General features: G+C 48.8%; 1 protein-coding gene and 1 long non-coding RNA gene across 5 annotated transcripts; both read left to right on the plus strand.

The window, feature by feature from the left end:
- Positions 1 to 14,533: 14,533 nt before the first annotated feature.
- OTX2 (orthodenticle homeobox 2) lies at positions 14,534 to 24,800 on the plus strand. Of its 3 annotated transcripts, XM_051822919.2 has the most exons (6): positions 14,534 to 14,671; positions 15,379 to 15,518; positions 15,688 to 15,760; positions 19,989 to 20,204; positions 21,063 to 21,238; positions 23,147 to 24,800. In XM_051822919.2, exons 4-6 carry the CDS (start codon positions 20,108 to 20,110, stop codon positions 23,765 to 23,767), a joined length of 894 nt encoding a protein of 297 aa, XP_051678879.1. In that variant the 5' UTR covers positions 14,534 to 14,671; positions 15,379 to 15,518; positions 15,688 to 15,760; positions 19,989 to 20,107; the 3' UTR covers positions 23,768 to 24,800. The 3 variants fall into 3 exon arrangements, with proteins under 3 accessions (XP_051678879.1, XP_002718310.1, XP_051678880.1); XM_002718264.5 differs by lacking the exon at positions 14,534 to 14,671 and having other exon boundaries at positions 15,383 to 15,518; positions 21,087 to 21,238; XM_051822920.2 differs by lacking the exons at positions 14,534 to 14,671; positions 15,379 to 15,518; positions 15,688 to 15,760 and adding an exon at positions 17,542 to 17,678.
- Positions 24,801 to 30,237: 5,437 nt separating this feature from the next.
- LOC103351261 (uncharacterized) lies at positions 30,238 to 106,401 on the plus strand. 2 transcript variants are annotated; one of them, XR_007910574.2, is made up of 6 exons: positions 30,238 to 30,424; positions 81,838 to 81,942; positions 90,962 to 91,149; positions 91,643 to 92,001; positions 93,743 to 94,903; positions 101,968 to 106,401. It is a non-coding gene; the product is annotated as an uncharacterized lncRNA (long non-coding RNA). The 2 variants fall into 2 exon arrangements; XR_011380445.1 differs by lacking the exons at positions 90,962 to 91,149; positions 91,643 to 92,001; positions 93,743 to 94,903.
- Positions 106,402 to 142,553: the final 36,152 nt, after the last annotated feature.

Here is a 142,553-nt window from a genome sequence, read left to right on the forward strand (position 1 = left end):
AGGTGCCATTCATTCGGCAGCAAACTCTCTCCAGCTGTAAACCTGTGAAGCCATAAGTTATCTGTTTCCAAAATGAATTATGGGACCAGCATAGGATAGAGAGCTCCATCCCAAAAGGGGAAAAGAGGAATGAAGAATGGCAGATGCTAAAAAAGTCCAAACTACAAGACATGAGGTCTCAGGCTGAGGACTAATTTTTGGGTCAGTTCTCTGCCTTCCAGGGCCAGTGGGGCAGAGGTCCTGCTTTCAGGACCCACAGGAGTAATGGTCCTACCTCTTCAGCTTTGTCCTCTCCCACAGCATTGGACAGCCTGCCTCTATGGCTTTGCTGGGCAGAGCTCAGGGTATAGTTCTCATGTGGCTAGAACCACATGCCAGGAATTCTATTGGCCACTTCCATGGTCCTGTCCCTGAGGCTCCACGGATGTTGCCCTAATAGAGAGTCCTTCACACTCTAGAATTGCTCCTTATGCATTCGCAACCATGTAAGCTTTCTCTGTACTCATTTCAACTCTTCCAGTACCTCTGCCTGGGGTCTCCAAGCATTCTTTAACATCCACATAGAGATAGCCACTCCCCTCCCTGACAGTTTTGCTGGGTACAGCACATGCTGGACCAAGGCTTATCAGAGCCACATCTGGAGGATCTGAGGAGCAAGGGAAGAAGTTCAGGAATGGAGTCAGATACAGGAGGTGGAGGTGGAGATGGAGATGGACAGCAGCAGACCCCTTGAAATCATTCTGCCCCTAAACCCTGGCATTTGGGGCCCATGTTGGGAGGGACAGTCCCACGATTTTTGACATGGCTTCAGAGCCATTCAGCCATTGTCTTGGATGATAGTTCCTGGCTTCTGTTTAGATGGTTAATATCCCCACCGTCTTGAACAACACCTTGCTGCCCCTGAGATGGCCAATCCATACTAATCTCCTTTTCAAAAAGTTGCTTGGCCACGCCCTTATTCTCTCTATAGAAGGTTCTCTCGTTTCTTTCCAGTATGGATAGGCTGAGAATTTTCCAAATTTTAAAAAATATATTTCTTGCTTTTACTCAACCCACAAGAATTTTCCAAAGTTTTCATATGTGCTTCCCTTTTGGTTAACAATTCCATCTATAAATCATTTCTATCTTCTCATATTTTACTGTAAGAAGTCAGGAGGAACCAGGCAGGTCCATCAAGAGCTGGCTTAGAAATTTCATCAACCAAACAGCCAGTTTCTTCACTCACAACTTCCACTTTCCACAGAACACCAGGACGTGAGCACAGTTCAGCCAAGTTCTTTGCTACCTTGTAACAAGAACGCCCCTTCCTCAGTTTCCAACAATATGTTCCTGTTCTCCATGTAAGACCCTCTCAGAACAGCATTTACTGTCCATGTAGCTACCAACTTTTTGCTCCTCACCCTTCTGGTATTCTCTAGGGAAATCGAGCCTTTCTGGTCTTCTGAGCACCCTCTAGAATTGCTCCTTATGCATTCGCAACCACATAAGCTTTCTCCGTACTCATTTCAACTCTTCCAGTACCTCCTGGTTCCTAGTTCCAAGGCAACTCCCACATTTTACGTATCTGTTACAGCAGCACCCTACTCCTGGCACTAATTTTCTCTTAATCTGCTTGGGCTGCTATAAAAAAAATATCATAAATTGGTTGTTCCAAACAACAAAAAATTGATTTTTCACCATTCTAGACACTGGGAAGTCCAACATCAGGGCAGATTTGGTGTCTTGTGACAGTCTGCAGTCTGGGTCATAGACAGCACTGTCTTGCTGGGTCCCCAGAGTATGGAAAGGGGGACATGAGTTCCCTCAGGCATCTTCTATAAGGGCTGCATACCCATGATCTAATCACTTCCCAGAGACTCCACTTCCTAACACTATCACTTTAGGGGTTAGGATTTTCACATGAATTTTGGTGGGAAATGACATTCAGAGCATAGCACTGCTCAGATGCTAACATAGACTCACGATTGCACGATTCATTGTGTAAAGGTTCCACTTTACCCTATTCATGCCCAAGTTGTGCACTTTGCTTCTATAATCTGTCCATACTGCACTGCTCATCCTTTAGGCAATCCTAACCACCTTTCTGTCTGGGTTTCACTCTCTGGCAAGAGCTGTGCCTGTGTCTCCCTGCCTGAACCCATAAGACCCACTGGTAACCACTGGTAACCCACTGGTAACTGTAACTACCAGGTTAGTCTTGCCCAGTGGTAGTGTCTTCACCCATGGATTTAACTGAAGCAAACAAATTACCTGTCAAACAACTTTCGCTCTGCAGCATGAGTATCTGAGTGTTGCAGAACACCAGCCCTATGGGAAATAAGCCGATCAGGAGATGATGGTGTGGCTCAGGCTAGTTTCTCCACGGGGAGATGCCTTCCATTTAGTATAACTGGATACATGTCGATGATGATGATGATGATGACGACGACAAAGGAGGAGGAGGAGGAGGAGGAGGAGAAAAAAAGAGGATGGGGGACGGTACTGTGGCATAGCAGGTAAAGCTGTCTCCTGCAGTGCCGGCATTCCATATGAGTCCCGGCTCCTCCTCTTGCCATCCAGCTCTCTGCTATGGCTTGGGAAAGCAGCAGAAGATGGCCCAAGTCCTTGGGCCCCTACACCTGCATGGGAGACCCAGAAGAAGCTCCTGACTCCTGGTTTCAGATTAGAGGCCATCTGGGGAGTGAACCAACAGATGAAAGACCTCTCTCTCTCTCTCCCCCTCTCTCTTTCTCTCTCTCTCTCTCTGTAATTCTGCCTTTCAAATAAATAAATAAATCTTTAAAAAAAAAAAAAGAGGATGGGGAAAGGGAAAAAAGGAAATAGTCCAACAAATTCACACTCAAACAAAAAAAAAGGTACTGACAAAACAATTATGAAAGCAACTAAATATGTCACTTTTATCATTAGAGGAGTTGATATCATGAAAACTTAACTACAATGAAATATTTTGTTGGACAACATTTGCTCCTGTGTTAAAAAAAAGTCAAACACAAGTTTGAGTTTAAGGAAACTAAGAAGTCAAGATGATAAGATTAAAGACTCTTTTCATTTACCTCTTTATACGTATTTTCCAAAATTTTTGGAAAGGACTTTAAGATATAGAAAGGAAGATTTAAAACTAAAATGTCTTTCATGTATATTTTTCCTGCTGAATTAGTATAAACAAGAGCATGATAACTCAAAAGTTTCTGTTAATCTCATCAAAATGTGGCTTACTATGTGCTTAAAGAATAATTGAAGTGAGGATGAGAAATATATTTTGGGGGCCGGTGCTGTGGTGCGGTAGGTTAATCCTCCACCTGTGGCGCTGGTGCTGGCATCCCACATGGGTGCCAGTTCGAGTCCCAGCTGCTCCACTTCTGATCCAGCTCTCTGCTGTGGCCTGGGAAAGCATTAGAAGATGGCCCAAATCCTTGGGCCCCTGCACCTGTGTGAGAGACCCAGAGGAAGCTCCTGGCTCCTGACTTCGGACCAGCATAGCTCCGGGGATCAGCATAGCTCTGGCCATTGCGGCCACTTGGAGGGTGAATCAGCGAATGGAAGACTCTCTCTCTCTCTTTGCCTCTCCCTCTCAAATAAATAAATAAATCTTAAAAAAAAAAAAAGAAATACATTTTTCAGAAAGGGGCAATATTATGCCTTGCATTTGTGATCCCAAACATGAAGACATTTAAAAACATTTGAGTGTATTGAGTTTTTTACTTTTCATACAGATTAGTGATACTATAGCTATCTATACTTTGGTAGTCAACGAACTTCAAAAACATGCCAATAGTATTCTACATATTACCTATTTATCTACACCAAAATTTGTCAGCTTTGAAACTACTGATATTTTGGGTGAGAAAGTGCGTGGTAGTGGAGGGCTACTCTGTACTGTAGGGTGTTCGGCAGCATTACTTCTCTCTGCCCCATACAGTCTGACAGTCGCGGTGACCAAAAACATCTCCAGACATCGGCAAACATCCTCTGGGACATAAAATCGGCCCTGCTAGAGAAACACCACTTGACAGTAAGTTATTACTATCCAAATATTTTGATTACCTTTTTAACCGTGACGTATTACCCTGGCTACATTAATCATGCCAGGATTCACATTGATCACAATGATTAAAGAAATTACAGATTGACTGTGGCACTCGGGCACTTACTACCAGGCTAAGCAACAAAGTCTGGGACTACCAAGGGAAAAAGCAATTTCTATAATTACAAAAAGAGTAAAGATTTTGGTTGTACACTGGGATCAAATTATACTCATTTGTCGAAGTGCTCTGGACGACTTAAAGACAGACAGCAGCTATTACTCCATCACAGCACAGCAAATATTAACACATATTCTAAAAAGAAGGGATGTTGCTTCACGTGACCACACTGTAGATATTTTGAAAAAAGATGTTAGCAACTCGTCAGACATTTGTGAAGCATGAATGCTCCCCTAAATGACACTAATGATTTTTCCTGTTGTCCTTCTAATTTAAACACACCTTCCGTGGCACCTACAGTCAAATTTCTATTGCAAAATTCACACTGAACATCTTCCTATTCTTCCTGTAAGTGAATATTATGAGTGAACGTGGTTAATAACATGAATAATAACTATTAGCTGCATCACCGTTCTTCCCAACTGCACTGATTTTTACTCCATCACTGTGAATGGTGGATGGTCTTTTGTCTCTTCTAAATGTCCTCATGGGATAATTAAACATGACCCATAAGAAAATTAAGTTTTTAAGAGAATTTTTAAAAAAATATACAACCTTGATTTGTACTATTGTCCTCCAATTTCCTTTTTAAATTTTTTGCACACAATAGGTGAGTTGGAAAACTTCTTTAATTTAAAAAAGGACTGTTTTTTAAAAAACAGAAAATACTGTCGTGGGATGCCGGGATTGCATTCATCCCAGCATGCCCCACCACTGTTCTTTGGATGGCAATCACAGGACCCAGACATCAAGCTGTGGAAGAGATTCTTCCAAGCAACAGCATCTGGCTCTTTGGCAGACTGAACAGGCAGTTGCCCTGGTGGCTTCCGAGCTGCCTCTGGGTCTGTCACAGGGAAGGCTGCTGACGGAGAGTCTGGATGCACATCCCCTTTTCACTTCACCATCTTTCTCACCTTTTGGGCATCAAGAGACCTACTCTCTTCCATAAGGCACTCACGGCCCTTCTTAAGCCTGGCAAATTTTTATATAAACCCTGTTGTACTTCAAGAAGTGTCCCTTTCCATTGCCACATTCCTTGCGGAGGTGTAAAAATAGGCAAGCATTCTGGCATCGGGAATACGAGCGTTCTATTTCATCTATTTAATCAGAAATTAAATGTTCTATTCTCGGTCCTGAATATTTTAAGCCTGTATTTTCATCTTCTGTACTTGCAATGGATCTCTTTGCCAGTTAAATTTAATAAATTCATATTTATAATATGAATAGTTACCTAATCTCATGGAAACTTTTTTTTTTTTTTTCATTCTTAAGATCTCACAATCTAAGCTGCAACAGTGAAGTAAGGACTGGAGGGGCTTAATGTGAAGAATTTGTGGCACTTAAGAATCATAAGTGTGGTCCCTGGAACAAACACCTTAAACACCAGGATCAGCAGCTTCAGAACAAAGGGACTCTCATATCCTCTTAGCTGTGGAGGAAATTAAAAAGACCAAATTGGGAAAGTAAAAAAATGAATATTCAGGTGCTTATAGGGTCAACATAAAAAAATCAACCTCCTGAATAATTTACATGAAGAATGTTAATCAATATGGCCTCTCCATCAACTATAGGCTACGCATGGGTGGCATAACCCAAAGATCATGCTCCTGAGATAAAATATAACCCACTGGTGAGGACTCAGCTCAAAGACTCACTGTCCAAAGAGACATGGATCAGTGAGGCTGCTTTCTAAGAGGTAGCATTTAATTCCTCCTGCCAGAGTTTATCAGTAAGAGGAAGGCTTGAAACACTGGCAACTCCATGGAGACTCAATTCCCAGCTGCCATTTGATCACCACACTCAAAAACTGTCAATGGTCTATGGGAAATTTGTGGTGATATTTGTTTTATAGATGGAAAGCAAATGTTTTAAAAGGGGGCACAATCTTGATAAGAAAAACTATACTTGGGTGTAAGTTGTTATTTGGGAAATCCTAAAAATTAGAGGGAAACAAAACCCTTCATTTTCTAGGACTGGCAAGGAGTTGAAGCTAAAATGGCCAAACACAAAATGAATAAAGAAAATCTACTTCTGGCCCAGAAAGGAGGTTTTAAAAAGTAAATCACACTATAATTATTTGAATTCCTTTTTTTTTTTTTTTTTGCCTACTCTTAGAAACAAGATAAGAATGAAACGATAGCATGTACAACATATAGACACTGGCTAATAAAACGCTGAATTAAATCTAAAACTTATTTTTATTCCTAAAAAAATCATCTCTGACTGTAGAGCTCATCATCTATCTAAACACATAATAAATCATACACTCAGGTGCCTTCTGATTGTTTAGGAAAAAAAACAAATTTGAACACTGAGAATCATATACTTTTATCGGTTCAACATAAACCAACTGCTCTTCCAGCCTACCCTAGAATGATCACCACCAGTCCTGACAACTCTGAAAGCTGACAGATCTCTCCAGGCTTAATTTTTGTCCAGAAGAAAGTGGATAATACAAATGTTAAAATTAAACATTCACAATAGTTATCTACTTCCTCGGAACAAGGTGGGAAGGGGGAGACTTGGTTTCCAAGCCTGAGCATGAGTTTCTAAATATAATCAATTAATAACTGATAGCAGGCCCCCAAATTAGCTACATAGTAGGCTTCCAAATATGCTTGTTGAGGAAGTAAATGAAAGAATGTGAGTTCATGTTACAACCAATTCACAAAATAATGCTTGTACTCTAGAGACTTCTTGGATTGATAATCACAAGATGTTTAGGTAAGTCAGATGGGAAGTTTTGCTCATGAAAAAAAAAAATAAATTTCTCCATCCCAACATATCTGAACAGACAGGTGGAGAGATCAAATTGATTCAAATGTGAAATCAGATTTAAGGCTATGGTCTAATGTAGAATGGTTCATTGGAACGTCTTCATTAGCACTTCAGAGTTGACTGTCTACTCAGAGCCAACTACCTGGACATCTAAAAGTATTTCTTAATGATGGTGGGTTGTTTGGATTCCCTTCAACTGTTAATCACAGAAAAGGCTTACTTGAGGTGACCCATTCCTAGGTGAGTCTTCAGTGTCTGAAGAGTGCCTTCGATAGACAAAGCCCTCTTCCAGGACTTTGCTACTTTTGGCTTTTTTTGTTGTTGTTGTCGAAACACTTAGAAAAAGGTCAGGATAAACTCAAACTCCTGATCCTACCGACTCCCATTGTCTGCAGACCAAGCCTGTTTCTCCAGGGTTTCTCTGACATATTTTGTGCATCCAAGACAAGAGTAGAGTCAAAAGGAAACTGATTTTCCACAAGGAACCCGAAGCATGCCATATACGTTAGGTGTGCTGTGTGTCCCTTAAGTGAGGCCGCTGAACTGTCACCTTGAGGAGCTGGGTATTGGAAGCAATGATATCTTTCACTCTTTGCTTGTTCATTACTTGAATAAGCTGCCAGAAAACTGCCATTTAGGCTAAGAGTTACTGTCTGTTGCTGAACTAGCTTAAATGGTATTCAATAAATGATTAGGAATGTCATTATTGAGTAGCTATCCAAGGTCAGACACATGCTAATAAAGATGCCTGCGAGCACCCGTAGGTTAAATGCCAGGAAACGGATCCGCAAATACAAGCCAGTCTGCTGCTCTTGGGTTTTGCAAGTGACATCTAAGGTTCAAGCTATCCCTGGGTCTAAGAGACCTGGTTCTCTCCTTAGCACTCGGCGCAGATGCAAGGCCTCGCCAGAGGCAGAAACCTGGGCTTGGTTGATTAAAAATAATAGTCGTGATAACTGGAGTACTTCAACTTTGGCAATCTGAAAAAGGCATTGGAAAAGGACCAGGCAAAGCTCTGGATACACCGCGCCGGTCATGCATGGGGCTGGGGACGTTGCTGGCTGGCTCTCGCCAAGGGAAGGTCACCATACTCTGGAGACCACCTAAGAAGGGAGAAGCGGGGCCTGCCTGGGCTCGTTCTCAAACGCAGAGGCAGAGAGCGCCAAGTCTGCAGGAAGTCTGTAGACAAACAGGCGGAAGTGGGGGGAAAGTGGGGTGCAGCTGACTGCCGGGCCCTGAGGGCTGGAAGGATGCGTTTGTGGAGGGAGCGTTCCTGCAGGGGGGCCTTGGAGAATGGGGTCCTTGCTCCTTCCTCCTCCTCCAGGGCCCTGCGAACAGCCCCGGAAATCCGACTACCTGCTGCTCTCCCTTCCCGAGGGCCTGGGCGCCTCCCTCGGGCGCAGAGCCCCGCAACAGATCTCCCCCTGGCCCGTGGCTACTCAAAGCCAGAAGCCTCAGGGACTCCCCGAGATTGTGAGCTCCCTAACCACCCTTTGGTGAAGGGAAGTGGCGGCCTGGAGCGGGAGTAGCCATTGGCTTGAGGCTGCGCCCTGACCCACTTTGGGACAGCGAGGGCTGGGGGGTGACACGGATGGGAAGCGCCCCCTTCTCCAGCGGCCTGAGCCCCGGCACGGGAGCAGGGACTCGGGCAGAGTCGGTACCGAGGGCTGCACTTCGCCCGGCAAGAGGGGCTAGCCCCTGGCGACCACAGAAGCATCTCGTAAAGCCCCCAAATTGCCAGTTTGCCTTTTCCCCAATTCGCGCCCGCCCTGGAGGCCTGGAAACGGCGAGTACAGCCCGCGCCCTCGGGTCCTCCGGCCCGCGAGCGCCGGCAGCAGCAGGGCCAGGCCCGCACCAGGCGCCGCCGCTCGTTCCGCGCCGTGGGCGGGAGCCGGGGGTGGGTGTGGGGGGGTTCTCCTTGCCTCGCCGCTCCGGGTCCGAGGCGGCCGGCGCGGGTCTCTCAGCCCACGCATGAAAAAGCCGGAGACCGCCGCCGTCTTCTGCCTGTCCCGCTGTCGGGCCGTGCCGGGGGCCAAGACAGGCCAGGACGCCCCCTCTGCACACATACACACACGCGCTGGCCAGCACACACGGCGATCCGGAGCCCCGCGCGCGCGCGCGCACTCGCACACACGCGCGCTCTGCTCCCCTGGCCCGAGAGCTGGGAAGGGGGCGCTTTGGAAAACTTGGTGAATTCGCCCTGAGATCAAGTGCGCTCTGACGGTCCCCGCCAAACACACCCGCAATGTTAACAAGATTCGTTTTCCCCGCGACTTTTCCGTAAATGAATCAGAGCAGAGAGCCCAGTCCCGTTTGTGAAACTTCTCAAAACGCGCGGGATGGCTCTGGGCCTCCGGAGCCTCCAGCGCGCGGGCCCGCAGCCGCCCTCGCCCGGCTCCGCGCGCGCAGGCGGTCGGGCGCGAGGTCTACGCCGAGAGCCCCGCAGTCCCCCCGCGCCTCCGGCGGGGCGCCGCAGCCCGGTGCCCAGCCACCCGCGCCGCACTCGCCCGAAAAGCGCCCGCCTGACCGCAGCCGGACCGGGCGCCTATCCGTTAAGAGACCCGAACGAAGGAGGGGGTGCATTGGGCAGAGCGGGAGCCCGGGAGTTTGCCCCGCGTGTCACAGGTATGAGCCCTTTTCGCTGACACTGATGCGACTGCATTAGAGTTAATGGCAGAGCCTGCTTCTCCTTATTAATTGTCTTTGTGTTTGGATAAAGTATGTAATCTTCTCAACCACACCATTAAAACAGGTTGCCTTTTCAATTAAGAACTGTCGTGAGCACAGCAGTCAATTTTCTTAATGAAGATGCATTGTATTTTCACTTTTTTTTTTTTTAAGTAATGGAAAAATCCCAGGTTTTCATTAGACGCGATTACGCAGAAATACAAGAAGAGGGTCTCTAAAATTCGGGCAGTCGCGTAGCGCATGAAACGCCGGGGCTTTTACATAAATTGAAATTTCTGCAGATAAAAAAAAAAGCGTGGCTATTAAACACGTTCAGACCCACTTCGTTCGGATTGCAAAGAGCAAGCACGACGAGTTCATTTTTCAAATGCACTTCACAGATAAAGACAATAAAGACAGGTAGCGCGCTGGAAAATGCGCCTGTGAACTTTGTGCCGGGTCCCGGCTACTTTATAGATGCAGTGCGGGTCCCAGACTAAAGCCCTGCGTGCTGAAATTGTTCTATGCATATTTAGATAACGCGCGGCCTTTGAACAAACATACTCAGCTTGATCATTCAGGAGAGAAGAGTGCCCAGACTGTGCACCCACAATTAGCGTGTGTGTGTTTCTTTCTTTCATTTTTCTTTTTCTTTTTTTTTATGAAATTTTAAAAACAAATTGAAAACCTGTGACTCTGGTAGAATCCGTTAAAATTCCATGACTTTGTCGTAGTAACTTTTTCAGTGTAAAAAAATGTAACATTGCAAAATTCTAATTTTGAAGTTCTCCGATTGATCAGAAGTTTTCATTCTGAAGTGAAAAGTTTGCATCCACGGACAAAGTGGAAGGTGTGTTTTATTCACTCTTTTACCTTGGGAATTTTGGTGCAGGTAGTAAAAAAGGATCTGTCAAGATCGCTTTTCTTTTATTGATAAAAATTCATTTATTTATTTTTTGCATATGACACACAGTTTCAAATAGTTTCTCCTTTTACTCTCCCCATTCAGTGTGAATACCTTTTCAGCAGCCACATGAGAGGAACAGTGTTTGAGGAAAAAAGAAAATAAGTCAAATTCTTCTAAGTAGAAGAAAAAAGTTCCCAACAACAGCCAGACTTTCTCTTTGTAAGGCAACATCAGTTGGTTTCTTGCAGACATGATCTTTCCAGGTTTTAGGTGTTCTGTCTTTTAAATATTGAACTCTCTCTCTCTTTTTTTTAATCAACCAGCCCCTTAAAGTGATCTGCAAAGAGTGGGAAATTAGATTTTCGATTAAAACCTTATCCCATCTCGAAGGATTACTTTATATTGATTCTTAAATATGGCTACAATTGATGGGCTCTAATTAAAAATCCAAAGGAAAAGTCTGCCGTGCCCGTATAAAAGAAGCTTTTCATATACGGGAAATAAAGCTTGTAAAAGGTTACAAATAAAAGATTAGAGATTTATCCAAACTAGTTTAAAGCTTCACTGTGGTTTTCTTTTCTTCTTTTTTTCCTTTCTCACAAAACCATTCCTGGGTCTTTTTTCCTCCAGTTTTAAATGAAGTTTGCAAACAGGCAAGATATTGGACTGTAATGGTTGTTTTATATCAGCTCTGTAAGCTCAAGGCTGCTGCCTGCAGTAGAATTGATTTCAAGGAAACTTCAGTGCCAGGAGATGAAAATTATGTAAACTGACAGTTACCACCCTTCATCAATCCATCCACATTCCCGTCCACACCCTCCAACACCACACACACACACACACACACACACACTCGGGAATCTCTCCCTCTCACACTCACACATGCCCTTCCTGCCCCTCACCCTAACCTTGCTCAGTACACACCCTAGGTCCCCACACTCCCAGGGACAGACACAGAGTTCCCAGCTCACACTCAGCTCATAAATGTCTCCCAGCCCCACATCTTGCACTTGTCACACAATCTTAATCCATTTCATTCCGGAGCTACGTGGTCCTCTTTTTTTTTTTTTTTCTCCCCCATTTGGAGTTTGCCTCCTACTCTTCTATGAAGACAGTACAACCCTATCTTTGAAGTTGTTTCTCCCTCACTCTTTTCTGAGGCATCTGTGATGCCTGAGGAATGAGTGACCCAAGCTTTAATTCCTAGGTGATCTCCCGCCTCACATTCTCTCCCCACCCCAAGTCCTGCCTGCATTGCCAAGCATAGACCCTCGTTAAAAAGATTAATCAAAGTGAGTCTTGTCAAAGTTTGTAATAAAGACATATCTAAAAACCAAATGAAAAATGACTCCTTTCTAAAAATCGTGGCAGTTCTGGGCAAAGCGTGCTCCCCGGCTGTCCACCGAGAAGACTGGAAATTAATCTTTATATTTCTGAAGTGAGGGGCTCCTCCCCCCCCCCCCAGAGGCTGGAAATTCTCAAGGAACATGGGTTTTGTTCTTCTTTTTAATTAGTCTGGAAGAATCCTGAGATCGCTCCCCTTCCACTCCCCCTCCCCCACTCCCCACAACCATAGTTAATAAACTTGGATGAAAGTTTGGAATATGTTAAACTGGTCTGGCATGTCGGGTAGAGAAAGGAAGCCCACTTAGTGCCAGACATGCATCTAGATTTCAAAACATGAACATCAGTGATATTCTGGATGCCGTACAAAAGCTCTGACAAATCATTTGATTCCCCGTGTATATCAGTTTATATCTGAACATTTATATCTCCTCTGCATGGCAAAATAATTCTACACATGACAATTTAAAAAACTTCTACCTGTCAGTGAAAATTATTTACAAACACAACGCATGCTACCCATGAGTCGGATTTACAGAAAGCAAAATTCAAGACACGGGACATACACACAAACAAGAAGTTAAGCACGGACAAAAGACATGCAGTGAGCAGATAGTGAGTATATTGGAAGTTCAAGAACTTACTGGAAATCAAGAGTTAGACTTTTCATCCAAGGAGTCTTTTTCTCCCACCAAGCCCGCAAGGTTCTCAGCAGAACAGCCCAGCCCCCTCCCCCAAAGCCAGTGGCTTTTGTCCTGACCTAAAGAAGGGTTTGTGGAAACTGTACCTGCACCCGGCTGTCTGCAATTTCCAAATTGACAAGAAGAGACTGGAAGATAAAGAGCGTGTTCTTACAGGTGAAGAGCAATTTTGCAACTTTTCCAGGCGACACCCAGGAGAGAGCTTGCCTGCTACCAACTGCTGCACAGTCTGGGTAGAATTCCTCTAGAAAGAAAAAGAAAGTCTTTTTCCCCCCCCTGTCTGCATCTCTCTGTCTCTAGTTCTCTTTCTCCTCTCTGTCTCTCTCTCTCCCCTCGCTCGCTCGCTCTCTCTCTCTCCCTCAGATCCAATCTTTTAAGAGCTTCAGCACATTGCTAAGCTAAAGGGAAATTCTCTTTGATAAAGCGGTGTTTCCAGCTTCTGGGTTTTAAAAGCTAAATCTATATTCAAATCTGGCTGAAGGTGTGTTCTGGGATTTATGAAAGCCTCTTAAAGGGGTAAATTTACCAAACCGTGACAAAATCATCACAATCTTACTTTAGACATCTGAAGTGGATGAGAATTTTAAAGAGACCCTTGTTTATTTAACACTGTCCATTTCCAACTCGTGCTTTGCGGCCCCGCGTGTCTGCGAAGTTGGTAGAGAGGTCACAGGCAAGGCGGGAGCGGGCTGCGGCCGGTCCGCACCTCAACACGCAGAAATCTGCCTCTGTCCAGCGCTGCCCCGGGCCGTCCCCGCCACTCGAGAGCACACCGCACACCTCCACGGGCGGGACCCCACGCTCCCACGGGTCTCCCAGTGCGGGAGTTTTCACTCACGCCGAGGCGCTCGCCAGCGCGGGTTCTGATACTTCTCCTCCCTGCCCACCCCCACCGGCCCCAAGGCCTGGCTCCGACCCTTTCCCTCCGCCAGCCCCCACAAAACCCACTTTTCCTCCTCGCTCTTGGAAGCTTTAAACCGCAGAGTGATCAAACTTGGGGCGGGGTGGGGGTGGGCGCACACGGTCCTCCCTCGGGGTGGAAAGGCGAAGCCGCGGCGCGGGACCGCGGTGGGCTTGCCCTTCCTTCACCCCAAGCGTGGGGACCCAGAGGCGGCGCGCGCGAGAGGCGCCTGGACCGCCAGCGCCCCGCAGGCCGGACCGCCTGGGGCATTCGTCCACCGCCACCACCACCCCCCACCCAGGAAAGGCCCCAGGGGCGGTCGCCAGGTGTTTCGGTGCAGTGGAGGCGGGGTGATCGCCAAAGGTCCGTACTCACCCTCCCCCCAGCCCGGCCCCTAGAAAGTCGTGACTCCTGGGGACGGGACTGCCAGCGGCTCTCTGGCGACTGGTGCAGCGGCGGCGGGAGCGGGAGGAGCCGCGCGGGGGTCTCGGCAGGCCGCGGGGGCCCCCAAAGCCCTCGGAGACACCCGCGAGGGGGGCGGCGGCCGCCGAGGGCCCGGCCCCGGGCCGAGCCGCAGGAGCCGGAGCCCAGCCCGGCTGCCGAGAGCTCGCCGCCTCGTGCGCACTCCCGTAATTCGTTAATTGCTGTAAATCCCAAGGACGGCCACATTTGATTACACATACAGTATAAGAACCGACAACAAAGCGACGAATTAATTACCGACTTCATTAACATAGGTCCCCAAATTAAAGGCAGCGAGCTGTTTCCTTGGGCCCACTCGCCGTGGCGGCGGCGGCTGGGGGAGGGGAGGGGGCTGCGGCGCCTTTTCCTGCTCTGGGAGCAGGGGGACCGAGGTGTCCCCGGCTCCCGCCACGCTCACCCCACCCCCACCCGCGCAGCCCCAGCAGCTCCACCCGGAGCTCCCCAGTACTCCGCCCCGTTGGCGTCTGCATTTCTAGAGACTCAAACGCGCTGGAAGCCGTCCGTGCCGGGCGGAACACTTGGGCTGGGGTCCACTGCCTCCGGCCGGGGTCCCCAGGCGCCCGCACTTCGCAGTCTCGGGACTCCCGCCCGAGGAGCCGCAGGCCCGCGCCGCGCCAGGTCGCCCGCAGACGCTGGGTGTGCGGGGCCGCCGCCCGAGTGGCGCACGCTCGCACTCCCACCAGGCCTGGTCTGTGTCTGGAGCCGGCCCCTGGGCTTCTCCATCCCCCCCACTCCCACCCCGCCTCCCCAGCCGCTTGCGGAGGAAGGCAGCGCGCCCCGGGCGCCGGCGCGGGGACCGGACTCGGGGAGGGGGGGTCTTGACCAAGGGCGTACAGCAGAGAGAGATTTGCAGAACAGTTTGCCCTTGGGGTGTGCGGCTCCCTTCCTCGCGGGCCCTGCGCTCCCTCGGGGCTCCCTTCCTAACCCCCCAGCCCGTGGGAGGCTCGGCGGCCGCGGTGCCAGGCCCGGCCCGGCCCGGCCCGGCTCGGCCCGCTCCGGCCTCGGCCGCACCCCGCCCCCTCCCGCCTCGACGTGGGCATTTTCATCTCTGGCCCTAACGTTGTGTGGGTTTCCTCTCTCCCCTCAAACAACAAGAGAGAGGACAGGGGCCGAGGGAAGGAGTGACGGAAGACGGAGGCGAAGGAGGCGCGGGCCCTGCCTGTCCGTCATGTTCATTATACACTTGGTTCACACGCCCCGGCCCGCAACGTGTGTTTTAAGCGGAGCCCGGTGTCTTTCAAGAACATTCTGGTAATGTCGGAGGCCTGGATTTGTTGCCTGCTCGTCCCCCCGTGCAGCAGCGGCCTGTTTTCCTCCCCCTGTTGTGTGTGTTTTTATTATTTTCCCTCTGGCTTAGATGTGTCAATCATTCTCTCCCTGCCATTGGTTGGATAGTTTGCGTCAAAAAGTTGCCAGAGAGGCGCTTTCTCAGCAAATCTCCCTGAGAGCGGAACCGGCCTCAGCTCCGACTCAGCCTGCACTGTTATGAAAAATAAAAAATCGCCAGCGCAGCCCTCACTCGCCACGTCCACTTTGTACGTATCGCACGGGGGCCCACGCGTGTTCCCAGCCCCGGCCACTGTCCGCATTTTCCGCTCTTTAAAAAAATTTTTTTTTTTGCTTCTGTTTGACTTTTTTTTGTGTGTATGTGGAAAGGGAAGACTGCACGGTTTCTAACGCAATACTCTTATTAATTTCTTTTAGGATAGCTGGCTACTTGGGATTTTGAAGGATAATTCGATTGCCCCCACCCCCTAACCTCCAATGCGGCTGTGAGGTAAGTGTGTCCGTCACCACCTGCCGGACCGGCCGGCGCGCCTCGGTCAGCGCGGAGCCCTTCTGAGGCTGATGCGGCTGTGTTGTTTTGTTTTGTTTTGTTTTTCCCTTACCAGTCTTGAGGTGTTACTCGTGAAGTGTTAGATCGCTGGGAAGATTTCGCCATCTGGAGAGGAAGGCGGGAGGGGAGGGAGAGAGCGTGTTCGCGGGGGTCGCCGGGGAGCCCCCGGGTCCGGTGTGGGGGCCTTCGCAGGGGTTTTTGTCCCCGATTCGGTTTTTATGTCCACGCGGCTTTGGTCTCCGCGCGATTGGGCGTTTTGGGCCCCAGTTTCCGGCTGATCCCAAGGACGTGTGTAGAGTCCGAGACAAAAAAAAAAAAAAAAAAATGCAGATGTAGCTTGAGGAATGGATTCAAACGATCCTGAGGAAAAGGTAGGCGCCCCTGCGGGCTGCGCCCCGAGGCTCGGCTCGCTCGCCGGTCGGCCCCGGCCTGCGGCGCGGCCCCGGCGCCCGCCTGCTCCGCAGAGAACGCGAGCCGGGGAGCCGAGCGGATAACCGGGCAGGCGGGCGGCGCGGGCGTGCTCTCCGCCCGGCCCGGAGCTGCCCCGTTCTCGGCCTCCTCCCAAGGCCTCCTGGTCTCCCCTTCCTTTTTAATCCCCTTCCCCTCCCCCCCAAGTCCTGGGAGTGCCCCCCCGCCCCCCAACACTCCATCGGCGGTCGCGGTGCCAGACCCGGGCCCCCAGGCCGAACGGAGGTGCCAGCATCGGTTTTCAAGGCGGCTGAGCTCGGGCCGGTCCCGGGCCAGCCGCGCCGACCCTCGGCGCGCACCTGGGGCGGGCGGAAGCGCCGGCGAGTGGCCCCTGCTCCGCCCGAGGCCGCCCCGGGGCCGGGAATCCTCCCGCTCGCCGCTCCCTCCCCAGGCTCGAGGCCGAAGTGGGGCCGGGGGCCGGCTGGGGCCGAGGGGTGCGCCGAGGCCCTCGCCGCCTCTGCTCGCGGGCTGCGGGGGAAAGATCCGCGGTCAGGGGGCGCCGCCAACTCCGACGAAGTCTTGGAGCGGATGGGTGGAGGGGCCGTCCCTTTTGGGGGGACCCTGCGTTGGAGCCCCAGGCTCCCTCCTCGGCGTGCGGGACTAGTGCGCTCTGCCGGGTGGGTGGCCGGGCAGTTGCCCCGTCCAGGCCGGAGCTGCGGGGCTCTGGGTTTCTGGTGCTCGCCCCGGGACTTTGTTGCAGGCACGGGAGAGGCACTGGCGAGGAAAGCCCTCCCTCCGCTCGCCGAGCCACCCGGGGCTGGCTCCCAACCTCCGCGAATAGTCAAGGCCAAGCCCGCCGGCGCGCGGCTTCCCCTCCCTCGCGGGGGCAGCGTCGCTCGATTCCCTCAGGCCACAAACTTTCCCTCGAGTTGGCCCGGGAGAGGCGCGCGGCGCTGCCGTCTGCGCCGCCCGCTCCCGCCGCGTCCACGCGGGCCCCCCAGCCGCAGGCCACGGTGGCCCCGTCCGCCTGGTGGTGTCGCCCCTCCGTCAGGCAGGAAATTAATCAGCCCGGACGAGCCGCGGCGCTGAGCACGGCGGCCTGTAATTAAGGGACGTGTGCCCCTCGGATTATCTCGTTAGTTTATCAAGAAAACATTTATTATAATTAATTCTCGGACGAGGTAATTATTATTGAGCGAGGACACAGCAACTGGTAGACGGGCTTCTTGGAAGGAGAAAAAAAAAAACATACACACCCGAGGGGGGGAGGGAGAGGGGGGAGGCGACAGATTGCACGAATTGACCGTTAGATATAAGGCTGCGCGGCCCGGCGCGGGCAGTGGAGCGGGACCTCGGCGCCAGCGCTGCGGGCCAGGGACCCGGGACCCAGCCGCTCGCGCCTTGGAGGTGTGGGCGCCACCGGCGACGGGGACTCGGCGCGCGCTCCTAGGTACGCGTTCTGCAGAGGCCGCGGCGTCTCGGGAGCAGGAGGAGGGGGCTTGTGCTTTTGAACAGGGGCTTTTCTCCCACCCCGGCCTGGACTGGATCGGGAGGGGAAGGGATGGAGAGGCGTCCCTGCTGGTCTCCTAAGTTAGACGCGGGAGGCCCACGGCCCCGTCCCTGGAGCAGTGCATCCCTGGCAGGCTGTGAGGGGACGTCGGGGTTTTGTGTTTGCTTTTCTTTCTCCCCTTTTCCTTTGAAAGGCGCATCCACGTGTAAAAGAGAACAGAGCCTATCCTGGGAATTTTAGCCATTTTGCCGGGGTTCTGGGCAAAGGAAGCCCAAGAAGGATCTTAGTGCTGTTGTTTACTGCTTGCTGTAGCTTTTTTTTTTTTTTTTAATGTTGCATGTGCTACTTTATCGTAAAATGGCTCAGACATTTCTAATCGGGTAAGGGCTAAGGTGTCAGAGCGCTTCCACCTCTCTCGTGGGTACCGTCTGATGGGATTTTAGGTTTCTCTGTAGTACTTTGGAACTTTCCAAGGTTAGTAAGATTTTTATCCAACAAAAAGGGAACTCCGGCATAGAGGCTATTTAAATAAATAAATGACTATTTTAAAGCGATATTATTTTCTAAGGCTCCAAATCACGGCATCTTGAGAGGAAAACACAATATAATACCTTTGTTATAGGAGCAACTAGTTTTACCGATGAATAAACACGCACCCGCCCAAGAATGACATGTCTAAAATTACATTAATTAGACCTAGGGTGGGGAAACATGACTTTTGTGCTCAGATTTAAATCAGGAAAAAGTTGTGGTTACCGAGCTCCATTTGTAGAACTCTGGGCCTTGATGTCTCCGGCTACGTAAATGGGAAAACCTGGGGTCCTTAAAACTCAGCAAGACCTTGGTAAAAAGTAAGAGAGAACCCCTAATCTTGTATCCGCCATTTTGAAGCAATCTCTCACAGTGTCAAAGTTCCAAAGTTAGAGATCCTTGCAGGCTGGGGCCACGGTTTTTTAGGAATATAAAGGCCAGGCTTGCAAACCACCAGCCTGCAGGAACATCTATTTTGGATCTCGGATCTCTTTGCTGAACAGGAGGGCGGGAGAACTCAGTGGAGGAAAGTCACTTTCTTTTTCTTCCTTTGTTTCCCTTGGAGTTCTTTTTCTTAATACAATTGTAGGAAACTTGGAAGGGAGGGAGAAAGCCTATCAGCTTTGCAACTTTGGGTGTTTGCGGGTAGGTACTTTCTTCTGAATTAAAACCTGCGGAGGACAGAGTTAACAGGGAACTGCGGCAGCTGCTGAGGACCCAAATGTCCGAAATGCTGCCCTCCTGCAGGAGCCCCCCCCCCCATCAAGCTCAACGTGGAAGCGGCGTGCAGCACAGATGCAAGTCCTTTCTACTTGCAAATGTGGGGTCCTGTCATTATCTGATTGGTGGGATTCTAACTTTACTTGAGAATTTCTGCCAATCTTGGAGACGTTTTTGCTGTACGTTTAAATATTTGAGGGGTGTCGATTAAAAGTCAAATACTTGTTTGTTTAGCTCTAGTTCTTTAGACACATATAATCAAGGTTCTCCAAAACCCTAATAAATCTGTTACTTACCTCGAAATCTAATTACCCACACTACTAATTAGGTGAAAATGATTACTGGAAATGACTTCCAATGTGGAATAATAGTGGTTGAGCAGTTTTCTCAAGTTTGTTGCTTAAGCAAGTTGGTATTTTAGATGTTAAATGCACTGACATTTTAGGTTCGCAGCAGTGGAAAGTGGTAAAAAGCTAAGATAATTAAAATCTCTGCCACGGAAAGGCAACAGTCTGGGGAGAGGTGGATTTCTTGAATTGTTTCTTTGTTTCTCACCAATGGGCTTTGTTATCAGCATTATTTATTTAGCCAAAGAGTTCTTTGTCTCTGCAAATGGCCCCAATCAAGTTTTGTTTGAGACAATTAGCTAGTGCCAGCCAACGAGTCCTATGCAAATGTTGGGGGTCGGAATGCAGCGAGTGCGTTTGAAGGCTGGGGTTTTGTTCCTGGGGAAGGCAGATTGTAATTGCTTTCCTCGCGTACTTTTTTTTTTTTTTTTTTTTTTTTTGTAAGTTTAGGCTGGGGGTGGGGAAGACAGGTTTATCTGGTCTTCCTCCATCCCCTCTAGTTCCAGAGCAGCTGAGAGTGAGCGGGTGGGGGCTGCCTCTGCTGTGCCTGCCCCGGGTTCTTTCCAAGTTATTGGTGGTGAACGCAGGAGAGCTGCGGCCGCCAAAGGAGTAAACCAGCAACCTCTGTTTGTTTGTTTTGCTTTGCTCTTAGTTCCATCACTGCAAACCCACCCACTGAGGACCCTGAACCTGTCCTCCCCCGGCGAATCTAGACCTTCCGGCTGGGTGCCCCCGATCTGGGCCGACTTTGTGCCACCAAACAACCTTAGCATGATGTCTTATCTCAAGCAACCGCCTTACGCAGTCAATGGGCTGAGTCTGACCACTTCGGGAATGGATTTGCTGCACCCCTCCGTGGGCTACCCGGGTAAGTGCGCCCTGCGTCACGCCTGCTCTCCCCACCCCAGCTCCACGCGACGTCCCCTCTGGGTTTATTCTTCCGAAGCAGCAGCTTAGAGCCACCGGGCATTTGCTGACCCGGGAGAGAACAGGACTGGGGAAGAAGCGAATAGGTGGGACAGCAACAGTTACAGGAAAACACACCGTTCCCCTCTTACTTCGAATGAATGGGGAAAAGGCACGGAGATGGAGCAAGGAGGGGTTCTAGCCTTATCTCCCTGCCGGGTTCCTCCGCCGCGCGCTCCTGGAGGGGCCGGGTTTTCTCGCCCCCAGGCCTTTGCGGTTCTCCCCGCCGCGCCCAGGGATTCCCATCTGACATCCAGGCCCTGAGCCTTTAATCCCAGGGGGTGTGACTTTGCCCCGGTGCGGTGCTTTCCCTTCCGCCCAGATTTGTTTTTCTAAAATCCTCGTATCCGTAAGAACTATGTCCCCATTGTAAAGATGGAGGGAAGAGCCCTTGGAACGTTAAGAGCCTTGGGAGCCGGATGGAGGCGCGCGGTCATTCCCGGAATGACATTTTTGTTTGTGCTATGGGTTGGGGGTTGATTTTGGAGCTTGGGTTGGTTCGTGTCCCTTTGATTTCGTTGGTTTTGTAAGCTTTCGAAGTGAGGGTCTGCCGGGGGCGATTTCCAAAGTCAGGCGGAGAAGAGGCCGCTCCTGGAAGGGGCAGCGTGTCAAGGGCCTGGGGTGCCGAGGCCCGGCCAGGGCGGTGGAGAGCGTTGGTGGGCTCGGGGTTGACCGACTGGGAGGAGCGGGCGCTGGGGGCTGGGGGAGTCGGAGGGCCCCGCAGCCCCAGTGACTGAGAAACTGCTCCCCCACCCTAAAGGGCCCTGGGCTTCTTGTCCCGCAGCCACCCCCCGGAAGCAGCGCCGCGAGCGGACCACGTTCACCCGCGCGCAGCTGGATGTGCTGGAAGCGCTCTTCGCCAAGACTCGGTACCCAGACATCTTCATGCGCGAGGAGGTGGCGCTGAAAATCAACCTGCCCGAGTCCAGGGTACAGGTAGGGCAGATGCTGACGGCTCCCCTTCCTGCCCGCGCCGCCCCTCCCCCAAGCCTGGTGTGAGTGGAGGACCCAGGAGAGCCCCAGGTCTGGGCCTCGACAAAGGAAGGCTTGAAACACTAAACAGCCCGGGGAGGAGGGCGGGGCCTGGAGGCCTTTTTACCTTCCCTCCCACCCCCACCTAATCCTGTCAGCAAGGGTCTCCTGGCCCAGGTGGCCAGCAAGGTAAGAGGGGGCGATTTAGCTACAGAGATAAAGTCCCAGCGCCTCTGCTCTTCAGTTGACAGAGTCCCAGCCCTGGGCAGATTTCAAGGGTGGTCACAGGGTATTTAACTCTTGCCTTTCCCTAAGTGGAAATCTCCCCTATTCTCATGGACTTTTAAGGGTTGGAAAAATTTACCCCTAAATATTTTCACAGGTGGGAAATATTTTCATAGATGAAGAAATAGAGTGACTAGCTTGCTCAAGGTCAGACCTAGGTTTGGAAGCAGAGCCAGACTGTAGAAGTAGCTGGTGCTTTCCCAAATAAATGAACACCCTAAGAGTGTGTTTCCTTTGACTCCTTAGGGATTGAATAGAATTTGCTAGCTCTAGGTCATTTAACAGATGAAATAGCTACATAATATCCTTGGTGACATTCCACACCCGTTCTCTCCCAGTCAGTCTTCCTAAACTTTGACCCTAAGCTGGAGAGGAAAAGTCAATTCCAACTTGCCTCCGGAGCAAGTCCCACATGGAGTTCTTTTGAAAGAGCATTTAGCACCTAAGCCACATACACACCTGGGACACTTCTTCAGCTAGGACGTGTTGTTGGAAGTGTCAGAAGTGACAGACGCTGGTGTGAACTGTGAATCAGGAGAGAGGCTCTGGTAAAGTGGGCTGGAAGGAGTTTAGCACCTGTGAGGTTGAAGCAACATCCTCACTGGAAGAAAACACTTGGTTCTGAATGGTTGGCGTTGAACTTGGCCTTGGTGGCACGTCTTTTCCCATGGCCATGGCACCCATGTGGAGAGTTCATTCAGGAGTACAACTAAGGACCAGAAAATGCCAGAAGTTACTCCCATCAGCCCCCTCACCACCGAGCACAGCCTCTTCACAGAGCATGTAGATGGCTGCTCAAGAGAATTTTCCAAGTCACAGGCAGAGGAATCAGTTGACAAGCCGTCGAGCATAGGTCAGGGTACAGTCTACGTCCTGAGTGGCATGGTGTTGAAGGCACAGACTCATGTCTGGGAGACAGTAAAGAGGTCTGACTCCAGCCCAATGCAGGGGATGCGTACGCTATGCCATTTGCCACCAAGCAGCCTTTAGCAAATGATGGCTCCCAGACCTCTTAGCTCAGCGGGATCCTGTCTTCTCCTTGGTGCTTTCTGCTGTGAATCTTTCTAGAAGAGACGAAAAGTGGGGTGAGGGGATCAGCCTTGGTTTTGCCAGTTGCTCCCTGGAGGGTGGACTGTGTGCTATTTGGGTCTGGATCGTTCTTGTTAGCATGCAGTGATGGAATTGTTTCTCCTCACTTCTCTTGTGTTTCTCTCCAGAAGGCATTGATGCATTCTATTTCATTGGGAGAGTATTCCATAATAGAGTTGGATCACTGTGTGTATGTGCATTGGAGTTGAAAAAGGATAAGAAAGGGATGTGGAGAATTTTTAGCCATCTGATCTGGGGGATTGTCTTAAATTGTATTGTTCTGGGCTAGGATTAAAACAGGTTTCAGTGCTTGTAGACACAGCCTTTCCAACTTTCTTATAGTTCCAGGAGAACATATGGGAATGTCACATAACAGGTCTTCAGAGCCAGGGACACTGTCTGCCTAGCTCATCAAGGACAGATATATAAGCTGGGAGCCACTCTTATCCTTTAAGAATTATTGAAATCACGTTAAAAGAAGTTTCTTTCCCTTTCAAGGTGTGGTTTAAGAACCGAAGAGCTAAGTGTCGCCAACAACAGCAACAGCAACAGAATGGTGGTCAGAACAAAGTGAGACCTGCCAAAAAGAAGACCTCTCCGGCTCGGGAAGTGAGTTCAGAGAGTGGAGCAAGTGGCCAGTTCACTCCCCCCTCTAGCACCTCTGTCCCGACCATTGCGAGCAGCAGTGCTCCTGTGTCTATCTGGAGCCCAGCTTCCATCTCCCCACTGTCAGACCCCTTGTCCACCTCCTCCTCCTGCATGCAGAGGTCCTACCCCATGACCTATACTCAGGCTTCAGGTTATAGTCAAGGATATGCGGGCTCAACTTCCTACTTTGGGGGCATGGACTGTGGATCTTACTTGACCCCTATGCATCACCAGCTTCCTGGACCTGGGGCCGCCCTCAGTCCCATGGGTACCAATGCAGTTACCAGCCATCTCAATCAGTCCCCAGCTTCTCTTTCCACCCAGGGATATGGAGCTTCAAGCTTGGGTTTTAACTCAACCACTGATTGCTTGGATTATAAGGACCAAACTGCCTCCTGGAAGCTTAACTTCAATGCTGACTGCTTGGATTATAAAGATCAGACATCCTCGTGGAAATTCCAGGTTTTGTGAAGACCCATAGAACCTCTTTTTGTGGGTGATTTTTAAATATACTGGGCTGGACATTCCGGTTTTAGCCAGGCATTGGTTAAAAGAATTAGATGGAATGATGCTCAGACTCCTCTGATCAAAGTTCCAGGAGGCATAGAAGGAAAAATGGAGGGCCTTAGAGGGGCCTGCCAACCAGCAACCTGAAATGGACAAACCAATCTACTTAAGATCCTGTCATAGTTTTAGATTATTGGTTTTCCTGATTTGCAGAGTGATCAAAAGCATTCTAGCCATGTGCGACCAAACACCACCAAAAATAAACAAGATGAAACAAAACTAAGCTGTGAGAGAAGGGAGGCAAGGGCCTAGCCTTCTTAAACAGAGGTGTTCCAATGTTTTAGCCAATCCTTGGTTGAATCTTAGGAATGAACAGTGTCTCAAGCTCATTCACGTTTCATGACCAACTGGTAGTTGGCACTGAAAACCTTTTCAGGGCTGTGTGAATTGTGCGACTGATTGTCCTAGATGCACTACTTTATTTAAAAAAAAATAATGTTCATAAGGAGTCAATATGTAGTTTAAGAGACAATCAGTGTGTGTCTTATATAAATGGTACATCTGTGGTTTTTAATCTGTGCTAGACTTCAAAACTGTGATCTCCTGTTCTTGTATGCAACCATGAACTCCACCTCTGCAGGAGTTCTTCTGTGATTAAATAGGTAATAATTATAAGCAAAATTCAGAGCAACTGAGTGCTACCTAAAAAAGGATTACCTGTGGCTGGAGGTGAGCTGCACTGAAACTTCCTGGCGTCATGTCTCTGGACAAGGAGAGTAAGAAGAGAAGCAAGGACGCTAACTCCTCTGTACTTTACTGTTGGTAAGCCTAGCAGTGAAGAGACGTTGGTCAATTGCTCTGACCCTGATGCTTTTTTAAATTGAGATCGTTGTTGTTTATGCTTGCAGATGTTAACTGGAAAAGTTATATATGCATAAACCTTTTCTTCCTGGATTTGGCAGATCTGTATAATTATATTAAAATGGTTCTAGCACAATGTTGGGTCCCGTTTAATTTGCACCATTGTTTTTGAATGAGAAGCCTGCATTCGGCCTCTCCTCCCAAAACGTTTGTGTTAGGGCAGAGAGGCAATTAGCAGACTTTCTTTTTACTTTTAATTTTTTGGCTCATCTGTGGATGAACTAGCTGTGGGTGACAACGGTGTGTAAACTTCTCATGACTCATCAGGATGGCTCAGAAATGGCATTTCCATTTAGGATCCTGTTCCCCCTGTTTTTCCTTCCCTGCCACAAATCTGAACTATTTCTTAGGCATTTGGTTTTTAAAAATAGATCATTTCTTTTTCTTTCTTTCTTTCTTTCTTTCTTTCTTTCTTTCTTTCTTTCTTTCTTTCTTTCTTTCTTTCTTTCTAAGCAAGGGGGGAAGAACTGGCGTGTCTCCGAGAAACTGAGAATGACAAGAATTTCTTGTTTCCATTCTCTTATTTGGTTCAGGGGGTTTTCTTTTAACTTCCAAAAAAAATCTGAGGTAAACATGAGAGGGAGTGTAATCAGAATCTGAAAGCAATTCAGGCAGAAATGATTTCTGAACAAAAGAGTTTCAGAAAAGTTTTAAAACCTATAATTTTAGTAGTTGAACATAAGGTACCCTGGTCAGATTTTTTTTTTAAAACAGTGCTGCGGAGAAAGATTGGGTCCCCTTTCCCGGTGTTTTATTGAACTAGTGACCAGGAAAGACAAGGGACCCAGGACCATGGGCTCCTCCAGTAAAAGCAACATTTAATTTCCTTTTGCATTTCTCATGCCCTTAAACTGGATCCAAACTAAGTGACTTTTGCTTGGAACTTTAGCTGTGCTGGGTGAGCAGTCGGCGGCCTTTTGTTTTCTGGCTGTCGCCTGGCTGTGCCTGGCTGTGCCTGCCGCCTTGAGCCCGGTGTGACCTTGCCTCCTAAGGACATTGCAGTACTGCTAAGGAAATGCCATCCAAGGACCCACACGGATGGCAGACTTGCATGGCGAGACTGGCCATCACCTCCTGGTGATAACTCATCCATCACCTTAGGCTACCCGGGCGGGAGACCAGGACCCAGGGCCCAGAGACAGTCTTGGCTTGGTTTTCTCAGATTCAGGGGCTTGCTCTCCCTGGCTTTCCTCAGGCAATCATAAAGCCGATCCCAAAGAGCCGACCGCTCCCACAGTTCTCGGGATGCCTCCCCAAGGGCTGGGCAAGACGGTCGTTGCTCCGAAGGACAGTCAGGCAGAGGGGGCGCTGGGCCCTTCTGACATTTTTCCCCTAGTCTTGGCACAACGGCAGTGCCTCAGAAATGAATCCCCGTGACGGCGGGGAGCGAGGCGAGGCGGGCGGCCGGGCCCCCTGGCTTTCAGCCTATGCAGAGGTCCTGGTCCCCGCTCCTGGTCCAGGGGAAGAAGCCCCAACATGGCGAAGCCGGCCGCCGGTGGCGATGGAGCGGCCCCGGGTCGGCGCCTAGCACGGACAAGGGTGGGGTGGATCCGTGGCCCCAAACCTCTACCTTCCCACAGAGATTTTGTGTTTCACCCTGGGGAGTGCTTCTTCCTGTACGGATAACAGGAGAAATTCCAGGGAGCCTGTTCAGTGCGGGCCTTGGAGCCCTCCGGGCGTTAGGGGACGGTCAGTGTCCTCCACGCGCGCGCTCGCCCGAGGTCCCCACCCCACCCCACCCTGGCCCCTCGCAGCCGAGGCCCCCGGCGGGCGCCGCCGGCCCCTGCCCGCTCCGCGGTGCCCCGGGGAGCGAGTCGTGACGGAATTACCTGAGAGAGAGGCGCACTCCCGGCCGGGCCCAGGGATCCCGCCCAGCCCCGCGGCCCAGGCCCTGGCCCCGCCGGGTCCCGCGTTCTCTCTGGCATGGTGGGAGTCCAGGGTCTCCGCCTCGGGGCCTGGAGTCGCTGGACCGAGCTCCCCCGCCCGCAGCGCACCGCGTCCGGCCCGCGCGCCCCAGCCCACCCGGGCTTCTGAATTCTGGGCGGCCTGGCGGAGTTCAGGGGTCACTCGGGTTTTGGTGGTGAAGGGCGGCCGGGCGCGGGAAGCACTGAGAGCCGGCGAGCTGGGTCCCTGCGTCCATCGGACCGGGGACTAGGGGACTAGGACCGGCCAGAGAGGCCGATGAGAGCCGGGCGGTTCCACGACTCCCGCGGGGATGCGCCTCGGACAGCTGGGGAGGGGAGCGCTCCACGGGCGGGGACTCGGGCGTCCAGGGCCCACCAGGCCTCCCCTGGGCACCAGGAGCTCTCCCGGGAAAGCCGGGTGCTTGGGCTGTGGCGTCGGGGTTGGGGGTCGGCCCTGCGCCGGGGACACCGGCCGTGGACCGAGGCTTTCCGGACGAGCCAGAAGGATTTTCGGTGACCCTGAGCTCATCCCGTTTCTTCCACTTCCCTGTATTTCGTTTTTAACCGAGGGCCTTCTCTTTCCCTTTTCGGATCCGGCACGGCACTCGGCGGCTCTGAGGGCCGGAGGCCGGTTCTGGGATGGGGAACGCAGTCCCCGCGGCGTCCGGGCAGCCCATTCCGGTTACCTGCAGGGCAGGGGCCGCAGCCAGTGCCCGCCTCCACTTAACCAGAAGCAGGCGCGCTGGCGGCGGCCGGGACGCGCACACCACAAGTTCAAACCCGCATTCTCACTCCTGGCGACAACCTCGCTGTTGCACAAAGCTGTAACCCAAAACCCCAAACCAGGCGTGCCAGTGCTGGGTGGTGGCTTAATGCATACAGAGACACGTTCTAAATCATGCCAGAGACAACGCAAAACAGTTGGGCGCATCCCACGAAAGTGGCAGGAAACAACCGGAAAGGGAAGATGTAAGGTCGGACTCTGCCGCGACCTCCGCCTGGCTGCTTCCAGACCTGTAGGGAGGACAGCCACCTCCCTTTCGTGCCACCAAATGGTCCAAGTCTCCCCCCACGCGTCTGCATGCCCAGATCTTCGACCAGTACCCTGAGCACCTCTCATGTTCCCTCCTGAACTGCCTGCCAAGGTGCCCTGATAAAGCCTGATTCTCCCAGCTGCCTCCTTTCCGCCTTGGGTTAGTGCAGATACAAAAGATGGGGAGCCCTGGGACTTCCTCCCGAGATGGGGAGAGCGCAAACCCCAAACAAAACCCACCCTGATGTTTTTCAGTAGTAGGCTCTGAAACTACACAGATTATGGGATTTGTCTCGGACAGAATTAACTTTACATGTGAAACCAGAGTGCGCCTGTGTATTGAGATGCGTTGTGTAGGATTGCTTGGAGCATCTCTTTCAAACTGCGTGTTAATAGCAACGTGAGATCTTAAATAATAATGATTTTTTTAACCTTATGAAAACAAAATCTAGACAGTGTTTGGGAAGAGTAGTTTCTCGGGGCGGTGGGGGGGGGGGGGAGTAGTTCGAAGGAAAAGGAACCAAACCAGGCACTGGAGGGAGCTTCTATATGCAGAAGTGGCTGGAGAGGGGGAGGAAGCAGGCAGGCATTGGAGAGGGCTTCCCCAGGCACCAGTCCCCACAATCAAGGGCCAGACTTCCTGTCTTGCAAGCACTGTGTTTTAGGTTGAAAAACCAACCCACTGCTGACTGCAAACAAACAACAAGCAAATTCAAATAAAGGAGCCCCAAGTCCAACCCATTTGATCAAAGACAACTGTAGGTGCCAGGGCAGCCTGGCTGTCACTGGGGGAGGGTCACTTCAAATTTTGTTTTTCTCCTAGAGGGAAAGTCAAACAGCATGAGGTCACTTTCATTCCTTAATCTTCTCCACCCTTTACCTTCAATTCTTAGTGGAAACATTATTTTTTTTTTTTTTTGGGTGGGGGCGGGGGAAGAATCCCACAGCAAATATAATGGGTGAAGTTGGAATTGACTTCAGTTTCTGCACCCCAAGGGAAAAAGGGCGTCCTAGAATCAGATGGGATCCTGCTTTCCTTTGTCTATTGCAGGATTGGGAAGGGGGCTTTACCCTTAGGGATTTCTTAGTCTACATCACAAGGAGGCATTTCCAGCCAAGGACTTGTTTAAAAATAAGATCCCAGCGTCTAGCAGTCATAGAGCTGTTATTTTGCCCCCTCTTGGACTGCCCATGAAAGGGACCAGCAAATGCCACCTTTGGGACCACCCAGGTCCCTCAGGTAAAGGCTGGGAAGTGCCTCTTAGAGATAGACCCCAAGTGGGGTGCAAGCGCCCTGCCCCCATCCTCCCAACGGGAAGAGTCAAAATCACTCATCACAGCCTTGAGTTGTTTAAAAAAAAAAATCTGTCCCTAGAACCAATAGTCACATTTTCGGATCGTGGACCATTAATAAAAATCTCCTTAACATTCAAATGGTTGTAAAATGCGTTGACAGCAGATTACGGGGGCCTAATGGACGTCGTGCGTGTGATAACGTGGTCCTTGCGAGCCGAGGTTCCAGAATGGCATCTGACCACAGCCACCTGATTATCAGCTTAGAGCCAAACCACACTTTAGCTGCGATGCTCTTAAGAGGGGCTCTCGCCGGCAGAGCGTTCTTCATCTAACCGGTTTAACAACCGCTCGGTGTCCTGGAAAAGGGAAAGCGAGGCCTGCCCGCCCGCAGGCGCCAGGTCACCGCCAGGTGTCAGAGGGGCAGGTCGGAGGCCTGGGCTCCTCCCCTCCCCGGCGCTGTGACCGGGCGATGTCCTCGGGGCGGTGGCTCTGGCACGTCGAGGTCCAGCCCCCGGCGCGTGGCCCGCGGCGCGCTGGACCTGCAGGCACCAGGAGGGAGCGGGTCCCGGGGTTCCTCCGGAGAACTGGGCAGGCAACGGCCGGGTGTTTCCATTCTCCAACCCAGCTCCAGCCTCAGCCGCGGTCCCCGGGAGCTGTGCCTCCCCTGGCTGCAGGGTGCACACCGCATCGCCCTGGAGCTCCCCCTGGACCCCGCGCCTCCCTCCGGGGCTCCTGTCACAGGGTCCGGGGAGAGCACCGAGGGGTCGGGGGGCTGCTCGGGAAGCAGAGAGGCTGTTGTCTGGCCCGCTGCGTAGGACAAATGGGGTCGCCGCTCCTGCCCCGCATCTCCGATGGGCATCACCCGCGGGAGCAAGACTCGAACCCGCACGTGCCCCGGCCGCCAGGTCGCCTGCAGGGCTGCAGCCGGGGTCGCTCAGGCCTGGCGGGACGGAGGCTCGGGCCCAGAGGCGCGGAGCAGTCACGGGGCCGGGGAGCTCCACGCCTGCCTCCCGCCACCGCTTCTGTGGGCCCGCGACCAGCCGGTGTGAGAGTGGGGGGCCGCGATTCCGCCGTCCGTCGCCGGACAAACGAGCGGACTCCCTGTAGTTCCTCGTGTTGAAAAGGGCGGGAGGCGGACTTGGCTCCTGGCTCCTCGGCCCGGCCGGGCCTGCACCCCGGAACCGAGTGTGCCAGGGCCCGCAAGACGCAGCCGGCGCCGTCCCCGGGCGTCGCGGAAGTGCTCCCCGGGCACTCGGGGCCTGGGAGGCCGGCTGGCGGCCGCTTCCGGTTCCAATTCGAGGCCTCACCAGCTGGCGCGTGGAGCGGTCGCCACCCGTGCCAGGGCCCGTTTAGACGGCTGGTTTAACGAATTGGCCTAATATGAATTTGACTTAGAGCTTTTGAACACTACGGGTGCGCGTATAGAGCCCTCCCTCCCGCACAATTCCTTCTTGGCTTCGAATCCAAGTAAGTTTGATGACGTCTGAGTGATGTTGGGCTCTGGGCTTCCTGCCATGCTTGGTGTTACGGGAGGCAGAGGGTTGGACAAAAATGAAATAGAAATAAATATATTTGACTATCAAAAGATATATTTAACTAGACGTCTCCGGTGAAGAGGTAATTTTGGAAGGAGCAATCGCAGTTACTTTTAAATAGATGTAAGTGTGTCATGGAAATGCATCTTTCAATAGATCCTGTGATGGAATCGATTTTATTTTTACTAATAGCCTCAGCTGACCACTTGACGCTTTAGGAGCCTAAGAGGCACTGGGCCTGTCTGTTAATCACCTTCAACCAGAAGCCTTCGTCTGGTCTGGCAGCTGTGTCGCCAGGACCTGAGAAGTGGAAAACTTGGCACAGTCGTGCACGCACCAGTTTCAAGGACAGGCAGTTTCAACGGATTGAACTACTAATCTTGATCTTTCTTTTTTATTTATTTATTGTAAAATGTATTTATTTATTTGAAAGGTAGAGTTACAGTGGGGGAAAGATCGTCCAGCCACTGGTTCACTCCTCCAGATGGCTGGGACTGGGCCAGACCTAAGCCAGCAGGGGGTAATCCCATCCAGGTCTCCCACCTGGGTCTTGGGCCGTCTTCCACTGCTTTCCCAGGTGCATTAGCAGAGAGCTGGATCAGATAGCAGCTGGGACTCGAATCTGCTCCTGCTCATTTTAAATAGGTGCATTGCATTGGTTCTATTTTTCTTTTCCTTCATATATATTGGTTAGAGAGGAGAGTGGTAATAACACACATGCCTGAGTTGATATCTTTTTCTGAGATTCTTGGACTTGTGGTTCAGGTAGCTTTTGGGGACAGTTGTTCATGGTTAGGTTTTATAGAATGAGTTAATTCCTTCGATTGTATGGAAATTTTTTTTGTCTAGGTGTAGAATAGTTTTTCTGTCCTATAGAAGAGCCAAAGCTTTCACCAAATTCCCAAAAGGATCTGAAACCATCCATAATTAAGAGTCATTGGTGTTTATGATGCACATGTGGTTAAAAAGGGTGAACTTAGAAACTTATGTATTTTTTGGTGACAACTGGACACGATGGCAGCACGATAAAATTTAAATATAACTTTTTTTTTTTTAATTCCCACTCATCTCTAAATTCTGCCCATTTAGGCCTAATTTGAATTATTGTTCATGAGGCTATTTATATATGACAAATTGTTAATTAACAGGAAACTAGGTAAGCATGATTTTTTTTAAAGAATTATTTATTTATTTGAAAGGCAGCAGCAGTGGGAGGACTTTCATTCTCTGGTTCGCTCCCTGAATGCCGGTAACAGCTGGGAGTAGACCAGGCTGAAGCCAGGTGCTGGGAACTCCGTCTGGGTTTCCCACATGGGTGGCGGGGACCCAGACACTTGGGCCATCAGCTGCTGCCTTCCTGGGTGTGTTAGCAGGAAACTGGATTGGAAACAGAGCAACAGGTGCTTGAGCTAATGCAGACATCCCAAGTAGCAGCTTAATCTTCTGCACCACAATGCCTGCTCCAAGAGGGATTTTTAATAGTGTTGACACAAGAAATGTAAAGTAGAAAATGTAAGCAGAATTTTAATTATTCAGATTAAAAAGTTTCTTTAACCAAAACAAACCAAACAACAATACCAAAAAAACCCAATTGTCTGGCCCTGATTAAACATTTTGGGACATTTAATCTGAATTGATTCTCTCTGTGCATGTGTGTGTGTTAATACATAAATTGACCAGCCATGCCTCAGTTTCCAAGTTTTTAAGTTTGATGTTTGTCAAAGGTGGATGAAACGATAGGCAAGGGAGGTGGGACCTGTGCCTTAGAAGGAGGACATGGCTATAGATCAGATGGCAGGATCAACTGCAGGGGACCCAGGGCTGAACTGAGACTAAATACTCAGAGGCCTGTCATTCAGGATACACAGACCTTGCCCATTCCCCCGACCCAGAACTCCCCGGCTTACTTCCAGCCTTGTCTGAGAGGATATCTTCCATTAGTGCAAGAGGGGGTATAATCTATGGGTTTATTTAGCATTTGATCCTTGTTCGGAGGCTTCCATTTAGAGGAACCATTGCAGCTAAGATTTGGATCTGGTCCCTAAAATAGCCTGAACCTGGTGACCTCAGGCAAGTAGACGCAAGATACTAGCAATTTATTTCATATCAGCTCCCAAGCCATCACCAGATGATAACAGCCCTTGGACACTGTTAATCTCTGCTTGATTCAAACTGGTGACCGCAAGGTGAAAGGCAAGGGTGTTATCTCTGAGCAATTCATATGGCCTTCCACAGATTGCTAGTTGGACCAATACAATTGAAGCCTCTTCTCCAGTGGTTACTTTAAAAATTTCATATCCAAAGTCTTTGGTCTTTGTTGGACTGGAAGGTAGGAGGGCTTTATCAAGGAAAATGCCCGAGGGCCAAGATGTGGGAGCTTAGAATCCAATACAAATTAGAAAGGTTGGAAAGGTAACTGTGTGTGTGCTGCCTAACATCACTGTGACCACGACTAGAAAAAGCCTCTGGAAAGAGATGTGTTCGCCAAGCAGCACAGGGAAAATACACCTTGAGAAATGAAAGGCCAAGTCTTGTCTTAGAATTGTTTTGTTTTGAAATTGGCTTTCTTTTCCCAATCAGTAAGGTCAGTACAGATCACTGTATGACCATTCAGCATCCGTCTGGGGTCAGATGGGGCTGGGGAAAGTGGGGAGAAGCATGGAAAATAAAGGAAAGGCATGCGCTGGTGAACATAAGCTGTCCTTTTGGTGCCCAGAGGAAAACCAGGCTAAGTGGCTTTTGGGGTTACTAATACTATTTGTACTTAGCAAATATGTAGGGTGAACATTTTAACCTTATATTCCAGGGTACTCATCTCTAGCCCAAAGTCCTAGAAATGTGCGTTTACTGCTTGGTAGAATTATTCTACCCTTGCTACCCAAATATCCTAGTTATGCTTCTGTTTGGTTTTGTTAGATCACACTAGAGAGTACTGTCAGATGAAAAATTAAAGAGGTTTCAAAAATACTGCAGATATTTTAATAATCTTTATTTTTAAGGTCTGGTCCATGCATTGGAATCAGGTTATTGATAGTAAAAATATAAACAAATTACTTTAAGTCTTTTTAGCAATAAGCTCTTTTGGATAGGATCAAAAACCAACTTGACATACACAGAATTTAGAATTGTTTTAAACAAACAATGTCCTCAACAAACAATGTCACAGAGACATCCCATCATATTGTTCTATAACTTCATTCCTACATCCTTTGTTTGCTGCTCTACCTTTTTAATTAACTGGTATTTGCACATACTACTCCCATTGTTTGGTATCTTTTCCCCAAAAATGATACACTAAATAAACACTAAGAATAATTACTAATGGGGCAACAGTTGTTGCAGGGTGGATGCATTCTATGACATTCCTAAAAAGTCACTGATAAAGTGGTGTGTTTTGTTATACTGTGTAATTGTCTAAGTGATTGTGGAGAAACAGGGTGTGGAATAAACACTGAAGTGTTGTTACTGCTTAAAGTCAGCTTGGCTCCATTGTCCTGCTGACACAAGCTTCAAACAGCATAAAGAGAGTTCAACATTTGCCTGGCCATGTAAACCATCATGGTTAGAGGGTTTGCAAGGGATTGCAATCTCAGGACTATCTTTCCATGGTAGTGTCTGTGTGCTCCATGAAATGGGAACCGAGTAGAACCTGGATTCTAGAAAGGGAGATCCGGCCTCTCTTCTCTTGGTCTAGTGCTGCCACATCTTGATGATGATGGTCTTCATGATGGTGATGGGATTGATCACCCACATTGGAATTATTTACATGTATCTTAAACCAATCAGGAGAGCACTAGACTAGGTAATTTACTCAGCCTTTCAAGATCTATCTAGACTTGAACATTTACTACTTTCTAGAGCTCAGCTTTCATTTTAGACCTAGAGCTTTCACCAGTGTGCATTTCATTGATGCCAAGAGGAAACTGTGCCTTCCCTTGTAGAACTATGGTCTCTGCTCATCCTGCTCCTCTTTTCTGAATTGAACTTTTATTTATTTGAAAGGCAGAGAGAGAGAGAGAGAGAGAGAGAGAGAAGGAGAGATCTTTCATCCTCTGGTTCACTCTCTAAATGGGCACAACAGCTGGAGTTGAGCCAGGATAAAGCCAGGAACCAGGAACTCCATCTGGTTCTCCTACATGGGTGACAGGAACCCATGTAGCTGGCTATCATGTGCTGCTCCCAGGCTCATTAGCAGGGAGCTAGATTGGAAAGAAGGAGCTGGAGTTGGATTCCAGGCACTCCAATATGGGAAGCAGGTGTCTCAAGCAGTGCCTTAACCTGCCACACCACAATCCTCACCCCTAAAACATTTCTTAGGAAGGCGTTTAGACTTCCAGGTGCCTTAGAAAACCTAAATCAGGGGGCTGGCGCTGTGGCTTAGTGAGCTGAGTTTCTACCTGTGGCGCTGGAATCCCATGTGGGCACTGGTTCTAGTCCTGGCTGCTCTTATTCTGATCCAGCTTTCTGCTATGGTGTGGAAAGCGGTAGAAGATGGCCCAAATGCTTGGGTCCCTGCACCCACATGATCAGTGCAGATCACCTTCAGATCAGCGCAGCTGCGGCCATTGCGGCCATCTGGGGATTGAACTAGTGGGTGGAAGACCTCTCTCTCGCTCTCTCTCTGTCTCTTCCCCTGCCTCTCTTTAACTCTGCCTTCCAAATAAATTAATCTTTTTTTAAAAAGAAGATAGATTATATAACATTATCTACTATATATCAAACTATTGATGTGGCATAACCGCATGGCTAAATTCATTTTGTGTTTGTCTTTTGTTCAACACTCAAAGTAATCATAGGATTTTAGAAATCTGTGAATATGTTTGGAAAGAAGGAAATAAGAGCAAAGACAAGTTTGACAAGGGGATCAAGTTTTAACAACACAAATCATACTACTGTTTTTGTAGTCCTCTCCACTTAAGATCTAGAATATTTCTCTGGTTCTGTGTGTAGCTGTTTCCCAGTTCTGAGCACTCAGAACATCAGCCTGCTCTCACTGTAGTTAAGAATGACACGGGCATGTTTATTACCATATAATGTAGATCAATTCATGTCTAAAAACTCTGTGAAAACATGCTTTCATTTTCCTTTAAACGCAGTTCAAACAGAGCTGCCAACACATTTCACACTTTGCCTCCTAAATGCTGGCATTTCATAAGAAAAGTGAAGTCAAGCAATTTAGTAATAAAGTAATGAAGACCTTGTAAATTGGGCTTTTGGTTTAAAAAAGTCAGAAAATAATTGGGAATAAAAAAGACTTTATGCAAATCAACTAGTATAGATGATGGCAGAAGGAGAAGAGAACAGGGTAATGAATTTGTTCAAATGAATTTACTGAAGACAGCAATTCAGCTCTCTAAGGAATTACAAAGAAAATGAGCAAGTGGCTAGAGGGGCTGATATCTCAAGAAAGCCTGAATAGGCAGAATGGACCCCATTTGCAAAGAGCAAAGCTCTCTTTAGTCATCAGCTTCAGCAGTTCCTCAACACTCAGGTCTGTGCGCACAAGCAATTTAAAACTGCAAAAGCAAAATGTGTCTCAGAACACAGGCAGGGAGGTAAGACCTCCTTTGTGATGTCCGCAGTGGAGCAGGCACCTGGCAACCACCTGCAGGTGTCTGAAAAGGCATCACGCACCAGTCAGACTTGTCCAGGTCCCTCCATGGGGCTCATTTGCAAAGAGATGAAAATGAGGAATTGCCCTCTCACCAGCTATGGAAGTGCCCCTCAGGGAAGTGGCCGAGACTCCAGGTTAGAACATTGAAAGCTAGCAAGGACTGAACCCTTGGAATTAAGCCTTGGGGGATTGTCTGGCATTAGCAGAAGGGTGACTTACTACTAAATGACCTGGTAGGTGTGGGTTTCCATCTCTAATTTATCTGACTGTATGCTTATTAAACACTACTCTTTATTTTTCAATTCTCTCGACAGTTATGTCACTAATGGTGTTATTGCCAAAGGGATTTCTAGGTTCATGTGGATTTGCATTTGTTCCAGGAGGAAATGTGGTTACTTAATAGGAGTTAGTCAGTATTTGCCTAGAAGACAGCTTCAGATTTGACCTCCTCAGGAGACTGAATAACCAAGCACGGGGCCAGCTTCCCACGTCTGCTGTAGACTTCTCCCAACAGCAGACACTAACTATGTTACTAACAATTACACGAATAGTAAATTCATATGTTTTTCTGGCTCCAGAGATGTTAACATGTTAGAATGGCTAAAGGAAGGTGTTTCTCGGTGTCAGACTTCCTCAAAAATTGTTTCCACTTATGCTTTCTTTAGGGTATAAGAAAATTAGAGCTATCATAAAGATGTAGCTGTTCTTTCGGCAAATATTTGAGGGTCTTGTCCAAACCAGGCACCATTCTGGGTCTGGAACACACAAGGGTTCACATGTATTTTTAAGGCATGAGTGGTGATTAGGAGTCAAACATTTCTGCAACGGAGGGAGTGCATTGACTGCTGTGGCGTAGTGGGTAGAGCCGCTTCCTGCAGTGCTGCCATCCCATATGGGCACCAGTTCGAGTCCCGGCTGCTCCACTTCTGATCCAGCTCTCTACCATGGCCTGGGAAAAGCAGTAGAAGATGGCCCAAGTTCTTGGGCCCCTGCACCTGTGTGAGAAACCTGGAAGAAGCTCCTGGCTTCTGGCTTCAGATCGGCACAGCTATGGCCATTGAGGCCATCTGGGGAGTGAACCAGTGGATGGAAGACCTCTCTCTCTCTGCCTCTACCCTCTGTAACTCTGCCTTTCAAATAAATAAATAATAAATAAATATTTTTTAAAAAAATGTATATGGAAATGGGAATGACACCAGAGCCTAATGATTGTCAGCATCCTAAGGAAAAAAAAAACAAAAACAAAAACACATTGAACTAGAACTCAGTGATGAATTGATTAGGGAATGGCGATGCAGTTTGTGATAATCCTTGCCTGAGTCTCCAGGGCCCTCTCCGGGTATCCTCGGGGTGGGAGGTAGCAGGAGCACACGGGGCACTTTGCCCTGAGAACTCACATGGGTCTCACGTAAGGCTCCGTGGCTGCTGAGGCTCCATATGGTGTCCCTTATCGTGGCCCTGTTGTGTGACAGTTACTGCTAACAAAGCTTGGCTTTGCCTTGAATGTCTTTGAAACTACCCCTGCCCTCATCCTCTCCAATTGCCTCAATCAAACCAACTCCTAAAAAAACAAGGCTGTTAAAGGAATGGCCAAAGTGTCACTGGAATGGGCAAAAGCAATTACTTAGTGTTTTCGACAGGCATTCTGATTGTAAGTGAAAGAAAGGCCCTTTTGGAAAAGACAGTCCATTAAGAGACCACTTAATGTTTAATTACATGCGGTTGGAAACTCGGCAGAGCAGCAGCCCAGCCAAATAGGTCATCAGAGCATAAGACAGAAACAGTGCTGATGCCGAGTTTCCTTTTGAGTTCCAGGTACAAAAACTCAGCCCAGAGTGCTGTATTCTCACACCCGGGCCACGATAATGCTTAATTATCACTGTCCCTGTGGTGTAATGTGATCCTGGAAAATGTCATGAAAGAATTCCTCCAAATTGTTTGTTTCTTTGCCCTTCCTCCTCCTCCCCCCTCCCCCGTTTCTGTTTCTTGGCTCTGTTCTTGTTCTGTAGTTGCCTTTCCCCCTCTCCTTCCTCCCTCCAAGTGGTATTGTGAGGTTGAATTCACCAGGTGTGCAAACTTCCTCCCTCATCTGACACTTCTTTGGCAGAAAGCACAGGTAGCTCAGCAGGTATTGTCAGGGTCAAGTTAAAAAATAACAGAACCTGCCAATGCAGATTTCCTTCTTGTGGTGCCTGGCATCAATGCCTTCTCAAAAAGGCTGCCGTGGCTTTCACATTTCCCTTTTTACAGCTGGTGTGAACTTGGCAGTCCACCCACAACGCGTCACCTTCCTCCCACCCAGCCCTAGTCGGGACAGGAGGATGGCCAGCACTTCAAGTCACAAGGCCGGTGGAGACGTGGTTGGAAGCAGGATGGTGAACTACTTTATTCTATTTAGAAAAAAAAAAGCTAATTGGGAAAACTGCCATTGTTAGTTCCCAGCTCAGACCTCAGTAGTCATTCTTGGGCCCTTAGCTCGTTAGAACTGAGCTGTCTTGGTAAAATATTGAAGGTGTTTACATAAATCTGTGTTTGTCTTCATTCTGGTTTAAAACTAGAAGAAAACATGCTATATGTAGTGAGTTATGTGCCAGGTAATTGTCAAATTGCTAGTTCAACTTTGAGAAAAATAACAGGGTTGATTTTGAGAAAAATAACAGAAGGTATTTTTGTTTTTGTTTTATTTTTCATGTTCTAGTAGTTATCCTGTACCTTAGCAGTAATAGTCCTACTGGGGAGAAAAAAGTGAAAGTACATGTCTTAAAAGCTCAGACATGCTACTGGATGGACGTTTAGCCTAACAATGAAGCGTTCACGTCCCATATCAGACACCTGGGTTTGGCTTCTGGCTCCAGCTTCCTGCTAATGCAGACCCATGGAGGCAAAGGGCATAACTCCAGTATTTGGGTTCCCTGCCACCCATGTGGGAGACCTGGGTTGAGTTTTTGGTTCCCAGCTTCAGCCCAACCCAGTCCAGGCTGTTGTGGGCATTTGAGGAGTGACCCAGTGGATGGGAACTTTGTCTGTCTCTCTATCTCTCAAATAAATAAATAAAAAGGAATTTTTTTATTTTTTTTATTTTATTATTTTTTTGACAGGCAGAGTGGACAGTGAGAGAGAGAGACACAGAGAAAGGTCTTCCTTTGCCATTGGTTCACCCTCCAATGGCCGCCGCGGCCGGCGCGCTGCGGCCGGCGCACCGCGCTGATCCGATGGCAGGAGCCAGGAGCCAGGTGCTTTTCCTGGTCTCCCATGGGGTGCAGGGCCCAAGCACTTGGGCCATCCTCCACTGCACTCCCTGGCCACAGCAGAGGGCTGGCCTGGAAGAGGGGCAACCGGGACAGAATCCGGCGCCCCGACCGGGACTAGAACCCGGTGTGCCGGCGCCGCAAGGCGGAGGATTAGCCTAGTGAGCCGCGGCGCCGGCCAAAAAGGAATTTTTTTAAAAAGGAAAGGAAAGCTTTGTCTAGATTCCACAGCTCTTTCTGAGAGGGATGGCCCAAAATGTTCCCAAATCCCCAGAATGGTGTATCCGAAGTGACGCTCCTGAACCTTATCAATGGCCAATGCGCCCAACACACTGTTGAGTTGCAGTGAAGTGGAGTGTTCAAGTCAGTTGGTTTTCTACATCCATGTGATGCTGTCCTTCGTAGCACAGTGAGATTATATTTTGACACCTTCCTCAATGAGTGTGCAATTCCTCATTTCTTCTGCATCTGCCGTGGGGCTGAGCTTGTACACAGCTGACCAAGCGAAGTAATTCCTGAAAAAAGGAGACTGTGTGAGTGTGTGTGTGAGTAGTGGTGACGGCATGTTTAGAACTTACTGGTGTAGTGGTTAAGCTCTAATTCTATTCTCCTGCTTTTCCTGGGTTGGGTAGCTATTTGTGTGGCTGAACTTCTGTGGGTCTCCTTCTGGTGTTTCTCTGAAATAAAGCATGTGCAATTGTGGATACTTCCAAGACATCACTCTACTGCCCACACCAACAGTAAAGAAAGAACCCCTATGTGTGTGGAGTGGGGAGGAATAGATAGGCATTTGGCCTAGCAGTTAAGAATCCCAAATTCCATGTTGGAGAGCCTGCAGTTGAATTTCAGCTCTGCTGCTGATTCTAGCTTCCTGCTAATGTGCACTCAGGGAGGCAGCAGGTAATATTCCAAGTGGTTGGGTCCCAGCTGCCTGTGTGGGAGACCTGGATTGAGTCTAGGCTCTTGACTTTGGCCTGATACAACCCTGGGTGTTGTGAGCATTTGTGGAGTGAACTGGTAGATGAATGTCTGTCTTTCTGGCTTTCAAATAAATAAAATAGGGGCCAGTGCTTTGGCTCAGGGGGTTAAAGCTCCAGCCTATAGCACCAGCATCCCATATGAGCACTAGTTCAAATCCTGGCTGCTCAACTTCCAATCCAGTTCCTTGCTATTGCACCCCAGAAAACAGCGGAAGATGACTCAAGTCCTTGGGCCCCTGCACCCACATGGGAGACCCGGAAGAAGCTTCTGGCTTTGGATTGGCTCAGCTCCTGCTGTTGCAGCCATTTGGGGAGTAAACCAGCAGATGGAAGACCTCTCTCTCTCTATCTCTACCTCTCTCTGTAACTCTGTCTTCCAAATAAATAATCTTAAATTTTTTAAAAAAGAGAAACAACTGCAGCTATTCATTAGGATACAGTATTTTTTTAAAAAAAGATTTTCTTTATTTATTTGAGAAGTAGAGTTACAGACAGTGAGAGGGAGAGACAGAGAGAAAGGTCTTCCTTCTGCTGGTTCACTTCCCAAATGACCACAACAGCCCGAGCTGTGCTGATCTGACACCAGGAGCCAGAATCTTCCTCTGGGTCTCCCACGTAGGTGCAGGAGCCCAAGGACTTGGGCCATCTTCTACTGTTTTCCCAGGCCATAGCAGACAGCTGGATCGGAAGAGGAGCAGCTGGGACTAGAAATGGTGCCCATATGGGATGCCAACTCCGCAGGCAGAAAATTAACCAATTGTGCCACAGCGCTGGCCCCTGGGATACAGTATTGATCAAGAAAGAGGACTTTTATTTTTATTTATTTATTTTTAAAGATTCATTTATTTATTTGAAAGAGTTACAGAGAGAGAGGGAGGGAGGGAGAGAGACAGAGAGACAGAGAGACAGAGACCTTCCATTCACTTGTTCACTCCCCAGGTAGCCACAACAGCCAGGGCTAGGCCAGGCTAAAGCTAGGAGCCAGGAGCTTTATCCCCGTACTGGGCCATCTTTGCTGCTTTGGTCCCAGGCCATTAACAGGGAACTGGATCAGAAGTGGATCAGCCAGGACATGCACCGGCGTCCATATGGGCTGCCAGTGTCACAGGCAGCAGCTTTACCTGCTCTGCCACAATGCTGGCCCCAAGAAGGGGGACCTTTAGTATTCATTTTATTTTAAAAGAACAGATAAGCATTCTACTGAGAAACAAAACATTTGGAATGATTGCTATTTCTTATTAGATAGTATTATATGTTAGTTATTCATTGGATCATTAAATTTTTTTTTTTTTTTGACAGGCAGAGTGGACAGTGAGAGAGACACAGAGAAAGGTCTTCCTTTGCCGTTGGTTCACCCTCCAATGGCCGCCGCTACAGCCGGCGCACCGCGCTGATCCGATGGCAGGAGCCAGGATCCAGGTGCTTTTCCTGGTCTCCCATGGGGTGCAGGGCCCAAGCACCTGGGCCATCCTCCACTGCACTCCCTGGCCATAGCAGAGAGCTGGCCTGGAAGAGGGGCAACCGGGACAGAAACCGGCGCCCCAACCGGGACTAGAACCCGGTGTGCCGGCGCCGCAAGGTGGAGGATTAGCCTATTGAGCCAAGGCGCCGGCCCTAAAATTTTTTAAAATATTTATTTATTTATTTGAAAGGCAGAGAGAGAGAGAGAGGGAGAGAGATCTTCCATCTGCTAGTTCACTCTGCAAATGGCCACATCAGCTGGGGCTGGGCCAGGACAAAGCCAGGAGCTTTTTCTGGGTCTTGCATGTATGTGCAGGGGCTGAAGCACTTGAGCCATCTTTCACTACTTTCCCAGGCACATTAGCAGGGAGCTGGATCAGAAGTGGAGCAGCCAGGACTCCAGCCAGGGCCCATATGGGATGCCAGCACTGCAGGCAGAGGCTCAACCCACTATGCCATAGCACCAGCCCCTAGATCATTAAAATTTACATGAAAAATCTAACAAATACATTCTAATATTAATGGAGAGAAAATAAACCATGTTGCAAAACCTTGTATTTTTTTAAAAAAGCCAAAAGAACACTGTTTATAAACAAAATATTACCTAGGTTGAACATTCCAGGCACAGGCAAGCAACAGTATCAGGGAAAGCCTGCCTCGGATCAAGTTGATGGTTAATATGATGGTGCTGTAAGGCTGGGTTAACTACCTGGCCCCATCCCTTCAGGTTAGCGAGCACAGCCCTGAAACTAGGCCTGGTTTGCCAGTTTCAATGGCCAGCAAACACTTTATCCTAGAGAAAAGCAGGGCCTGTTACTAATTCCCTTATTCTCTGCTGTCCACCTGCCAATTTCCTCATGTTCTGTTAGATTTTCTGGAAGCCAGATCTTACGAGGGTGCTTCTCAACATTTGTGGAAAAGTAGAATTCAAAGTTTATTTGGGTGCAGGAAAAATTTGAAACCCATGGATATTTTTTTTATTACGCATTTTGCATGAACGTTTTGAAGACCCCTTGTATAAAACATAAGGGCCATCAAAGGCTCAGCTGAGCCTGGCTTTTAAGTTCTTCAAACTGTGTTTTCCCAACTTTGATGTGCATACAATCACCTGGGAGTTTCCTTAATGCCGATCTCACCCAGTCCATCTAGAAGCAGAGCTCAGGAATGTGTGTTTTCCACAGTCTCCCAGGGCTGCAAAGGCTGCTGTCCTAGCTACTTGGAGTAGCAAGTTTTTACAACATTTGGCCTGGCCTCGATATTCAGTGACTTTTTAGCTTCATCTCTGTTTACTCCTCAGCCTGTGCTCCACATTCCAGCAAAACTGTTGTTCTTGGCATTCCCTGGCAGCTCTCTGGCTTGTGCTTTGGTTCATGTTATACTCTGAGCTGGCAATACCATTACCCGTTCTTTCAGACAGCTCAAATATCACCGTCTTGTGAAGCCTCCCAGCTCAGCCACCTCTCTCTCTGGCCAGCTAATCCTTCTGTCTACCAAGTTCTCACAGCACTTTGCAAGTCCTGATGCTTAGCACTTATTACACGTTATCATAATTGTTTGTTTACATAGTTGTCTTTCTAGCTAGGCCATGAGCTATGCAGGGCAGGGGGCCAGACCCTATCCATTTTATCATCTCAGCAGCCAGTATGCAGCCCTGCACACAATAGTTCCTTAATAAATATTGGTTGAGTTAAATTGTACTGAATTTCTCATCATTCTTTTGCAGAAGACTTTGTAATTTTAATTAATTTATTAATTGAAAAAGATTTTCCATCCTATGGTTTACTCTTCAAATGCTCACCACAGCCAACAGTGTTGGTGGAGTGGGCTGAAGCCAAGAGCCTCAACTCCATCTGGGTTTTCTCTATGGGTGGCAGCGACCAACCAGTTGCATCATCACTTGCTGCCTCCCAGGGTGTGCATTAGCAGGAAGCTGGACTTGAATTCATTATCAGGAACTGGGACTTGAATCCAGGCACTTCAATATGGAACTCAGATGTCCCAAGCAGCATTTTTTTTTCTTAACAATCCCAAAATACTTTATTATTATAATTATTTTAGATTTTATTATTTATTTGAGAGGCAGAGTTACAGACAGAGGGAGAGATGGAGAGAAAGATCTTCTATCCGCTGGCTCACTCCCCAGATGGCTGCCAACAGCTGGAGCTGGGCCTATCTGAAGCCAGGAGCCAGGAGCTTCTTCCAGGTCTCCCACGTGGGTGCAGGGGCCCAAGCACTTGAACCATCTTCTACTGGTTTCCCAGGCCATAGCATAGAGCTAGATTGGAAAAGGAGCAGCCAGGACTAGAACCGGCACCCATATAGGATGCAGGCTCCTGAGACGGAGGCTTAGCCCACTAAGCCACAGTTGCCTGTGATTTTATTATTTTTGAAAAAGCTCCAAAAGGCCTCTTCCTTCAGGCTCAGTTCCTGCCTGTGGGTTGAAGCCCGCTCTCTCCCGTGGCAGAGGCTCCTCTGTCTTCCTCCCAGGTATTGCTGTGGATGGCAGGGGCCCCTCTGTGTGTCTGATGCATTCCAGAAGGTGAGTACACTGCCTTTCACTCTTCCTTCTCATGATGCTTTCCTGCCTCTCTGCTTTTCAGTACGTCAGTACCTCATGTGTTCATAACTCTGGCGTTCTCATTCTGTTATGGGGAAATGATGGTGGAGAAATTGTCATTACCTCTGTTCTTTGTCTCACGTGGATGAAGAATTTCCAAGTGGACAAGCAGAGAGATTTAAAAAGCAAGATTGAGTCAAAGACCTTCAGCCAGAGCGGCATGGGTGGGGGCTTCCAAGAGGGGAACCCCCCTCCCCCCTAGCAGTGTTTTAACTTCTGTGCCACAACACCCTTCCCTGAAGAAGGTTTTTAGTGATAAATGTGTAGACAAAAATGAATCTTGTGGCCGGTGGTGTGGCGTAGCAGGTTAAGCTGCCTACAGTGCTGGCACTTCATGTGGGTGCTGGTTCGAGTCCCTGCTGTTCCACTTTTGATCCAGCTCCCTGCTAATGTACCTGGGGAAGCAGTGGAAGATGGTCCAAGTCCTTGGGCCCCTGCACCCATGTGGGAGACCCAGGAGAAGCTCCTGGCTCTGTCCTTCAGCCTGGCACAGCCCTGGGGCCATTGCAGCCATTTGGAGAGTGAAACAGAGGATGGAAGACCTCTCTGGCTCTGTCTCTCCCTCTCCCTCTCGCTCTAACTGCCTTTCAAATAAATAAATATATATATTTTTTTTTACAGGCAGAGTGGACAGTGAGAGAGAGAGAGACAGAGAGAAAGGTCTTCCTTTGCCGTTGGTTCACCCTCCAATGGCCATCGCGGCCGGCGTGCTGTGGCCGGCACACCGCGCTGATCCGAAGGCAGGAGCCAGGTGCTTCTCCTGGTCTCCCACGGGATGCAGGGCCCAAGCACTTGGGCCATCCTCCACTGCACTCCCTGGCCACAGCAGAGAGCTGGCCTGGAAGAGGGGCAACCGGGACAGAATCCGGCGCCCCGACCAAGACTGGAACCCAGTGTGCCGGTGCCGCTAGGTGGAGAATTAGTCTATTGAGCCTCGGCGCTGGCCCATAAATAAATCTTTAAAAAAAATGAATCTTGAGAGAAATCTCTGTACCTTCTACTCAATTTGCTATAATCTTAAGTCTGCTCTAAAAATAAATAAAGCCTATTAAAATTTTTTTTAAAACATAGGTTGATGAAGTTGAGAGGGAAGTGACAAAGGATCATAATTGCTGTTATACAGTTTGAGCATCCCAATCTGAAAATCCAAAATCAATAGTGTTCTAAATTCTGCCATTTTTTTTTTTTTTTTTTTTTTTTGACAGGCAGAGTGGACAGTGGGAGAGAGAGACAGAGAGAAAGGCCTTGCTTTGCCGTTGGTTCACCCTCCAATGGCCGCCAACTGCACTCCCTGGCCATAGCAGAGAGCTGACCTGGAAGAGGGGCAACCGGGACAGAATCCCGGGCCCCGACCGGGACTAGAACACAGTGTGCTGGCGCCGCAAGGCGGAGGATTAGCCTGGTGAGCCGCAGCGCCAGCCTAAATTCTGCCATTTTTAGCAATAACTTGACACCACAGTAGAGAACTCTATATCATGAGACTTTATGTCATGCACAAAATAATATTGTATAAAATTATTTTAGGTTTTGTGTATAAAGAGTATATGAAATGTTAATGAATTTTGTGTTGAAACTTGGGTCCTATCCTGAAGATATCTCACTGTATATATGAAAATATTCCAAAATCTGAAAAGTAAGAACTCTGAAACACTTTTGGCCCCAGGCGTTTCAGATAAAGCATACAATGTGTAATATTATCATTGACTAAAATAATTAATTGTAATTATCATTGATAATTATACATGTAATATATAATGCCTATACAATAGGCATTGTGTGACTCACCTGAATGTAAGACTTCTTCCAGTGTTTATAACCTCTTTTTTTAAGGTAAAGACATAGACACAAAGTTCAGGGAGTTGATGCAATGCTGTATCCTCTGGAAATGATGGAGTTGGGCTTTGAAGCCTTACTCTCAGGTCCTGTGCATGCCCTCAACCATTTTGTTGATGCTGGAAGAATGGCCTCATTCTGGGGAGCTGCTAAAGTGTGTCTTGTGGCAAGAGATATTCACCAAGTGTGCACTCTGACTGCATCAGGGGCCCTGATCCCTGTCCATGCCTTGGAGTCTGGTGATGCTTTCAGACTCCTTAGACTTACATTCTTAAATGTAAACATGTAAAATGTATGTGTTATATATCTATACATATAACAAGAAATCAACTGTATTGAAATATAGTTAGCAAAATAATTAAAAAGCAGCATGATATAGTAATGTCTTTCTAAAAACAAATGCTTTAAATAGCAAGCTTTAGAAATAAGTCAAATAATGGCTTTAATTTTGAAGTATTGATAAGATACCTTCAACAACTGAAATATGATGAAAATAACTTTGATTTCTCTGTATTCAAGACAAAATCATAGGTAGTGTTTAAGACACTGTAGTGTGTCGTTACTGGCATTGGGGCTTAGTGGGTAGAGCTGCTGCCTGTGACACCAGCATCCCATATGGGTGCTGATTTGGGTCCTGGCTACTCCACCTCCAATTCAGCTCCCTGCTAATGGCCTGGGAAAAGTAGTGGAAGATGACCTAAGTATTTGGGCCCCTGCACCCACACGGGAGACCCAGATGAAGCTCCTGCCTCCTGGCTTCACCTGGCCCAGTCCTGACAGTTGTAGCCATTTGCAGAGTGATTGAGCAGCTGGAAAATCTCCCTCTGTGTCTCTAACTTTCAAAATGAATAAATCTTTTTTTATTTTTTAAAAACAGATACTTTAGTGTGTTTCCTATATTCACAGTAGAGGCAAATATTAAATCCCCATATGAAATTGATGTGATTATAGTTTTTTTTTTTCTCCACTTAGATTTGTGGAGCCCTAGAATTCTTAGGTGAGTAGGTGTGGAGGACAGCCCAGTGAACTGCAGGGCACATCCCAAATCCTAGGGAAAAGGAACTTGTTTGCCTTTTCAGAGACTTTAGAGCACTCACAGACAGAAACTGGGCAAGGAGGAGGAACAATCACATGCATAGAAATGCCACAATTTTGGGGCAAGAGGTATTTAGTGAAGGAGTACAGTGAAGGGGAGGAGGAGACGGGGAGAAATGGGTCGTATTAGAGACAAGCAACAGGTGCAAACTCTTTGTAGAGTGAATGCCGAGCTTTCCCCCAAGAGGTCACAGAAGCATACATTTACGGAGGAATCTTAGCGTGTACAGGAAAGTCTTAGCAATGGGCAGAAATTGTGCAGCTGTCTCCAGGAGGAAGAGACGCATTGTGACAGTTAGTGAGACTGTACTGAGGAATACACAGGGATCTGTGCCTGAAGTCATCATGTGATGGCAAATTTGGAGATGTCCCTACCCTCCCACTTTATAAACTGATATATGTCAAGAGTCATCAAACCTGCAAGTGGGAGGGAAGTTATGGGGGTGGGGAGCCATTGTAATCCATAAGCTGTGGATTTGGAAACTTATACTCATTAAATAAAAGTTAAAAAAAAAGTCATCAAACCCACTAGCCTCTACATATTTCAACTGATTCAACTGGGAACCAATGACACAGTTTAATCACAAGCCTAGTATATTCAAGGATACTTCAAAAAGTTCATGGAAAAGTGGAATTTTAAAAATTACACACAGAGGGGCCAGTGCTGTGGCACAGCGGGTTAACGCCCTGGCCTGAAGCGCTGGCATCCCATATGGGCACTGGTTCTAGTCCCAGCTGCTCCTCTTCTGATCCAGCTCTCTGCTGTGGCCTGGGAAAGCAGTAGAAGATGGCCCAGGTCCTTGGGCCCCTGCACCCGCATAGGAGACCCAGAAGAAGCTCCTGGCTCCTGGCTTCAGATTGGCGCAGTTCCAGCCATTGTGGCCAACTGGGGAGTGAACCATAGGATGGAAGACCTCTCTCTTACTCTCTCTCTCTCTCTCTCTCTGCCTCTCTTCTCTCTGTGTAACTCTGAATCTCAAGTGAAAAATAAATAAATCTTTAAAAAAAAATTACACATAGGGCTGGCATTGTGGCATAGCAGGTTAAGCTCCGCTTGTGATGCCAGCATCCCATATGGTGCTGGTTCGAGACCTAGCTGCTCCACTTCCTATTTGGCTCCCTGCTGATGCTCCTGGGAAGGCAGCAGAGGATGGCTCAGGTGCTTGGGCCCCTGCAACCATGTGGGAGACCCAGAGGAGGCTCCAGGCTCCTGACTTTGGCCTGGCCCAGCCCTTGCTGTTGCAGCCATTTGGGGAGTGAACCAGCAGATGAAAGATTCTCTCTCTTCCTCTCTCTTTCTGTCTCTCCCTCCTCCTCTCTCTGTAACTCTACCTTTCAAGTAAAAAATAATAATAAAAATTAGACAAATTTCCATGAACTTTTTGAAGACTCCTTGTGCCTTTATTTATTTACTTTTTGACTCCTTGTGTCTTTATTGACTTCAAAGAGATAGGCAACCCAAAGCTAGGAGACACATATGCTATTTTGATCATACCAAACTGAAAATTTGCCAATCTAAGGCCATATAGGGTGTCTGTCAGAATTCAAGTTCACCATGATTGGATCTTTTTTTTTTTTTCCTTTTAGGCCCTTATCTCTCTTATCTCATTTTCACCTTATTTCTTGGCCATACAACCTAGCAAAATTTTCTGACCACTCCCAGTTTATCCTTATTAGCAAATCCCAATACCAATGATGGCCATTCTCTTATCCCAGTCCCCAGTTGTTACCATCACTATGGCTAAAGTCAAATTTTGCCTTTGCCATGAATATTTTCTTGGAGTTTCCCTCTCTCTGTCAGGGCTCCCAACCGAAGCCATGTCTTTCCTTCTAGATTTTCCATTGTACTTTGATTTTCTCTTTTGATAGATATCTTTCTTCTTTGTTACCACAAAGAACCACAGTTATAGTCTTTGAAGAAAAATCATACTGGAAAAAGTGCCCAGTAGTTGGAGGAAAAGAAAGACAGTAAAAACCATACTTATGGTCCTGGATAGTTATGTATCAATACATAGGATATGGGTGATAAACAAAATGAACTTGAAGTATTAACCAAGGTTGTAAATATGATTGTACAGATATTACCCAAATGGCATAAAAGTAGAATAGGATTTTTATTAATTAATAAAATATTTCTATTAATTAATAAAAAATGTGTAGATGTGTGTCTGTGTGGATAAGAAAAAAAGAATTTCCATTAGAAGTGCAGAGGAAGTGTAATACGATATTGTATGGGGTGTGCATTTGGCATCTCAGTAAAGATTCTGCTTGGGACTCCTGCACCCCATATCAGAGTGCCTTGGTTATAGACCCTACTCTGCTCCCACTCCAGCTTCCTGCTGATGTACATCCTGGGATGTAGCAGTAATGACTCAAGCAGTTGGGTTTCTGCCACCCCAGTGGAAGACCTAGATTGAGTTTCTGGCTCCTGGCTTTGGTCTGGCCTGGCCTGACCCATTGAGGGCAATTGGAGAGTGAATCAGCAGATGAGAGATCTCTGTCTCTTTCCTCTCTGCCTTTCCAATAAGTAAAAAGAAGTTATAGTATATACTAGCTTAGAGTGACATGATGAGAGTCTTCCTTATGAAGATGATTTCGGTGGCAGCTAAAGAATGGATTGTAGCAGAGAGATACAAGGTAGATATACCAGTTGGCAGCATTGAAATAGTCCAAGTGCAGTATAATAAATACCCACATGAGGTCTTCAAGTTTTCAATTCTAGGTGTCTGGGAGTTTGTTGACACCTTCAAGAGAGAGTGTATACTAAGAAGAGAAGATTGTGGGTGGTGTTGTAGGATAGAAATGGTTTGGGCTCTAAAAGTTAGGATTCAGGCCATGTGAGAGCTTCTAATCAAGAAACAAACATTAAATATGGTGGTAGACTGACTCAGTACAAATATGACGTCCTGATCGTCATTGCAGATTCGCGACTAGGTCTGGGTTCACAGTTTATGAAGGACTTTGACAAATATGGCAGCTTCTATAAAGAGTAAAGCAGACACAGGACAAAGTTTTGGTCATATATTTTATAGAAGGAATTTCTATCATCTATAGAAGGGAGGTTTAATTGCAGGATGTTTAAGGTATCTTCCTGGGGCAGGTATTTGGCATAGTAGTTAAGATGCTACTTGGGATGCCCACATCCCACATCAGAGTGCTTGGGTTCAGGACCCAGCTGTGTTTCCAACTCCAGCTTCCTGCTAATGCACTCTCTGGGAGGCAGAAAGTGATGGCTCAAGTAATCAGATTCCTGCCACCCTGATAGGAGACCTGGATTGCATTCTCCACTCCTGGCTTCAGCCTGGCCCAGCCCTGGCTGTTGAGGGCACTTGGGGAGTGAACCAGCAAATGGGAGCTTTCCCTCTCTTTCTTTCTCTCTGTGTTTTGAATAATAATAGCAACAATAATAATGATAATGATAATATCTTCCTACTCTAAAATCCTCAGCTCCTGTTCTCCAAGGAGTGCTTTCTTATTTCCATCCTGCTCTGGTCAGAGTGAATATACATTGTGTTACTCTCTGGCCTGTTCTCATTAATGTGCAATCTCTTTGAGGGCAGAGATTGTCTTTTATCTACAGACACGTATTGTTTAGTATAGGGTTCAGCGCAGAGTATGAGCATTCAGTAAATGTTTGTAGAATGTTGCATATGTATATAAATGAAGGTGATTTGGGTCCTGCAATATAATTTGGTGAAGCGGGGAAGTTTTAGTTTGCAAAATGTCCTCCAGTGGAAAACTCCCATTCTCATAAATCTTATGTTGTCTTTCCCTCTTCTTCCCTAGTGCAGACTCACTTATCAGAAGTGTGAGGGAGTTTGATCATAATTGAATGAAATCATCTTATCTGAAAAGGCAGAACATGTTTTCAGGGTAGCAGAAAATTAAGAGACTTCAAAGTTGTGTTTCCTTTTTGTTTAATTAATGAAAATTTAAAAGCATAAAAACACCACTGGCTGTTAAAAGTTCGATAGCTAGAAACACATCAAGGTGCATATGGAAAAGAACAGTATGGATGCACTTAACGTAGCTATGGAGCAGTTGAACATTGTGTGATCACACTCACATTCTTGGGAATCATCTGATATCACAGGTGCTTTTCCCAAAAGATCCGGTTTCTCACCTACCCTTTGATATTACTTGCACACCGAGAATAATACTTGTCAGTCTGTGTTCGCACAGACTGCTGCTGAAATCGTCATGAGGCTGCTGCTCGGGCAATAGTCTAAACATGGCAGTGCTGGTAGGTTCAGGAAACACTAGTTTACCTTTAGAACAACGTGGAGAGGAGCTGTACATCAGGTAAGAGAATGTGTCCTACGTGCAGCCATTCTCCAGATATGGAATTGCAGGGCACATTCTTTCCTTAGATTTATGCTGTAGTCAGTGAGAAACTGCTTTTGTCTACAGAGGAAAGAAAGGCAAAAGTCTGACTCCACGGGTTTCTCTCACACCGTGGGTGGCAGAGCAATACGGTGTCCCTCTGACTGCAGAACAGCCCGGATGCTCCCTGTTGCCTCCGTACATGCAGGTCAGCATGGAGCATGTTAATGAATGTTGCCCTAGAGATTAGCAGCTACCAGAAGAATTATTACATCAGAAGTGCATAGTTGTGACTGTAACGGGAGTGATTATAAAGGCAGAACAAGGTACCCACTGCAAATGTAAAGGTTTCTTATCCTAACACCGTAATAATTGTAACCACAACTGAGAGTGAAGGTAAACAGATCCCAACATCAGTGTTAGCACTGTTTCATAAGGCTGAGCGGAAGCAGGCTCTGCAGTCATCTAATTTTCCAGTAATAATTTAAAAACCTTACGTCTCTAAAATCCCTTCCCATGTTTGCATTATCAGTGTTGACGTTCCAGATGGAACAAACTACTCATTCGTATGATTCACCTTAAATCTCCCTTCATAGCTGACCAAGAGAGGATTTCTGTGGAGCACAGAACTGCGTGTGTATGTGTCTGTGTGCATGTGACCCTTGCCTACATGGCTATATTTAAGGCACTGTACTAACCAAACGGGACATGGTCTTAAAAGCTGGAATCTCAGGGCATGAACGGCTAGAGAATCAGCAGAGGGCAAGTGCTGTGGTAGAAACTAAAGCCTTTAGCATCCTGGACTTACTGGTCCCCACCTGAGTAGCCGGAACAAGCACATGTTGAATGTATTTATGGATCCTCTTCCACTCTTGCTTTTATTCCTCCACACCACCCCCTCCGTCTGATTCACTTTGAACCCAAGTGTGTGCAAAGGGTGCAAGGCAAATATCCACATCAAGGATTTTCCCTCCATGCGTGTTTTCTTGTACTTGGAGGAGTTTTGGAAGGCAGCAAGTGGAGCATTTCTTATTGGTCATCAGGGATGAGAATTCAGAGAACTGATAATGGCAAATTCTGAGAAGAGGTTTAATTCAGAAGGCCAAGGGATTTCAGCACAGGGGACTTCTTTCTCTAATAAAATTCCCACGGAAGACACTAGCGTCCAAATTTGACTCCTAATTAATTTTAAATTAATTGAAAATTTGGCCTGAGGGGATGCTGTAGAGGAATCCCGAGGGTGTGTTCCCACCACATTTGTCATGCTGAGTCCCTGAATGGACCAAGGAACTTGGGCTCTACCTTTCAGGAAAGGCTGCAGTGGAACACAGAGACCCGAGTCTATTTCGGAGTCTTCTGTGGTAGGCGTGTTAAGTTGCCACTTGACTCTTCATCCCATATTGGAGTGCCTGCTTTAAGTCTGCATTGTTCTGCTTTGGATCCAGCTTCCTGCCATTGCACTTGAGAGGCCCTGCCACTCACGTGAGAGACCCAGGTAGAGTTTCTGGCTCCTGCATTCAGCCAGGTCTGGCCCTATCTGTTGTGGGCAGTTGGGGAGAGAGTTAGCAAATGGAAGATCTCTCTCTGTCGCTCCCCCTCTTCGTGGAGGAGCAACACAGGACCCTGCGCTGTTCTTTTCGTCTGCTTGGCCCTCCCCGGGTTTGCTGCTGGTTCTTCCCGGGTTGGCTACTATCCCTTCCACCTCCGTGGAAGGGCAGTTCCCCCTGGCCACATTCCCCACTTCCGCAGGGGAGCGGCACACCGCCGGCCGGCTTTCTCGGGGGCTGCACAGGTGTTCCTTCAGCTAGATGTTCCCCTTAGATGTTCCTCGTGCATGCCGTCTCTCTCCTCCTTTATAGTCCTCCTCCGCCAATCCTAACTCGGCTGCCCACACGCCGAGTACGCTGCTCTCCAATCAGGAGCAAGTCCTACAGTTTATTGGTTGAACTGGAGGCAGCTGTGCGGAAGCTGTTTACTTCTCTCCCAGCGCCATATTGTGGGAGAGCAGATGCATAGAACAAGTCTTAATTCCAGTAACTTAGTCCAGTCCGGGCTGCTCCCCACAGATCCCCCTTTCTTTTTATTTTTTTGGCGTTGATACGCGCCTGTCTTCGGTGCCCCGCGGCACACACTCTGCTCTACTTGCTAGAGTTGCCACAGGTTCTTACAAGTCCTATCAATCAGGCAAACCGAATCCGGGTCCTCTCTTCGCCATGTTGTGAGGAGGTTTTTAGGCGCCGATGCGTGCCTGTGTTCGGTGCCCTGCAGCGCATGCTCTGGTCGAGCCCGCAGGGGCTTACAAGCCCTAACAATCAGGCAAACCGAATCCAAGCCTTCTCATTGCCGTATTGTGGGGGAGGCCTTACTGATGTTAATTCGTGCCTGTCTTCGGTGACCTGCGGCGCATAAGCTGCTAGCTGCCCGCAGGTGCTCATCGCCTCACTTAATCAGGCAGACCGAATCCAAGCTCTCTCATTGCCATGTTGAGGGGAGGCCTTTCTATTTCTCTATTTCTCTATCTCCGGGCATTCCTATTTCTCCCATTTTACTTCTATCTTCCAGCATTCCTATTTCTCTCACTTTACTTCTAAACTTCTGTTTCTCTTATCCCCGCAGCTTTCTGGCGCCTTGCCCTGCCGGCAGGCTCCGCCCCGAGGCTAGCCGCTTCAGCCCGCTTTGCACGCACACTCCGCAGTCTCGCACTTAACCCTTTCGCGTCTGAACCACGGCCTCGCACCAGCCCCGTTCCCTATCTATTCACGCCCCGTGCTCTCTCTGCACGCGGCGGCTTCCGCGAGTCACACAGCGTAGCTTACGTGTCCGCCACTAGCATTCAATCTAAGTTTCCCGGGCTAGCCTGGCGAATTCAACCCAGCTTACGTCTCCGCCCCACGGTTTGGCTTCCCGTCCTTTGCTCCCCGGGCTAATCAGACGGATCCCAATCTGGCTTACGTTTCAGCTTCTGGTTTCAACTTTTCGCCCCCTATTCCCGGGCTAACTTGAGAATCCCAAAGTGGCTTTCGTATCCGCCTCGGCCTGCCCCCCGCGGCTTCAATTTCCCTAACATTTTTCTCTACCCGGTATGTTTCCCCAAGCTTTCCTCCAACAATATTCCTCCCTCATTTCTCCTGGCCTCTCCCCACAGTCTGCATCCGAGTCTGTTTGTTCTAGCTTTCACTTTCGCTTTTCGACCTTAGAGATTTCTCCCAGCTTCCCCCCGTAGTCCGTATCCGAATCTATGCCTAGGCTTTCAATAGCTTCTTCCGGCACCCTTTTCGTCCGGCTTTTCCCTAGGCTGTTTGCTAGTCTCTCTCTCTGGTATTTTCCTGCTTCTTCCCGTTTCTTCCCTCCTAAGTTTGCTATCCGTTCTAGGTTTCCTATCCGAGTCACGGCACCATTATGTCGCTCCCCCTCTTCGTGGAGGAACGACACAGGACCCTGCGCTGTTCTTTTCGTCTGCTTGGCCCTCCCCGGGTTTGCTGCTGGTTCTTCCCGGGTTGGCTACTATCCCTTCCACCTCCGTGGAAGGGCAGTTCCCCCTGGCCACATTCCCCACTTCCGCAGGGGAGCGGCACACCGCCGGCCGGCTTTCTCGGGGGCTGCACAGGTGTTCCTTCAGCTAGATGTTCCCCTTAGATGTTCCTCGTGCATGCCGTCTCTCTCCTCCTTTATAGTCCTCCTCCGCCAATCCTAACTCGGCTGCCCACACGCCGAGTACGCTGCTCTCCAATCAGGAGCAAGTCCTACAGTTTATTGGTTGAACTGGAGGCAGCTGTGCGGAAGCTGTTTACTTCTCTCCCAGCGCCATATTGTGGGAGAGCAGATGCATAGAACAAGTCTTAATTCCAGTAACTTAGTCCAGTCCGGGCTGCTCCCCACACTCTCATTTCTCTGTCTCTTTGCCTTTCAAAAATAATAACAGTTTTTCTTAAAATAGTCTTCTGGTAAATATTTGCATAACCTAGATTTGTGGTTCTCTTATTTTTCATTATGGGTCTAAGACAAGCATGCCCATAGCCAGCTTGCAGATTTCTCCCTATGGTTTGAATATGTCCCCAAAACAACATGTGTTGGAAACTTTGGAAACTTAATCCCCAGTGCAACAGTGTTGGGGGGATGTGGCCTCAGGGAGGTTTTTAGATCAGGAGTACCCCCCCATCACAAACAGATGAATGGCTGTTGTAAAAGGGCTTGAGGCTGGGCTCAGTCTCCTTCTCTCTCCCTTTCTTTGGCCCTCCCACCTTCTGCCATGGGATGAAGCAGCAAGAAGGCCCTGGCCAGATGCCGGAGCCATGCTCTTGGACATGCCAGCCTCCAGAACCGTGAGCCAAATAAACCTGTGCTCATTGTAAGTTCCCAGTCTCAGGTACTCTGCTATAGCAGTGGAAAACACACTAAGACAGTTTCTATGTAAGAACGTTGTAGAAATGACCAACCCATACTGGTACAGAAGCAGATGGATAGACCAATGGAACAGAATTGAAACACCAGAAATCAATCCAAACATCTATAGCCAACTTATATTTGATCAAGGATCTAAAACCAATTCCTGGAGCAAGGACAGTCTATTAAATAAATGGTGCTGGGATAACTGGATTTCCACGTGCAGAAGCATGAAGCAAGACCCCTACCTTACACCTTACACAAAAATCCACTCAACATGGATTAAAGACCTAAATCTACGACCTGACACCATCAAGTTATTAGAGAACATTGGAGAAACCCTTCAAGATATTGGCACAGGCAAAGAGTTTCTGGAAAAGACCCGAGAGGCACAGGCAGTCAAAGCCAAAATCAACTATTGGGATTGCATCAAATTGAGAAGTTTCTGTACTGCAAAAGAAACAGTCAGGAGAGTGAAGAGACAACCGACAGAATGGGAAAAAATATTTGCAAACTATGCAACAGATAAAGGGTTAATAACTAGAATCTACAAAGAGATCAAGAAACTCCACAAAAACAAAACAAACAACCCACTTAAGAGATGGGCCAAGAACCTCAATAGACATTTTTCAAAAGAGGAAATCCAAATGGCCAACAGGCACATGAAAAAATGTTCAAGATCACTAGCAATCAGGGAAATGCAAATCCAAACCACAATGAGGTTTCACCTCACCCCGGTTAGAATGGCTCACATACAGAAATCTACCAACAACAGATGCTGGCGAGGATGTGGGGAAAAAGGGACACTAACCCACTGTTGGTGGGAATGCAAACTGGTCAAGCCACTGTGGAAGTCAGTCTGGAGATTCCTCAGAAACCTGAATATAACCCTACCGTTCAACCCAGCCATCCCACTCCTTGGAATTTACCCAAAGGAATTTAAATTGGCAAACAAAAAAGTGGTCTGTACCCTAATGTTTATTGCAGCACAATTCACAATAGCCAAGACCTGGAACCAACCTAAATGCCCATCAACGGTAGACTGGATAAAGAAATTATGGGATATGTACTCTTTAGAATACTATACCGCAGTAAGAAACAATGAAATCCAGTCATTTGCAACAAAATGGAGGAATCTGGAACACATCATGCTGAGTGAAATAAGCCAGTCCCAAAGGGACAAATACCATATGTTCTCCCTGATCGGTGACAACTGACTGAACACCAAAAAGGAAACCTGTTGAAGTGAAATGGACACTATGAGAAATGGTGACTTGATCAGCATAGCCCTGACTGTTAATGAACAACTTAATACATTATCCCTCTTAGTAGTTTTTTTTGTCTGTTCTACTTAATATGACTGGTTTAATTCAGTAATTAATACACAGTTATTCTTAAGTGTTGAAAATTAACTGAAATGTGATCCCTGTTAAACATAAGAGTGGGAATAAGAGAGGGAAGAGAAGTACAATTTGGGACATGCTCAAGCTGACTTGCCCCAAATGGTAGAGTTAGAAACATACCAGGGGATTCCAATTCAATCCCATCAAGGTGGCATGTACCAATGCCATCTCACTAGTCCAAGTGATCAATTTCAGTTCACAATTGATCATAATGAAAGGACTAAGAGTCAAAGGGAGCACAAAAACAAGTCTAGTACCTGCTAATACTAACTGATAGAATAAATAAAGGGGAGAGAGATCCAACATGGGAAGCGAGATACTCAGCAGACTCATAGAATGGCAGATGTCCTAAACAGCACTCTGGCCTCAGAATCAGCCCTAAAGGCATTCCGATCTGGCTGAAAAGCCCATGAGAGTATTTCAGGCATGGAAAGCCAAGACACTCTGGCAAAACAAACAAACAAACAAACAAAACCCTAAGTGAAAGATCTCTGTGAGTGAGATCCCAGTGGAAAGAACAGGTCTTCAAAGAAGGAGGTACCTTTCTCCGAAGGGAGGAGAGAACCTCCACTTTGACTATGACCTTGTCTAAACAAGATAAGAGTCGGAGAACTCAAAAGGCTTCCATAGCCTTGGAAACTCATGACTGGAGCATAGGGAGATTACTGATGCCATAAACAGGAGTGTCAATTTGTAAAGTCAACAACAGGAGTCACTGTGCACTTACTCCTCATGTAGGATCTCTGTCCTTAATGTGCTGTACATTGAGATTTAATGCTATAACGAGTACTCAAACAGTATATTTCACTTTGTGTTTCTATGGGGGTGCAAACTGTTGAAATCTTTACTTAAAGTATACTAAACTGATCTTCTGTAAAAAAAAAAAAAATTATCAATTCCCAACTTGACTCTCACTGGGATTAAACATGACAATAGGTCTGATCTGATTTCATCATCATTTAAAAAATCATCTATTATTTTTCACTTTATGTTTCTGTGTGGGAGCAAACTGTTGAAATCTTTACTTAATGTATGCTAAACTGATCTTCTGTATATAAAGAGAATCGAAAATGAATCTTGATGTGAATGGAAGGGGAGAGGGAGTGGGAAAGGGGAGGGTTGCGGGTGGGAGGGACGTTATGGGGGGGAAGCCATTGTAATCCATAAGCCGTACTTTGGAAATTTATATTCATTAAATAAAAGTTAAAAAAAATAAAGAAAGAAAAAGAAATGACCAACCCAAGCAGAGTGAATTGTGAACTATCACAAACATTAAAAAAGCTTTTGAGGGAGGCTGTAAGTCAACACCCAAGAACTTAAAAGCAAGGAAAGAGAAAAGCTACCGTGATGATCTCAGAAACTGAGGTGACCAGAAGAAACCAGGCTGCCTTCCCACCATTTGTCCAGACCGGCAAGAGCCTGCAAGATGCTTAGGGCTCTGCTAGGGCCGCTCAGCCCTCAAGAGCTGACTCCAGCCCCACCCCTGGCAAATTCCCCTAGAGAGAGCAGAGGACAGAAAGGAAACGGCAAATGCACCTGTTGGCAGTTTCCCCCAAGCAATATTTTTGTCTTTGAAAAAAGCCAAAGTGAGGCTGAACCTTAGAGACCAGGCTTCCCTTGTTGGAAACAGAGCGGGCTGATAGCACCTTTAAACACTTGCCTGTTTTTCAAGCAGCCGAGGGAGGCAAAACCTGCCGAGAGCTCGGCGAGGCTGGCCTTAGGAAGGCCCTGCAGAGGTGCTTCATTAACCCGATTAAGCAGGTGGATGGAGAGGGCCTCGCTGATCATTTACACCTTGCTAATGAAGCGTGTGACTCTTAATCTCCTCCAAACAAGATACACTCATGAAACTCTGGTTCAAGGAAAGGGGAAATTAATTAGGTGAAAAAACTATGAGATTATAGCAGAGGGATTCCTGCAAGGCAACTATAACCTGGGTGGTTATTCGTTTCAGTCTTTCTGAAACTAATGGCTGAGTTGTCAAGTAAACAACTGGTGGCACCTTTTGGGCTTCTAAGAAGTTCAAAAGCAACGCGTCATTGTGCGTCTGATTTTACTTTTCATGTGATATCTTAGAAAATCACTTTCATGGAAATGGTTGCGGCTCCCAGTCCAGTATTTATAGTGAGACTCCTAAGAAGAGTCAGTGATATACTGTCTGTAATTTATTTTTAAAAAATTGAACTGCAAAACAATTCTAACGTATCTAATGCAAACTGTGAAGCATTTTGGGTTCAAAAGAGAATATTTAAATAGATTTATTACATGAATGGTACTATCAGCTTAGTAAAATAAATATAACAGTATGTAATATTTCTCAGATATTGATATCTGTCGAATACCAGCTAAGTGCTATAAATTTACTAACTCGTTAGTCCATATGACAACTCAGTGAGGTAATCAATTCATTTGTTTATCAGTTAATTCATTAAAGAAGTTAAATAAGTAAACATGTACTTTCTTTTTTTTAAGATTTATTTATTTATTTGAAAATCAGAGTTAGAGAGAGAGGGAGAGACACAGAGAGAAAGGTCTCCATCTGGTTCACTCCCCAGATGGCTGCAACAGCCAGCGCTGAGGCAGGCAGAAGCCAGAAGGCAGGAGCTTCCTCCAGGTCTCCCCCTTGGATGGCAGGGGCCCAAATATTTTTGCCATCTTCTGCTTTTTTAATGGCTTTTCCCAGGCCATTAGCAAGGATTGGAGCAGCTGGAACTTAACCTGTACATGGTGGGATGCTGGTATTGCTGGTGGTGGCTTTACTTGCTACGCCACAGCGCCAGCCCAGCATGTGCTTTCTTACTTGTCAGTGAAATAAACGAGATGGTAAAGCCGGAAATTAATTTTTTTAAAGATTTAGTTATTTAGGCCAGTGCCGCAGCTCACTAGGCTAATCCTCCGCCTTGCGGCGCCGGCATACCGGGTTCTAGTCCCAGTCGGGGTGCCGGATTCTGTCCCGGTTGCCCCTCTTCCAGGCCAGCTCTCTGCTGTGGCCAGGGAGTGCAGTGGAGGATGGCCCAAGTGCTTGGGCCCTGCACCCCATGGGAGACCAGGAGAAGCACCTGGCTCCTGCGCGGTGCACTGGCTGCAGCACGCTGGCCGCGGCGGCCATTGGAGGGTGAACCATCGGCAAAGGAAGACCTTTCTCTCTCTCTCTCTCTCTCTCTCTCTCTCACTGTCCACTCTGCCTGTAAAAAAAAAAAAAAAGATTTAGTTATTTATTTGAAATGCAAAGTTACATAGCAGGAGAGAGAGAGAAAGATCTTCTGTCTACTGGTTCACCAAAAGACCACAATAGCCAGAGCTGTGCCAGGTGGAAGCAGGAGCCAGGAGCTTCAACCAGGACTCCCACAGGGGTGCAGGGGTCAAAATACTTGGGCCATCTTCTGCTGCTTTAACAGGCACATTAACAGGGAGCTGGATCGTTAGTGGAACACCCAGGACTGGAACTGGCGCTCGTATGGAATGCCGGCATCGCAGAAGGTAACCTGCTATGCCACATGTTGGCCCCCAGAAATTAATATAAATTGTATTTAATTTGGAAGATTTTTCTGATTTTTTTTGTCAAGCATGTAAATGAGATAGAAAAAATAACTTTTTAAAAATTAATTATGTATTTGAGAGGCAGAGAGACAGAGAAAGAAGGAAAGAGAAAAGGCTCCCATCTGCTGGTTTGTCCCCCAAATGCCTGCGGTAGTTGGGGATGGGCCGAGGGCTGGCTGGGCTAGAGCCAGGAACAGGGAACACAATCCAGGCCTCCCTTGAAGGTGCCAGGAACTCAGTTATTGAGCCATCACCTGCTGCTTCCCAGGGTCTGCACTGGCAGGAAGCTGGAATCGGGAGCTGGTGCTGGGATTTGAACTTGGGCGCTCTGATGTGTTTAACCACTGGGCTAAGTGCCTGCCCCAGCATACATTTTTATACCAGTAAGAGCATAGAAAGAGTATGAGCTTCATGGAAAGCTCAGTGGGTGAGCTGGATCTGGAGCTAAATTTACTGTGATATTGAGCAAGCTGCTTAACCTCTCTTTAGTTCCTTCCCCTTTAAACTGCGCATGATGATTCCTACCTCCTCGAATTGAGGCAAGTCTGACCTGAGACACTGTGTGAAGCCCCAAGTCACACACAGTAGGGCTTCATCCCCATTGCTCTCCCTGCACTTCACATCTTACACTTGGATCCACACTGGACTTCATGACAAACTTTTGGTCTAACTCATTTCCTAATGTCTTAAAGACCTACAAACCATTAACTTTAAAATGGCCTCCTGTTTTCTGCCAAACTGAACCAGATGCCCTGCTCCTGAGACTCCGTGGCCCAGGCCTGTGTTCCAGGAAGGGTGATGTTTTCACTGTCTCTGCACTCATTGCTCCCTGTTTGGAATGCTTCCATCTTTTCTTTCTGCAAGTCTAGTCCCTGCTCATCCCATCAGAGCTAGCTCAGTTCCAAACTTCACTCCTTTACCGGCCTGTTCATCAGATCACACACACACGCGTGCGTGCGCGCACATACACACACACACAGAGGGGAGAGTGAGAGAGATCTTTCATCCACTGGTTCATTCCCCAAATGGCTGTAATGGCCAGGGCTAGGCCAGGCCCAAACCAGGAGCCTGGAACTCCAGCTAGATTCTCCCATGTGGGTGGCCAGACCCCAAGCACTTGGGCCAGCATGTGCTTCTTTCCAAGGCACATCAGCAGGGAGCTGAATCAGAAGTGGAGCAGCCAGGACTCAAGTCAGCACCCATATGGGATGTCAGCATCACAGATGGTGGCTTATCCCACTGCACAACAACACCAGCCCCATTCACAGACCTTTCTCTGCCAGATATTGAGCCCTGGACTAAGACATAAGAATCCAAAGGATGGGGCAGGTGTTTTTTGTGGCATAGTAGGTTAAGCTGCCTCTTGTGACTCCAGCATTCAGTACATCAAAGCAGAAGTTCACGGGGCCGACACTGTGGCACAGTGGGTTAAAGCCCCATCCTGCAGTACCCGCACCCCATGTGGGTGCTGGTTCTAGTCCTGGCTGTTCCACTTCCAATCCAGCTCCCTGCTAATGTGCCTGGGAAAGCAGTGGAAGATGGCCCAAGTACTGGGATGGCCCAAGTAGTTGGGCCCCTACACCTGTGTGGGAGACCCAGAAGAAGCTCTTGGCTTCAGATCGGCTCAGCTCTGTGTGTAGTGGTCATTTGGGGAGTGAACCAGTGGATGGAAGACCTCTCTCTATATATCTACCTCTCTCTGTAACTGCCTTTCAAATAAATAAAATAAATATTAAAAAAGTTCAAGTCCCAGTTCTTCTGCTTTATGTTTTAATATTTATTTTATTTATTTGAAAAGTAAAGTCACACACACACACACACACACACACACACGGGGAGGGCAGTAAGAGGAGAGAGAAATCTCTTCTATCCACTGGTTCACTCCCCAAATGGCTGGAATGGCCAGGGCTGGGCCAGACTGAAGCCAGGAGCCAGGAGTTTCATTCAGGTCTCCCACATGTGTTCAGGAGCCCAATGACTTGGGCCATCCTCCCCTGCTTTCCCAGGCACAGTAGCAGGGAGCTGGATTGGAAGTGGAGCAGCCGGGACTCAAACTGGCACCCATATGGTGGGCTGGCATAAGACTGCAACTTTACCAGCTACACAAAATTGCTGGACCCCTCTCCGTTTCTGATCCAACTCCCTGCTAATATGCCTGGGAGGCCGTGAGTGATGGCCTAAGCAAGTACTTGGGTTCCTGCCACCCACATCAGAGACCCAGGAGGGGTTCTGGGCTCCTAACTTTGACTTGACTCAGCCTCAGCTGTTGTGGGCATTGGGGAGTGAACCAACAGATGGAAGCGCTCTCTCTCTCTCTCTCTCTCTCTCTCTCTGCCTTTTAAAGATAAATAAATATTTTAAAAAAGAATCCAAGGACAAGTGATATAGGCTTCAAGTGTGTGTTGTTGCAGAGACAACAGACATGTAAACCTGTGACAGAGAACAAGCACCAGGTGAAAGGTACAGAGGCCGTGAGGGGCAGTGCTGCCTGGTGGTAGGGAGGATGAGCAGAGGTCTCTCAAAGCAAGGCTTGAAGGACAGAGAAGCTTGGGAAGGTGACATCAGGTGGAGGAACTCAAAGGCATGGGACTGTGAAATCTCAAAGATGTTGGGGCGAGGTTGTGGCATAGTCCTGTCTGCAGTGCCGGCATCCTGTGTGGGCACCGGTTCAACTCCTGGCTGCTTCACTTCCAATCCAGCTCCCTGCTAATGTCCCTGGGAAGGCAGAAGAAGATGACACAGGTGCTTGGACCCCTGCACCCATGTGGAAGACCTGGAAGAAGCTCCTGGCTGTAATGGCCATTTGGGGAGTGAATCAGCAGATGGAAGTCTTCTCTTTCTCGCTCTCTCTCTGTAACTCTGCTTTTCAAATAAATAAGATAAATTTTAAAAAAAGAATGTTACACTACTAAAGTTTTTAAAAAAAGATGTTGAGGGACTGCAAATGCTTTGGTGTGGTTGAGTTGGGGAGAGGGGCTGGTAATTGAGGCTTATGTGGCTACAGAGGCCCAATAGGGGTTGTAAGTGCAAAGCCAAGGCCTCTGTGCTCTTTGGCCAGTGCAGAGCCCATGGATCCTGGGATTTTACATCCTAAGTGTAAATGGTGGGTTCTAGAAGAACAAGACTTGGGGCAGGTTTAGAAGCCAGCTGCTGCCATTCAACTGAACACTGATTATGGCTGCTCGAGGGCTATTAGGGGTGGTGGGTAGGCAGCCGGCCAATTAGAGAGCAAGTTAGGAGGTGAAACTAGGATGAGATCACTCGAAGAGTGTCTGGTACCTGCTTAATAAATAATTGTTGAATGAACAATTTTTCAGTTGTTTTTGCTCTGTGGTTGTACTTTTTCCACTTGGCTCTCTAAAGATGTTAATTTTTTAAGTCCCTCCTACTGCTACCACTTCATTTTCTGCCTTATCTCTGTTTCCTCCAAGTTCTGATTTTTTAATAAAAAGATTTATTTATTTGAAAGGCAGAGTTACAGAGAAGCAGAGGCAAAGAAAGAGAGGTCTTCCACCCTCTGGTTCATTCCCGAAATGCCCACAACAGTCGGAGCTGAGCCATTCTGAAGCCAGGAACCAGTATCTTCTTTTGGGTCTCCCACATGGGTGCGGGGCCCAAGCACTTGGGCCATCTTGCACTGCTTTCTCAGGCACATTGGCGGGGAGCTGGGTTGGAAGTGAAGCAGCTGAGACTTGAACTGCTGCCCATATGGGATGCTGGTGCTGCAGACAGTGGCTTTACCTGTTATGCCACAGCGCTGGCCCTGAGTTCTGAATTTTTGTTATTTGTTTCATCTCCATCCTCCAAAACAGAGTGAATCTTGGATGCCCATTTACATGAGGGGTTAAAAGCCGCTCGGAAGTTCTATGTGTATGGGTTGAGTTTTGCAAACTACTGGGGTTCCTTTACACTGGGGGAGTCTAAATTTTTGATAGTTGTTCTCTGGGCCTATTCAGTTTCTCAGAACATAATTCTCCAACCTCCCGCCTCTGGTATAGGAACAGGGGTGATACTGCACTGGGTTACACTGGGTGATAACAGTGAAACTCTTGTTACCAGTGGCACACAGCCACTGCCCTCAGCTCCCAGACTGCCCTGAGCTCCAGATACACTGACCTTTCTTGGCCTCCACTCACCCACAATCTAGCAACAAAGGGGCTAAGGCCTGGGGGACCCTGCCTCATTTCTACTGCCAGTGTCCAATCCATGGGTTTGTGCCCAGGCTCTGCTGGCTGTATATAATGTGGCAAAAACAAGACATGTACAGAGCAGGAAAGGGGCTGGGTAGTCCTGACTCAGTATGTAAACTAGTAATCATCCCTCCATCTTCTCAAAAGTTAGTTTTATTTTTTATTAATTGAAGGAGGGGGAGAGAGAGAGAATGAATAAATCTTCCATCCTCTGTTCACTCCCCAAATGCCTTAGTAACTAGGCTGGGTCAGCCCAAAGGCAGGAGGCCAGAACTCAGTCCGGGTCTATCGCATCTTGAGCCATCACCTGCTGCCTCCTGGGGTGTGCATTACTGGGAAGCTAGACATGGAAGTGGAGCCAGAACTCAAACTCAGGCACTGCAAAATAAGATGTAGATGTCCAAACAGTGCCGTAACTGCTGTGCCAGACTCCTACCCCACTCCTCCCGTGCTTTAAGCACCTTGCCCTCTTTGCTTAGTGAACCCATGTCCAAGTCCCTAATTCAAGGTCCTCAGAGAGTAACTCTCTGTGTCCTGCTGGTGTGAGGTGCAGTTGGTCACTTGCTCCTGGATGGGCAGCTACAGGTAGGGTTGCATCCTTTGGTATGCAAGTCCCACTCATGGTTCATATATATACATATTCCATCCATGATTCACTCCCCAAATGGTCATGATAGCCAGGTCTGGGCCGGGCCAAAGCCAAGAAGTAGGAACTCCATCCTGGTAGGGACCTCAGTACGTAGGCCATCCTCTGCTGACTTCCTAGGCACATTAGCAGGAAGTGGACGGGAAGAGTGGAGCAGCCAGGGCTCTGATATGGGGTACAGGTGTTGCAAGGGTGGCTCCACCCACTGAGCCACAAGGCCTACCCCAGCACATTCTTTTCTGTAATATCTGGTGTCCCTGAATCCTGAGCCCTCTGTGGCACTTGCCTTGGTTTTGCTTGGTTTTGGTTTTGGTATTTCTCCTCTGTGGGTGCTAACATTTTTATTTGCTCTGCTGAGACCATTCCTGCTTGGCCAGCTGCCTTCCATCTCCCAGGTTTTTGTGGACATCTTGGCACCAGCTTGTCAGGGTTCTCAGATTTTATGAGACTCTTTGAGCTGCTTGGAAGAAAATTGTTGGATTAATTAGTCCAGACCCATTGATCACATGAAAAAGAAAACCACTTAAATTGGTTTAAGCAAAAGTGGGAAAGAAACCTCGAGGTCTGGGGATTTTCTTTTAGACTGAACTCCTGAGGCTGAAGTGCCTAGCCCCAGCGTTCTCTGTGTTTCTTTTCTCATCCTGGTATTGATGCTGCCATCCATTCTTGTTTGCCTACTCTCTGAGCAGCACCCTTTCTCTCTCTGTGGTCTCTGGGAAGAGATACAGCTTCCTCACAGTTCCCAAGCGCACCTGCTATGATTCGAGGACCAGGGGCATTTAGCATGCTGCCTCTCCAACCCAGGTCCAAATTCTGAGGAAGGAATTAAATTGACGGGCTTGATACAGGTGCCCTTGGTTCTGCACCTGCTGCTCTGAATACAGTCAGTGAAGATCCTGGCGAGTAGTGGTGCAGACCACATTCCTGGGTAGGTACATAGGCAGGCAGGAGAACTGTTTCCAGAAGCAAGGGTGCTCTTGTGAGCTGGGCACACTGCAGTGGAGGGGAAGTAGTCAACCTTTTGCTCACCTGATTTCTTTTCCTCCAATTTTGTTTAGTGGAAGGGAGAGGCAGAGTTTGGGAGGTATTTCCAGCTCCTCTGCAGTGAGAAACTAGGCCCGGAGCACAGGCAGCTGCGGCAGAGGGCAGGGCTCCCCCTTGGCTTGTGCCAAGGTCTCCTGCAAGGAGTTCGCCTTGGCTCCTGGGTCTCTCTCCAGTTGAGCTCTGGTCTGTTGCTCAAGGATCCTGGTCAGCTGCTCTTCACAGCCTGGCCCCAGGACCTCACAAAATTTGTCTTTTCTACTCTCCCTATTCTAAAAGGGAAATATGGACCAACATTTACTTGGGAGGATTTTTGAAACAAATGCAGTGGCACACAAACCGTAAACAGTCAGGCTCCTCTGTATCACATGCCAAATAAGAACTTTGTGAGTTAGAGCCCCACATCCCAAGTGACAGAATTCATTTTTCTAATGAAATGTTTATTGAATAGGGCAAGAGAAAGCAAGCACATGTGCTACTTATGCTAATCAGCATTTGATAAGTAGAATGCAATTTTCTCTTTAATCAACCTAGTGCCCATCATGTTCAATTAGCAATGCACCGATGACGGTCGGTGCAGGGCTGGGTGGAGGGGAATCGCCAAGCACTGTTCAGGGATCAGCAGCACCTAACACCATGCAAATGACTGCAGCATTACAAGGGGCAGAGCTCACAGACCTATAATTCATTTTTAGTTCCTTCCACTGGTGCAGGGGCCACACCGCGTGTGTCGTGATAGTCCTTTGGGAATGAAGGCCCTTTGAAATGAAATTGTGTCTACACTACTTAAATTTGAACAGCTTTATAATAGCTATGAATCCCTGAAATAGAAAGTACTTTTCGAATGATACTTAACCGTTGTATATATGCTCAAAGCAAAATTAAACCTTCAGAATCATCTCTGGTGCAACTATGCAGAGTAAGAGAAGGCGCTGTCTGCATGTGCCTCCACTGGCAGGAGTCGCATCCCCACCTGCTGAGTCACTCCCCTTCAGGTGTACTCTGAACCCAGCCCTGAAGGACAGACTGAAGTTTTCATTCTGGCTGTTAGTTTTTTCAAGATTCAGTTTCCCTCTATCAGTTCTACAAAACAGACTCTCTGAGAAAATACTTTATTTTTTTTTTAAGATTTATTTGCTTATTTGAAAGGCAGAGTTACAAGGGGGAGAGAGAGAGAGAGAAGGAGAGAGAGAGAGAGAAGGATCTTCCATCAGCTGGTTCACTCCCCAAATGGCTGCAACGGCTGGAGCTGACCTACACCACAGTACCGGCCCCAAGAAATACTTTAAACGGGGGGGCCGGCACTGTGGCGCAGTAGGTTAATCCTCCTCCTGCAACGCCGGCATCCCATATGGGTGCCAGTTCTAGTCCCGGCTGCTCCACTTCCCATCCAGCTCTCTGCCATGGCCTGGGAAAGCACTAGAAGATGGCCCAAGTGCTTGGACCCCTGCACCCACATGGGAGACCTGAAAGAAGCTCCTGGCGCCTGGCTTCGGATCAGCGCAGCTCCGGCCGTTGCTGCCATTTGAGGAGTGAACCAACGGATGGAAGACCTTTCTCTCTATCTCTCCCTCTATCTGTAACTCTACCTCTTGAATAAGTAAATAAAATCTTAAAAAAAAAAATACTTAAGATGCCTAGATTCACTCCTTTGGGCACGCTCAATTTCTGAGGCAGTAGGGGTTATCTATCTTTCAGAATGTTAGTTTCTAGATAAAAAACTACATTGACCATTTAAGAAATTTTAAATATATTTTTATTTTCTTTGACAGAGACCTTCCATCTGCTGGTTCTCTCTCCGAATGCTCATAATAGCCAGCCAGGGCTGGGCCATGCTGAAGACAGGGCTCAATCTGGGTCTCCCGTGTGAGTGGCGGGGAAGCCCGGTGGTTGAGTTGTCACTGATGCCTTGCAGGATGCACCTTCGGAGGAAGCTGGATGAGGCCTGACCCAGGCACTCTCCTGTAGGATGTAGTGACTCATCCACTGCGCCACACACCCAGCCCCAAAACGATCATTTTAATTTTTACAGGGCGCCTTTTCTTGCTCAGCTTGACATATTTATTTACAAGTTTATTTTATTTTTAACCTCACCTGCAAGCAGTTCATGTTACACCATCATCATCCTCAACCTGATTCCCAGGCATCCCCTCATATCTGTAGGCACCTTCGCTGGTTCTGATATCAGATTTTCCCTTGGATATGTGTGCATCTGTGGGAGATATTCAGTGAGGGGATTGGTATATGTGTGATTTTATGTAAATAAGTGATATTGTACCGGAGGTCTTACTCCACTTGAAAATTTTCCCTCCACACTATTTCTAGGATCTGTCAATGTTGCTGTAAATGTTTATAACTCCTTGCCTTTGATCACCGCAGAATATTATATTACACTCATCTACCTTGTTTTGGTCCGTCCTGTTCCGACTTTGCACTGTTACGAAAATGATGTCATGAACATCCTTGTATGAGACTTTGTCAAAAACTTTGTCGAAAAAAACAGAATTAAAAGGTAAGTTAATATGGTGCAAAAGAGTTTTGAAATCTATGCATGACTTTTTTAAAGGACATATTTTCAATAACTTTTGAAGACCCCCTCATAGGCCCAGATTTTAATTTTTTGCACCGTATTAAACATATTTTAATTCTATCTTCCATGAGCTTTCTGAGGTACTCTTGTGTGTAGTCATTCTGTGAGAACTTTCCCCAGGGTATACATCAGGTCATATGTCTGACTTGACCGTATCGGCTATACTCCCACCAGCAGTACTTGTCTGTCCCATCAATTTTCCCTCTTATGGTTGGTGCCTTTAAGTTTTAAAAACTAAATCCTTCCTCTCCTGGAGTTCACAAAGACACTCTACCACATTTCTCTTATAGTAGCTTTTCAGTGTCATCTTTCAAATCAAGAGCTCTCGTTTTCTCTGAAGTTCATCGTTTTGGGTAGAAAGACAATTTGGTTTTTCTTCATACAGTGCGTAGGTTTTCCGACACTGTTTGATGTTCTAAATGCTCCTCAACACTCTGTCATATTTTAAGTGAATCTTTTGTTCTCTCTGTAATGTTCTTGGTATATACAAGAACTATTTAATTTTTCATTAATTATTTTTTATTTGAAAGGCAGAAACACAGAGAGACAGAAACAGATCCTCAGTCCACCAGTTTACTCCCTAAATGACCAAAACAGCCAGGGGTAGGCCATGCCAAAGCAGGAGCCCAGATCTCAAACCGGGTCTCCCACAAGGGTGGCAGGGCTCCAGGTACTTGAGTCGTCACATGCTGCTTCCTAGGAGTGTGCATCAGCAGGAAGCTAGATCAGAAGAGGAGGAGCTAGGATTCAAACACGGCCCTTCAGTATGGGACACGGGCATCCCTGTAATGACCTAACTGCTTAGCCAAATGGCTACCCCGTAACTATTTTTAGACTCTGTTCTGATCATTGGTCTACTCTGGTATCCTGCAACTATGGTTGAAAACAAAAAATGGGATTAGCAAGCCTCATTGCCTATTGCATAATGCAGAGTGAACCACGCACCTCCCTCTTTGCTATTCTTTTTCAAAAATATCCCAGCCATTCAGAGATCCCTATTCTCCCATTGGCAAGTTAGAGTACATTTGTTAAAGATTTTTCTGGGGCTGGGGCTGGAGCTGGGGCTGGGGCTGGGGCTGCGGTGTGGTGGGTTAAGCTGCTGCCTGCAGCACTGGCATCCTATATGGGCTCCAGTTTGAGTCCCAGATGCTCTGCTTCCAGTCCAGTTCCCTGCTGATGTGCCTGAGAAGGCAGTGGAGTCCTTGGTCCCTTGCACGCATGTGGGAGACTCAGAGGAGGCCCCTGGCTCTTGGCTCCTGGCTTTGACCTGGCCCAGCCCCGGCCATTGCAGCTAACTGGGGAGTGGACCAGGGGATGGATGTCTTTCTCTCTGTAACTCTGCCTTTCAAATTAATAAATAAAATCTTTAAAAATATATATTTAAGGCCGGCGCCGTGGCTCACTAGGCTAATCCTCTGCCTTGCGGCGCCGGCACACCGGGTTCTAGTCCCGGTCGGGGCGCCGGATTCTGTCCCGGTTGCCCCTCTTCCAGGCCAGCTCTCTGCTGTGGCCAGGGAGTGCAGTGGAAGATGGCCCAGGTGCTTGAGCCCTGCACCCCATGGGAGACCAGGATAAGTACCTGGCTCCTGCCATCGGATCAGCGCGGTACACCGGCCGCAGTGCGCCAGCCGCGGCGGCCATTGGTGGGTGAACCAACGGCAAAAGGAAGACCTTTCTCTCTGTCTCTCTCTCTCTCACTGTCCACTCTGCCTGTCAGAAAAAGAGTTTTCAAAGTCCTCCTAGAGTTTTGATTGGGATTTCAAGTAACTTATAGATGAAGGGGTGTTACCAGCCCTTACTGCAACTGGATTGCAAGGCTTCCATGAGGTTGCCCCGTTGTCTCCAGCTCCTTCGTGTCTGGTCTGGATGGTTTCTGCCCTGTGTAGTTGGTGACAGCCATGCAGTCTCCAGGGTTCAGTGGGGAGCGGAAATGGCCTTCTTCCAGGGCCTGTCACGTGTCTGTGATCCCTCCCCTGTCTACCTTCCGGATTATCAAGGGGAAAACTGGGGGCTTTAAGTTCTGGATTCACCCACATGCCTCTCACTTCAGTAGGCCCCCAAGGTTTGAGACTGTAAGCCAGAAGCCCATGCCAAGTTCTTTGCTGTCTTCTTGGGAACTAGACATCTCTCAGTTGCAAGGTTTCAACTCTATTTTCCTCTACACTCCCCACAAAAAGCTCTTTAGAGATTTTTAAAGTGCTAGGGATCTTCAGAAAGTTCACAGAAAGTATGTATTATGAAAAAAACTATGTATGGGTTTCAAACTTTATTGCACCAACATAAATTTGCCTATTAATTTCACATTTTCATGGATTTTTTGAGGCACCCTCCTATTTCCTGTGTAGTAATTCTGTGACACAGAGAAGGCAGGTATTCTTGTCCTGGGCTTGGAAAGAGTTGGGGGACTCTCCTAAAAAATGCAATGTCAGCTGGGAGCGAAGCTAGAACTGGAATTCTTAGTGCAGAAGAGAGGATCAGTCACGAGGCAGAGGCTGGTGGGCTAACTGTCCACTGTTGCACACAGGAGCACTGTGTCCTCCACGGGAGTCACCCGGGCCTCTGTTTCCCCATGTGTGATATGGACTGGGTGATCCCTAAGCCAAATCCAATTCCATAGTGATGAGATCCTGAATACACAGGGGAGGAACAAAGGCTGCCTCGTGGGCATTTCCACCTTCTGTTGTTCTTGTTCCTTTTCTGCTGAAAGTGCTAATGCAGAGTGAAGTGACCAAAAAAGTTAATAGCCTGGAGGGTTGCTGCACCACTGTGTAATTAACAAGCTGCAAATATGGCTTCTGGATACGTTGAGTGGGTTTTATTGTAATAGTTGCTCTTAGCAACTGAAGGATGACATCACTCCTCGTGTTTGGTTCCCGCTCCTGAAAATTAAGCCCACTCTTGAGGGAAGGGGGCTAAGAATCATCAATGAACTTTTTAAACGGAAACAAAGCCTGGAGGATTGATCTGCTGCCACCAGGGCTAGTGCTGAAGAGATGAGCCAAAGGGACAGGCGTTGCTGTTCCAAAAACAAAGAGGAAGAATGCTGCCTTTATACAAAAGTGGTGTTTGTCTCAGGAGAAAAAATAAACACTCTTTATTTATTTAATGAAGAGGGCAAGTGAAAGAGGATGGAATATAAAGATAATTCATTAAAAATCCAGAAAATGCCTCTGTTACTAAGGCAGAGTGAACAATGAAAGACCCCAATCTCAGAAAGAACTGGGAGAGCTTAGGAAAGGCCTCGAAGACACAGTGACATGCGAAGAGTCAGTGCATTGGAGAAATGACAGAATTTAGCGCTGAATGCTGTCTGGTACGTGAGTAGTGTCTATATCTAATTAGGCTAAGACAACCAAAGATGTTTTCTTTAAAAAAAAAAAAAATACACACACACACATATGAGGGCCGCTGCTGCGGTGTAGCCAGTAAAGCCACTGCCTGCAACGCCGACATCCCATGTGGGCACCTATTTGAGTCCTGGCTTCTCCACTTCCAATCCAGCTCCCTGCTAATGGCCTGGGAAAACAGCTGAATAAGTGCTTGGGCCCCCACACCCACATGGGAGACCTGGAGGAAGCTCCTGACTCCTGGCTTCTGGCTTCAGCCTGGCCCAGTTCTGGCTCTTGCGGGCATTTGGGGAGTGAACCAGCAGATGGAAGACCTCTCTCTCTGTTTTTTTTTTCTCTCTCTCTCTCTCTCTTTCTCTGTCTCTCTCTCTCAATCTCTAACTCTGCCTTTCAAATAAACAAATAAATCTTTATAAAAAAATATAAAGTTTATGTGTTTATTTGAAAGGAAGAATGACAGAGGGAGAGAGATCTTCCACATTAGCTGGGACTGGGCCAAGCTGACACCAGGAGCCAGGAACTCTATCCTGGTCTCCTGTGGTTGGCAGGGAATCAAGGTACCTGAGCCATTGTCTGCTGCCGTGCAGGGTGTACATTAGCAGGAAGCTGGAATTGGAATTAGAGCCACGTCTTGAACCTGGGCACTCAAATATGGGATGTGAGCATCTCAAGTAGCATCTTAATTGCTGCACCCCACATTTTATTCTTAAAGGCCAACCTTCCATTGAATGCAGGCCAACTATAAAGGAGTATGTTCATCCAAATGCTTGTGAACTCCCTAACCCAGGGACTAGCCTGCTGTTCACGTGCACGCATGGGAAACATTTGGGGTACAGCTTCTTAAGCCTGGATGTCTGAAAACTCAGACTGTAAACCTAGGGTTCTATAGTCTATATTATTTGTGAGTGTGTGTATGCGTTGGGGGGGTAGGGGGTAGTTAAATCTTTGAAAGCTTGAAAAGTGAGATTGTACACTCTGATTTGTTCATAATGTGATTGAAGGCTCTACAAGAGTAGAAAGCGAGAAAGAAGGCTTGGAGTTCTGTGGTTATTTAAGACCCTGTAGTTGGACCCCTGCCTATATTTGTCCCCTCTTCTAGCACCAGGGCCTCCTCACTTCTAGCATCCCAGGCTCCTTTCGGTTCCTTGAAAGAATTTGCCTTCTCTCTCTTGGGTACCTGTCTGTGCTATGCTCTTCCCACAGAGAGGGTGATTTTAAGTCTCTTCTGCTTCATCTAAGTAAGTCCCAGGGGGACTTTCTCCAGTCCCCAGAGCAGTCTGGTGTCCTTTCTCTTCTGGTGTCCCTGAAGGCAAGAACCCCAGGGTTTTTGCACACCCTTGCACCCTCAGTCCCAGTGCAGTGGCCCATATGTTGTAGCTACCCAAGGAATTTGCAAACGAATACACACAAAGATACCCTTCGTACAGTCAGCCTGCTTCAGTAAAATATCTTCAGCGTTGAAAAGTGGGACTGGAAGGAATCTAAAGGAATCATTTGACCCCTTCCCGTCATTAGAAGTAGATGGCATTCATTGACATTCTTAAAACAATAAGTTGGTTAAGGATCTATGAGGATGCCTTAAAAGTTTGTGGAAAATGGAATTAATAGAAAAGCTTACTTTGTTGGAAAAAGTTTTCTGAAATTCATGCATCCATGGCACCTTCAGTAAGTTTGTGGAAAATACTTTAAAACCATTCATGGATCTCAAAAATTTTTTTGCACCAAAGTGAAATTATCATTCAATTCCATTCTTACATGAACTTAGTGAAGTAGCCTTGTATTAGGTGAACACATCTTCCTGAGAGACTGGGATGAGGAATTCCATACCCAGATGGGAAACTGCAGGGAACACAGAGAGGTGTATTATTGTCAGTGGCTTCTCTGTCTGTGGGCAGAGACCTCAATCCTGCAAGTATTTATCATGGCAAAGCAATGTGTCCTGGACACACCATGAGTTTCCACAGGTCCCTGTTTGCGAAACCACTGACCGTGGAGCCCCAGGCTGCTGCTGGAACCGCCATTGTGATGATGGGTTTTTGGGTTTGTTTTGTTTCCTTGTTGCTTTAACAACTACTGAGTCTCTGTAGAGGCGGGGACAAGTGCCTTTTAAATTTGCTCTACTAAGAGGAAAACGATAAATAAAAGTGAGCGAGCAAGCATTTAGAAATGCCATTTCCTGGGTGGGTAATATTTTACCAAGGTGCTCTAATAATGGGGGTGGTTTCATCGTTAATTCTGCCGTTTCACACTGGCGTCCGGTGCATGCGGGCTCTGGTCCCTCTCTAACCTCAGAAGGCCTGTTTTTTCCTCTTGCCAACTCGTCTATGGGGCTTATCAAGGAGAGAGGATTGCTACTGCTGTCTAGTGCCCATAATTAATCCCGGAGACAGCGAGGATTTAGGACCACTGATTGTGGCTGACTTCAAATTAAAAAGTCACTGTTAGCATGTGAAACAGACACCATATGTTATAAACAAATGCTCTGAACGAAGTGGAGTGTCAAGATAAGTCACGTGTAAGCGCAGGTCGCACGTAGAGTGGGCGTTACTACATCCACTCATTCATACTTTTCCATGATGCTAGGGATACACAAATACAGGTGACACTGTTTTTCCTTCCGTTGGTCCCCAGAAAATGTGTCTGATTTTTAAACATGAATCTAGTGCAAACCTCAAATTACTAGTTATGGAAGCTGTCTCTCTCTTTACCATCAACGTGGTGAGTACAAACAAAGGCAGACACCGGTCTGATTGGTTAGTGTAATCCAATTGCCGACTTGAGCTTCTTTTCTTGTTCCTGCCATGACTAATTTGTGGTTTCACCCAGTGTTTCTGACTGTCAGGCACATCAATTATAAGAGATGGGCAAGATGCGAAAGGAGAACTGTCGGGAGGAGGGGGGACTTAAGAAATTGTTTACAAGGGGCTAACTCAGTGATTATTGGCAAAGGTCTTCCCATGTGTTCACAAGAGCGGTTCTCTTCTTTAAGGGAAGCAGCCGGCTTATTTCCCAAATAAAGAACAAACTGGCACTGCCCGTCAGAACGACTGGCTGTGCAGTTGCCGGCCCCATCCCTCCTTACTAATTGGCGCGCCCCTTTCCGACGGCCCTCTGCTCTGAACGCGACAATGGCGCTCTGTAGACACTGCTGCTTTACGGGAAGGCTGGGCTAGGTGTTTATTTTCCATGGCTGTAGTGATTTTTTTTTCCCTACTGAAACTCTATTATACACTCTTTTGTTGTCCTGGCTGAAGCCTGTTGTTTCTGCAAAAACAATAATAGGCCTGGAGATTAGGGTTGCATTTTATGGGCTGAGCAGCCCAGCAGGGCACCGTATTTGTATCAATCCTATAAATTCCTGGCATCAGGCCTCCTTACTCCTGGTAATTAATCTTTTTCATAAATGCTGTCATGTTTAGAGCTGTTTTATTAAGTTTCTGGATCCTGAATTTCCTATGCATCCTTCCCTGATGTCAGAAACGAAAATAGAAAAGCCACGACCACAAAGCAGCCACATAGATGTAACTTGCCAGTCATGGCCCTTTTGTAAAGGAGATCTCCGTGCAGAGGGCACCATTTCCATCTGTACTCATACTGGCCCTCAATGCTAGACTTTGGGCCTCGCATGTGGGCTGTTCCTCTGGTGTGAGAAGTCTAGGAAGGAAGGAGGAGTCACTTTGCGTTTCTCTCTCCCTTGTTGAAATACCAGAGCTCGAGAGGGAGACCTACTCGGAAGGAAGTTTGTTCACTGCCTTTGGACTTGGCCTTTCCAGGGCAGCCGATAGAGCTGAATCCTGCCCCTTCTGTCTCAGCTGGGCTTGCAGTTGCCTTGGCATGTGATGGTGTGAGCAGCTTTTCGCTGTGGCCCACTGACCTAATTGCAATAGGGGAGGTAAAATATTTTCATTACCCTCTCCCCCAGAATAGAGAAATCTTCAAAGGGAACGCAGGGAGGGAGGTTAGCCTCTTAACCCTAATTTCCCTACCACTACCTTAGCTTGCCTGGCATCACAAAATTAGTCTTTAGTCTCTGAATGTAGTGGCACAAAGATTGTTGTTGGTTTTGCTTTTAAAAATCATTTCATATTGCAAACCCAGCGATTATTTCATGCTGTTTAAACTATATTTGTAGTCTTTGATCATGCATAAGTAGACTCAACTTAACTGCTGATAGAATGATGATATTGTTCTCTGGGTTTTTTCTTTTTCTTCTTTTCTGTCTTTCAAGGACCCTGGACCCAAAAGCTGGGCTCCAGAAATTTTCATTACTATATTGCAATGCGCCTTTGTTTCTTAATTGGTTCAGGACTACCTATTTGCATGACAAGCAACATAATTCAGTTAGAAAAATCTGTTGTGTGTATGGTATGTATAATCTATATTTATTGCATTTTATAAATTGCTGATTATTTAAAAAATTGAAAGACGCCGGATTGGCAAAGAATGCCAGAGAGAGGGAGAGGGCAGCAGTTGTTGCTGATTATTGTTATTTGAACACAGGCTGGTTTCTCCGCGCTGCCTCCCCTCCACTTTTCTTCAGGAGATCCCGTCTGTCAGCACCTCCACTCCCAGCAGGAGATACTGTGCCGCCACGAGTGGGGGCTGAAAATGGGGCGAAATAGGTTTTGAACAGCAGCGTCAAATAAATTCAAGTGCCTTTCTAAATATATTTCAAGATTAAGTAATTAAGGATTGTAAAGCACTTGGAAAAAATAAAGTGCCGTGTAAGTGCTAAGTAATAAAGAGTAATCATAACAGTCATAAAAGGGCGAGCTGCTCAATCTTTCTCCCTTCCTTCCCTCGGAGGGTTTCCATCCTTGCAGATTGGGCTCCTGAATACAAGCTCCTTTATTTCTAATGAAGAACCTAGGCTGTAAATAATAATGGTAATTAATAAGGAGGATGTTTTTTTAATAATAATGAGGACATTCCTTTTTTTAAAAAAAAAAGTTTTGTTTGGTGACTTAAAGAGATCATGCCCTACCCTCATTCTCCTCCCACTGCTGCCCACCCAGGAGAGGTTTGTGCTTCCTCTAATGGCTGCAGAGTAGCCTAGACCCACAACTCTCTCCCAAGAAACCCTTGTCCCTGTTGGTTCCAGCAGCACCAAACATGGCCACTTCGTCAACCCGATAATCAACTTAATGATGGGTGTTTAAGATTTGTTTGGTGTTGTTGATGATTTCTATCATCTTTTCAATAAACCAGGCCACCTGCAGTGATGGCTACAATTTCCCTGGATAGGTGGGGTATTCCATTCCCAGATTCTTTCAGTTCCTTGAACACATTTTACAACAGTCTGACTACCCTGGGCGTCCGGGTGCTGTGTGTGACCAGCCTTATCAGTAGTGGCCGGGTGCGGGTGTAGGGCAGGACGTACACATCAGTTACTTTTCACGTTTCCTTTCCACTTTCTCCAGCCTCCCGGAGGGAAGCACATTTCCTCGTGTGCACTTCCTTGTTGCTGATGGACTGGAGGTGTCGCTGCCTCGCACAGGGAAGGACACAGTCCTGATGGGTTTTGTGCCCACAGCGCACGATGACACTCGTGACTTGGATGAACCCCGAAGCTGATTTGAACACCTGGCCCTGGAGGAGGCAGGTTTTCAGCCTGATGTGTAGATATACAAAATAAGGGCTCAGAGACAGGTTCCAAACTGCCATTTCTTTCTCTTTCAGACGAGGGCGTCTGCTACCCTACGGTAAGCGTGGCCTGTTACAGAATTTAGTGTTCTTTACTGCACTGGCACACAGCACATACAGCCAATACTCATGCTTGTTTGGCAGCCCTCCTGGAAATGGGCAGAAAAGGGATTCAGCAGAAACTTTGATTAAACAACAGTGACAGAACAATTGCTTATGACACTACTTTTTTTTAGTTTTTCCTTTCTTTAAAGCGTGACGCCAGGAAATCTCTGACTGAGGCACGTAGTCATTTGTGCGTGGCCTCAGTAGCGCTTGCCCTCAAAGGATTCTGTATCTGTCCCAGACACGGAGGAGGACACGTTCCAAGATGCTTCAGGTGGAAAGCAGGAATTGACTTATGGCCACCTCCTGAGAATTTGAACTTCTCCAATAAATCCTCGAAAAAAAACACCATTAGATTGGTAGGTAAGACTCCACTGTTGAGAGAATGACCCAGGCGCTGCTGTCTCAGGGGGCCCGAAGCGGTCCAGGAGTCTGGCCTCGGTCTTCTCCTTAAGCATAGTTGGCCTTTCCTTTATTTGTGGGCGTCTCCACGGTGCTTCTGAGGTCGCCGTCACATGTAGGAGTGTGGTAGACCTGGAGGGAAAGAGACAGGAATTTCAAACCCCCTGAGAAAGTGTTGAGTCTATAATAAAGGTCCAAAAGGCAGAAGAAGAAGTTCTTGAATCGTAACTCCTCGGAAGATTTTCCCGCGTCTGACCTTGGTCGAGTTGTTTATTCCTTTTGGTGCTTTGTAACATTAATCCGTGTAGTATTCAGAATACTGTGAGGGTTAAGAATAATCCCGAAGCAAATTTTATTTTGCTATAGTGTTGTAATAATTTTAAATAGTCTTTTAAATTTTTCTTTAGCTTAAAAAACTTCCTAAGTTATTTTATCTATTAAAATATCCAATTGATTTATAAAGTAATTATGTAGGGAGCAAATGATTATAAACATTCAGAACTATGCAGGTACAACTCTTGTGTGGATTTCATGAGAAGAAAATAAAATATTTTACAGAGATGTGACAAGCAACTCAAGAAGCAAAACTTCTATTTTTTGATGAGTTTTATTAAAATCTGAGTTGAAGCAAATGTGTCCATGAAACAGTCACCACAAATCCTTTTGAAATGCATTAGCTCAAGGGAAAAGAGTAGAAGTGGTAAAATAAAAATTAAATCTGCAAAAATAGATGACATCTCTATACGGTTTTGGGGAGAAACACAATTTAGGAAATCCTTTATCATGAAAAAGTACCTAAATCAAATCTTCAGACAAATGAATCAAAGAATATTTGTAATTTCTCTCAAAGGACCCAGACATCTGAAATAGTAGAAGTGACACTCACATGAGAGTTCTCGAGTATGGTGTTCTTGTTTTTATGAAAGCATGTAAAAAATGTATTAGCAATAAAACCTACAGACTGCAGATGGAGGGAGCGAGACAGTAAGGGATTTAGTCCAGCCGGGCCCAATGCACTTCCTTGTTGGCCTTTTTTCTCCTCCTTCCAATACTCAGACCCTGTGTCAGTTTGGATTAGGTCAATTGGAAACATCACTAAACTTTGCCATTTTTGTGGGTGGGGACCTGAGTGCTTTTATTTGCCTTTGAGTCCTTTTGAGTTCCACCCCTGCGCAGAGCAGGGACTGTTTCCCTGGCGAGGCCAGCTCCGGGTGCCTCGTCAGGACTGTGTCTTGCAGGCCTAGTGGCCGAGCCCATGAGGGGTCTCGAACAGATTGTGTAACTGTTGCACCACCAATGTGTACACGTGTGTCACTAATTTAATTTTAATTTTACTGTATGCATTTGTATAAGATCCTGCAGCTGTCATGTGCTCATCATCTGTCACTGAACTATCACTAAGCCATGCTGGGCTAAGACAGGATTATAAACGATGAACTGCCATGTGCTCCAAATCTTCTTATTTGCCTAGCTTGGAAGGTATGCCCTGTAAAATGTGATTGGCACTGTGCTCGGTGCTGGCCATTGACTCTGCAAGGCTTCTTCTGTTGGTTCTTTGAGGAGTTCTCCGGGGCCGCATTGCCTGTCACCTGCTGATTCCTGCACTTGCCTGACCTTCCAACCTCCACCTCTCTTCCCCCGCTCGTTTGGCTCCTAGCTCAGGGGCTGCAAAACAGGCCCCGAGGCTCTGGTGGCACGTGCAGTATCTAGGGCATATGGCTGACTGGTTGTGTGCAGAAGAGGATAACTGAAGCCAAGCAGGCCCAGCACTGTTATTACAGCAGATGGGGGAAGCGTGGCATTCAATATTTAGACAGATGCCACCTCCTTATTCCACCTGTCTGGAAGTTGGACATCGTACAGAACGAATGTCTGCCTAATGACGAAGGAAACAAAGGGCACATTTATGAAGCGCAGCGGAGCGGCGTGTTTACTGAGCACGCACAATGCAATTGTTGACCGTCACAACAAACGTGGACCGCTCCTGGTCACGTGCACACAGCGACAGGCCGAGCAAGGGCCTGCGACTTCGGGCCAGCTGCTTGGGTGTCTTTAATTTTGTGGGTTGGGAGCAACAGATCGGACTCTTAAGTTTGTGGTGTTGCCTGAAAGAATTCCATTGTCTCAGATGATAGCCCGTGCTCCTTTTGGTTAACATCCTCCAAACAAGTGTCATTGCCCTTCTGTTTTTGCATGTTTCTAGAAAAATCCAGTCCTTCATTTTCTCATCTGTGAGTGGTTTCTAACCAGGCAGAAAAGAAAAGGAATTATCTCTGTAACTGCTCCTGGTTTGATGTGTTTGGCTTCAAAGTGAATATCTTTTTTTTTCCGCTTAAATTGAAAATATTGATAATGCTGAACAAGAAGCAATTTAAAGATGTAGTTAGAAATGAAAAATAATAGTGTGTATTATTTGGCAGAGTGGATTTTTCTCTAGTAGTAGAGCGTGTGGTCTTTTATATGGTTTAATATGGAATTGTGTCACTCCTTCTTTACAAGTTAATTTTTTTTGGTCAATACTAGTCTTTATTTATGTATAAGGCTATTGCATGTTTTATCAGCAAGGAGTAACTGCACAATTTGTGAACTGGCTATAGATTTCTTACAAGACTAGAAGTTGGCTAGCTTGTTAAGAAGCAAAATAATCTTTGATTTCATGCTTCTAGTATTTACTTACTATAACTATCCGCACAAAATGGAAACCTCCTTTCACAGGGAAACTAGAAATGGAATACTCTAAGCCAAAAATGTTGAAGGCAATAATTTGTCAAAAGCAGTCAAAGGTTAAGCATTTCCAGAAGCCCAGCCAATGCCGTTTAAGAATTGGCCTGTGTGACAAGACAAAACTCTGTTTTTGAAAAGACCTCCTGATATCTATTTCCAGGAGCATTGCTGATCCGAAGGCCAGAATCATTACTAGTTAGCAACACCAGCACCGAAGGACCAGCCGCGCTGGAGTAAGTGACCAAGCAGCACTTGGCGTGGACAGGTTTGTTCCTCTTCCCACTGTTTTCACCCAGGTCCGGGTTTTGGGAAGCAGCCTTTTCCTTCCTTTTTCTCCAGTGCTGTTGCACGTGAACCCCCATCTGAGGAAAGGCATATGGGTGGGAAGGGGGGTCACTCCTAATTGAACAACCTGGGACTCACGAGGTTAATTACAGATATTAGCGCTGCTGTTCTTCAGCTTCTTGCCCTCAAGAAGCCTCTAGCTTCCAAGTGACCTGGCTCCAACAAAGACACTCGCTTTAGCCCATTAACTAATTGATAAAAACGTGAGTGTTTAGAATGAGTCTAATTAAATCACCGAGCCTTACAATTACTAGTCCATTTGGTAGCTGTTGGGAGATGGGTAACCTCAGCTGGCATTGTCGGGGAATAAAAGATACAAATAAAAGGGAGCTTAACTAAGATCATTTTGAAAGCTGTTCATTTGAAGACGAAGTACACATTTGCCCAAAATGTCTACATTTGCTACTTCAAATGCATTCCCTCTCTCGGGTCGCAGTCTCTGAAAAAAGAAAATAATGTCTTTTTTTCCTTCTTCTTTAAGAGCAGGCGTGCTCCACTTTACTTTGTCTGAGAAAGTTAGATGAGTGTCTCGGGGAATTTTTCTGTGTTAGCATTAAGCTAAATTCCTTCAGAGCTTGGAACACTGAAGTTTGTCACTGAGCTTTTGTTTAAGGGCCAGGAAACGTCTTGAGTAACAGACATGTTAAAACCCGGGTGGGCTCTCGGGACTTCTCACCCTGCCCCGGGCCTGCCCTGCCTGGCTGTGCCGGCAGCAGCCCTGGTGCCCGGCTTGGCTCATTGCTGGGCGGAGGGATGAGACCCATCGACGGGTAGTGGCAGGTCCCACAGAGTGCGTGCACAGGGCCTCAGCCACCCAGCCCACCATGACGTTCGTCCGCAGAGACATTCGTGAAGCTGCTAAGTGGAGGCTAACGTAGATACCATGATACTTCTCAAATCAATTTATTGATTTAAGAGCTGAGGAATTTGAGAAAGAGGAAACGTAATTTCTAAAGTTCTCTTGAATATTTTTCTGGATTTATTTAGAAAAGTACTCTATAATTTTTTAAAAAGGCTGTTTATCCTGAGGTCTCAGCTAATCTAGGCCAACATCGGACTCTTGAAAAGGTCACATAGTGGATCAGAGAGAGAGTGGGTGAAAGTGCTCTATTTTCCAGGGTATCTTTGTGGTTGATGGTCATACAAACAAAACCATGGGTTTTTGAACGAGTGCACCTCTACCTAATCCAAGGTTAGTGCCTTCACTCTTAGCTTTGAGCAATGGTTGCCTCTCTTGGAAGCATTCAGACAGGGGCTAAGCAACAGTTACTTTTCAAAGTCTCTGTGCTGTTGGAGGATGGATGTGAACATCAGCCGTGTCAGTCCTCCCTAGGCATGTTAATTGCCGGAGACATTTATATCAGTGAACAGGGAGCCCATCCACTCTGTATTAATATAAACCCAAGCAAAAAAGCGCATTCCACTTCTTCATCATTTAATCTTAGTCGCCAAGAGGAGGTGTTTTCTTTCTGATTATCCTGTCATTCAACTCATGCTAATTAGCGAGTGTAACACAACTTTAGCCGACAGTTTGGTTGCAGGTGTATTCAAACCTAGGGAGATTTAATTACTTGCTAATTGCCTGGTGTCCAAGGTAACATAATATTATAGTTGCAAATGCTATGGTATTAATCCATTTTAAAGAAGTGCGATGTGGCTTAGAGTCCATGTTCAGAGACTCCTGGAGGACGCTGTTGGCATTGCTACAAGTACAGAGAGGGTGGGGGATTGTGGCTTTTGTCTGACTGAATACCCAGTGTCTGGCATAGGGTGGAACGCATAGTAGACACTCAGTAAATATTTATTAAGTAAATACGAATGAAAGTAAACCCAATACCAGTACAGTGTGAATTATCTGAGCACAGGAAGGAAAGCTGTGTCTTAGGAAGTTAAAAACCAATGCCAGGAGTGGGCATTTAGCCCAGTAGTTAAGATGCCTGCAACCCATAGCCGAGTGCCTGGGTTCAGTTCCTGGCTCCCACTCCTGAGGTCAGCTTCCTGCTAATATTCACCCTGGGAAGCAGCAGTGATGCTCCAAGTGACTGGGTTCCTGCCACACTTGTGGGAGACCTGGATTGAGTTCCCAGTTCCCAGCTTGGGCCCCAGTCCAGCTTTGGCCATTGCAGGAGTGAACTAGGCAGGCAACAGGAGCTCTCTCTCTTTATTTGTCAGTCTGCCTGCCTGTCAAATAAAGAAATAATTTTGTAAGTGGATGGAAAAAATTGAAAAAAAAAAACAAAAAAACCAGCATTTAGGGCCAGTGCCATGGTGCAGTAGGTTGATCCTTTGCCTGCGGCGCTGGCATCCCATATGGGTGCCAGTTCTAGTCTTGGCTGCTCCTCTTCCAATCCAGCTCTCTAATGTGGCCTGGGAAAGCAGTAGAAGATGGCCCAAGTCCTTGGGCTCCTGCACCCACATGGGAGACTGGGAAGAAGCACCTGGCTCCTGGCTTTGGATTGGCACAGCTCCAGCTATTGCGGCCACCTGGGGAGTGAACCAACGGATAGAAGACCCTCCTCTCTGTCTCTCTCTCTCACTGTCTGTAACTCTACCTCTCAAATAAAACCTTTAAAAAATAGCATTTCTTAGATACCTCTGAAGGCCAAATACTATACATTTACCTAAATTATTTCATTTTACCTTCTTGAAATGATAATGTAGTAATTAAGACTGAAGACTTTGAATAAGAAAACTGAATCTAAATCACAGTTCTGCCTGTTATCAGTGCTGTGTCCTTTGTCCAGCCATCTAACTCTCATAGGCCTCAGTTTTGTCATCTATGAAATGAAGCATATGCAGGAATAACATTTAAAATATCTAGTATATAGTCAACAAAACAGTTACTGCTTTTTTATTTTGTAATGAAACATAAGTACCATATATAGAGCTCATAGAAAGCAGTATAATTGACATACTATGGTGGATACTTGAGACTAAGGTTAAATAATTTGGCTAAGCTCACAGAGCTGGCAAGTGGCAGACCAAGCAGCCTGATTCCAAGTCCCAAGCCTTCCCCATTGTATCAGACTACTCAAAGGATACACTGCCTGAATAGTTGTGGCTGGATGACACTGGCTCTGTAGTGCTGAAATCAGCTTCTAAAAGTAAGCTTGCTGGGTTTTGGCAGCTACAATAAACTTTGGAGCCCAGCAAATTGTATGACAATAATTGCATCTCCAACCATGTTTCAGGCTGCAGGTTGCCAGCATTGCCAGCACCGAGATGTCACTTAGTGTCTCAACCTGATCCTGGGGTTGACACGTGGGGATAGGGGCAATAAAGGCACCAGGAAAGTGAAGCCAACTGGCCACAAATAAGATCAACAAAAGTTACAAGGACACACTGAATTAAAAATCAAATTTCACCACCTTTTAGTAGATGAATAGAAGAATGCACTTGATAAGAAACCATCGTCATTCATCTTTTTTGGCCAAAGGTTATATAGTTATATATATAATTTTGTATATATAACTACAGTTATATAGTTCTGTAGCTGAGCTTCAGGCCAGTCTGCAATATCTGTCGCACATGAAGTGAACAAGTGTTGACTGGTTAATCTGCCTGGCCGTCCCCAGAACCCCCTGGGGCTGTCTTTGCTTGTGAAGGGCGGTGGCTCCTTTAGCTTGCGGGATGACTTCTTGGGAGTGAAGACACCTAAATTTCTCTCCGCGGTGTCTCTGGCCCTGGCCTAGCAGCTGTACACACTGAGGTTGACCAGCTTCACCCTTCCTTTCTGAGATAACTCTGCAAGGACGTCAGTTTTGTGATCTTTGCCACAGCTGTCGCTGAGTCACTGCGCTCATCACTCTGTGTGGGCCAAATAGATCTGTTCCCTGCCCCTCCCCTGTTGGCCATCATACTGTTGGTCATGAGCAGGACCTTGCCAGACTGTGACTGGCTCAGAGTGACATCCTGCTGCTGGGAAGACATCTCACTGAGCATGGTGGACCCTCACCCATTCCTTGCCGCCTTACCACCACCTCCATCTGGAGTGCTGCTCTTCCAGCTTCCTCCTCAGATTTCTAGTGCCTCTCCCCTTTCCTTCCCCAAACGTGATGTCAGTCACTTTGCCCAGGGTTCCTGCCCACTCTTCACCAAGAATCTGCTGCTGTTCTTCCTGGTGTCCAGCTAGTCTGCTTTTTCTAGCCTCCCTTGCAGTGAGTTGTACGTGACCATGGTTTGGAACAACTGAGTTTTAGACAATTGAATATGGATGACTTGGCTCATACATCTGCCGCACCAGTGAGTGATACAGGGGACATCCAAGCTTCTCTACATCTGTTCTGCCACCCCCTTACCCACACCGTTCTGGATGCCTGGGATGGTTATGCTCAAGGTGACTTTGGAAGTTATGTGGTAAACAGGGCAGAACCTCCATCAGTCTGGGTCCATAAGTGGCCACTTAGACCAGAGCTGCCTTTGACATGCCTGGAGGATGAGAAAAAAGAAAAAAACATTTGCTGTTTATTTGTTACCAGTATAAAACGAATACCAGGAACCTCCACGCAGTTGGTGGGAACACTGAGGTACAGGATTGGCTTCCTTCTGTTTGCCCACTGTGTAGGTGATTTCCCTTCCTGCAGAAGTATCTGGAGTTTGATGGCATTTGGGAACAATTAAAATGACAGTGTTCTCCTGATAGCCTACCCCGTGGACCAGAGGACACTGCCGTCGCTGGTACAGGGAGAAGGTGCAGCATTTTGTAGGTCACTAACGATCCTCTTTTTCCTGCCATTGGAATCATCTGTCATCATCTAGACTATGACATTGACTTTTTCTCCATCCACAAGGCACAAGTGAAAGATGACCGTATTATTTGTCAGCAGGCAAATGTACTTCAGCCAGGCTGGCCAGTATGCCCCATCCTAACCCGCTGCCACCAATGGACTGTATGAGGGGGCTTTCAATTTCGTCAAAATCAATAGGACACTTATTCTACTGGTTCACGGTTGAGAAAATCACCTAAGTGCCTGAATTGCCTCGGAGGACAACAAACCAATGAATTCGGACTTGGGGAAAATGTCATGTGGGCATCTGCTGTCTAAACAGGCTGGTGCTGTAAGGTCAGGGAACCATTTTTATAGTAGCAGCTGTAAATCTCAGGACTTGGACTCGGCTCCCCACACATATCCTTTCTCGGTCCTAGACAAGCTCCCTTCTCAGACTCTAGAACACTCAGAAGGACTCAGCATGGTGGGATTCGGAGTTCTCATGACACGTTCTGAGAGAGGTTAGGGACTTCAGTCCTCGCCCAAAGCAACGAGACAGCCATCTGCCAGAGAGGACCAAGTGTCTAAGGGAGCAACTGCATTAGAATTTGAGAATCAAACAAGTGCCCCAGACTGGAATAAACCCCCTCCAGTCAGCACGTTCTCTATCACAGCACAGTTGAGGAGCATAATCTGAAGCCAGGAAGAGAAGCAGCAGGTGCCTAAAGAGATGGATCAGCCCGCTCACTTGTAGGCCACAGTACACACTGTGCATTGATGGTGATAGCAAAGAGATTATACATCATAGTGGGCATTTCATATCTTATTCAAATCCCACAGATGAGACATTCACAGGTCTTGGCAAATAGAAAATTCAACATCAACTCAAGTGGCTGATAAAATCGCAGTCACCATTGTTGGGTATCCCCCAGCCTCAAAGCCCAGTTTTCCAAGGATGAATTCAAACACCTCACAGTTCTCCTTCAGTGGTCATTTCATTCAGTGTTAAGTCCCAGGAATATTTCCCCCCTAGGAATGTTTGCCACTAAAATTCAGAGCCCATGACATTGTATTAAATAAATCCTTTGAGTATGTCTCTAACGAACATTTAGCCAGGCAATATATCTTGATAGAACAATTGTTCTTCAAAGTAGTGTGGCCTACAAGAGTCTTCTCCCTGCTTGCCAGCTCAATTCTTATTTTTGTTTGAAAAGCAGAGAGAGAGAGCAAGAGGGATGCAGAGAAAGAGAGAGAGAGAGAGAGAGAGAGAGAGAGAGAGAGAGATTTTCCATTTACTAGTTCACTCCTCAAATGTTTGCAGTAGCCAAGGCTGGGCCACCTGGGACTCCATCACGGTCTTCCACATGTAGGCAGGGACCCAAGTACTTGAGCCATCATTGCTGCCTCCCAGGGTGCACATTAGCGAGAAGCCGGAATCAGGAGTGCAGTTGAGACTTGAAGCAGGCACTGTAACAAGGGCTGTGAGCATCCTCAGGGGCATCTTAATTGCTGCACCCAGCGCTCACCCTGTGGGCCCCATTCTTACACTGCAGATCAGTCAGTCAACAGAGAGCTAGCTATGTGAACAAACGCATAGCTGGATGGAGTATGACAGTTTCCACAAGGTGCTGATGACGGACCCTTGCTCTTTCGTTTTGAAGAGATGAGGGGAAGGCTGTATGTGAACAGGTGGCTTCTTCAAGCTGAAGGTAGATGGGCGGTAGGTTTCTCCAGAGTGGGGCAGTCCCTGTGAAAGTGGATAGCACACTGTGCGGGTGGTGAGCAGAGCCCCAGGCTGGTGCTGGGAGAGCAGCCCATGCCATATGCACTGGGAGCCTCGCTTCAAAGGCTCCCTTAGTCCTTGCACTGGCCACAGGGAGCGAATCTGTGGGAGCTGAGGCTCCGCTGTGCCACTGAAGCTGCCCATAACCTGGGAAAGAGAAAAATGAGAAAGGAGGTGACTTGATACCCAACAGCTGTTCCCTTCTGGCATCAAACCTGCTAAGGAGACAGTGATTCCTAAGGTTTATAAAGACACAATGTCTGTTACCGTTTGAAGTTTTATTTATTTATTTTTTGAAGATTTATTTATTGATTTGAAAGGCAGAGTTAGAAAGAGAGGGAGAGGGGCCGCACTGTGGTGTAGCAGATAGAGCTGCGGCCCACAGTGCTGGCATCCCATATGGGCGCCAGTTTGAATCTACTTCCGATCCAGCTCTCTGCTATGGCCTGGGAAAGCAGTGGAAGATGGCCCAAGTCCTTGGGCCCTGCACCCATGTGGGAGACCTGCAAGAAGCTCCTGGCGTCTGGCTTCAGACCAGTGCAACTCCAGCCATCGTGACCAACTGGGGAGTGAACCAGCGAATGGAAGATCTCTCTCTCTCTTTGCCTCTGCCTCCCTGTAACTCTGTCTTTTAAGTAAATAAACAAATCTTAAAGAAAAAAAAGGGGGAGACACATACATACACACACACACACACACACACACAGATCATCCACCTGTTGGTTCACTTCCCAAATGTCCATAACAACCAGAGCTGGGCTGATCCAAAGCCAGGAGTCAGGAGCTTCTTCCGGGTCTCCCACGTGGGTGCAGGGGCCCAAGCACTTGAGCTGTCCTCTGCTGCTTTCCCAGGAGCATTTGCAGGAAACTCAATCAGAAGTTGAGCAGCCAGTACTCAAACCGGTGCCCATATGGGATGCCAGTGCCACAGACGGCAGCCCTACCCACTATGCCACAGCGTCAGCTCCTATTTTTTTCTTTTTAAATTAAAGTGAATCGAAACTATTCCTGGAAATGTTTTGGGTGTGCGGGAGTATCATAGACACTACAGCAATCGATCATCCCAGAGATTTACCCTCTCCAAGGATGCTCAGCCCTCCCAAAGACTCCATCTTTTAGTGGATCCTTCTGCCCAGAGGAGAAGGAAACTCTTCCTACTAACTAAAGTACAGCTGAGAATCACATCTGTCATTTGTAAGAGGAACTCGGAGAGACATTCTCTGCACGTCTTGTTTGAAACTGAGGCAGTGTGGAAGAGTGTGCCTCGGGTACAGGAGGGCAGCTACTGGAGGACCTGGTAGTCAGACGTGTGGTGTTTTATCACAGCTGCGATTCTGAGGATCCTGACTCTGGCGAACAGAGCAGGGGCATGGTGTGCCAAAATCTACGAAGGGGTGTCAAAAAGGTGGTAGAAAACGGAATTGAAAATTTACAAAAAAATCCATGCATCTGTATTAATGGTCTTCAAAAAGTCCATGGAAAAGGTGTATTATGGAAAACTATGCATAGATTTCAGCATCGTTTTGCACCAAAATAAACATCTGTTCATTCTGTTTTCCACAGGCTTTTTTTAAAAGATTTATTTATTTATTTGAAAGTCAGAGTCACACACAGAGAGGAGTGAGAGAGAGAGAGGTCTTCCATCCGCTTGTTCACTCCCCAATTGGCCGCAATTCCTGGAGCTGTGCCAATTCAAAGCCAGGAGCCAGGAGCTTCCTCCGGGTCTCCCACGTGGGTGCAGGGGCCCAAGGACTTGGGCCATCTTCCACTGCTTTCCCAGGCCATAGCAGAGAACTAGACAGGAAGTGGAATAGCTGGGACTTGAACCGGTGCCCATATAGGAAGCCAGCACTGCAGGCGGCGTCTTTACCTACTCTGCCACAGCGCCGGCCTCTCCATGGACTTTTTGGAGGACCTTCACATATATGGGTTTCTCCTGCTGGGAGGTTTGTCCTGGACATCACCCTCATCACCATAACACACTTCCCCCGCCTCCTCAGTGCAGTTAGCTGGCACCATGCCTCCTCTGCACCAAGCCCTATCACAGGTACTTCATTGTATCACTGAGAATAATAATCCGCACACAAATCCCACGAGATGGTTTCCTTCCCACTCTTATGGTGAGGCCACAGAGGCTCAGAGAGGTGAAGTGACTTCCTCGAGGAAACACAGAGAGTCAGCAGCTGACCTTGCCTTGAAATCCAGGTGTGTGGCGGCCCTGGGTTCTCAGCAAGGTGTTCAGGCCCCACCTGCCGATGGGAAGTCTGAGGCCTACCTGTGTCGCGGTGGAACCAACTTTTCTTGCAGATGGTTTCTTTTTAGAGAATTTTTGTTTTCATGTGTTCAGCAGGGCCTGTGCCTTTCTCTCACCCCAAATTGCTTCCCAGAGTAAGCTGAGCATTGGGGAGAAAAGGAACTAAAAATTATGTGCTGTGAATCTCTCCCAGGAGGAAATGTCATGCTGATTCCGCACAGGCCAAAAGCTCAGGTGTATTTTACGCGGATTTTCTCAACTGGTGACTTCAGCCTTTCTGCATTTGGCACCTATTAGGGGCTCTCCAGGGGCCTCCTGCTCCACAGACCCTCCTCCCCGAAGATACTGCCGTCCAGTCAGGAGGCAAAACAGACACACAAAGTAAGCAATTAGGACAGGGAAGTGTCAAATTGTGTGGCGCCGCTGCTGGAAGTAAATACTGTGGTCGCGAAGAAGAAACACTTTCCTAGGGGTGCGGGGCCGGGCGCATTAACGGGCTTATTTGGGGAGATGTTGAATTTAAGGAGATGAGGTTTTCCCAGCCTCTGACACGTGGACGTAGCTGGCAGTGGAGAATCAGAGTTAGGGGAGTGGGCAGGCATGGAGAGGGCTTCTGAGTTCTATGTGGGGACAGCAGGAAGGGCTTGGGGTTTCAGCTGACAGGGAGACCAACAGGCTGAGGATGAAGGGGCCCCACAGCCCGAGGCCTGGAAGAGAGAGAGCCAGGGATGGCTGCAGGACAGAAGCGAGACTGTGTGAGGGGGAGGGAGCATCTGTAGCGTCACCAGCCAGAGGGTGAGCAGGATGAGGGTGGCACCTGAGCTCTCTCTCGTAGGGGCCTGGCTATGATTCCATGATTCTGAATTCCTCACAGGGACGAAGGCCGTTCCTGCCCCCAGCCTGGCCCAGGAAGACTTGTGACTTCACAGCCTCAGTTTACCTACCTCAGCGACACTGACACAACCTATTTGGGAGCCAGAAGACTGTAAACTTAGAGATCTGTGCAGAGTCCAAGGTTTATGACGTGATGAAATCAAGGAGTTTCCTTACAAACAGCGAATTGATACTGCGTGTTTGAGTACGTGATGTCTTCTCATTTCGCCAGCATTTCAGATGTTTGCAGGCAGTGCTCGGGGGACACAGAGATGCCCCCAAGGGAGCTGAGAAGCCAGCACCACCCTTTAGGGCTGGCCTTGCACTGGGAGCCAGTGCTGCGCCAATCAGCAAAGCCAGGTAACTGTTCAGAGAAGTAATTGCATCTTTGGCAAGGGACTCACTGGTCACATCAGTATTGGTCTGTAGGAACCGAAATGCTGAAAGACTCAATATAACAAAATCATCAAAAGCCCACGGACCAAAGTAATTTTTGAGAAATTTATGAGCATTGTAATTCACTCTGAAAAGGTCAATCAGAAAACTCAAAGGGCATTAGGATGTGCTGTAGACAAAGAATTTGCCCAAGGCTAATGTATCAGGGCATTAAAACGTGTTAGCCCTGCGACTCATTTTTTACCCATCTACCCTTTGGAATGGCAGGGACAAGGAATACATGTACACCTACACCTGGGCCAGATGTGGCCCAGGCAAGTGCGAAAGTCTTTCCAAGTAGCCCAGCCACAGGAGGTTCAGGATCCAACCCGAGCCAGTCCTCCCCTAACCCTGGCACACACACCATCTTAATTACTGTCCTAACAAACATACCTCATCCTGTGCCTGATCCTTTAACAAACATTGCTTGTATAATGAATAAGAGCCCCACACTGAAATGGCCCCACTGTGGAACTAAATAGGATACAGCTGTCAGAGCTGCTGATGTGAACTCCACGGGGTGGTGCATCTGAGAGCATCCCCAAAGCCTGAGGGAAGGGGTTCTGGGGAGGGCACCTGTGTAACAGCCACATCGTGCTGTGTTTCACTCTCAGCCAGAGAAGGACAAGGAGAGCCAAGCTGTAGATTTAATTCAGGACAACCCCGTCGGTGTCGGCAAAGATGGGATACACGGTGCCGGCTAGTTAGGGACTGGGACTGTGCCCTGATGGAGGACGTTGAAGACAGCCACTGCCATTTCAAGTGGTTTTGCCCCAGCTGACAGCATGCAGGGGTGGCCTGTGGCTCCTCTGCAGATTCTGGTACAAACTGACATTCATAACTCACGAATTCTTAGCAACTCTGCTAGCTAACTTGTTTAACATCATTGCTGCTTCTCTTGTTTTGTTTTAATTTTTTAAAATTTATTTATTTGGAAGGCAGTGGGACAAAAAAGAAGAATGGTAGGAAAGATCTTCCATCCACTGGTTCACTCCCCAAATGGCTATAACAACCAGGGCAGGGCCAGGCCAAAATCAGGAGCCAGGAGCTCCATCCTGGGCTCACACATGGGTGACAGGGACTCAAGCACTTGCGCCATCATCATCTGCTGCCTCCCAGGCGCATTAGCAGGAGGCTGAATCAACTGGAGGAGCCAGGACTGGAGGCAGGCAGTCTGGTCTGGGATGCAGGCATCCCAAGCAGCGGCTTACCCTGCTGTACCACAACACAACACCCACCCCCAGCCTCTCCTCATTTCAAAGTTGAAACTCGGGGCCAGCACTTTGGCGTAGCGGGTAAAGCCACCGCCTCCAAGTGCCAGCATCCCATATGGGCACCGGTTCGAGTCCCAGCTGTTCCACTTCCTGTCCAGCTCTCTGCTATGGCCTGGGAAAGCAGTTGAAGATGGCCCAAGGACTTGGGCCCCTGCACCCACATGGGAGACCTGGAAGAAGCTCCTGGCTCCTGGTTTTGGATTGGCGCAGCTCCGGCTGTTGGGGCCAACTGGGGAGTGAACCAGTGGATGGAAGACCTCCCTCTCTCTCTCTCTCTCTCTCTCTCTCTCTCTCTCTCTCTCTCCTTCTATCTCTGTGTAACTCTTTCAAATAAATAAATAACTCTTTTTTAAAAAAAGTTAAAACTTATCATTTGTCCCTCTCACCTTCAGGGCTATTTGTGAAGAGTTTGATGAAGAGTTGAGGACAAGAATCACTGAGTGTTTATTCACTGTCCCTTGTGGGTTACACACAAGAAAAAGACATGGATTTACCCTCCAGGGGATGTGTACTTGATTGGTACAGATAAAGTACACGGACACAACATAGTGAGCAGATAATGGCTGGTTAGTGCGACCGGAACAAGAGCCAGATGTTGGGGTCTTGGCTGTAAATGGCAACGGAATTCAGAAAACAAGGGGACTAGCTAACCAATGGAGGCTTCATCGTTTCTAAGTTGAGTGCACTTGGTTAATTCTCAAGAGATCTTCATGTGGCCGGTGCTGTGGCGGAGCAGGTTAAAGCCCCAGCCTGGGCGCCAGTTTGAGTCCTGGCTGCTCCACTTCCAATCCAGCTCCCTGCTAATGTGCCTAGGAAAGCAGCAGAGGATGGCCCAAGTCCTTGGTACCCCGTACACACGTGGGAGACCTGGAAGAAGCTCCTGGATCCTGACTTCAGATTGGCTCAGCTTTGGCTGTTGCAGTCATTTGGGGAGTGAACCAGCGGATGGAAGATCTGTGGGTGTCTCTACCTCTCTCTATCTCTTTCAAATAAAATAAAAATCTTTTTTTTTTTTTAAAGACATCTTTATGTGATGGGCACCATCTCACCAAGGATCAGCTGGAATCTCAAAGAGGTTAAGTGACTGATGAACTGCAGGACCCGAGTTCTCACTGGAGTCTCTAGGGCTTTAGGACCCAGCACTCATAACCGTGGCACATGAGTGGGTTCTCGTTTGGGGATCGTGGGTCCAAGCATCCCCACTCCTCAGTGGTTGGATTTCTGGATCGGGGTCAGGAGTGTTTTCCTCGGAGTGTGATTTGTTCTTGGCAGAAGGCAGCAGCAGGTTGAGAGTGGCTTAGCGAGGCTTCACGACACAAGGGGAGGGTCTCGTGCCGCTCCTCGGTTCAGAGCCTCCCACAGTGTCCCGCACCCTCTGATGTCCAAGACAGCTTTCGCAGGTGAGCGGGTCTCTGCAGCCTGCTGCGCCGCCGCTTCATTACCGGAGCTGAGAAGAACAAGATGGATCGGAAGCAGAGGGGGAACGAGCACTCGGCTACCTAATTGGTCACTGCCGCGCGTGTGTCCTCAGGGGACAGAGCGCACAACCAGAGGTAATAGTTTACACACGTACTCTTGAGCTGTGCAATAGACGGAAAAGGGTCCCAGATGGATTGGGCACGGGCTTAGTTCCGGGATTAGGATGAGACAGTGGGTAATTATTGAGTGGCAGGGCCTCCGCCGTGATTAGGATCTGCAAGCCTGTCCCCTCCTTCAGAGGAGAGCATTGATAAAGATAAACCGTGCTGCTCCGTGCCCCTCCTGCGGCACACAACAACACATTTCAATCTAACAGGATCAGGTCTCCACTTTGATCACAATCTGTTACCTAGATGTCTCTGCAAATTAATCAGTCCTGCTTGTTTAGCTCCAGTCAGTTTGTACTGCTAAATTAATAAATGTACCAGGAGCAACAGAACACGTAATTAAATTCTACAGTTTAATCTCCACATAATAATTTTGACCTCAGTCTGGGTCCTCCGCTGTCGCCAGTAGACAGAGAGAACCCCAACCTTCCACGGCTGGTTTCCACCACAAGCCACCCTCCAGGTGAACTCCTGGGCTCCGAAAGCTGCAGACATCCTGTTACCAAAAAACATGAAAAGCAACCCAAAAACCGCATGCTGCACTTCCAGGCAGAGGAAGTCGGTGAGCTGAGCGGTTGGTAGCTTGAGCCAGTTTGGGAAAGTGCCATTTTGGCAAAAAAAGTACAGGAAAACCCTTGTTTCAGAAACAAAGGATGCAGGCTTGCCAGGGTGAGCGCCCTAGGAGACTGAGAAGAGCGCCCCGCTGGCAGCCTGGGAGCTCCCTGGGAGAGAGCGGAGCCTGGGCGCGGGCCCCTCCCTGCCCGAGGGCCTGATGGACAAGTTCCGCTTTGATGCAGGGTCCTCAGCTGATCCCCGCACCTGACGCTGAGCCCGACTCAAAACCCAACTTGGATTTTCCCGTAGGTCTACAGGGTGTTTGCTGTACCGGTACCTGTTAGGAATGGTGAAAACGTTTGTTGTTTGTTTTGTGAAGGCTTCTATTTACTCTTCAAAGCTGGCTACTTTAGTGTTGGCGAACACATAGACAGTTATCTGATAATCAAGGTGAACTGTTGCGTATGACTGGGGTGGCATTTTTGCTGTCTTCATGGGCAGTTCATTGTGCTGGCACCCCTCTCCTGGTTTCTGGAAGCAATGGAACCAGGACAAGAAGTCATCATTACTGTGTCTGGGAAAGCAGCGGAAGGTGACTCAAGTCCTTGGACCCCTGCCACCCACGTGGGAGATCCTGAGGGAGTTCCTGGCTCCTGGCATCTGCCTGGCCCCTGCCATTGTGGCCATTTGGGGAGTGAAACAGCAGATGGAAGATCTCTCTCTCTCTTTCTCTCTCTCTCCCTCTCCCTCTCTCCCTCTCTCTCTCTCTCCCCCCCTCCCCCCAAGTCCACCCCTTTCAAATAGATAAAGAAGTCTGTGGGGCCAGCATGGCGGCACAGCGGGTTAAGAAGCCATCAGTTGGGTGAGAGCTGGGAGATGTGGCCCAGCCTGGGCTCTGCCACCCCCCACTGGTGACCAGCTCAGGGCACCTAACTTCTGCGGGTCTCCGTTTTCCCATCCCCCACATCAGAGGGTTTGGACTGCATCATCTCCAAGAGACCCAAGTTCTGTGTGTCTGTGTTTCCACTTCCACCGACTCAAGTGGGAATCAAGGCCGTTCCGGGAATAACGCGAACCCAAGCGACTTTTTTTTCTCCCTCTCTCGCTCCGTGATTAGGGTATTTCAGGCAAAGCTGGTTCTGGAGTTGAGTTTTTAACCTGAATTCGTAGATAATTGCCTCAGTTGTGTCACTTAATTGTGTGTCTGTCAGCACAGGCTTGATGTTGCTGCCAGACAACCAATGATTAAAGTATTTGATTAAATATTCAGCAGCGTGGGATTCTCATTCAGTACAGGGCTGCGTGTGTGAGAGGGTGGCAGGGGTAGGGGAAGGATTAGACATAATTTGAGAGCGTGTGATATTTGGGTCACCAATGTTTTACCTAGAATGAATTGATTTCATTTAAAAAATAACTTGGTCTTGTCACAAAAGAACTCCAACATAAATTAAACATGAGGGATGCAGCTGTGCAGTAAGATGTTAAAATACAGATGATTTCTGGGTAAAAAAAAAAAAAAGGAAGGCTTAAAGGAAAGGTTTTAACCTGAAATTAATTCAAGTATTATTTACTTAAATACTCTGGCATGCATTTGTGTAAATACAACATCTATCTTTAGAAGAATGACTTTATTTCAGCACTCTCAATTATAGATTACAAACAGCTACTGGAGAAAGGAAGGGTAGTGTGTGTACCTTCCTGGGTCTCATCTGAAAAGGTGGAGAGATTAAAAAAAAATGGATTTCATGTTTATAATAGAATAACTCATCGCTGCTTATATGAGACAATTTGTATTGTGAGTCCCCTTTAAGACTTTCCTAAAAGTGCCATCAGTATCATTTAAGATGTGGAATTCCCTGAGGAAAACCTATTAAAGGGTCTGTATGTCACCAATGCGAATAACAAATGAATTAATTATGACTTGTGCAATTACAAGGAATGGTTAATGAAGCCATAATGACCAGACTCTGGTGGTTAATTTTCAAAGCACAGTGAGAGGGAAATGTGGCAAAAGGTCCCCAAAGAAAACAATGAGCTCTGTGTACCCACCTTGGAGGCAGGGTCTTTGCGCGCGCCGTGGGACAGGGTTTAGAAGCACACTTACTACTGGGCTGGAGCTCTTCCTCCTGTCTGTCCCCAGCTGGCCATGGCTCCAGATGTCCCAGCAGCAGCAGTGTGGCCACACCAGCAGCAGCGATCTCTCAGTTCCAGTTGACTAGGGTTCCAGAACTCGTAGTTTCTTACTTGAAGGTCATGGCAAGAGGGGAAAGTTGGCAGAAACCAAGTTTCAGTGACGACGTGGATTTTATTTAGCAAGAAAAATAAAGGGCATAGCAGGTAAAGCCGGTATCCCATATGGGCACCAGTTCAAGTCCTGGCTGCTCCACTTCCGGTCCAGCTCCCTGCTGTGGCCTGGGAAAGCAGTAGAAGATGGCCCAAGTGCTTGGACCCCTGCACTCGCATGGGAGACCTGGAGGAAGCTCTTGGCTCTTGGCTTCGGATCAGTGCCGCTCCGGCTGTTTCAGCCATCTGGGGAATGAACCAGCAGATGGAAGATCTTTCTTTCTCTGCCTCTGCCTCTCTCTAACTCTGCCTTTCAAATAAATAAATAAATAGATAAATCTTTTTTTAAAAAGGGAAAGAGAGAGAGAGAGAAATTAAAAATTAAGTGAGCAGGGGCCAGCATTGTGGCACAGCAGTTTAAGCCACCACCTGTAACTCTGGTATCCCATATGGGCTCCACTTCCTATCCAGCTCCCTGCTAATGGAATGCAGTGCAGTGGCGGATGGCCCAACTACTTGGGTCCCTGTACCCACATGGGAGACCTGGATGGCGTTCCTGGCTCCAGGCTTTGGCCTGGCCCAGCCCCAGCCATTGCAGTCATTTGGGGAATAAACCAGCGGGTGCTAGATCTCTCTCTCTCTCTCTCTCTCTCTCTAACTCTGCCTTTAAAATAAGTAAGTAAATATTTTCTTTAAAAATGAACAAAGTGAGATACAGTAGAAGAGTAAGGGGATGGGTATTTAGCCTCCATATATAAGGTACCCCTGTCCCATATTGGATCAGAATGGCGGGGCAAACACCCACCTGTGGCTCCTGACGCCAGCTGCATGCTAAGGCAGGAGGCATGGTGATGGCTCATGTGTCTGAGTCTCCACCACCCACCTGAGGGACTGGATGGAGTTCCCAGCTCCTGGCTTCAGCCCTGGCCCCGCCCAGGCTGCTCATTGCAGGTATCTTGGGAGTAAAACGGTGAACGGAAGCTCGCTCTTGGTCTACCTGTCTCCCAAATAAATAAAACAACAAAGAAAAGTCAGGAAGTAGGAGGGAGTCGGAGGGGAGGCTGGTGCTCAAACCCCAGGCCATGCCTGGGCCTCTGACTTCCTCAGCCAGGTCGGTTTTCTCATCTGAACAAGAAGGGGGTGGGCCAAGCTTCTGTGAGTATGTCACAGACGAGTGTCCATGACATCCGTGTTCAACAGCCTGAAAAGCAGTTGCGACGAGGGAAGAGCCGTGCTGACTTCTTTTGCTGGTGACTAGAGTGGGAAGGGAACGGCGACGTGTTTGTGACTGAGAAAGGAAAGCAAACCAGGAACTTAGGAGAAATATGAGCGCTGATACTCCTCATAGTGAAGCTGTAGTAAGATTTTAATCTGGCGTCCTGCTGATTGCCCAGACATCTACCGTCTTATAAAACACAGACACACACACACACACACACACACACACAGACCCAGGCTACGGCAGACATATGTATAAGATCGGGGATGCAAAACCACCCTGTTGTATTGTTAGTGAATGAGAGGCCTGTTTGTAGGGTTTTTTTTTTTCTTTTTTCCTAATGTTGGAGGAGAGAGCTTGAATTCTCACAACAGTGAGGAAACTCGCATCTAGATCTGTGGCAGGCTCCTGCCAAGCCTTTCTTCCTGGTGGAGCAGGCGCTGGAGGCCAGTCAAGGTGGAAGGGACGCTTATGAGGGCAAGGTCACGGTGCGGAAACCCAGGGGCCAGGTTCTAATGGCACCACCCCTTTCACCACCAATGAATGCATTTATTCACCTCTGAGGATTGGGAATTAGTTGATATCTGTCAAAATAACAATGGGCAGCATCCAAAACACACAGAGGACTAAGTACTTGCTAGCTGGGTATTTTGATAGTGCTTTATCTGTGCAATCTACATTCACAGTTTTCCAAGTCTTAAATCCATGTCGAGGTTATATTAGCTGTCCATCTCTGATTGGTTCACCTTTTTTGAATGTCAAGGGATTTTCCAATAGGAAGCTGTCTTCAAAGACATCCACTGGGCCCCCTCAAGGGAGGTTCTTGTGCATTCTATTAAGTGCAGATATTGATGACCTACTGTGTGCCGAGCCCTTGACTAGATGCTGCCAACGTAGTGAAGAACCCACAGCCTACTCTCGTGAAATCAGCAATACAATGGGGCAGCCAGACAACTGATGCAGATGTGTGTAGTTTGTCTTCCATCAGGGCTGGAGGGGCCGGGGAAGCCCAGAGGCAGGGCACCTACTGTCGGTTGGGCTGAGAGGGGTTCTGAGAGAGAGTGCTTCCTGGAGGAAATTGACTTTGAACCTGAGATCCGAAGGATGAGGGAGAGGCAGAAGGGTGTAGATGTTCCAGGTGCAGGACGGGGGGCGGAACCTCAGAGTGCATATGATGGCGAGAGCAAATACAAGGGCACCTCGGAGAGACCATGGAAACACAGTGCGACAATGAGCTTCTTTTGGTGCCCAAATATTTGAAATCCGTGCATAGTTTTTTTTCACAGTATACGTTCTCCACAAACTTCCTAAAGACCCCTGTCTGCACTGAGTGCTTGCTATTTGCACAGCACTCTTCTAAGTACTTTTGATTTTTCGTTTAGAATTCCAGAATGGGACCGAAGGTAGCGTCAGTGAGAGATGCCATCGAACCAACTGTAGAGGCTGTGTTGACTCTGTATCTGAAACTGCTTCAGAAATAAAATACAGAAATGCTCATTGCAGTCGAAAATTGTGTCTGTCCTGCTTGTGGCAAGCAGTCCAAGCAAATATAAGCTAATTTCCCAGAAAGCTCAACTCAAAACACAGCAAGAGGGCACAGAAAGAAGCCCACCATCTACACAATGTTCCCCAGACTCCCAGTTCCCCTCACTAAGGACACACGATGCTAACTGTTGCTTCATTGTCACTCCAGAGTCATTTTACGTCCATTTACACCTGTTTGGATGGTTCTGCATGATGTCACGTGGTAGCACTCGGCACACGCGGTTCTAACTGACCAATGGGAAGGGCACAGATCCATATAAAGCATCCTTGTTTTTTATGGCCCTACTGGTAATTCATTTAACCTATTTTCTATTGAAATACAGAAAGAATTCCATAACCAACTAGTATGAGAGTACTTCCAAGAGTTTGTGGGGAAATGGAATTAAAAGGTAGTTTATTTTGGTGCAGAAAGTTTTGAAATCCATATTATGCATTTCCCATGAACTTTTTTTTTTATTTGACAGATAGAGTTAGACAGTGAGAGAGACAAAGGTCTTCCTTCCATTGGTTCACCCCCTAAATGGCTACTACGGCCAGAACTATGGCAATCCAAAGCCAGGGGCCAGGTGCTTCCTCCTCGTCTCCCATGCGGGTGCAGGACCCAAGCACCTGGGCCATCCTCCACTGCCTTCCTGGGCCACTGCAGAGAGCTGGACTGGAAGAGGAGCAACTGGGACCAGAACCCAGCGCCCATATGGGATGCCAGAGCCGCAGGCAGAGGATTAGCCAAGTGAGCCATGGCGCCAGCCCCTTCCGTGAACTTTTTCAAGACTTCTCATGTGCATGGATTTCAAATTTCTTTTGCAACAAATTAAAATTCTCTGAAAATTTTTAATTTGTTTTTTATTTGAAAGGCAGAGACAGAGACAGAGAGGTATCTCCCATCTGCTGGTTCACTTCCTAAATGCCCACAACAGCTGGAGGTGGGCCAAGCAGATGGTAGGAGCCTGGAAATCAACCCAGGTCTCTCAAGTAGGTGGCAGGGGCCCAGGCACTTGAGCCATCACCTTCCTCCTCCCAGAGTGCACATTAGCAGGAAGCTGGAATCTGGAGTGGAGCCAGGACTCAAACTCAGCCATTCCGACAGGGGATGTGGGTATCCCAAATGACCTCTTAACTGCTAGGCCAGATCCCTGCCCCCAAAACTTATCTTTTAATTCTACGTTCTATAATCTTTTGGAGTACCCTTGTATGTCCTGAGGAAGAATTCCCGGAAGTGGGATTGTTGGGTCAGCACGTGACAGCGCTCTCCAAACTGCTCCCCAGAGAGGCTGCGCTGACGTCAGTGCCTAGCTCCGTGCTCACTACTCAGCCCCATGCCCTTTCTTGGTGTGTGCTAATCAGATGGGTGAAAACAGATATCACGGTGTAGTTTTAAGTTGCATTTCTCTTCTCGGGAGTGACGCTTCACTGGTGTTTCTCTTCTCAGTGTCTCTGTGATGCACATGGGACTCAGGAGTGGACTTCAGGAGTGGAGGATCACTGAAGGACTGACACAGGCGCGCTCACGTGCTCTGAGTTGTGAGACCCTGGAAAAGAAAGGGGCAGAGTCCACAGCAAGACTCTCCGCAGACTGAAGGAAATGAATTAACAGCAAAGAAAGGCATTTGCAAAAGGTGAGGACTCAAGTTGCCCAAGTTATGTTTCTCTGCCTCGCTACTGAGGTTTTTCTACAGGGACCAAAGTCCATCAGAGAATCGCGATTCCATCAGGAGAGGTTTAGCTGCCAGGCTGCCACCTCCACAAATCTCTGACGAATTCCTGCTTGGAGGATCCTGAGAAAAGACTTCACTTTCCTTCAAAAGGGTCGACAGTAAATCCCAGTTGCTCCTAATTAGGCCTCCTGTTTTGTTAATTGCTCTGGGAACTCCCTGGAGAGGGTAGAATGCCCTGGGCCCACAGTGGTTTGGCTTCAAGTGTTAGCGATGGCCCCTTAAGAGCCAGGTCCACGGAGCCGCTGCAAGGGGCCAGCCTCCAGAGCCGCCCTGGAGGGTGTGGGAGCCGGCTGGGCTTGGGGACAGTCAAGCTAAGAGCCGCTGCACACCCGGCTTCCTCCTTGCATAGAAAGGAATCTGTAAAAAGTTGCGGGTAACCACAGCCCCGTGAAATAGTCTTCTGAAAGGTTGCATTGGCTTACTGGGTTTCAGCACCGCTGTCCAGACATGTGCCTCATTTGGGAATTGTCCGCACGTGAGTGTTACCACCGCCATCTTCATCTGCGCTGCCGTCCGACTGAGGGCTTCTAAGCCACTTCCATGTGTGCTAATATGCTGTAGCACATTCGCTTCGCCCCTGGTAGGCACAGCTGGGGCCGTTGTCCTGGAGTCACTTGAAGCTCAGGGGGAGGAGTCCACCGGACAGGAGACGTGAAGAGTCAGTGCTGGAACTGAAACCCATGTTATTGTGTTAGCTCCTTAATGCTATTCTGAGCTCAGAAATCTCACTCACTGAAGATATATGAGAAATAATTATGTAGATCATATTCATATCATTATTAAAGTATTAAATAATATGTTAATTACATTATGTCTATAGAGAATATTTATATTGCATATTTCCTAATTCAACACATATTTATTGAACACCTACTGCGTGTCGGCACCATTCAAAGTGTGGATGGTAAAGCACTGAACGCAACAGCAAGGTCTTTGCCACTGAGGAGCTGACCCTCTGGTGGGGGACAAATTATAAAATTATTATCGTAAATTATAAAAAATAAGCTGTGATTTATCATGCAATTTTTATCATCCAAACCATTTCCCTTTTGAGTATGAAAGAGTTTTAATAATTACTCTGGGACAACAGATACAGACTGGCACTGTCCTGAGCAAAAGTGGACATCTGGTCACCCTAGGAATGACGAAAAACAAGGCTAATGAAATCACAGAGGCTGGTGACACAGAAGCAAGAGCCAGAGGCCTGGATTCCTGTTACCTTGGTTACCTGTTACCTTGGTTAATCACTTCAGTTGTCTATGGACCAATTTTCTCCAACCCCAAAGCAGTTATCAGCAACCTCGCCTGAGTCACTTGGGGAAATCCAAGTTCTATCTGCCAAGTGCAAGGTCTCTGTAATGATGCACAGTCTGGAAACTGGGTTCCGGTTCTTGCTCTTCCAGGAAGCCGCAGCATGTCCCTAGGGAGGTCGTCCTTGGGCCCGAGTTCCAGTCTCTCCAGCCCTTACTGTCATTCAGCGTTGCCTGAATTCTGCAGCCGGCGCCTTCTCAGCAGGAATCCATTTCCTCGGCTGTGTGGGGTGAGAGGAGTAGCAGCCCCTCTGCCTGTCTCATCCAGGGGCTGCAAGTGTGATCACAGCTCTTCAGGACGAACTATCCCCCAAGAAAATACTTGATCCAGCCTGGGCTTCTCAGGGCGGGGAGGGGAAACACAGTATTCCTTGCATTTTACACAATGAGGTGCGCGGGGCTCACCCAGAGGAGGGGACGCACACCTCTGGTTGGCAGTGCTGAGCTACCAAAATGAGGTGCGGTGGGAAGGGTGCTCCCCGAGCGGTGCGCACAGCTGCCTCTCCCACCTCTTAGGGTTGCCTTCAGACTGATAAAGCCGACAGTCCCTAAAGGTAGAACAATCGGGGAAGATATTGTGGTCTTCCCTTATTACACCTTCAAACGGGAAAGCCACACCCGTTCCACCCCCTCGTGCAGCTACATTCTGATTCCAAAGGCACCTGGACTGCCGCAAAGTAGCAAAGTACCTGTGCAAAAGCAGAAGCATTTTCCCAGCAGGAGGGGCTACCAACAAGAGAGGGAGGGACAAAGAGGAGAGGCCTCTCTGGCTGAGGGTGAACCTGCCCACCCGGACTCCCCCTAAGCTCCTGTCCCCCCAACAGGTCCTTTTTTCTCAGTTATTGGGAGGTACTAATGTGCTCCACATATGAAATTCATATCATTTGTGTTTGGCCTCCTCTGCCGTTGGAAGGGTTGCGAGGGGCACCATTTTAGAAATTAATTTGCTGGGTGTCCTGTCTATCTGTGAGGTGCAGGAGGAGGCCGGCCCGCCCGAGTATTTATCAGACACATGCCGCCCATCTGCCAGAGCCCGCTCGAGGAGGATTTGCGGTTAATCCTTCAGCCCCATCTGTAGGGGGTTCAAAATGCTGACCAGGAAGCTAGACAAGATGAGGTTTATTTAATTAGAAAAACGGCTCTGGAGGTTACTAGGAATCACTGGGAGGAAGGAAGGGCCTCTGGCCGCAGCGCTGTCTCTGGCCAGGGCGGAGCTGAAGGTGGGGAGCAGCGGGCAGAGGTGGTTTTGAGTTGGGCCTGGGGCAGTTTGTTTTGATTTTTCAGGTGGCTGTGGCCTCCCCCATGGGGGACGAAAGCTTCCTCCTTGGTCATGCGTGAACCAGAATCAGCAGCAGCTTGGACAATTCCATGGGAAGTTCAAGGTCACGGGTACAAGAGGTGATGCGGAGCCACAGATGACTGCTCTCGGTTTTCAAGTTTAGATCCAGACGCACAATGGTTTAGGAGCTTGGTGAGGCCAGGGCAAGAGGTGGGGCGGCTGAATCCCTGGCACTTAGGCTCACCTGCCCGGAGGCCAAAAGCAGCCTGGGGCTAACACCGTGAACCTACACTTTAGTCCTCAGAATTCACCAGAAGAGTCTTGTAACTGGGACTTATTGCCATTTGAGATCCATTTTTAAGGAAAGGGAAAACAGCAAAATTGCATTTCAATTTTGCTCCAGATGGAAGAAGTCGTTCCAAACAAACTAACCAGCAATGGCAGATTTTCTTTTATCGTGAAAATATCATCAGCGTCATTGGTTGCCGCAGGGCTGCCATTTGGGAGGACGGGGCAGGGGGCCTGTGCGTCTCCCGCTCAGCTGCGGCGGTCATTTCCTGGCCACATAAAGCAGGCAATTTCACTGGAGTGCTCCGAGACCAATGGTCCCCGCCTGCCTGGGGCGCTCTGCAGTGGTGTCCCTGCTGCCGCCCAGATTCCGGGACACTGGTCTCCCAGGGATCCTATTTTGGAGGCTTGAGCGTTTCCTTTTATTTTCTTTAAAGGTTATTGTTAGGGACCAAACACTCACCTGGGAATAGGTGTTCAATAAAAACAATTGTTTGGTAGACAGAACAAAACATTTATTTTTTAGAAATTGACAGCCACTCAGGAGTATGAAGCCCTGGCCTGGTCTCCAAATACACTCTGAGTCTCTCCCTCACACTGGGGGACACGTGGTTTGGAGCAGCGTGGGCTCCACGTAGCCTCAACCTTGCCCATTCGGCTCCCATTCAGAATTTCCCAGCATTCCTTTCTCCTGCCACCGTGGGAACTCCGGCTGACAAAGGACACCAGCAGGCCCAGAAAGGCAAGAGGAAAATGGCCCTCAGCTGTTTGAACTCATCAGGGAAAGAGAGCAAGCAGCAGTCATTGCGGAGGGCATTTGGGGAGACGGCGCCCCTGCTGTACACAGAGGTGTGCAATGCGCCCTGCACCAATGGCCTGACCGCATTTTAATTTTAACAGTGGACCAAGAGTCCATGGAGCCGGCGCCGCGGCTCACTAGGCTAATCCTCTGCGTTGCGGCGCCGGCACACCGGGTTCTAGTCCCGGTCGGGGCGCCGGATTCTGTCCCGGTTGCCCCTCTTCCAGGCCAGCTCTCTGCTGTGGCCCCAGAGTGCAGTGGAGGATGGCCCAAGTGCTTGGGCCCTGCACCCCATGGGAGACCAGGAGAAGTACCTGGCTCCTGCCTTCAGATCATCGTGGTGCGCTGGCCGCGGCAGCCATTGGAGGGTGAACCAACGGCAAAGGAAGACCTTTCTCTCTGTCTCTCTCTCTCACTGTCCACTCTGCCTGTCAAAAAATTTAAAAAAAAAAAAAAGTGTTCAGAAATAAAATTGCATCTAGTTTAAAAAAAAAAAAAAGTCCATGGAGACTGGGCCTCAGGTAGAACCTCTGACCACCTCGCTGCCTGCACGTCTCCTTCTGTGCCGGCCAACTGGCTACACTGGAATGCTGAAAGAAAAATAAAGAAAAGCCCAAAGACTCAGAATTAAATTCTAAAAGAGAAGCTACTCAGTTGCCGCTTTGCTTTCCCCGTTCAGGGAGATGTGTACTTTGTTTCTCTTCCGATCTATAGGAAGGAAGGTCGTATTGGTAAACCAAAAAATGGATGTTTTCCCCTAACTGTGGATGACTTATTTTACCTTGTAAGTAACAGTCTAAAATACCTCTGAAATCTGGTTATACGGATGTGCTATGCAGGGGCCAGCGTTGGAGCATCGTGGGTTGAGCTGCTGCCTGTGACAACCTGCATCCCATACGGGCGCTGATTCAAGTCCTGGCTGTTCCACTTCCCATCCAGCTCCCCGCTGATCCGCCGGGGATGGCTGTAGATGATGGCCCAAGTACTTGGGTCCCTGCCACCCACGTGGGAGACCCAGATGGAATTTCAGGATCCTGGCTTCGGCTTGGCCCAGCACTGACCATTGTGGTCATTTGTGGAGTCAACTCAATCCAGCTCTCCCACTTCCGTTACCACTGCCTGCCAGGATGCACACTAGCAGGAAGCTGGAGCCAGGCATTGAGCCCAGGGACTCCATTCAATATGGGATGGGAGTGTCTTAGAGGGAGAGAGAGAGGAAGAGAGAGAGAGAGAGAAAGTTCTTCCATCCACTGGTTCACTCCCCAAATGGCCACAATGTCTGGGGCTGGGCCAGGCTGAAGCTGGAAGCCAGGAGCTTCTCCCAGGTCTCCCACGTGGGTGCAGGGGCCCAAGGACTTGGGCCATCTTCCACTGCTTTCCCAGGCCATAGCAGAGAGCTGAATCGAAAGTGGAGCAGCTGGGACTTGAACAGGCACCCATATGGGATGCTGACATCTTCTACACTATAGCACCAGTCCTGGGGGCATCTTAACAGAATCTTAACCACCAGACCAAATGCCTTCTCCAGATGTTTTTTAAATGCTAAGTTAACTATGAATCCTGTGAAATCACAAAAGTCGCCATCTTGTCACCAGAGAGCACAGTTGTTGTGTCCTCTCTGCTCACCCCCAGACCTGCAGGACTGAGCCCCCTTTACCTTATGAAGCCTGGGGCTGAAGGACAACACACGCAGAGGTCCCTGGAGAAAGTGTTGTTTCTAACCTGACTGCGGGCTTCCTCCTCTTCCTCTGAGGACCCTCGGGCCTGGCCTCACTGCAGCGAGCCTGGCTCTCAGCAGCTGTGCCTCGGTGGGAGGACTCCTAGGTGCCCTGCGTTGCTGAAGGTTTGGATGTAGACCAGGAAGGCTCCTGATGTGGATCTGCAGTGGGGTCAGGAGGCCTGGGCTCAGCGGTTAACACCGCAGGCAGGCACAGGTGTATTTGTAGGCTCCTGGGTTCTCATAGCAAACTCCCCACGATTGAAACGATGAGTTTTAGAGCAAGGGAGGCACCAACCCCATCCTGCACGGGGAGCTCTTGAGAACCAGGTGTGGCCTTCTGGGGGCCAGACCTGGCTTTATCTCACTTCCAGACCTTTATCAGCACGTCCTAGATCCCATGTTTACCTCTGAGTGTGTTCTTTGTCTCTACTATCTCACCCCCCCTGAGTGGCTGTTTTTTAGTGAGATAATACCTTTACATTTCCTGCCCTTGGCTAGTTCTGATGTTTGGTGCTGATAATAGTCAAAGCCTCATTGACTCATTCATTCATTCTGGAGAATTCCTAAGAGAATCAGGCTGTTTGTGTTCACCTTTAGATCTGCCAGGTACTAGCTGTGTGCCCTTGGGTAAGTTAGCTCTCCTACACCTCGTCTGAAAAGCAGAGCTGGTACTGTAATTCTACTGGCCTCGTGGCTTTATTGCGAGGATTGGGTACGATGATGCGTGTGAAGTACTTGGTTTAGTGTTGAGAATGTTGTATGTAGTTATCAGTAAAAGGCAAAAAAATTCGTTGCACAAATATTTATTAAGGACACACTGGTGGTAGGCCTAGTGCTAGCTGGGATTAAGGCTGGCCCAGTAGCAGACTGAAGGCTTTGTTCCTCTTGGGCCCAGTCTTCCCAGTGAAACCCATTATCTTTAGCAGGAGGAGATAAAGTTCACTTGCAGCATTTAATTAACACCTTTTCCTCTGTCCTTCTACCAATAATCATAATACAGCCACAACCAAGAGGGCTAAGAGCAAACATTCCACCACCCAGTGGGGCGAAGAGAGGAGTCCCAGCACCAAACACAAGAGAAGAAAGATAAGGAAGTAGAAAGGCTACTTGCCTGGTGTGGTCAGTTTACAGTGGAGATTTATATATGTATGCAACAAAGATTGCAGTGTCTCCCACCAAAACATGCAAATATCACATGTTAATAAAAAGTGATTTAAGGGTGAGCATTTGGCACAGTAGCTACACCACCACATGGGACACCCACGTGCCATATCAGAGTGCCAGGCTTTGAGTCTCAGCTTTGCTTCCAATTCCAGCTTCGGGCTGATGTGCACCCTGGATGGTGATGGCTCAAGTACTGGGTCCTTGCCATCCCCATGAGAGACCAAGATTGAGTTCCAGGCTGTGGCCTGACCCAGCCCTAGCTGTTGGGGGCATTCGAAGAGTGCAATAGTGGATGAGAGATTCCTCTCTCTCTCTCTCTTTCTCCCCCTCCCTCCCTCCCTCCCTCCCTCTCTGGCTCTTTGCCTTTCAAATAAGTAACAGTAAATAAATAAATATTTTTAAATACAAAGAATTATAATAAAATAAAAAACAGTTAAAAAATAGCAACGAGGACATGTATGCAGTGTTCCTCCATGCTAGGCATCATGCTAAGAGTGTCCCACATGTCGCCTGGTTTAATCCTCACACTATCTCCTTGGTGTGAAACTGTTTGTCCATCTGTGGATGAGGAAATTAAGACACAGGGAAGGGGAGTCACTTGTCCCAAGATCTCACAAGCTGAAAGCTATGGGCTGGGAGCTCCACCTCATTAGCAGGAGGCTGGATGGGAAGCGGAGGTGGGACTTGACCCCAGGCCCTTGGCTGTGGGATGTGAACATCTGAACATCTCGGCTGCATCACCTGCTGCACCATGACACCTGCCCCTGGCTGGAGTCCGGCAGGGCGGGTCCAAAAATGATGCCCTACAGGGACTCAGCCTGAGTGCAGGGCAGGCCGACTGGGAAGACTGGGGAAGCTGTGCCCCTGCCCTGCTTTAACCTTGCCTCTTAAAACCTCCCTCAAAACTGCACGCCTGCACGAAACACCCTCCCTACCATAAGTCATCAGGTGCTCATTGATCTTGCAACCCCTGCTGCCTCTGCGATTGTGGGTACAGCCCTGCCCTGCCCTGCCCTGCCCTGCCCTGCCCTGCAGCCAGGTGGTTTGTAAGAGCTCACCTGTTCCTCCCTGGCTAGACGCTCACCGTCCTCACACGCAAAGACGGCAGCTTTGGCTCCCCTGGAGACCCGCAGGGTGCCTTTAGGAGACAAGGTAGACAACCTTGGTGACAGGCAGCTGTCCTGGGGCTCTGCCTTCATTCCAAGGAGTATGCTTGAAGCATCTGCAGCAGGGCCAGCTTGTGGGTAAAGACAAGCGCAGCGCTCAAGAAGCTGACATGGTGTCGCGCGACCACAGCAGTCACAGCCTCGCGGGGCCTGTTGACTCTGTCAGGGCATGTGTTTATCCAGAGAACAAGGGAAATTTCTGTGGATTTGCAGCCAGGGGAGAGGAAGACAGCCTGCCTGGAACGGTGGTATTGAAGGGAAGAGCAGGTAGACTGGGTGCATATTGCGGAGGGAAAACACAGTAGGGTTCAGCGATCGGCGGATGGGGAGCTGGGAAGAAGCGTTGTTCATGGAGCCCTTTTGTGCACCTGGTATCACTCTCAGTGCTTTACAGGGAACACACACGCTAGCCCTGTTGGCAGCGAAGCAGCCACACAGAGGTGGAGCCCAGAACACAGCAGAGCCGGCACTGAGCCCCAGGGCTCACTCTCCACCATTCTGCTCCTGCCTTCCCCGCGGTGCCTCAGTTTCTCACCTGCACTGCACTGATGAATGGTGACGCCGCCCACTGAGATGGTAACAGTGGAGAGCGGTGGGCGGGGGTGGGGGTGATGTGAGGATGGTTGGAGATGCAGTCCACGTCCACGGGAAGCCCCCGGTGTCTGCTGGTCCTCCACACCTGCCTTGTGTCTGTCAGGTCTTCGCTCCCGTGTCAACCCCGCAACAATGTCTGTCTAACCACTCTACCCTGCCCTGTCCCCTGACCCACCGTGTCCCCATGCTTTCCTCCAGCCCACCCCGTTGATCACCTCCCGCTGCCTTGTTAGTGGACTGTCCCTGTCTGCCACCCCTTGGAGAATGCAGCTACTCCCTGTGGCCTCCCAAGGACCTCAAACAGTGCCCAGGGCATGGCAGACCCTAATAATGATAATGCAAGTGTTTGTCGAGTGGAAGAATGGAAATTGCATTTCAGCAAGCCCAGGTATAGACTCCTGGATGTGTCCAGAAGATGGGAATCCATGCTTACCTTTCACAGTGATTGCCATGATTAACCAGAAGAGCTCCAGGAATAACTTCCCCTGACTGATTTGCTTGCTTGGTGGTTGCCATTACGTGGCTTGATTAGATCCACTGGTACCCTTTGTTTTCAGCTTTGTAGGGAATGGCTGCTGTTTCGTGATTGGTAGGATCTGTGGAGTAAACAGAAAGATTGTGACCATGTTTTTCCTTTTGCTCCCTATTTTATCATGTTTGTTGGTTTACCTGTATGGTACCGATGCACTAAACCCTTAACCTATTCTACTACATACGGGAAGCGTGACGGGGCGGGCGGCTCACTTCCTTAGTGCCCTCACATTCAGTGAGTGACACACGCGGCTGTCGCTCTAACTACAACCCCCAGACGTCATCACCGCCTGCACTGGCAGGTTCTGTTGTGAACGGGCAGCGATGTGGTCCCAGCCCGAGACCTGCAGAGGGCCATGTTCATTCTCCAGGCTCCTAGATCCTCTGCATCCTCTCACTGTGTGAAGGAAAATCAGGAGAAAACAAGATATTCATTGCTGCGTTCTCTCTGCTGCTGCTCCCCCACCCCAGGGTTTAGATACAAGATCGTGAGTCCTCAGCGAAGAAGGGTGGGCAGGAGAGACCCCCTTGGACATTCCAAGCCACAGCAGGAAGCGTTATCCTGGGGCCCACAACACTGTGCTCAAGAAATCACACCATCGCTGTTTCCGGAAGTCGGTTCTCAGAGAATTTCTCCCGGTGAATGTGTGTGTGCGCGCGCACACATGTGTCTCCACGTGGGCAGAAAGGGCACCGCATAACCCTGCGTATTCCCCTGCTCGCCTTAGTTACCTACAGAGGCAAAGGCCGCAATCAGTCCCCAACAGCACCAATTAACTCCTCTTAGCGAGTTCTGCCTCTGCTTCCCAGGTGGTCTCCGCCCTGTCGCTGTCTCTAATGGTTCCCTGGGATGCTGTCCATGCCATGCTGGGTCCCCCGGAGTCCCTTCTCCACCGTGTCCATCGGTTCTTCTTGTCCAGGCCCACATTGCAGGGGTGGCAACGTGAGACTCCCAGGAGGCAACAAGAGCAGGAACAGGGGGTGTTTGCCTCCTGGTGCTGACAGCTAAAGCAAAACACGTTCCAGACGTCACCTCCTCCAGTCCTCCACGGCTGCCTCCATTTCCTGCACGCAACTTTCCGCTCACCATCCTTAAGTGGCAACGTCAGCTTCCAGCCCCAGCCTGCCAGCTTCCCAAGGCTGTGCACCCTGGGACGGGACAGTGCACTGGCCGCAGCCCCCGGTGCACCTAGCCACACTGCCCCAGGCTCGGGCTCAGCTGCCCTGCACAGCGTCTTCCTTTGTCCTGGGTGACCCAATGCCCAGGCATGGATCAGGCACGTGGGCTCTGAGGCCAAGGCTCAGCATGGCGGCCTCCACAGGACACCCGCTGTCTGTCCCCCTCCACGCCCCAGTGAAAGGAGATGAGAAATGACCCTGCCCAGTGAGGATCGCCCTGCAGGCCAAAGGCAGCCCCAGGACTCTCCTCCTCTCTCCAGACTTGCCTGGTCCGGGGCCATTGGCTGGCAGGCAGGGCTGGGGCCTCTCTGCAGTTCTTTATCTTCCATCTCTGTTAGGACTTCCAGTAGAGCAGGCCCTAGGACTGACAGCCTCCACGCTCCAGCCTCTCCCCAAACAGCCCACCCTCTGACTTGGTTTAAATCTTCCCTTTGCTGTTATTTTTTTTTTAATTATTTATTTGAAAGGCAGAGAGACAGAACCAGACTAAAAGATCTTCCATCTGCTGTTTCACTCCCCAAATGCCTATAATAGCCAGAAGTGGGCCAGGTTGAAGCCAGGAGCCCTGAAGTTGAACCAGGTCTCCCAGTCTGCGTCCCAGGAAACTGGGATTGGAAGCAGAGCAGGGAACTGAAGCCAGGGCCTCTAACATGGGATGTGGGCATCCCAAGTGGCATCTCTTTCTTTCTTCCTTCCTTCCTTTCTTTTTTCTTTTTCTTTTTTTTTTTTTTTTACAAATTTATTTATTTATTTGAAAGACAGAGTTACAGAGAGCCAGAGGGAGAGAGAGAGAGAGAGAGAGAGAGAGAGGTCTTCCATCCGCTGGTTCACTCCCCAGATGGCCACAACAGCTGGAGCTGAGCTGATCTGAAGCCAGGAGCCAGGAGCTTCTTCTGGGTCTCCCACGCAGGTGCAGGGGCCCAAGGACTTGGCCTGTCTTCACTGTTTTCCCAGGCCACAGCAAAGAGCTGGATTGGAAGTGGAGCAGCCGGCACGTGAACCATCACTCAGATGAGGGTGCCAGCACCCCAGGTGACACAGCTTAACTGGCCTCACTGTAACACAGCCCCTTTGTTCTTCCTGTCCCCTGAACGACCCCATGTCACCTCCAGCCTCCCATCCCACCCTTCAGCTAGCAAGTTGTTGGCTCTGTTACGCAGTGGGCTTAGGTTCGGCTCAGTTAGAGCTAAGAGCAGTTTTCAGGAAAATGTTACCCAAACACACACAAAAGTCACTCGTGTGGCTCCATCCTCGCCTTCAACAGGATTAAGCGAGTTAGCTGTTTAACTTTCCCTCACTCAGTGTTTTCCCACCTCTTGCTCCAAATAAGAAAATGACACTAAATTCATTTAATACAAATTCCTATTATTGTCTGAGGTATTTTAAACAATGCCTGATTCAGTTTCCTTGTTTGGAGTGTGGTATTGGGGACCAGGACCGCAGCGTCCCATAAGCACGGGATTCGCACAGCCACAAGGCACCAGCCGCACTCTCCTGAGACTCAAGGGGCCTTTGATGGCAGTTCACGTGCACCAAGGCTTCTCTGTCCCGCAGCGGTGCAGCAGGTTGAGGCGCCAGCTGCCACGTGGGCAGCCGGTATCGGAGTGCTGGTTCTGACCCAGCTCCCTGCTAATGAGCCTGGGAAAGCAGCAGAAGATGGCCCAAGTGCTTGTGTCCCCACCACCCGTCTGGAGACCTGGGAGGCATTCTGGGCCTGTGTGTTCGCCCTCTAGCGTGGGGCAGTATCTTAGCCAGGGGTTGTGAAGGATGAGCCTCAGCAGGGCCCCGAAGACTTCCTGGGGGTGGGGGTGGGGTGGGGGGGTCCACAGCTTCCCTCCGTTCTGAAAACACTCCGTGATTTCTCATAACCAACACCGCTGCCCTGGACTCCCACGAGGAGCAGTGACTGGCAGCAGGGCCGTGCTCTCATTCTGCACTTGCACTTGGCCAGACGCTTGAGCACCAGTTATGTGTCAACACCCACCCTCTGCTGAGCGGGGCCCTCTGTGTGCCTGCTCTGCCAGGCACTCTCACCCATTGTAAGGGCCTGAGCGAGGGCTGGGGAAAGACAGTGGCTTTCCTTCTAGAAGCTTCTGTAGCTATTCACCATGGAGTCTCCAGGCTGCTTCCATTCCCACCTCCCCTAGTGATCCAGGTCTCTGACTAGAATAACCCCAGCCAAGGCCAAGGTCTCCACACGGAGCAGGGCACTGAGAATGCTCTTGTCACGACACCATCTCTATCACCAAAATGAAATTACCACCTGGCCCCTGCACCCGCTTGTTTGCAAATCAACAAAACCAAGCTTTAAAAAGCAGGTAAGTCCTCTTTAAGAGTAGGAAGCTAATGAGGGCTCCACATACCTAATGCAATTCAGATTCATGCATTTCGCTGACATCTTGGAATACCGTTCCCAAAGCGTCATGCTGGGGGGAAGGAGGGGTTAAAATAATGAGAGGCACAGTCCTGGCCTCAGAGAGTCACAGGAGCTACGCACAGAAAAGCAGGTGCCTAACGCAACTGTACTCAGGGCAGGAGGCTGTGAATGACCTGCTGGGAGGTTAAGGAACCAAGATGAGTCCATCTGCCCGAGCGAGGGAGTGCACGCGCATCAGAAACCAAGACACTGAAGCCGCGGTCTTCAGAGAGAGAGATTGTATTACAGGGTGGCCGGGGAAGGAGTCGGGGGTCGTGCTCCCATCTGCCTCCCTGACAAGGGGTGTGGGGGAAGTGTTTGTGGCTTAAGAAGGAGGGAGCTGGCATGCAGGAATGCCGGCAGGGCAAGTTGGGGCTTGAAACCGGGCGAGCACGGTGCTGTCAGGGTCGCCCCCCTAAGAGAGAAGGAACCCCAACATGTGCATATGATCAGATGCATCAGTAAAGCATGACCTGGAGGAGCTGGCAGGAAAATAATGGGGAAACACAAGAAGAGGTTTTCGAGTTTGGGCATCTCAGGGAAAGCTGGCAGAGGGAGCAGTCCCCCCAAGGCAAGGCGCAGTCCTGTATCAGGATGAGAAGAGGGAAGGAGGTGTTGTTTGGGTGGCCTGGGGTGGGTGGGAATCAGGGAAGGCATCGTGCAGGAGGTGGCATTTGAAGCCTTGGAAGGATTGCAGCAGGCAGGGGACCTCTCTGAAGGTGTGAAGAGCATGTGTAAGGGCCCGGGGCGCCAGGGGCACACGCGGACATTCGAGAGCAGCCGAGGTTGCCCGGAAGGTGGGGCCCCTGTAAGGCCAGCGGACAAGGCAACTGCCAGGCTGGGGCCCGGCCATGTCCCCCTCCAGAGACGCCCATCCGAAGGCCTCCCTTGGTGACTTCTAATGAGCAGCCAGGGCCAGGAACCCCTGGGATAGACTTCCATGTCCCTACCAGCCTCTGATAAGAGAATCATGCCGTTTCGGTTTGAAAAGGTGGGCGGCTGCTTCTGCCTCTAACGGTCTCTGCAAAGCCCACTGTCCTCAGGCAGTGGCTCCGCGAACAACCCCAGTGTTCTGTTCTGAGACTGGAATCAAAGCCCCAGGGCCCAGGCTGTTTCTGTGGGGTTGGTGGGCCAGGCGGAGACTGGCGGTAGAGGAGCTCTGCCCCAACCCAACAGGGCGCCACCGCTCAGCTCCCGTCCTGCGCTGCTGAGTGCGAGTGTGGGCCCCTGCAGGGTCGCCCAATCTGGGGCTTTTCCAGAGGAGCCAGGAATCCGACCAAACACCTTGATGTGAATGCCAATAGCCAACTCAAATTTCTGATAAGACATCGTGCAGCCCAAACCCAACACAAGGAAAAGCCAGATCCAAACCAGGTGTTCGCTTTGGTCCCTCTCATTTAGAGTTCTCACTGATGAAAGGAATTGGCTTTCTTTCTTTTTTGTGGGTTTTTTCTTAAATAAGATTTTATTTATTTGAGAGGTAGAGTTACAGACAGAGAGGGAGAGACAGAGAGAGAGGTCTTCCATCTGCTGGTTCACTCCCTAAATAGTCACAATGGCCAGAACTGATCCGAAGCCGGGAGCCAGGAGCTTCTTCCAGGTCTCCCACGTGGGTACAGGGGCCCAAGCACTTGAGCCGTCTTCTACTGCTTTCTCAGGCCAAAACAGAGTGCTGGATCAAAAGAAGAGCAGCTGGGACTCGAACCATGGACCATTTGGCAGGGGCTTAGCTCACTACACCACAGCACTGACCCCTCGGCTTTCGTTTTTATAAAGCAATTGCTACCTGAGAAATAATCATTAGAGAATAAAATGCTTAGGCTTAATGTGTGTGTCTATTTTATTTATTTATCTATTTTTTACACTAATATTTGGCTGAGAAAACACATAAAAAGCATGTATGTGCATTAACCAATGGCCACTACTGTTTTATCTATATCTTCACTACTCTTCCAACATTATTCTTGAGCAAATCTTACAAATCACCTCTTCCATAATATTTAAATGTAACCATAATACAATGACAACACCCTTCAAATTAATAAACGTGTCTTAATAGCAAATACCCAGTGTTGAAATTCCAATCATTTTTAAAATGTCATAAACGTAAAAACAGTTCGTTGGATTGCAGCTGGTGGATGCGTTTGTATTTGCTTCTGATACCATTGTTTGCCACACTGATTTTGCCGAAATGGCTATTACTAATCTACATAAACTTCCGCTAAAAGATTTGTTAAAGCTGTAATGAAGGCTTGCAATGCCAAACTCTGCGATTACATGAGAAGTTAGTTTGATATAGTAAGTCTTACAAACAGCTAAATTCTGTCAAAGAAAAATCCATTTTTAATGCATGATTGAATATTGATAATTAATGGGAACTACGAGGAAGTCATATGCGAAGATTAATTACCAACCGAGCTCCAGGAACGCTTTGCTTCCTTTGCAATCCTACCTCCTGAGAGAAACAGTCTATACTGGTCCGAGAGTGAATTGACAGGTCCAGAAAGAAAAGCCACGGACGTTAATCTTTATTGGTCATGCTTAATTGGATGTACTATGATTTTTTTATTTGCAGAGACACCATTTTCCAGCTAATTCTTTCTGTACTGCTGATGGGGAACGTGGGGATGCTGAGGCCTGCCCCTTCCCACGAGCTCTCGGGATATTGGAAGTGTGGGAGCCCATCCTTATCTGCGGTTTTGTTTTCTACGGCTTCAGCTATTCTCGGTCAACTGCAGTATGAAGATACTACATGGAACATTCCAGAAATAGATAGCTCATAAGTGTTAGGTTACACACGGTTCTGGATAACATGAGAAAGCCTGCCTCTGGCCTTCCCGGGACAGGAATCGTCCTTTTGCCCCGTGTAGCCACGCAGTATATATCCCGCCAACCCTCGATTTTACTTACTGGCGGCCCCAAAGTGTAAGAGTGGTGATGTGGCATTTCCAAGGTGCCACGGAGAAGCTGCAAAGTCCTTCCTTCTCACACTGTCACAGGAAGGAGGGTGAGACAGCACAGTAAGATCTGAGAGAGAGAGGGACCACACTCACATAGCTGGTGCAGTCTATCATTACAACTGCTCTATTTTCTTACTGTTGTCATTTTTTTGAATTATTTATTTATTTTATTTGAAAGGCAGAGTTACAGAGAGGCAGAGAGAGAGTGAGAAAGAGAGAGGGCTTCCATCTGCTGGTTCACTCCCCAGATGGCCAAAACGGCCAGAGGGAGCTGCAGCGATCCGAAGCCAGGAGCGTCTTCCAGATCTCCCATGCAGGTGCAGGGGCCCAAGGACCTGAGCCATCTTCTCCTGCTTTCCAGGGCCACAGCAGAGAACTGGATCGGAAGTGGAGCAGCTGGGACTAGAATCGGCACCCATATGGGACGCGGGCACTGAAGGTGGCGGCTTTATCTGCTACGCCATAGCTCCTGCCTGTCACTGTTACTCTTACTCTGCCTAACCAACTCAAAGTTTATTACAGGTATGTATGTGTAGGCAAGTCCATAGTATATGTAGGACACATTTCTATTCCCAGCATCCCCTGGGGTCCTGGAACATACCTCCTTCCCCTGCAGATAAGGAGGGGCTCCCGGACTTGAAATCAACTCTGGGCAACGAGAAATGCCACGTCTGACTCGAGGTCATTCTCTGCAGGCGACCATCTTCATTGCTGTCACCGAGCTCATAAAGACATGCTCTGGGCTTCTCGCTTCAGAAACTCACTTGGGTGGGACTTCCCCCTGAAGTCCAAGCTCATAAAAACAAGGGCAAACACTGGGATCCGTGAAATACAAAGCCAGAGAGGCATGGCCGTTCGCCCGCACTGGAGCGCGTGCACGGGCTCTGCACGTCCACCTGAGCTCCTGTGCAGAATCGGTTCCAGCTAAGAGTCTCCGCCAGCCGAGCTGTGACTGGCAGTAGCTCAGCTCAGCTTCGGTCTGCAAAGGTGGCTGCTGGCCGCTGGCTAATTACACGTTTGATGACCGTGTTGTTAAGACAATGCCGCACGTGTCCTGCCCCGGCTGCAAATTGCCAGATTACTGGCGAGTTTCCTGTATGGATGCTAATTATGCCTAATTTGGTCCTAAGATGTCTGCATTTGTCTTTCTGTCGCAAAGTTTGTGATTCCGGATGGCTCCTGTGGGTGAGGAGCGAGCCGGGACGGGTGATGGCCCACACATGTAATAAGACCCATCGGGAGCCCAGCGTGCTCGGCCGTCTTTCCAAAACACCGCACATCCACGGCCGTTGGCATCCCTGAGAAAAGTTTGCTTTCTCCATGTATTTGCTTTCACGGGGAACTAATTAGGTGAAATGCAAAGGCCAAGCTTCCAAAGAGCCATCGTGGGAAGGGAGAGCGCCCCGTGCTACCTGCCAGGGTGCTGTGAGGGGGGGGAGGGTGAGCTTACCCCAGCTGGGGGGCAGGGCGGGCAACCCCACTCTTCATGGCTGAGGGGGCCCCATTACCCCTGCAGAAGAGGTGTTTGCCTGCACACAGCAGATGATGGACAGCTTCATGACCCAGCAGCCTCTGAGGTTCTCATGGGCCAGGGGTCCAACCATCGGTTCCTGGGTTCCTATGTATGGAGGTTGGGGGAGCCCCAAGCACAGCTTAGGCTTTTTGTTAGTTTTCACACGAAGTGAAAAGGTTTTTGCAAGTGACTGGGACACGGGTGCTCAAATAAGCGGTGCAGGTGCCGCCATGGAGTCAGAGTGGGCACAGGAACAGAGGCTGGAGTCAGGTGACTGGCATTTCCAGGGCTGACTGGCTGCAGGGACCGTGGGACATAAGATCCCTCGAGGGGCGAAACTGGAAACGGAAGTGCACCCAGCCAGGCCCCATGGCCAGCTCCATCTCCGGGTCCTGTCTCCGGGCTGAGCCTCGACTTTGCCATCTTTAACCACACTTCAGGGAGCTACCGCTGCCTGGAGCCCGAGCCACGGACTGGCGCTCTGCCGTCGGGAAGAGCCCTGGGTGCCCCCTCGCCGTCTGCTGCGTCCGCAGGTGTTTCTGGGAGACACTTGAGGCGGTGAAGTCCTCGCTGTCCAGTTGCTCTCCAGAGGTCGGATTCAGACGCACAGGACGACCTGCTCGCCTGGAGCCCGAGGCCCCCCTCTACTCTATGTCAAAAACTCTCCCACGTGGACCGCAAGAATCCCACTGACAAGAACACATAGGGCAAATCCCACGCGGGCTGCTCTGACCAATGCATTGCGTGACAGTTGCAAGCGTGATTTAGCAAAGCCTTTCCTTTTAGGTCAGATTTCCATCGAGCGCCCTGTTTCTTCCTTCGTCTCGTGTTGCACAATGTCCGTGACGTGCGGCGTTGTCATTTGGGAAATGGTACCGGTTCCCTCCTGACATTCTCCCTTCACACTCGTTATGTTATTCTGTGAAGAATCACTTTTAAAAATGCACTTCTTACCATGAAAATGCATTCTCTGCCACTCGCGACTGTTTTCTTTGGAGCTAAGCCAGAGGAGCTCAAGAGAACCCGCAAAGCCTGAAGCGAGTTTGCGTTACTAAAACCAGAGCTGGGGGCCAGTGCTGTGGCGTCGCGGGGAAAACCGTCACCTGCAGTGCTGGCATCCCATACAGGTGCCAGTTCGAGACCCGGCTGCTCCACTTCCGATCCAGCTCTCTGCTATGGCCTGGGAAAGCAGTGGAAGATGGCCCAAGTCCTTGGGCCCCTGCACCCACGTGGGAGACCCGGAAGAAGCTCCTGGCTCCTGGCTTCAGATCAGCACAGCTCCAGCCGTTGCAGCCAACTGGGGAGTGAACCAGCGGATGGAAGACCTCTTGACCTCTCTCTCTCTCTCTCTCTCTCTGTCTCTGCCTTTCAAATAAAAAAATAAATCTTAAAAAAAAAAAAAAGATAAAACCAGAGCTGGAACTCCTATCCGGTTGCCCTCGGATCACCGTGGAGGATGGGTAACACCCTCCACTGCTTTCCCAGGGGCATTAGCAGGGAGCTGGATTGGACGTGGAGCTGCTGGGGCTCATGCCAGTACTCCTATAGGATGCCGGCACTGCAGGCGGTGTCTTAACCCACTCTGCCACAACGCTGGCTCCTCCTGTTCGTATTCCCACACATGGGGAGATGGGAATCTGGACTAAGTCTAGTTGTAGGTCTTCCTGGGTCCAGCCGGGGCTCCTGATACCCATAACATAATTTGGGGACCCCCATCCCCACAACAATGATTTCCACTTCGTAGTCCAAAAAACTGAGAAGGGGAGAAGTGATGAAATTTGTAGTAGGTGTTGGCATCACAAACCCTTGCCTCTTTTTGGCACATCATCTGTTTGTTCAACTTTATTGAGCACCTACTGTGTACTAGGCACAGTTCCAAGGACAAAGTCAGAGCATGAGGTCTCCATCTGGTGGTAAGGAAAGCAGTGCCCGAATCCGTGCCGGGCTGGGCGGCGGTGAGAGATGACAGGAAGGGAAGCAAGGGGAGGGGAGGAGCAGGAGAGGGTGGCTGCTGGTGCCGCTCCCAGGCGTTTGTCCGTTTGTCCGTGAGTCACTGCTTTCCTGGGCGAGGAGAAGGGGCGGGGCCAGGAGTGCAGGCAGGAGAACAGAAGAGGGTGAGGAGGAGCACGCAGGAGTCAAACCCACGGAGCCGGCGTTGTTCCTTGGTCTTTGGTCTGTGCCTCTTTCCTGTCCGCCCGGCATCCTGACCACGGCCTCTGCTTCCGAGTGATCCTGCTCTGGGCGGGACCAGTACCACCTCTCTTCCTGCCCATCCTGCCTGCTGCCAGCACTTCCAGTGACCTTGTCTGGTCTCCTTTGGACTTCTCAGTTCTCGGGGGCCTATTAAAGTAACCAGATGCAAGAAGATAGGTTTTCTAGACAAAATTATCTGAGTTGACATTGTATTTACATTTCGGTAGCCTCAGGGCCTCTTCTTATCTCTACTTTCTCTCCTTGATGATCTCCTCTGGCTTGGAGAATTGAGTGCACCTGTAGATAGGTAACTGCCGACTTGGTATTCCATTGTACAGGTCTATCTCATTCTCCACTGGGAAGTTTAAAAAGAGATAGCACACAAAGAATCTCTGCCAAACCCTGGGCCCCCTCCTCTTCATCTAAGTGAATGGTGACATCATTGTTCCAGCTACTCGGGACAACAAATTTGGGAACCTTTTACTCCTTTATTCTCAGACCCAGGAAGGGTTGGCTCCCTTCAAAAAAAAAAAAAAAAAATCCAGAATTAACAATCTTTTCTCACCCATTTTAAAAGAACAAATTTACCTTTTCATCTCATTTTTTTCCATAAATGTTTTTAATGTTGATTTTTTTCAAGCACTTTAAAGGCGGAGCAAGAGGGGCTGGCACTGGGGTGTAGCAGGCTCAGCCTCCGCCTGTGGCGCCAGCATCCCAGATGGGCACCAGCTCGGTCCCGGCTGCTCCTCTTCTGATCCAGCTCCCTGCTAATAGCCTGGGAAAGCAGTGAAGAATGGCCCAAGTGCTTGGGCTCCTGCACCCATAGGGGAGACCCAGAAGAAGCTCCTGGCTCCTGGCTTTAGATCAGCACAGCTCTGGCCATTGTGGCCATTTGGGGAGTGAACCTGTGGACAGAAGACCTTTCTCTCTCTCTCCCTCTCTCTCTCTTTCTCTCTCTCTCTGCCTCTCCTTCTCTCTCTGTCAACTCTGACTTTCAAATAGATAAATAAATCTTTAAAAGAGAGAGAGAGGAGAGAGAGAGAGAGAAAGAAACCAGGAACCTGGAGGGAGCTGGAACTCCATCTGGGTCTCCTGTGTGGATGACAGGACCCAAGCAGGTTTTCCTGGTATAACCCTGGTTCAAGCCTCAATCTCCTTTGGCTTTTTTTTTTTTTTTTTTTTTTTTTTTTTTTTGACAGGCAGAGTGGACAGTGAGAGAGAGAGACAGAGAGAAACGTCTTCCTTTTTGCCGTTGGTTCACCCTCCAATGGCCGCCGCGGCCATGGCTTTGTTTATTCCAACCTTGTTACTCTTCCTTTGGTCTATGAGAGGGACTTCAGTTTATGGAAAGATTGACTCATTTTGGAGCCAAAAAATTTTTGAAATCCATGCAAGAGACAGGGTCTTTTTAAAGGTAGTAGAAATTGTGTATTATGGAAAAGCTTTGCACGGATTTCCAAAATTGGGGACACCAAAATACTAATCTTTTAATTCCATTTTCAAAAAATTTTTTTAGTTTTTAAAAACTTAAAAAAAAACACAAACTTCCATTCACTGGTTCTTTTCCCAAATAGCCACACAGCTAGAGCCAGGCCAGGCTGAAGCCAGGAGCCTGGAGCTCCATTTGGGTCTCCCGCCTGGGCAGCGAGGGCTCAAGGACTTGGGCCATCTTCCCACTGCTTTCCCAGGTGCATTAGCAGGGAGTTGAACCAGAAGCAGAGCAGCCAGGGCTCCACCTGGCGCTCCAGTATGTGATGCCAGTGTCATAGGTGGTAGCTTAACCTGCTGCACCACAATGCCAGCCACACTGTTTTTTATTTTATTTATTTATGTATTTATTTGGAAGCAGAGAAAATGCTCCCACCCGCTAGTTCACTCTCCAAATGCCTGCAGTGGGTTGACAGAGCTGGAGCCAGGAGCTGGAACTGAATCTCTCATAGGCAGCAGGAAGCCAGTTACCTGAGCCATCTCCACTGCCTCACAGGGGCTGCAGTTAGCAGGAAGCTGGAGTCAGGAGCGGAGCCGGGAATTGAACCCAGGTACCTCTCGTCCACCAAACTGCGACGTCCTCTTTTTTAAGATTATTTATTGATTGATTCATTTATTTGAAAGTGCAAAAGAGACAGAAAGAACTCTTTCATCCACTGGTTCACTCCCCAAATGGCCACAACAGCCAAGGCTGGGCCAAGCCAAAGCTCCACATGGGTGACAGGCTCCCAAGTACTGGGGCCATCGTTTGCTGCATTAGCAGGGGGCTGGATCAACTCAAACCAGCGCTCCCATATGGGACGCCGATATTGCAAGGGACAGCTTAACCGGCAGTGCCGCCATGCCAACCGCCACCCTCATTCTGGTAACTCAGCAGCCAGAGTTCTTATTAACAAGTAAATCAGACCATGTCACTCCTTAGCTTACATGCCACCGCCCTCAGAGGAGTTAAGCTGGAAACTCAGCCCTATTCTCCTCTGCTTTTCTGGAATAATAAAAAAAAAAAAATTAAATAAATAAACCCAAGAAACCAACCCAAGCTGTCTCTAGACAGCAGAGTCCACAGACCCCTGATGGGTTTGAGGCCCCGCCCTGTCTACCTCCAGAGTATCTTTGCGTGCTAATCGGTGGGAAAATGTCAGATTAGTTGGGGAGCAGATTTGCTAAGAAACGCAGTCCCCCAGGTCTGAGAACTCTCCCCACTAGCGCTCCAAGACCGGAAGCCAAAGTGACCATATCTAAGGAGAGGTTGTCCCCTCTGCCCCCCGCCCACACCTATAGGAAATGCTTGTTTGTTTCAAGTCTTGTTCCACCCAGGATCTTTCTTCCACCTGGCTCTCCCACCATTTTTTCCACATGTTTTGCTCCTTTAAGAAAATGAAGTCCATTTTAATTTTATAGGCTTGACAGAACTAGGACAATAGGACAATGTTTGCTCGGATCAAATTTTTTGTGCACGAATTTTTTTTTTTTTTTTTTTTTTTGGCAGATTCAGTGTTTGCAAGAAGCAGATAAAACTTGACTGTTGGAGAACCCTGCCGTAGCAAGCAGCTGCCTGCCAGCAAATCTCCAGCTAACAGAGCCGGAGTCATTGTTAGCCAGGTAGGGGAGAAAGCTCGCGAGCTTCCTGGTTAGGCTCTAAATGAATCGGTTGTTTAGCAATTACTGCAAGACAGCGGATCCGGGTACATGAGCTCCCTGAGATAACATCTCAGCTCCTGGTGCCCCCTTTCCTCACACAGGCGTTGTGTGCACCGGGGAAGCCCCACGTTCCCCGTGATATTTTATTCGCCTCACACTCCTAGGAGTTCACTGACTGGAATTCAATAGGAACTGTTCTCTGTGTGAAAGTAATTTCAGAAAGTAATCTAGTTTATGGAAATGAAAGGCATCAAAACACAAAAAAACACTGTTTCTCTACAAGTGCTTTGCCTCAAATATTTGACATGGAAATTTGTATAATCCCTCTGGGGGCGCGTGGGTTTCACCAGTGTTAACATCTTTTGAAATGAATTTCACAAATGTTTATTTGCCGTGCTGGGCTGACAAATAATTTAGAATATCGAGGCATCTTTCCGGATTCAGACTTAATGATAGGGATCTCTGATGACAGTGGACGTTAAAAGATGTGAATTTTAATTGGGTATCAGGGGGTGACGTCATTTTCAACTACCACCCCTGGGAGCAGAGGTGTCCCTTAGCTGTCTGGGTCCCCAGACTTCCTTCTGCATAGGTAATACCCCAAAGCAATGATAGTGCGTCGTCCACGGCCATGCTCTGCTTGGCTCTGTCACCCACATGGCAAACAGGTCACACTGCACCGCCTGGAGGTGGGGAGAGGGTCCGCTGTGTGTTCCGCAGCAGGGCCAGCAGCCGGCCTGCAGACCGAGGCTTGCTGCTCCCTGATCCAGCATCTTTCCAGCCCCACAATCAACTTCCTGTCCTGAATGAGGACTGAATGCTGAGGGCGGGACCCAGCCCCGAGAGGGTCTGCTGGAGCAGAGGGCCCTGCGCCTGCCCAGACCTAACGCACAGGGCACTCCCGTCCCGGCCGACTTCTGGAAACTCCTCCCATAGGCGGAGCCTGTGCTCCCTCCCCTGGGTCTGGGCATTCCTGCTCCGTTCCTGCTGGGGAGGACACGGTGGGGGTGGGGGAGCGGCTGGGGGACTGCACAGAGCAGCAGGGGCACCTGTGGAGCACTGAAAGCAAAAACAAACAGGTGCAATTAATATCTTTTTAAAAATATTTGCTTATGAAATTCATAATTACAGAGAAAGAGAGAAAGAGAGAGAAGTTCTTCCATCCATTGGTTCACTCCCCAAATGACCACAATGGCCAGGGCTTGGCCAGGCTAAAACCAGGAGCCAGGAGCTCCTTCCGGTCTCTCACATGGGTTCAGGGGCCCAAGCACTTGAATCATCTTGCACTGCTTTCCCAGGCCACTAGCAGGGAGCTGAATGGGAAGCGGAACAGCCGGGACTTGAACCTGCACCCATATGGGATGCAGGCACTACAGGTGGCGGCGGCTTTACCCACTATGCTACAGCGCCAGCCCCGAAAATTAATGTATTTTATTTGAGCCAATATATGAAAAAAACTTCAACATGTAACTGATAATAAAATTATTGAGATATTTCTTTTCATGATGCTTGATTTCCTGAACATTTTAAAATTTTTATTTATTTTAGGATTTATTTATTTATTTGAAAGGCAAAATGATGGAAAGACAAAGAGAGAATCTTCCAGCTGCTGGGTCACTCCCCAAATGGCCTACAGGGCAAGGCCAGGCTGAAGCCAGGAGCTTGAAACTCCTTCCATATTTCCCACGTGGGTGCAGGGGCCCAAGCGCTTGAGCCGTCATTCACTGCTCTACCAGACATGTTAGTGGGGGCTGGATCAGAAGTGGAGCAGCCAGGCGACAACCAGGGCTAGGCCAGGACAAAGCCAGGAGCCCAGTACTCAGTCCGAGTCTCCCTCACGTGTGGCAGGGACCCAAGGGCTTGAGCCTTTGTCTGCCGCCCAGCACAGTGAGCGTGAGCGGGAAGCTGGATGGGAACTGGAGTAGCTGGGACTCAAACTGGGCACTCCGGGAAGCTGGATGGGAACTGGAGTAGCTGGGACTCAAACTGGGCACTCCGGCATGGGATGTGGGTGTCCCAAGTGGCATCTTAGCTGCTGTGTCAAATGGCAGACCCTACATTCCTTTTCCTATGAAGTCTTCCAAATCCCCACCAGGCTGGCATTTGTCCTAGCACGTAAGGCACCGGTTAGGACACCTGCTTCCCGCATCAGACGGCCTGGGGTTGACTACTGGTTCCAGCTCCCGACTCCAGCTTCCTGGGAGGCAGTGGCAATGGCTCCCGTCGTCGGGCCCCTGCCATCCAAGTGAGAGACCCAGATGGAGCCCTCAGCTCCTGACTTTGGCCTGGAATGGTCCCAGCTGTTGAGGACATTTGGAGAATGCACCTGCAGATGGGACTGAGTTCTGTCTGTCTGTCTCTTTGCCTCCCAAATTAAGAACAAGAAGTAAAGAAGCAAAATCCAGGCGCATTTTCTATTGCACATCGCTTCTCAGGTCAGTGCGGACAGGCTGCAGGTGTGCAGGGAGCCGCAGTTGCCTAATGGCTGTGGGGCAGTGGATCAACAGCTCTGGCCCTGGTATTGGCCGACCCCACCCCAAAAGGGACAGTTCCTCTACAAGCGGGCTCATGGAAATAGGCAGACAGGCATCCTCCCAGGGGAGACACCACAGGAGGGTGTCCCAGAAAAGGAAGCTCCTCCCTTGCTGCCTGCGGGGTGGGGGGGGGTGCAGATGGAGGCCTGTGGACGGATTCTTCTCCACCTCGCAGCTCCTGTGCCTTCCTCGGTGGTCGCCTTTCAAAGGCGGACTTGGGCTATCTCCCCAAAGCAAAGCACTTTGGACAAACTCCTATCTGTGAAGGAGCCCAGGGGCCATTCAAGTGAGAGAAGAGCCTGCTTTACTGCTTCAGGATTGCTCAGCCCAGAGCATTCCTCCTGTTCGTGTGTCCAAAAATAAACCCATTTATCTTTGAGAGATTGAATCACATTTCATCAGCATCTCTTGAATGTAATAAATCGTCCCTACATGCAAAGGCTTCCTTACAGTGGGAGAGGAACAGAGCTCAGAGTGGAAATCCTCATAGGTGAGGGCTGTGGGAGAGAGCTGAGCTCAGACGCCAGCCCTGGGACCGCCTCCTCCGGAGGGCTCCTCCCCACAGTGCAGTGGGACCCCAGGCCTTGCCTCCATTGCACCCATAGGCAGATGCCAGGGACAGCCTCGTAGCAGCCATGAGAAGAATCTGCCATCCCTGTTTGGATCCCAATGAGGGCACCAGTAGGGCTGTCGGCCAGCCTTGCCCCAGTACCTGTTCAGTAATTCACCCAGGGCGGGGCGGGGTGGTGGTGGTGGTGTGGGTGGGTCCTGCCCTCTGCGGTCGATTTGGTGGGGACTGGGCACCTGACCTATTCGGAAGGGAGAACCCCCCCCCCCCACCTTCACCCGGGGGTTTTGTTTGCCTTTTTTTTTTTCTTCACTTAGGAGACCAAGAACAAGTCAGTGAATGAGTGTCTGGTAGCTGAGGCTGGAAGGCAGGAGCCTGGGCAGTTCCGTCCTCAGGGTAGGTCTGAGGCCGGAGGAGAGAGGAGAGAACCAGGACCCAGAGACACTGAGCTCATCGCCACAGCGCACAGCCCTGTCCCCTGGGGTGCTGAGCTCTGCCTCAGATTCCACATCCCAGGTGCAGGTCCCTAAACATCTGGTGGGATGCCTGAGACTTGACCCCACCCCCACCCCCACCCCACCCCCGCCGTAAAACCTGCAGTCATAAGGAACACAGAGACCCGGCCTCGGGGCCCCCGAGCCGTGCACTCAGCGCTCTGTGTTCAGCAGGGCACTGCGCCAGCTCCCATGCTCCGCTGTGGTCTTGGATTTCTGGACGAGTTTTGAATTTGAGGCTCACATTGGGCCCTGCAGATGGTGGAGCCCCTCCTGCGGATTTGTTTTTATTCTCTAAGAAGAGACGCTGAAGTTAGTCATTCATTTGTTTAATGCCCCAGAGCTGTGATCTCACAGAATCCACTTCCAGCCAGGCTACCACAAGGCAGGCCACGGGTGGAAGGGGTCCTGCAGGCTCACGTTGTTTCTGTTCCTCCAGTGACCCAGGAGCTCCCTAACACGGAACCCTAATGGCCATTGTTCTGCTCCTCCCTTTTCCCATCAGTAATCAGAAGAGAGGGCAGGTGGGCCCAGGCTGACTGGTGTCAGAGACCAGTTGTTCGGAGAGAAGGAAACACTGGCCCCGTTGCCAAAGCTGACCTCATTTCCCAATTTCCCCAGCTGCTTTGTTGACATAGCAACAGCAAATTCTGCAAAAGGGCTGTTATAATATTAATATGTATTTCATGGGGGGTTTACCCTGTGTTCTTCTCTAGCCTCACAAGCCAGGTCTGAAAAGAGGAGATTCTGGCTTCTGACCACAGAGGAGAAGTCGGCTGCGAGGGGTAAGTGAGGAGCAGGTGCTGGGGACCAGCGCATTCCCACGGCTGGGTGGAGCCCGGCCTTGGCCCCCCCAGGCTTCGCAGCCTCCCCTGGGGAGAAGGAGCTGACTAGGTAGATATTTTAAGTAATAGCTGCACCTTGGGATGCATTTCCATCCTCCTACTACTCAGGGTGTTAAATGCAGCACCTGGGAGCCATTGTGTAGAAAATCAATTATACCTTGGGCCCAGTGATAAGAATTCATCCCCCCTGAGCTCAATTTTCAAAAGGCTTCAAAAGGCCTCCCACCTCTTTCCCTTTTTCCAATGCAAATGAGCAACACTTGGGAAATTTGCATGCCAAATTCCAGCATGGGTTTCAAGCGAGTAAATGGTCATATTTATTAGTAATAGCAGTAGTAGATGAGTAAGAGGTATTTAATAAATGTACGTTGAATGTGTTAGTGGTTCTATAGCACTTAACTTTTCAAAGCCTTTTTTCCCCCTCCTCTACATCATTTATTTGATTCTTAAACAAGCAAACAAACCCCCAAAACCCTGCCAGGGGGAGAAAGGGGAATGACTGTTGACTGTCCTCGGGTGTTTTTTTTTTTTTTTTTTTTTTTTTTTTTTTTTTTTTTCTGGGGAGGGAAATAAGACTTCAGAAAGAGTTCGCCTTGCCCGGTGTCACCACTGATTGTAAGTGTCGGAGTTATGGTGAGAACTCCTAGCTAGCACTGCCTCTCCTCTGTGCCGCATCACCTCATGGTTTTAGAGCAGGGCTGGGGGTGTACGGCACCGGGGTCAAGATGCTGCTCAGGACGCCTGCATCCCAGAGCTGGCTGCCTGGGTTGGGTCTCCAGCTTCCTGCTCACACGCACCTGGCAGGCAGCAGGGAGTTGGGTCCCTGACACCTGTGTGGGGACCCAGCTTGAGTTCCATGCTCCTGGTTCCAGGCCCTAGCCCTGGCTGTTGTGGATATTTGGAGAGCCAGTGAACGGAGGATCTCTCTGCTGGTTCACTCCCCAAATGGCCCCAAGTGCCAGGGCTGGTCCAGGCCACAGCCAGGAGGCAGGAGCTTCATCCCACCATTCCAAGTACTTAAGCAAGCTGGATGAGAAGCAGAGTAGCTGGGACTCCCGTGGGCGCGCTGATATGGAATGGCTAGGTCAGCAAGCCATAGCTTAACTTGCTGTGCCACAATGCCTGCCCCTCACTTAATTTTCTAAATTCAGCCTTTGCATTTGAGCTGGGTGTAGATGCACGTGCAATTGTGGAAACAGAAGAGCGCCACGCATCCGCAGGATTCCTCGTGCACACCTTCTCTCACCGCAGCCCTCCTTAAGCCCCAGCACCCACTCATCTGTTCTCTCCATCTCATCAAGATGGCTGCTGTGAGGTTAGTATTGTGGAACACCACTTGGGGGGGTGGCCCATGTTAGAATGCCTGTGACTGACACCTGCTTCTGCGCTCTCATCCAGTTTCCTGCTGATGAGCCTGGGAGGCCGCAAACTATGACCTAAGTACTTGGATCCCCGCCACTCCCATCGGAGACTAGGCTGGAGTTCCTGGATCTTGGCTTTGGCCTGGCTCAGCCCTGGCTGTTGCAGGCACCTGGGGAGTGAACCAGCTGATGGCAGATTCTCTCTCTCTCTCTCTCCCTTTCTCTCCTATCACTCTGCCTTTCAAACAAACAAACAAATAAATAAATCTTTTTACAGAAGGATTGTTGTATCAGTGGGTCACTGCTGCCTGGCAGGCGTGTTAGCAGGAAGCTGCGGTAGCCTGGACTTGAACCAGCACTCTGGTGGGAGTTTTGGGTGTGGCACGCAGTAGGTGCTGGACACCTGCCCCTGCAGGTTCAGTTTCTTGAGCGACTGCTGGACTGTCTCCCAGGAACAGAGGAGGGAGCTGCTTTCCCAGAGCCTCATCAACATTTGCTATTGCTACAGTTTTCTTTTAGTCATCCGGGTAGATGTGCGCTGCTGTTTCACTTTGGCTCGTGATGTGGCGCTCCTCTATCATATCTCTGTACTCTTTAATGAAATGTTTCTTTGTGTCTTTCGCTCATTTTCCCCTTGAATTGTTGTGATGTTTTCCATTTTGGGGTATGCAATACTGTGGATTTTTTTTTTGACAGGCAGAGTTAGTGAGAGAGAGAGAGAGAGAGAGAGAGAGAGAAAGGGCTTCCTTTTGCCGTTGGTTCACCCTCAAGATGGCCATTATAGCCAGCACACTGCGCCGATCCGAAAGCAGGAGCCAGGTGCTTCTCCTGGTCTCCCATGGGGTGCAGGGCCCAAGCACTTGGGCCATCCTCCACTGCCCTCCCGGGCCACAGCAGAGAGCTGGCCTGGAAGAGGGGCAACCGGGACAGAATCCGGCGCCCCAACCAGGACTAGAACCTGGTGTGCCGGCGCCGCAGGCAGAGGATTAGCCAAGTGAGCCGTGGTGCCGGCCCACTACTATGGAATTTTGAGAGTTTTTTAATATTCTAAATACTAGCCCTTTATATGATATATGATTTGTAATATTTTCTCCCCTTTTATTATAGGCTTATGTGGTTGTTTTTTTCCTTGAAAAATCAAAAATTTTAAATTTTTATTAAATCCAACTTATTTTTCCTTTTAGGAATCATGCTGCTGTTGTCAAATGTAAGAACCCATGCCTGGTCCTAGTTCCTAAAAGTTTGCTCTGTTTGCTTCTAAAAGCTTTTTAGTTTTCTTCTTTACATTTAACACTGCGATCCATTCTGCATTAATTTCCGTATCAGGAGTGAGACCAGGTCAAGGCTTGTTTTGTTTTGTGTATTTGGGGGGAGGGGAGCTGCTGCTGGATGTCCATTTGGTCCAGCAGCATTTGTTGAAAAGGCTCTGGTTTCTCCTCTTGATTATTTTTTTGCAACTTTGTCAAAATTCATCTGGGCATTCTTGTCTGTTTCCAGGTGCTTTCAGCTATCTTGTTCAATTTCTCAGAGTCCTTAGGGACAGGTGCTCTTGTTGCTCCTTTGCCAGGGACTAAGCTAAGGTACAGAGAGCAGAAGCAAGGTTTTCCTCACCCGGTGTTTGCTACTGTCAGAGGCCAGTCAGAAGCACCAGCAAGCCCTTCTGCTTATCAGGAGAAATCGTCAGGTTACGGTGGACTCAGCAACATTAAAACCCAACCCAGGAAGTCAGAAAGATTTGAGACAGCTTCATCCCTCTCATCAGAAAAGCTGATGAAGCAAAGTAACCCAGCGAAGGGACTGTCACTGGATTTATCACCCTGTTACTGCAATAAAGATCACTTTGTTGCCTAATGACCCAGGGAGAGCCCAAGCTTGTTAAATAAACGGTCAGGTGGCCGGCGCCGCGGCTCACTAGGCTAATCCTCCGCCTAGCGGCGCCGGCACACCGGGTTCTAGTCCCAGTCGGGGCGCCGGATTCTGTCCCGGTTGCCCCTCTTCCAGGCCAGCCCTCTGCTGTGGCCCGGGAGTGCAGTGGAGGATGGCCCAGGTGCTTGGGCCCTGCACCCCATGGGAGACCAGGAAAAGCACCTGGCTCCTGGCTCCTGCCATCGGATCAGCGCGGTGCGCCGGCCGCAGCGCGCCGGCCGCGGCGGCCATTGGAGGGTGAACCAACGGCAAAAGGAAGACCTTTCTCTCTGTCTCTCTCTCTCACTGTCCACTCTGCCTGTCAAAAAAAAAAAAAAAAAAAAAAAAAAAAAAAAATAAACGGTCAGGTGAAGCAGCAGACTGTCAGTGGGGACCCTTTACCTGTTGACAGAGAGATGTGACTGCGACGTGAAACGGGCATCACAATTACTTGGGAGGATTTAAAAAACAAATCCTGAGCCCTAAGTGTTAGCTGGAGCTTCTATTTATATTTATTTATGAGGGAGGTCTTCAAAAATGCAGGTTGGGAGAAAACTATAGGCGGATTTCAGAAGATGTTTCTTGCACCAAAAATAAACGTCTGATTGCATTTTCCCGGGAGTTTTTGGAGTCCGCCCCACCACCTCCCCTTTCTGTAGGAAGTGGAGGGGGCAGGGGGAACCTCCCGGGAATCTTGACTCAGTGGGGCACTGCATGGGCGCAAGGACCCAGGGAAGTTTGAAAAAATGTGGCAGAAGCTACGTTTTAGAGAAGAACCCAGGCTCCACATTGAGAAATTCCAGAGGCTGTGGAAATCGCTTAAAGTGCCCCGTGCTTGGTTTTATAGGAAAAGCGGGTTTCCAAAAGTTGTCCAGTAGCTGCTGGTGCTGCTGCTTTTTAAATATTTGTTTATTTATTTGAAAGGCTGAAATTCAGAGAGAAGGCCCACGACAACCAGGGCTGGGCCAGGCTGAAGCCAGGAGCCAGGAGCTTCATCCGGTCTCCAGCATGGGTGCAGGGGCCCAAGCACTTGGACAATCTTCCACTGCTTTCGCAAGTGCCTTAGCAGGGGGCTGGATCAGAAGTGAAGCAGCGGGGACTTGAACCGGTGCCCCTATGGGATGCTGGCGCTATGGGTGAAAGCTTGACCTTCTGTACCACAGCGCCAGCCCCCAGGAGCTTCTTATTATTCAGGACTGAATTTGATTGTTAGAGATTTTTTTTTTTTTGACAGGCAGAGTGGACAGTGAGAGAGAGACAGAGAAAGGTCTTCCTTCTGTTGGTTCACCCCACAATGGCCACTGCAGCCGGCGTACCGCGCTGATCCGAAAACAGGAGCCAGGTGCTTCTCCTGGTCTCCCATGCAGGTGCAGAGCCCGAGGACTTGGGCCATCCTCCACTGCACTCCCGGCCCATACAGAGAGCTGGACTGCAAGAGGGGCAACTGGGACAGAATCCAGCACCCTGACCGGGACTAGAACCTGGTGTGCCGGCGCCACAGGTGGAGGATTAGCTTATTGATCTGCGGCGCCAGCCTTGTTAGAGATTTAAAAGATTGCCAGGCAGGGTCAAAAACCATTTGAGGAGCCCTTAAACATTTAACTGTAATGTACAAGACATCTATCTCCAAATTCAAATTGTTTAGGTGGGGGGACCAGCGCTGTGGCTAGTGGGTGAAGCCGCCGCCTGCAGGGCCAGCATCCCATATGGGCACTAGTTTGAGTCTCGGCTGCTCCACTTCCGATCCAGCTCTGTGCTATGGCCTGGGAAAGCAGTGGTCCTAACTGATCCCTCACGGCTGTGAATTGGCAAGACCGAACGCATTTCAGTTCTCTCCATTGCTGCTCCTAAAGCAGAGATGGCTCCCAGAGCCCAGTGTCTCCTTTAGCTAAATGGGAAGCTAAAGTGAAAACGGGGTGATGCACAAACTTGCAGTTTCCCGAATGCTTTGCAACAGCCGGCTCTTCAAGGCTCTAGTGAAGGCACTGACAGAATCTGTCACCCAGCTGTCGGGACAACACGGAGGGCTGAGCTCCTCCACGGCCCTGATCTCCCAGCGAGGCCCTGCTTCCAGTCCACCGTGGAAAAAAGTCACCCCAGTTGTCTGTGAGAGAGCTATCTGCTGGTTTACTCCCCAGAGGCAGGCACTAGCCAAGGCTGGGCGGGGCCGAGCCTGGGAGCTTGGAATGTGAGAGCTTCCCAGTGCGTGGCAGGAATGCCATCGACAGAGCTCGGGGTCTGCAGCAGCAGAACGTGGACTCGGGAGACGGAGCGGAAACGCAAACCCAGGCACTCTGGTAACTGCTGCGGGCATCTTGACTGCCAGGCTGAGCACCCACTCCAATTTCTCAACTTTTATTAATGTGACCAGAACCATAATGTATGTGTGTCTGAGGGTTACCCGTGACATTTTGTGTTTCCTCTTTCTCTGAAATTTTCTTCATTCTGTTATTTTTACGTTGTATTATGTTTCCATCATTTCAGTTTAGAGATGGGGCTTAAATAGCTATGATATCTGATATGGAGACAATTGTCATTCACTTGCATATATGTAACTCATTCATCAAAAATACGTTTCTTTAGGGACAGGCACTGCGGTACTGCGGCTTTGGGACGCCTGCATCCCGAATATTGACGAGCCGGTTGAAGGCCCACTCTGCTTGAGATCCAGCTTCCAACTGATGTGCACCCTGGGAGGCAGCAGGTGATGGCTCAAGTGCCACCCACGTGGGAAACCTGGATGGAGTTCCAGGCTCCGGGCTTCGGCTTGGCCCAGCCCTGGATGTTGAGCATCTGGGGAATGAAACAGTGGATATAATTAAGATCTCTCTGTCATTCTGTCTGTCTTTCAAAAGTAGATGGAAATAATTTTTTAAAAGATAAAATAAAAATGCATTTATTTGAAAACTACATGTTTTTTCTTTTTTTAAGATTTATTTATTTATTTGAAAGGCAGAGTTACGGGGAGGCAGAGAAAGAGAGAGAGAAGAAGAGGTCTTCTATCCACTGGTGGTTCACACCCCAGATGGCTACAACAGCTGGAGCTGGGTTTATCTCAAGCCAGGAGCCAGGAGCTTCTTCCAGGTCTCCCACGCAGGTGCAGGGGCCCAAGAACTTGGGCCATCTTCTACTGCTTTCCCAGGCCATAGCAGAGAGCTGGGTCGGAAGTGGAGCAGCCGGGACTCAAACCGGTGCCCATATGAGATGCCGGCACTGCAGGCAGCGGCTTTACCCGCGATGCCACGGCGCCAGCCCCCAACACTACATGTTTTCTTAAGTCTCTTTTGCATTCTAGATAGTGTAGTAGACCCAGGAATACAAAAGAAGAGATCCTATCCGTAAATTCAGTGTAGGGAAGCAGACAAACAAGCAGGCCATGCCGGTCTAATAGGACCAGAGCATAGGACCTTGTGCCTTGGTTACCGGGGCTTAGAGGAAGGCTGCTGCCCACATCGGCAGCCTGCCCATGGGTGGTATTGTCTTGGATGAAGGGAGTCTCCTTAAACGTTCCCTGTGAAGAAGGATGACCTAGTTTTGGGTCTCCCAAAAGGGATAAGGCCCTAGGGTGCAGGTGGCTTGTTTGAGAAGTGGCCCAAGGGATCTGGAGTGGGGGACCCGGTGGGGGCAGACGAAGAGGGAGGGAGAGTGTGGTGTGCACGACGGAGCTGCCCGTCACTGTGGGCACGCTTTCAAGGAGCCATCCAGAAAGGCGGGGGAGAGGGAGTTTGTACCCGACAGCTCTTGGATCCATCATCAAAGTTTGCTCCTGGGCACCCACTCGCGCGCCCTTCCGGGTGTTTGTGAGCATGCGCCAGGGCAGAAAGCCAGAGGCAGCGGACGCCCTGAGTAGCCGCGCTGCGGGGCTCCACGGGCACGGTGGGTGAGCTGGGCGGTGGCCAGTGGAGGGGCCGAAGGGCTTCGGACAGGACTGGCACAAAGGCCTGGCACGTGCGGCCAGCGCCCGCCGCCGCCCGTGCGTGTTCAGTTCTGACCTCGCATTCGCTGAGTCTCCCACTGCGGAAACGGAGAAGAGGGCAGGAGGATGAGTGCCGACGAGTGAACCCGGGCCCAGCTTGGGACAGAAGGCGGTGGCGGAGAGGGAGAGCCGCGGTCCGCCCAGGGAGAAGGCTGAGGAAGGAGGAGAAAGGTGCCCACGGCGGGACGGCTGAACGGGTGGGGTGTCAGGGAGACGCAGGCGGGTGGGCATCCGAGCACACTTGCTGCACTGCAAACCCAGGCCATTCCACCCGCTTGAAACACAAGACCCACTTCCCCAGAAGGCGAGGCCCGTTTCTGTACGGATTGGTCCCGATGAATAGTCCTCTCATAGCTCCACCAAACTTGGGTTTCATTGGCATCGAGTTACTCGGTGCTGCTTTGAACACACAATACCGCTCAGCCAGGAGCTGGGGTCCCGCTCCGTGGCCGTAATTCTGCACTCTAACAGGAGCTGTCAGAACCACTAGCCATCAACTCCGACTCCTCTTTCCTTACTGGTGTTGGGAAACACCAACTCAGACGTGTTGAAAACTGATTGCCCGAGTGTTCTACCCCAGATGGCCAGAAGTAGCCGCAGAATTCCTTAGGAAACCTGGCCCCCCCAGAGCCCCCACCTGGCTTGTTTTTTGCACGTGCAAACCTACAGCTACAAAGACGCCCATGCATGGGCTGTAATTCCCAAACCAGGAGAGAATGAAAGAGAGAAACTTAGCCCCAAACAGAAAAGAACAGGACCTCCAGTTGCTAAAGCCATACATTTATTATCAATTTGAGCTTGGACTTCCTGTGTGGTTCCTGTGTGCCAGGCCCCGCCCCGGACGAGTGGCAGTTATCTCCTTGTATCCCCACAACAACACCGCGAAACAGGTGTTGGTTTTCCCATTTTATAAGCAAGGAAACTCGATCAAGTAGCTTGCCCAAGAGCAAACGGCGTGAAGGAGAAGAACCAGATCCAAATCGGGTCTGGAAGCCCAAGCTTTGGATCCCAAGTTAGAAAAAAACTGTTTATAATGAAGAATAAAAATCCTGGGCTGGACATTTGGCCTAGTGAGGAGGATGCTTGGGAGACCCGTATCCCACATTAGTGTGCCTGGGTTCAGGTCCAGACTCCCTCCTGATTCCAGCTTCCTCGCTAACGTGTGCCCTGGGAGGGAGGCAGCGTGACGTCTCCAGTAGTTGGGTCCTTGGCACAAACATGGATTGATCTCTAGCCTCCTGGATTTGGCCTGTCCCCAGCCTGGCTATTGCATCCGGGAGTGAACCAGTCGATGGAAGAGAAACTCCCTGTCTGCCTCTCTGCTTTTTAACTGAGTTCAATAAGTAAATGAAATGTTTTCTAACAGAGTGAAAAATATCCCCCATGAGAACAAACACTTGGGCTGGCATTGTGGCGTCGCAGGCTAAGCTGTTGTTTGTGATGCCAATGTCCCGTATCCCGTATCAGAGTGCCCCGTCAAGTCTGGTCTGCTCTGCTTGGGATCCAGCTTTTCGCTAAAGTTCCTGGGAAGAAGGTGATGGAGGGGTCCACATGCCTGGGCCCCAGCCATCCGTGTGGGAGACCTGAGTGGAGCTCCTGGCTCCTGGCTCCTGGCTGCTGGCTCCAGGCTCCAGCCCAGCCCAGCCCAGCCCAGCCCTAGCCATTGTGGGAGTGAACAAGCAGACACAGGGAGTGAACCAGAAGATGGAAGATCTCTCTCCCTCTCCCTCTTCCTCTGATGCCCTCCTTTCATATCAATCAAGTTTTATTTTTTTCTTTTTTTAAGAAAACAGCCACACCTTCTCTGCCAAAGGGTAGGTATCCACATGTTTCTAAAAATGTGTCCTCACTACCCCCAGCCCCTTGGCTTCATGAGCAGACATTGCTGGCTCCTCCTCTGTAAAGCCAGCCCTGCAGCCACGCCCCTCCCCACACAGCAGCCAGTTGTTCCTGAACAACCGATAATCAGGCGTTTTTGCAGGCTGAGGGCATGGTGGGGTCAAAGCCCCATACGGGCGCCAGTTCGTGTCCTAGCTGCTCCTCTTCCAACCCAGCTCCCTGCTAATGGCCTGGGAAAGCAGTGGAGATGGCCCACATGCAGGGGCCCCTGCATCTGCGTAGGAAACCAGGAAGAAGCTCCTGACTCCTGGCTTTGGATTGGCTCAGCTCTGGCTGTTTCGACTATTTGGGGAAGTGAACCAGTGGATGGAAGACTTTTTTCTCTGTCTCTCCCTCCCTCTTATGTCTGTAACTTTCCTTCCTGGGTCATTCCTCTGAGGGGCTAAAGAGTCTTAGTCACCCCGAGCTGGGAACAGGGGGGTCCCAGGACAGTAGAGAGCTGCCCCTGGGTTTTGGCTGCAGCACATCTTTGACTGCACCATGGTGCTGAGAGCAGAGGGCACTGGGTGTTGACCGCCCGTTTTGGCTCTCCTCCCTGGCTGCTTGGGGGAATGAATGATCCACCTTTTTATCAAGGGGACCCCTCCCCCCATGCGGATGCCCACTGAACACTTCCAAGCCCACTTGTCAAGCAAAATGTACATTTAAGAGATCAGGACGAACAAACTTCCTCTTTTTACGATTTATTTATTTATTTATTTGAAAGGCAGAGTGACACAGAGAGAGGGAGAGAGAGAGAGAGAGAGAGAGAGAGAGAGAGAATGAGTGGATCTTCCACCACAGGTTTTCTCCCTAAATGGCCACAACAGCCAAGGCTGGTCCAGGCTGAAGTCAGGAGCCTGGAACTCCTGCATCTCCTACGTGGGTGCAGGAACCCAAGTATTCGAGCCATCTTCCGCTGCTTTCCCAGAAGCATTAGCAGGGAGCTGGCTAGGAAGCTGAGCAGCCGGAGTGTGAACCAGTACCCATATGGGATGCCCAGGGTCACAAGAGGCAGCTTAAACTGCCGCACCACAAGGCCGGCCCCAAACTCCTTCTTTTTACGATTGTATTTGATTCTGCGGTCTTGCTGTAGCTTTCAGAAGGCGGCTGCGCACTGGCAGTGCCTACCTCTCCTGCTGGTGCCCTCGTGCCTGCCCGTGATGGGCTCCCCATCAGTATCCCTCTGTTCTCCGACATCCGGACGCCACTGTGTGCAGAGTCGTTTTCAGAGAGAGAATACCAGGAGCTCTACTGTCCACACGAATCCACAACACCGAGAAACAAGAAGTGGATTACTACTGAAATCCTTTTTGTTCTAAATTGTAATCAACTATATTGGATGCGCCGTTTGTCCATTTTAAAAATTTAATAATGGGTTTTGGTCCTCTTGGTTCTATCAAAAGGGCATTTATAAATATTAATATGGAATGCCAGGGAAAGAACAATACATAACAATAATGAGAATCACAAAATCCCATCACATTTGACACTGTCATGTCCCCAGCTTAAGGATTAGCAGGTTAACCTTAGAGTTAAAAATATTGCTTTATGATTAAAAAAAATCTCAGAATAAAAAAAAAGCTCCTTGTGACATTATACATGCCTTTTGGCTTCCTCGTTTCTCTTCAGGTTATGGGCTCACTGCTTCGATTGACATTTTTGGGGAGAGCAGGCTTAGCGGAAGGTGGTGCCTCACTTATCTGCGCTCTTGCTTGCCCAAGTCACACAGAGCTTGGCTTTTGTCTGATTCTAACCCCTGACATTGCTCGAGTCAAAGGCCAGGCAACTAATATCCCCACCTTCCACCCGAAGCTCCGTTTTAAATGGGAGCGTTTTTTCTTTCTTTCTTTTTTTTTTTTTTTTTATCCACCCGATGCTCCGTTTGAAATGATAAAGTTACCCAAGGTGTCAGTTTTCACCCGTATTTCTGAATACATCTAGTGAAAATGCAGCAATTTCATAGAAAATCCAAGCTATTGAGATCTAATCACTGCTTAAGCTGTGGCTTTATTCAAATCTGGATCACCAATATGGCTTAAGATGTAAATGAAGTGCAGAGAGAAATACAGCAAGAAAATCTCCGATGGCCTTTCTCTCTGCTATTTGATGCTCGGCCCTTATCAGTCAATTAATGCAGCTAAACTTCAGCGGCAGCCTCCGAGTAACGGCACCAATAGCGCCTGTCCTGCAGCCCAACAAAACGCACTTGCGGGGGAGCCTTAATATGAAACGGGGGAGGAAAAAGGTCAAAATAGACAGGCTTTGCCAAATAAATCCCGAAGATCCATTCTAATTTCCACCCAAGGATCTTTTAAGTCCTCCCGGATGCTCTTTGTGATACGTTGATCCACACTTACTTTCATTAAAACTTTGTGACTTGGTATTTTTCAACCTGATAGCTTCACTAAACTAGTTCTCAAAGTGTTCGCTAAGCCGCTATGCATAAAACTACTTTGCTGTCATGGTGGCTTCTAATATCACCTAAACGCAGGCGGCGGCCGTGCTGGAAATGAACCTGATCTACATGCATTGCGTCTGAGCTTGGGAATTACTCTGCTTTTGCTCTTACTGGATGTCTTAGCAGGGAGAGGTGCTGTCCTCTGCAGCCCCCACCCGAAGCCCTCCTGCAAGCAAACGCTGAGTTATCTACCCCCACCCTGTTTTTGTTCCGGAAGCAATCTGCTCGGGAACTCGACTTTATCAGCTAGGGCTTCCAACTGGGATTAACAGATGCTAAAACATTTGGGGAGGAGAGAAGGACCCACACAGAAGAGAAAAGAATTACAATTTAGGTCTCCTCCAACAGAGAAGATTGGAACTAAGCTGAAAGAGGGGGGAGGTTTCTCCCAGGGGCACACGGAGAACCTAGCTTTATTGAAGTGAATTGCAAAATGGTACAAGGGAAAAAAAAAAAAGCAAAAAGGCCCCCTGGGCTCTGGGCTCTCCTCTTCCCAGCTGGCTGGGATCCGATGGAAGCGTCATCCCTCCTCTACCAACGGCTGTGGTCAGCATACATTGCTATAGTTAACACAACTCTGGGCAGAGGACTGCCAGTGAGGCAGAGATCACTTTTCTAGGGGGAAAGGGAATTAGACATGAAATAAATAAGTGAGCAAGGCAGGATAACAGATTGTGCAGGTAACATGCCGTCCCCAAGGTTCTACCCAACACAACAGGTGGACCGCCTTGCTCAGTGTCCAGTGGCTGGGGGAGGTGGGCAGAGTGACCCGTCCTCATGTTAGCTGACCTTGCCTTTCCCATACCCATAAACTTAGTCTCTGGGTGCAGGAAATGCAGAGTAAGATTTGACTCTGTTGATGTTTATCAACTCTCAAGCTCTGCAAAATCAAGTCAGCTTAGACTGAGGGTTTGAGCTTACCTACAAGTGGCTGAGTGGCCTTCTGTGCAACCTTGCATGATTTCCCTCAGTCTCAATATCCACTGGTTCACTCCCCCAAATGCCTGTAACAGCCAGGGCTGAGCCAGGCCAAAGTCAGGAGCCTGGAAGTCCATTTGCATCTCCCTCGTGAGTGGCAGAGATGCAGGTGCTTGAACCATCACTACTGCCTCCCAGGACGCGCATTAGCAGGAAGCTGGATAAGAAGCAGAGCTGCTGGCCGGTGCCGCGGCTCACTAGGCTAATCCTCTGCCTTGTGGCGCCAGCACACCCGGTTCTAGTCCCGGTTGGGGCGCCGGATGCTGTCCTGGTTGCCCCTCTTCCAGGCCAGCTCTCTGCTGTGGCCCGGGAGTGCAGTGGAGGATGGCCCATGTCCTTGGGCCCTGCACCCCATGGGAGACCAGGATAAGTACCTGGCTCTTGCTATCGGATCAGCGCGGTGTGCTGGCTGCAGTGCACCGGCCGTGGCAGCCATTGGAGGGTGAACCAACAGCAAAAGGAAGACCTTTCTCTCTGTCTCTCTCTCTCACTGTCCACTCTGCCTGTCAAAAAAAAAAAAAAAAAAAAAAAAAAAGCAGAGCTGGGACTTGAACCAGGCCCTGGGATATGGGTGCAGGAGTCCCATGGTGCACGAAACAGCCACCCCTTTGAGTTGCAGTTTCCTCCTCTATAAACCGGAGAAGAAAACGACACCCACTGCTGCAGCGGGTCTGATGGTTTATGTGAGTGGCCCTCCCTGGTGGCGGGCGCTGGTGTGATGCGTCATAAATGCACGGGTTGTGATCCTGTGACTTTGCAGGTACTAAGAAGAGGGCTGAGCAGGACTCTTCACGGGGTCCCTTGCACAAAACAGAACACCTCCCGAGGCTGAAGGCCTCATCTCTGGTGGCTTTGCTGAAAGTGCCCATGGTGACGGACAGCTGGGGAGTCCAGGAGATTCAATTCTACAGGCCAACCCGCTCGCCACCCCGTCTGCAGGTTGTATGCTGTAGAAAGATATGACAGCCAGGGGTAGGCTTGAGTCCCAGGGAATGCTGGGGAGAAAGCAAAGCCTCTAGGACGAGGGCCTCCCGTTGCCCAGCCTGGCTTACCCTCTCG

This window comes from Oryctolagus cuniculus, chromosome 12, assembly GCF_964237555.1.
Source record: "Oryctolagus cuniculus chromosome 12, mOryCun1.1, whole genome shotgun sequence".
Lineage (NCBI taxonomy): Eukaryota > Metazoa > Chordata > Mammalia > Lagomorpha > Leporidae > Oryctolagus > Oryctolagus cuniculus.

Bases quoted from the DNA above. Each gene is read 5' to 3' on its own strand.
- OTX2 (XM_051822919.2), top strand. From the start codon at position 20,108: ATGATGTCTTATCTCAAGCAACCGCCTTACGCAGTCAATGGGCTGAGT. The intron at 20,205-21,062 runs GTAAGTGCGCCC...CCCACCCTAAAG, and splicing joins CCCCTCCGTGGGCTACCCGG to GGCCCTGGGCTTCTTGTCCC. The intron at 21,239-23,146 runs GTAGGGCAGATG...TTCCCTTTCAAG, and splicing joins TGCCCGAGTCCAGGGTACAG to GTGTGGTTTAAGAACCGAAG.